General features: G+C 39.2%; 3 protein-coding genes and 1 non-coding gene across 6 annotated transcripts; 3 read left to right on the top strand and 1 right to left on the bottom strand.

Annotated features, from left to right (window-relative positions):
- Nucleotides 1-4,868: 4,868 nt before the first annotated feature.
- Nucleotides 4,869-48,979, bottom strand: TRMT2B (tRNA methyltransferase 2B). Of its 3 annotated transcripts, XM_045803616.2 has the most exons (13): nucleotides 48,716-48,979; nucleotides 43,207-43,476; nucleotides 42,451-42,505; nucleotides 39,841-39,975; nucleotides 38,901-39,000; nucleotides 37,822-37,892; nucleotides 19,247-19,393; nucleotides 16,749-16,843; nucleotides 16,043-16,257; nucleotides 15,797-15,898; nucleotides 14,879-14,998; nucleotides 14,348-14,447; nucleotides 4,869-5,367 (listed from the first exon to the last, which is right to left on the bottom strand). In XM_045803616.2, exons 2-13 carry the CDS (start codon nucleotides 43,425-43,427, stop codon nucleotides 5,241-5,243), a joined length of 1,488 nt encoding a protein of 495 aa, XP_045659572.2. In that variant the 5' UTR covers nucleotides 43,428-43,476; nucleotides 48,716-48,979; the 3' UTR covers nucleotides 4,869-5,240. The 3 variants fall into 3 exon arrangements, with proteins under 3 accessions (XP_045659572.2, XP_087716471.1, XP_087716472.1); XM_087860345.1 differs by lacking the exon at nucleotides 19,247-19,393; XM_087860346.1 differs by lacking the exons at nucleotides 16,749-16,843; nucleotides 19,247-19,393 and having other exon boundaries at nucleotides 16,043-16,268.
- Nucleotides 24,600-24,703, top strand: LOC123796200 (U6 spliceosomal RNA). The gene has a single exon (XR_006780701.1). It is a non-coding gene; the product is annotated as a U6 spliceosomal RNA (small nuclear RNA).
- Nucleotides 48,980-64,258: 15,279 nt separating the features above from the next.
- Nucleotides 64,259-75,992, top strand: TMEM35A (transmembrane protein 35A). The gene is made up of 2 exons (XM_045803612.2): nucleotides 64,259-64,502; nucleotides 74,255-75,992. Exons 1-2 carry the CDS (start codon nucleotides 64,383-64,385, stop codon nucleotides 74,660-74,662), a joined length of 528 nt encoding a protein of 175 aa, XP_045659568.1. The 5' UTR covers nucleotides 64,259-64,382; the 3' UTR covers nucleotides 74,663-75,992.
- A 1,574-nt stretch (nucleotides 75,993-77,566) lies between these two features.
- CENPI (centromere protein I) lies at nucleotides 77,567-140,542 on the top strand. Its single transcript, XM_045803615.2, has 21 exons — nucleotides 77,567-77,636; nucleotides 78,975-79,210; nucleotides 79,974-80,111; nucleotides 83,716-83,834; nucleotides 84,121-84,228; nucleotides 96,652-96,700; nucleotides 96,969-97,015; nucleotides 101,538-101,627; nucleotides 101,964-102,092; nucleotides 102,326-102,493; nucleotides 102,643-102,763; nucleotides 103,881-103,972; nucleotides 105,882-105,999; nucleotides 106,087-106,151; nucleotides 110,593-110,687; nucleotides 114,569-114,704; nucleotides 115,588-115,712; nucleotides 117,113-117,161; nucleotides 117,288-117,506; nucleotides 134,866-134,907; nucleotides 135,825-140,542. Exons 2-21 carry the CDS (start codon nucleotides 78,988-78,990, stop codon nucleotides 135,924-135,926), a joined length of 2,235 nt encoding a protein of 744 aa, XP_045659571.1. The 5' UTR covers nucleotides 77,567-77,636; nucleotides 78,975-78,987; the 3' UTR covers nucleotides 135,927-140,542.
- The last annotated feature ends 3,637 nt before the right edge of the window (nucleotides 140,543-144,179 follow it).

The following is a 144,179-nucleotide window of genomic DNA, read 5'->3' as shown; positions in this document are numbered from 1 at the left end:
GGAATTTAAGAAACAAAACAAATGAGCAGAGGGAAAAAGAGAGAGCAAACCAAGAAACAGGCTTTTAACTACAAAGAACAAACTGATCATTACAGGGGTGGGGGGGGATGGGTTGTATAGGTGATTAAGGAGTGCATTTATTATGATGCGTGCCGGGTGTTGTAAGGAAGTGTTGAATCACTAAATCGTATACCTGAAACTAATATTATACTATATGTTAAGTAACTAGAATTTAAATAAATTAAACTTTTAAAATGTACAAAAAAAGGACATGGAAGCCAGCCTGAAGAGACTGTCACTGTCCAAATGTGAAAATTTGAGCTAATATTACAAAGAAAATGTCTGAACTGAGTGTAAAATACTGAATTTAAATAAAAACAGTCAAGTGATATAAAAATAAATCAATGAAACTGCTACTATTGAAAGTAACTATTATATCAACTTCTTGCTCTGAAAATTGATGTTCAAGGGGAAAGAAAGAAGCTTTTACTTCACCTTTCTGATTCATAGTCCATAGATGAGGAAAAGCTCATCAAAACACAAGAATGCCAGCTAAGAAATATAGACTGGATGACAGAATCAGGAAATTAACATTTGCCAACTCCAATTAAATCACCAAGTCAGGGAATACATTTTAAAAATCAGAAAACCAAATCACTGAGTCAGGAAACAATCATCAAAGGATGCTAAAATCTTTAGGTGAGATGTTACTGGGGAACAGGACAATCACATGGTACCAAAGTAACACCCCACAGATTTCTTGTTAATTATAAAGAGAAAATCACACGGAGAGTTCTAAGGGCCACCACCTAAGTCATCACCCTTACTAAGAGTGGACAGCTGACGTTACATGCCTCCTGATAAGATGTGACATAAAGCACACGGCATTGCTTATGAAGCATTCTTGTCAAAAAAATGGTTTAATCAAATCAAATCAAGCCTCTAATCCCAAGCACTTCTCATTTACAGGAAATTCAGGGGCTGGAAGAAAGAGCTAAACACCACCATAAGGAAACAAAGCATCCTATCCTGGGATACAGGATCAGTGCTTAAAGGACAGTTACAGCAAACCAGGATGGCTGGTGACACTACAATCTGACAGATTCCTAATGTGGGGCAGAGCCGGTGTCTAAAAGTCAGTGCCATCTAAAAAAAAAAAGTGGAGAGACTGTTCTAAATTAAAAGAAACACCACATCCAAATGCAACGTATGAACTGGCTATACAAGACATTTAGGAGGGCACCTGGGTGGTTCAGTTGGTTAAGCATCTGCCTTCGGTTCAGGTCATGATCCCAGGCTCCTGGGATGGAGCCCTGCATCAGGCTTCCTCTCTGTGGGGAGCCTGCTTCTCCCTCTTTCTCTGCCTGCTGCTCCCCCTGCTGTGAGTGCGCTCTCTGTGTCAAATAAATAAATAAAATCTTAAAAAAAAAAAGACATTTACGGGGGGCCTGGGTGGCTCAGTCAGTTAAACATCTGCCTTCAGCTCAGGTCACAGTCTCAGGGTCCTAGGATCAAGCCCCGTGTCCGGCTCCCTGCTCAGTGGGGAGTCTGCTCCTCCCTCTCCCTCTACTGCTCCCTCTGCTTGTGCTCTCTCTCTCTCAAATAAATAATCTTTTTTTAAAAAAAGGCATTTAGGAGACAGCTGGGGAAATGTGAATACAGAGCTGTCTACTCATCCAGCCCATAGATGTAAATGAACTATGTCACGAAGTACACTGTTTTATTCAGCTGATTTTTTTGTGACAAAACTTTCTCAGTGAAGTATGTAGTGCACTGATAGACTACGGTACAAGCTCCTTATCTCCCTGTGAACCATCGAGCAGCCTGCAAATCACATTTCAAGAAGCAGTGGGTTAGATAGTAGACAATATTTGTGAAGATCTGTGAGGTACTGTTAATTCTTGCTGTGCTTATGGTATGATGTACCACAGAGTTACACGGAAAAAGGTCCTGCTCAGAAGATGTATGCGGAGGAATTAAAGGTGAAATGTCATATCTACAACTTACTTTCCAATAGTTTGCCAAAGAACAGATACACAGATAAAGCAAATATGGCAAAATGTTAACATTTGTTGAATCTTGGTGAATATATTGGTATTCATTGCACTATTCAACTTTCTTGATATTTGGAAGTTTTCATAATAAAGATGACAGAAGCATGATTCTAAATTCATCTTATAATAACACTCACAAAATTAGCAGGAAGCTGATTATCCACAGCCAATTCTACATTCCTTGGGGAATATCTAAGTTAAAAACAGAAAGATAAGTAAAATTAGCCAGAAGAGGTAATGGAAAGTGCACTCCAAGCTGAGGAACAGAGTATGAAAAGGACCAGAATGGAAGAAATTTATCTTTTCCAGGGAAAGGCATTTAATGCATAGAGAAAAATTAGGCTGTCCAGATTATGAAGGGGCGTTGAGGGTACATCGAGAATTTTGGACTTTTTAGGGCACCTGAGTGGTTCAGTTGGTTGGGTGTCTGCATTTGGCTCAAGTCGTGGTCTTGGGGTCCTGGGATCAAGCCCTGTGTCAGGCTCCCTGCTCAGCAGGGAGTCTGCTTCTCCCTCCCCCTCTGCCCTTACCCCTCACTCATGCTCTCTCTCACTCTCTCTCAAATAAATAAATTAAACCTTTTTTAAAAAGAATTTTGGACTTTTTAAAAGCAGTAAGAAGCCAATGACAGATTTTAAGCACTGGAGAAACACAATGACATTGACATTTTAGAAAACTCACTATGGCTATAGAGAATGGAATGGATGGGGGCGAGAGTGGATACAGCAGCATCAGTTAAGAAGACGGCCTTTTGAGAGGCACCTGGGTGGCTCAATGGGTTAAGCATCTGCCTTCAGCTCAGGTCATGATGCCGGAGCCCAGGGATTGAGTCCTGCATCAGACTCCCTGCTCAGCGGGGAGTCTACTTCTCCCTCTGCCATTCGCCTTGATTGTGCTCTCTCTCAAACAAATAAATAAAATCCTAAAAAAAAAAAAAGAAGAAGAAGAAGATAGCCTTTTGAGGGGCGCCTGGGTGGCTCAGTTGGTTAAGCGTTTGCCTTTGGCTCAGGTCATATTCCAGAGTCCTGGGATGGAGCCCCATGTCGGGCTCCCTGCTCATCGGGGAGTCTGCTTCTCCCTCTCCCTCTGCCTGTCACACCCCCTGCTTGTGCTCTCTCTCTCTCTCTCTCTCTCTCTCTCTCGCAAATAAATAATAAATAAAATCTTAAAAAAAAAGAAGATGGCCTTTTGAGCAATGATGTGGTAAGAAACGATGGTAACCTATAGGGATGGAGACTTGGCGATGTGTTGGATGGGGGAAGGACAGAGAGGAGAGAAGGACTCAGATATAATTCCCAAGCTTTTGGCTTGAGTGACCGAGTAGATTAGTATATTCATCAAGACTGGGAATACAGGAGCAAGAACAAGTTTGGGGGGCAGATGTGAAGCATGCAACATTAGATATGTTGAGTTTGGAGCACCTAGAAGATATCTAGATGGAACCCCCTTTGTAGGCAGTTGGGTATGAGACTGAGAGAGCTAACTCTGGTTTCTGGCTTAGGTAACTAATAGATAGTTTTGCCATTTACAGATATGGGGAACAAAAGAGGAGAAGATAAAAAGTCGCTTCCCTATTACATAAAACAAAAAATAGGGAAATGAAAACTGCCATAAGTCAACACTTTTTTTTATCACTTTACATTATTTCCTTCTAGCATTTTTTTAAATGGATATGTATATGGTAGCTTTAACAGCCACATTTTTCTGAGAAGGAGGCTTCTCCAGAAGTATTTAGGATTGAGAAAAATACTAGTTGACCCAATATCATTTTGTAAATCAGATTTTTGTTCATGTCCTTAGGCTGTTAAAAGATTCAAAACACAATCTAAATTGTTGCACAAGTAACCAAGGACAACTCCAGAGTTGAAGAAATCATGGACTAGAGGGCGTCAGTTTCCATATCCAGTTTATTATAGTATATACTGGATCATTAGGGGATTCTGGAGCTTTCTGCGTCCATATTACATAGCACAATTATAGGTATTCAGTCTCTTCTTTGAAGATCTTCTTTGCCACAGTGTTTCTACTATAGCCAATTCTCCTCCCTTAGGTGAGAACTGATTGGTGCTATTGTTCCTACCATTTTTTTTAAAGATTTTATTTATTTATTTGACAGAGATAGAGACAGCCAGCAAGAGAGGGAACACAAGCAGGGGGAGTGTGAGAGGAAGAAGCAGGCTCATAGCGGAGGAGCCTGATGTGGGGCTCGATCCCACAACGCCGGGATCACGCCCTGAGCCGAAGGCAGACGCCCAACCGCTGCGCCACCCAGGTGCCCCCTGTTCCTACCATTTTTAAAGGGTATTCTAGAACTTCAAAGCCTAGAAAACTCAAAGGAATAAAGCTCTGAGATCACTCAGTCACCCTGCAATCACATTATAGCTTACTCTGCTTTTTAAAAAAAACTAGATTTGCTTCTATTTCTAATCCTTGGCCACTTAATGAATGCAGAACATAGCTACCCAAATCAGCAAATACAGAGACCCAAGTCAATGTGTTATTATGACCAGCTGCAGAGAAAAGCTCAGTTATGTTCTCTCCACACCACAGAGTCAGAGAGAGGAGATAAGACTGAACTAGGACCAAGGGAGGCATGACAGGCTGACAGCAAAAGGAAAGAACAGTCTAGATCCAGCGCCAAGGAGTGGCCACAACCAGGCCAACATTCGTGAAAGCAAAGGAACCTAAAAACTAAGGTTATAAATATGCATCAGATAGAAGGCCTGCTGTAGCTGACCCTTTAACAACACACATTTGAACTATGCAGATGGACTTAATAATGGATTTTTTTTTCAATAAATACCATACAGTAAGTGTATTTTCTCAATAACATTTTATTTCCTCTAGCTTACTTTATTGTAAGAATACAACATATAATACATAGAACGTACAAAATATGTGTTAATTCACTGGTTCTGTTATCAGTAAGGCTTCCAATCAACAGCAGGCTAAGAGTAGTTAACTTTTTGAGGAGTCAAAAGGTATAGGTAGATTGTCGACTGTGTAGGGGGTCAGCAGCCCTAACCCACGTTGTTCAAGGGTCACCTATATATTCTTCCTGCTCGTGATCCAAATACTGGTTTCTCCAATAACGCTCTCAGGATCTGCAATGGAGCAAGATGCCAAACCTGGAAGGTACTAAAACTCCAGCCTTAATAAACAGCCTGCAGTCCCGTAGGAGGCTGCTTATCGGGTGAGGAGGAGCACCAGCTCACAGTGCAGGGTATGGGGGAACAGATCCACAGGCACGGCTTTTCTCAGGACAAAAGGCTCACCAAGAAGCTTCTTAGCAGAGTCTGGAGGACAGCACAGCCTGTAGACACAGATCATAGTATCAGTTCCTCGAAACCAAGGAGAACCTATAGGATCACCCCGTCTTAAAAATTAAGCCCTTCCCTGTGTTCCGACAGCCCCATATGTCACTCTCTGTAACAACATTAGTTAATTTAACTACCTGGGTTTTTTTTTTAACCATCTTTCACAGTGAAGTATAATCTTTTCAAGGGTGGAAATGAAGCTAAAACTACTTATTATTCATCTCTGTGTTCCCAGTTTGTGATACAGAGTTCAATAGTGCATAGAGCAAGCGGCCTAAGTCATATATTTTCTGTATGATTTGCACATGAAAATTAATAAATATTACTGAATTATTCTATTGAAATTTTTCAAAGTAGATTACTCTTTTTCCTTATTTCAAAGGCAGTCAAGCAAAAGTAAGCACAAAAATTCCCCTATAAACTCACCAAGGAGAACCACTGCTGACTTTCCAGGATATACCTTTCTAAATATGTATATTTAAATTGGTTTCTTAAAATGGAGTCCCACTGTACATATCGTACATACTGCTTTACAACCAGTTTCTTCAGTTCATCACAGAGCACATCCATCTCTCCACTACATGCCAGGCTACCTCACATTTATTGACTATATGGTATTTCATTAAATGTGCGTACCATATTTATCTAATCCCTTACTATTGGAAATTTAAGCTGTTCCTAACACTTTGCTATTTGAAAAAGTCCTCCACGAATATCCTTAATAGTTATATCTTTGCACACATTTTTAGTTGTTTAGTAGAACTGCTGAGTTGAAGGGCCTATATGTTTGTAAGGCCCTAAGATATATACCACTAAACTGTTCTGAAAAAGATTGTGCCAATTTACTCTCAAACCAACAAAGCAAAAGAGTTGTTTCCCTGGCTGACTCTCAACAGTTTAAATAGCACTGTCCCACTGAAATCAGAACAAGACAAGATATTCACTAGTGCTTCTACAATGGAACATTTTCTAAAAATTTTTTGAAGATTTTATTTATTTCTTTGAGAGAGAGAGAGACAGAGAGACAGAGACAGAGGAAGAAAGAGAGAGTATACACAGAGGGAGAGGGAGAGGGAGAAGCAGACTCCCTGCTGAGTAGAAGAACCTGATGTGGGGCTTGATCCCAGGACCCTGAGATCATAATCTGAGCCAAAGGCAGATGCTTAACTGACTGAGCCATCCAGGCGCCCCTAAAATGGAACATTTTCTTATCCAATGTAATAAGAAAGAAAAAGTATTGGAAGGAGAGAGACAAAACTGGTTTTGATATGGTGGTCGCAAGGCCAGCTACCAAGAAAATGGCCAGCTACCAAGCAAGAGAAGCAACTAGAAAACAAATAAAACTAATAAAAGAATGAGGAAGCTGGACACAAGGTTGGCAATAACCACTTAGAAAAAGTAATGAAAAAGGTCCCGTTCATAATAGCAATAAAATATTGCTATTTACAATATCTTATATTAACCTTATGAAGAAAGACCTATATTGGAAAAAATTATATATATATATATATATATTACATATATATATATATATATATATATGGCTTTAGAGAATTATATAAGACTAGAGTAACTAAAGAGACATACCACATACTTGGACAGAAAAAATATTGTAAAGATTTCAATTCTCCCTAAATTAGTAAGTTCAATGTACTTCTAATCACAATCCCAAAAGGATATTTTTGATAAGTTAATTCTAGAGCTTTGTTAGAAAATAGCTGAAAATGTTAAAAGTATATATCCTTTAACTCAGCAACTCCACAACAGGAATTTATCTACTATATATACTATCACATACACTTATTCATCACATATACCTATACACTGCACATATGTACAAAGGTATATGTGCAAGGATATTCATTGCAACACTGTCATCCCAACAGAGTAGAAACAACCTTAAAATTCATGAGCAAGGGACTAGTTAAATGACATATTTATGTAAGTTAAAACTACATAGCCTATTTAAAAAATTAAGTAGACCTGTAAGTACTGATGCAGATTCTACATCATCGTAGAACAATCTCCAAAATCTAATGTTAAGTGAAAAGCATGGGGCAGAACAGTGTTTTAGTTCTATTTGTTAAAAAAAAAGAGAGAGAGAGAGAGGGATGGTATGTATACATACATGCATGTGTACACACATGCACACACACGAACTTGTATAGTCACAGAATATCTCTGATAGGCTACACAAGAAGCTGGTAAGAGTGGTGACATCTGAAGGATTAGGGGCCAGGAGTAAGAAATAGACTCATTTTATTCACTGCATACTCTTTTGTATTGTTTGAGTTTTTCTACCATATGCACGTACCGTCTTTTCAAAATAAATTTTCCTTACCTTTTTAAGGCCCTATTTATTGTTTTACTCACTGTGTTAGCAGAATCCTAGGTTTACTCTTAATCATTGTATTTTTAAATTTATTGACTTGCATAATAAATATTTTCATTATATTCAAAAGTGAGATAATATAAAAAGCTATTTGGTGAAGTCTCCTTCCCGGCTAGGACACCCATCTCCACAGTTCTTCCCGACCATAGATAGCTACTATTATCAGTTTCTTATATAAATTACCAGTTTCTCGATGCCTGCACAAATATAAATCCATATTCTCCTAATCTTTTGTCCTTTTTTACAAAGACAGTTTACTATTATATAAACAATTCTGCACACCTTACTATTTCCACTTAGTAACAGACCTTAGAACCAAAATCACAAGCCACAAAAGGAAATAGTCTGGACAGGGGCGCCTGGATGACTCAGTCATTAAGTGTCTGCCTTCAGCTTGGGTCAGGGTCCCAGGGTCCTGGGATCAAGCCCCACATCGGGCTCCCTGCTTGGTGGGGAGCCTGCTTCTCCCTCTCCTGCTTCCCCTGCTTGTGTTCCCTCTCTCACTGTTTCTCTCTCTGTCAAATAAATAAATAAAATCTTAAAAAAAAAAAAGAAAGAAGGAAAGAAAACAGTCTGGACAAATTGAAAACTAATACTCCTGGGGCGCCTGGGTGGATTAGTCAGTAAAGCATCTGCCTTCAGCTCAGGTCATGGTCTCAGGGTCCTGGGATCTCCCTGCTCAGCTGGGAGTCTGCATCTCCCTCTTCCTCTCCCTCTGTGCGCACTCTCCCTCTCTCTCTCAAATAAATAAAATCTTTAAAAAAAAAGAAAATTAATACTCTTATGCTTCAAAGGACACCATCGAGAAAGTGAACAGAGAACCCACAGGAGACAATTTTGGCAAATCATGTATCCGATAAGGGACTTGTATCTAGAATATATTAAGAAATCTTAAAACAATAATAAAAAGACAATCCAATTAAAAAATGGGCAAAGGATCTGAATAGACATTTCTCCAAAGAAGATATACAAATGGACAATAAGCACATGAAAAAATGCCATCATCATTAGCCACTGAGGAAATAGAAATCAAAACCACAAGAACATACCACTTTTCACCCATTCGAATGAATATAATAAAACAGACAGTAACAAGAGTTGGTGAGGATGTCGGCAAATTGGAACCCTCACAGGCTGCTGGTGGAAATGTAAAATGGAACAGCTCTTTGGAAAACAGGCTGGCAGTTCCTCAAAAGGTTAACACAGAGTTACTACATGACCCGGCAATTCCACTCCTAGGTATCTACCCAAGAGAAATGAAAGCCTGTGTCCACACAAAAATTTGCACATGTTCATAGCAGCATTATTCACAAGAGGCAAAAAGTGGAAACAACCCAAATGTCTATCAGCTGACAGATGAATATATAAAATGTGATATATTGGGGCACCTGGGTGGCTCAGTTGGTTAAGTGGCTGCCTTCGGCTCGGGTCATGATCCCAGGGTCTTGGGATCGAGTCCCGCATCGGGCTTCCTGCTCAGTGAGGAGCCTGCTTCTCCCTCTCCTCTGCCCCCCCCCCGCTCGTGCTCTCTCGCTTTCTCTCTCTCAAATAAATTAAAAAATCTTTAAAAAAATAAAAAGAAAATGTGATATATCCATGAAGTGAAGTATTATTCAGCCGTAAAGGAATGAAACACTGATACATGCTACCACCATGCAAGGATGAACCTTGCATAAGTGAAAGAAGCCAGATGCAAAGAACTACATATTGTATGACTTCATTTGTATGAAGAGTGCAGAATAAGCAAATCCATAAAGACAGGAAAGTATATCAGTGGTTGCCTAAAGCCAGGGGATTAGGGAAAAATGGGGAGTAACAGGTAAGAGGTGCAGGGTTTCTTTTTGAAGTGATGAAAATGTTCTGGAAATAGTGGTGATGGCCACACAAGTCTGAGAACATACTAAAAAACACAGAATTATGCACTTTTAAAGAGACGAATTTTATATATGAATTATATCTCAATAACGCTGCTGTTCAAAAATAACACACCTTAGAGATCTTTCTAGATCTGTACAGAGACCATCTGCATTCCTCTTTATAGCAGCACAGTATTCCATTGTATGGACAGAGCATTGATGGTTTAACCAGTTCCCCACTGATGGACTTTTAAGATATTTCATTGCTTGCTGTTATAATATTATAATAAAGAACTTTGTATCTAGGTCATTTTACGTGTGTCACGTAAGATAAAGCCTCAGGAATGGAATTACTGATTTAAGGGGTATATATACATTTATAATCTATATTGCTAAATTTCCCTCCATAGGAATGGTACCAATTTACACTCTGACTAGTAATTTTTAGAATTCATGTTTCCTCTTAGTATTGCCAACAGTGTATTATCAAACTTTTGAACTTCTTTCTGCCCATCTGAGATGTAAAAAGTGGTATCTCGGTGTACATTTAATTTGCATTTCCATTATAATGGAAGAGACTGAGCATCCTTTCATGGTTCATAAACACACTTATATTTTCTTTCTTCTGTTCCTTTTTCCTTTTTCTTTTATTTCAAGCTTTTATTTAAATTCCAGTTAGCTAACTTACAGTGTAATATTAATTTTAGGAGTACAATTTAGTGATGCATCACTTACATTCAACACTCAGTGCTCATCACAAGTGCCCTCCTTAATCCCCATCATTCATTTAACCCATCTCCCTGCCCACCTCCCCTCCAGCAACGCTCCGTTTGTTCTCCATAGTTAAGAGTCTCTTTTATGGTTTGCCTCTCTCTTTTTCCCCCATGCTCATCTGTTTCATTTCTTAAATTCCACATATGAGTGAAATCATATGGTATTTGTCTTTTTCTAACTGACTTATTTCACTTAGCATAATACACTCTAGCTCCATCCATGTCATTGCAAATGGCAAGATTTCATTCTTTTTGATGGCTGAATAATATTCCCGTGTGTGTATGTCTGCATGTGTGTGTATATACATCTATGCATGTATATATATATACATATGTATATATATATATATATACACACACACACACACACATATACACATATACATATACGCTTCACAACTTCTTTATCCATTCATCAGTCAATGGACATTTGGGCTCTTTCCATAATTTGGCTATTAGTGATAATGCTGAAATAAACATCAGGGTGCATGTGTCCCTTCAAATCGCTACTTTTGTATCCTTTGGGTAAATACCTAGTAGTGCAATTCCTGGATCACAGGATAGTTCTATTTTTAACTTTCTGAGAAACCTCCATACTGTTTTCCACAGTGGCTTCACCTCTGTTTATATTCCCACCAACAGTGTAAGAGGGTTCCCCTTTCTCCATATCTTTACCAACACCTGCCCTTTCCTGTGTTGTTAATTTTAGCCATTCTGACAGGACTGAGGTAATATCTCATTGCAGTTTTGATTTGCATTTCCCTGCTGAGGAGTGATGTTAAGCATCTTTCCATGTGTCTGTTGGCCATCTGCATGTCTTCTTTGGAAAAATGTCTATTCATGTCTTCTGCTCATTTCTTAACTGGATTATTTGTTTTTTGGGAGTTTGATAAGTTCTTTTTTTTAAAAGATTTTATTTATCCATTTCTCAGAGAGAGAGAGACAGACAGAGAGAGAGACAGAGCAGAGGCAGGCGGGGAGCAGCAGACAAAATGGGAGAAGCAGGCTCCCCACTGAGCAAGGAGCCCGACATCGGACTCTATCCCAGGACCCCAGGATCATGACCTGAGCCGAAGGCAGCCGCCCAACTGACTGAGCCACCCAGGCATCCCAGATAAGTTCTTTATACATTTCAGATACTAACCCTTTGTCAGATGTCACTTTTTTTTTAAATCAATCTCTAGGAGTTTGTTATAAATTAAGGAAAAAAATCTTTATGATTTAAACTACAAATATTTTTCCAGTTTGTATATTGTCTCCCATCTTTGATTTTGGTGCTTTTTATCATGTAAGTTACTGATTTTTTAATGGTTTCATTGAGATATAATTCACATACCATACAGCTCACTCATTTATACTGTTCAGTGGTTTTCAGTATACTCAAAGAGTTGTGTGTCTATCAGAGCAATCAATTTTGGAATATTTTCATTAACCCAAGAAGGTATCACACACTCCTTAGCCCTCACTCCCCATTTCTCTGCAACCCTCCAACCCTCAGCCTTAGGCAACCATAAAACTACTTTCTGTCTCTTGAGATCTGCCTAGTCTGGACATTTCCTACAAATGGAATCATAGAAGATGTGGCCCTTTGTGTCTGGCTTTTGGATACCTGTCCCTTATTAGATAAATGATTTGCAAATATTTTCTCCCATTCTATGAGTTGTCTTTTCACTTTCTTGATAAAGTTTTTTTAACAAAAAAAGAAAATTTTTTTAACAAAAAAACAAAGTTTAAAAAAAAAACGAAAGTTTTTTTTAACTTTGATGATGTCCAATTATACACACACACATATTTGATACCTGTATTTTTTGTTGTTATTGTTGTTGCTTGGGTTTTTGATGTCATATCTAAGAAAGCTTTGCCTAACTCAGGGTTACAAAAATTTATTCCTATGTTTCAAATCTTACATTTAGTTCTATAATCATTTTGAATTCATGTCTGTGTATGGTGTAACAAAGGGAGAAGTTATTTTTTATGTCAGCAAACTTAACTACCTTTTAGTATATGGCTATTGAATTGTCATAGTTAGAAAGGGCTTCTGCACTCAAGGATTATAAAGAAATTGAGTGATTTTGTGGGGTACATTTATGGTTTCCCCTTTTTACATTTCAATCTGACTCCTTTGTAATTTATCCTGGTATATACAGTGTGAGATACAGATCCAACGTTTTTTTTCACCGTGGCTACCCAGTTGTCCATCACCATTTATTGAATAGTCCATCTTCTTCCTATTGGTGTGAGGTGCCACCTTTATCATATACTCAAAAACATTTTTAAACAGTATAACAAAACTTAAAGGACAACTGGAAAAGGTAAATGTGCAAGCATAGACAAGGAAATAAGACTGTGAAAACACATGGGCTTCATGCTTTTATTTTGGGTAGAAGCTCTTTGACAACTTTCTCAATTGTTTTCCATGGTTACTGGTCTGTGTAGGTTTACCTACCTCCTCTGCAATTAATATTATCCATTTTCATTTCCCCAGAAAATTGCCCATCTAGGTTTTCAAATGTATTGTGAGGGAGTTGTACGAAGTACTTTCTTATAATTTTTAAAAATTTCCTCATAGTTGTAGTTATGCTTTTTCTTATTTAGGACTTTATATTTTTATGTTTTATTCCTTTATATTCTTTTTTTTTAAAGATTTTATTTATTGATTTGACAGAGATAGAGACAGCCAGCGAGAGAGGGAACACGAGCAGGGGGAGTGGGAGAGGAAGAAGCAGGCTCATAGCAGAGGAGCCTGATGTGGGGCTCGATCCCATAATGCCGGGATCACGCCCTGAGCCGAAGGCAGACGCTTAACCGCTGTGCCACCCAGGTGCCCCTCCTTTATATTCTTGATTAGATTTATCTATTTTATTTTCTCCTAATAACATCTTCTAGCTTATTTGTCAAGTCTACAGGGGTTTTTTGTTGGCAGTTCATTCATTTCTGGATTTTGTCTAACACTACTAATTTTTCCCTTCAGTTTCCTTTAGGCTTAGTATTTTTTTCTAGATCACTGACTTGAGAGCTCAATTCATTTACTTTTAATTCTCACTTATTTCATCCAGGTATATCACCTGTACTTCATACCCACTTATGTTGTTCAAATATTACAAATTGTATTGCTTATATAAAAGGGAGAGGGAGGGAGGAAGAGAGAGACAGAGAGAAGGAAGAAAACTTTTCAAAATTCAGAAGAATTGATCAGGACCAGAACTGGAGTGAAGAAAGAGGCATTCACCTTGGGTACAAAATTTAAGAGGTTGACAAAAAAAACTCAGTAATCAAGACAAATAATATTTTAATGTAATATTTTGGAAAATCAAATTGGAAATAACCTGCAGACTGGTTCCCTGCTTTTTGAAATAAAGTTTTATTGGAATCAGGACCAGAATTATAGTAAGGTGAGTGAGACAGGGTTTAGCAAGCACAGGAGTGGATCTTGCTTTTTTAAAAAAGATCTTAAAGTGTTTTTCATCATGGATTTCTTGGGACTAATTTTGATTTTTGAAAATGATGCAGAATAATGTATCTTAATTACTGAGATTTTCTGCACTCTCTTACTAAGTTTTGCACCCAAACTGAGTTGTTTTACTTGCCTTACTCGAGACCTGGCCCTATAACTAACTGTTGATGTAGTATAATGACTTTTTTCTGTCTCTTTGTATTACTCTGTTTTCTAAATTTATACAGTAAGGATTCCTTTGATAATGAAGAAAAATAATTTTAAAAAGAAGTCAGTCGGGGCACCTGGGTGGCTCAGTTGGTTAAGCGGCTGCCTTTGGCTCAGGTTGTGATCCCAGGGTCCTGGGATTGAGCCCCATGTAAGAGTCCCTGCTCAGTGGGGTGTCTGCTTCTCCCTCTTCTCTGTCTGTCCCCCCTTCTCATGCTTTCTCTCTCTCTCTCTCAATAAACAAAATCTTTAAAAACAATAAAAAATACATAAAAAAAAGAAGTCAAGACTCACTCAATGATGTTCCTTGTGGTTTCACCATGGGGCTTGCAGGAAACAAAAATCAGTGTGCGGATAGCCCTGCAGTTTCGAATGGCTTGAACCACCTGATAGTCTGTAGGAAGAAACACATTGCTATTAATAATATTATTTTTGTTTTTTTGCTTTAAAGATTTTATTTATTTGAGAAAGAGAGAGCACATGAGTGGGGGGGAGGGGCAGAGGGAGAAGCAGGTTCCCTGCTGAACAGGGAGCCCTATGTGGGGCTCCATCCCAGGACCCTGGGATCATGACCTGAGCTGAAGGCAGACGCTTAACTGCTTGAGTCACCCAGGCACCCCGCTATTAATATAATTAAATTGTCATGGTCTGGGTTATCAGACACTACCAACTGGCTAGCACGCAGGATTGGTTAGGAATAAAGAAGTAGGTTCAGAGCCAGCCCACTGGGAGCCCCCTTAGCACTGTATGGGAGTAAGGAACTAAAGATGGTGGACATCAGAACATCCAACTAGCTCTGTTAACAGAAAAGCTGTCCATTCTTACGCAATCCCGCCCGGGCTGGGTTCACCACAGCAACAATGAACTGTCCATCTTCCTTTGACTTTAGCAGCTGTGATAATATCTTCTCTGCTCGACCACTGTGGAATTCACAGTTGGTGATGCCTGCAGAAGAGAGGCCCACAGGACAGAATTCAAAACTCAAGCCCAGTAGTGAGGGAAGGGTGGGGGTGCTGGGGGGTGGCGGAGACCTTCAACTTTACAGAAACGTACAGGAGCCGGGGCTCTGCCATCCTTCCTGTGGATCTGGCATACCTCTGAGTAACAAGGAAAGGAATGCTTTTGGAGCAGCCTCATTGGTGCCAACACACTTTCCTTTGCAATATCTCAGTAGGCCTTTCAGCTTGAGATACTAGAACATATTATTTTAAAACTTAGTGACACATAGCACATAAAGTACCTATACCAGGAAGAAAACCTTGACTTTTACTCGAGTGCTCTTTCTGCTATATTAGAGATTTTCAGAGCCTCAAGAGTCTTCTAGAGGTAGGGTAGAGGGAACAAGGAGATCTGTTCTGTACCATCGTTTGGTGAACAATTTTGTTCAAAGAAAAGGTTCTGTTGTTAACAATTGTTTGAAATCTACTGTATTATGTTAGAATGCCTCATGAGTCCAATGTCTATATTATCCAAAGTTTTGCCAAGTTCTCTTCCTATCATCTAGGCCTGTTCATTGCCTCAGGCTCTTCTCCCGGATTAAAAAAAAAAAAAAAGGCGAGGGGGAGATTAGCTATTGGGACCCCTTTCAGAAAACCATCAGGACCCAACTCTAGTCACTCCGAGACACCCTCCCCCACTCTCCATGGATCATGGATATGGTCGATGGCCCTTCCCACACAACCCTTTTCACAGCACAGAAACAACTGCAGCTCTGCATTCTGTCTCCAGAATGTGAGCAGTTACCATTGAAGGCTGCAGTCCACCTGGCGTCCTGCACTGCCTGCTCCACCAACTCAATCCCAAGGACCTGGGAGGCATACTGAGCCAGAGACAGACCAATCACACCTGAGGAAGTAACAGGACAAGAGGAGGATTTTCAACCAATGATGGTATGCCCGCACCACCACCATCGCCTCCCCACCCGGGCCCTGGCTGCTGGGTAGATGGAAGCCAAGCAGCATGCAGAGTCTGCCCTGGGCTGCCACTTGCCAGTTCCACAGCAGATATCAAGGAGGATGGTGTTAGAGTTCACTCCGCTCAGCTCCCCCACTGTCCGGTACAGCACCTCTGCACCAGCAGTGTTAATCTGGAAAAAGGCATCTGGAGAGATGCGGATCTTCAAGCCCAGGAGATCTTCATAGAGGTGGGGTTCCCCAAATAGGAGCTGATAGGGGGACTGCTGGTGGCTGCAACGCACCATAGTGCTGGAAAAGAACTTTTTTAAAGATGTTATTTATTCATTTGAGAGAGACAGCACAAGCAGGGGGCAGAGGGAGAGGGACAAGAAGACTCCCCACTGAGCAGAGAACTGGATGTGTGGCTGGATCCCAGGACCCTGGGATCATGAGCCGAAGGCAGACGCTTAACCGACTGAGCCACCCAGGCGCCCCTGGAAAAGAATTTTTAAAAAAGCATTTTGTAATAGCAGACCACTCTATCTCTAGTGGTTTGGGGGGTGGGCAGCATCTCAGCTAGGAGACACAGCCTCCATGGCATGGCCCTCCGTCTCAGGGGATGGAGGTATATGCAGACACCCTCTAAATCCGGCCTGGGTTCCCAGACCTGGCTGGTGTACAAGGGCTGGTATCACTTAGCCCAGTTCCTCTGTAGCCAGCGGCCCGGCCTCAGCAAGCCACAACTCAGAATATGGCAAGCCATCAGCCTCCTCCTCGCTGTCCGGCTACCCCAGGTTTACCTCTCCTGGAAGTAAAGTGATGTCAAGTCACAGACTGCTCCTGGCCCACTGGTGAAAAACTTCTTTACAGCCTCCTTCTGAACACTGAGCTCCTCCTGCCCAGATCACAAAATCAGAAGTCAAGCGAAGACTCATCTCTGACAAATTTTCTCTCCAAGCTCTACAATAATCAGCCCTGCGGTAGTCAGACAAGAAGGCACATTTCTCAAATCCTATTATAAATAATACTGAACATAAAGCAATATTCTATATGACAAAAAATACACTATTTTCACATCTCAGTAGAAGTACTGCTTTGCTTATCAGCTTTTGGCAAATCCTATACAATAGACATGGTGCTTTCTCTAGTTTGAGCCTCCATAATAGTTTTCTAAAGAAAGTGTGAAAGTTATTCCTATTGTAAACAAGGAGCTAAACTAAGCTTTTGCCTCATTATGAAGAAGCAATAACTTTTCAATTCCCTTTATACTTCTCCACTTCAAATATCCCAACCACCCACCCAAACACCACCTCAACGACGTGTCCTCAAAGAAAAGAAAGAGGGCATGGAAGGGAATGATCAGAACATTTTAAAATTCTCACATCACTGCAGAGAGCCTAAACATTAGCTTGACACAGGTTATATCAGAATAAACTATGCTGGAGCTCTAGAGTTAAAAGGCCAAGAATTGTATTTTGGGGATAAATACCCAGTAGTGCGATTACTGGATCATAGGGCAGTTCTATTTTTAACTTTTTGAGGAACCTCCATACTGTTTTCCACACTGGCCATACCAGTTTGCATTCCTACCAACAGTGCAGAAGCGTTACCTTTTCTCCACATTCTTGCCAACACTTGTTGTTTCTTATATTTTTGATTTTAGCCATTCTGGAAGGTATGAGGTGATATCTCCTAGTGGTTTTCACTTGCATTTCCCTGATGATGAGTAATGTTGAGCATTTTTTCATGTGTTTGCTAGCCATCTGTATGTCTTCTTTGGAGATATATCTGTTCATGTCTTCCGCCCATTTTTTAATTCAAGAACACTAATTCAAAGGGATATGTGCACCCTGATGTTTACAGCAGCATTATTTACAATAGCCAAATTATGGAAGCAGCCCAAGTGTCCATCAATAGATGAATGGATAAAGAAGAAGTGGTGTATATATATACAATGGCATACTATTCAGCCATAAGAAAAGAATGAAATCTTGCCATGCAACAACATGGATGGAGCTAGACAGTATAAATGCTAAGTGAAATAAATCAGTCGGAGAAAGACAAATACCATACGATTTGACTCATATGTGGCATTTAAGAAAAAAAAAACAAATAAGCAAAGGGAAAAAAGAGGGAGAGAGAGACACAAACCAAGAAAACACTCTTAACTATAGAGAACAATCCGATGGTTACCAGACAGGAGGTGGGTGGGGGGATGGGTGAAATAGGTGATGGGGATTAAGGAGTGCACTTGTCGTGATGAGCACTGGGTGATGTATGGAATTGCTGAATCACTATATTGTACACCTGAGCTTAATATAACACTGTATGTTAACTACACTGGAATTAAAATGAATGAATGAATAAATGAATGAATGAATAAAAGGTTTTTTTGCCATATGTAGATTAAACTTACTAATGTATGTTATCATTGTCTAGGCTCACCATTATTTATTGCATCTCCCACTAAAGTAGCATTGTGTATTTTCCTGTAGTTCTATCAGTTATTAGGTGTATGTAGTTTTAACTTGTTGTATTTTCCTTTTAAAGTGAACCTTCTACCTTTATTAAGTCTTCTTTTTTTATCTCTAGTAATACCTGCTGCCTTAGAATCTACTTTGGTATTAATAGTTTTATCTCTTTAAATACATACATACATACATAAAAATAAAAGGCCACAGGAATTGTGTGTCAACTATACTCAATTTTTTTAATTACCAAAAAAAGGTCAGGAATCAATGACATGGGTTCAAGACCTAGCTTGGCTATTTACTGGCTCTTCAACCTGGGGTACTTCTATGTCTCCATTTGCTCATCTGAAATGAGGATGACAATTCTTTCCTTTCTCTCACCTACTTTACAGGTGGGTTGAGACGATCACATTAAGTATAGGAATATTTTAACGTTTCAAAGCCCTAAGTGAATTATAAATGTAAAGTATTATTTGAGTTATGAAATTCTGACTACATTCTCCTCTCTACTGAATTGGCTTTTAGAGTCAGTAGAGTTACCTACCAACTTCCATGGGCAAAGTTCTTGTGAAAATACTTGGGAGTCCTCACATGATAATTAACTTGGTAAGCTCACCTCAGTCTCTGTGGTTGGATTATGCCAGCAGCGTGGTTAGAGTATCCTCACTATCGCCTCCTCCTCACCCCTGGCCCCTCTTCCCCACCCACACAAATATTCCGTGGATGCGTAGTTTCTGCTATCTCCCTGAAACTTCCAAAATCAACTGCAGGATACTGAAAATAAGGGCTGCTACAGAAGCTGCCCCTTATCATTCTGTGAGTCTCACCTGTCTTAATTCCTGGGGATGGAAAGTGATGATGGCCATTGTGTGCCCTCGGCTATTGGTGCGGACTATGAGCTCACGCCAGTACCCACCTTCATGAAACAGAAGGCAGGGCTCCATTGGGGACTGTCGAAGGAATACTTCATAGTACTAGGAAGAAAGCAATATTGTTATGCAAATAAATCTAACAAGTTCCGCAGCTGATTATTCATGCCGAGTGATTATTATGGGCTAAACTGCATCCAGCCCCATGCATATGTTGAAGCCCTACCCTCAAGTACCTCAGAATGTGACCATATTTGGAGATAAAGTCTTTAAAGAAGTGATTAAACTAAAACGAGGCCCTTGTAAAACTGACTGCTGTTCTTATAAGAAAGAGAAAATTGGGACACACACAGAGACATCGGGGATGCCCATACAGAGGAAAGATCACGTGAAGACACAGAGGATGGCCACCTACAAGCCAAGGAGGCAGGTCTCGGAAGAAAGCAAACTTGCCAACATCTATCTAGGACTTCTAGCTTTCAGAACTGTAAGAAAATACATTTCTGTCATTTAAGCCACACAGTCTGTGGTACTTTCTTATGTACCTAGCAGACTGAAACAGATTTTGGTACCAAAAAGTGGCATGCTGCTATAACAAATACCTAAAAATACGGAAGTGGCTTTAAAACTGGGAATGGGCAAAGACTGGAAGCGTTTTGAGGTGCATGCTAGAAAAAGCCTAGATTGCCTTGAAGAGACAAGGTAGGAATATGGGTATTAGAGATGATTCTGGTGAGATCTCAGAAAGAAATGAGGAGCATGCTATTGGAAATCGGTCAAAAGTTGATTTTTATAAAGTAAAACAGAACTAGGATGAATGGTATCCTAGTGTTCAGTGGAAGGTAAAAATTCTAAGTGCTGAACCTGGATATTTAGCTAAGGAGATTTCTGAGCAGTGTTGAAGGTGTGGCCTGGTTTCTGCTTGCTGCTCATTGTAAAATGTATGGAGAAGAGAAAGATCCATTGAAGAAGGAATTGTTAAGCAACAAGGAGCCAGAACTTGAAGATTTAGAAAAATCTCAGCTTATCCATGTAATATGAAAGCATGTTCAGGAGGCAAACCAAGGTTATGGCTGGACAATCCTTTGATAAAGAGGTGACAGGTGTGTCTCACCGATCAATCAGGCATCTCAGCAGAAGCCAGGAATAGAGATGAAGTTTTATCAACAGAAACACTGCCAGCTTTGACTAAAGGGAACAGAGACAAGATATAATGAACGCAGGCTATCAGACTTCTGGGATTCCACAGGACAGGACAATAGACTTATCTGACTGCCAACAGATTAACAAAAAGAGAAGAATGACCCCAAGGCAATCAGGGCTGCAGCTGCCACTATAGGCCCAGAGGAGACAGGCCCCAGGAAGGCAAGGCTGTAGCCTCAGTTTCAGTGGGCCAAACTGCCCATGTCCAGGGTCTGAAGCATGAGCCTGCCACACCAGTGGGCCAAAGGACAGAGCATCAAGCCAAAGACGGTAATTCCTGAGCCTTAAAATCGAATGGAATTTGCCCTGCTAGGTTTCAAACTTGCTCTCTTCTTTCCAATTTCTCCCTTTTGGAAGGGAATGTCCACCCTATTTTCTGTCCCACATACTTTGGAAGCAGATAACTTGTATGGTTTCACAGGTTCACAGCTGAAGATTTTTTAAAGATTTTATTTCAGAGAGAGAAAGAGCATGAGCAGGGGTGGAGGGGGCAGAGGGAGGAGGAGAAGCCGGCTCCCCACTGAGCAGGCAGCCCAACGAGGGGCTCGATCCCAGGACCCTGAGATCATGACCTGAGCCAAAGGCAGACACTTAACTGACTGAGCCACCCAGGCACCCCTGAAGATTTTTGCCTTAAGATGAATTATACCTTGAGTCTCATCCACACTTGATTTAGATGATATTCAGATAAGGCCTGGGATTTAGGGTTGATGTTGGAATGGGTTAAAAATTTGGGGCTGCTAGGGGAGCCTGGCTCGCATATGACTCTTGATCTTGGGGTCATGAGTTCAAGCCCCATGATGGGTATAGAGTTTAAAAAATTGGGGGCTGCTAGGAAGGGGTGAATGTATTTTGCATGAAAGAAGAACATGAATTTTGGGGGTCCAAAGAGTAGAGGGTTATGGCTGAAATGTGTCCCCCCTAAAATTCACATGTTGAAGTCCTAACCTCGAACACCTCACGATGCGACTATATTTGGAAACAGGGCCTTTAAAGAGGTGATTAAGGGGCGCCTGGGTGGCTCAGTCGTTGAAGTGTCTGCTTTTGGCTCAAGTCATGATCCCAGGGTCCTGGGATGGAACCCCACATCAGGCTTTCTGCTCAGCGGGGAGTCTGCTTCTCCTTCTCCCCTTGCCTGCTGCTCCCCCTGCATGTGCTCTCTCACTCTCTCTCAAGTAAACAAATAAATAAAATCTTTTAAAAAAATAAAGAGGTGATTAAGTTAAAATGAGGTAGTTAGAATGGACCCTAATCTAATCTGTTGTCCTTACATGAAGAGGAAATTTGGACACACAGAAAGACACCAGGGATGCAGGTGTGTACAGAGAAAAGGCTATGTAAAGACATAGTAAGAAAGTGGCCATCTGCAAGGCAAGGTGAGAAGCCCAGAAGAAACCAAACCTGCTGACACCCTAATCTTAGACTTCTAGCCTCCAGACTTTGAGGAAATAAATTTCTGTTGTTTAAGCTGCCCAGTCTCTGGCATTTTGTTATGGCAGCTCTTGCAAACTAACGCAGTGATAAAAGAAACATGAAGCCTGACCTGCAACCTCACAGAGGAATATTATCCATTGTATTTCAAACACTAAGCTCCATGAAGGCTTACAGTTGTATCCTTAGTCTGGCACATAATAGGTGCTCAATAATTATTATTGAAAGAAAGTATGAATGACTGAATAGGAAAGGTGTTTCTATGTAGAGTCTCAATTTATTCTATACACAGTATGAAGTACAATACACAGTATGAAATTCAATAATCGTCTATTTCTGTGAATTCCTCCTGGAAGCAATTCCTAACATAGCACTAGGTTGCTATGATTCCACTCTTATTTATAACTTCCTGATATAAACCCATCATTTCTATATTTCTTCATATAGCCAGGTACCAACTACACCATGGCTTAGCTGAATGCTTCATTTCCTCCCTGTAAGTACAAGTCAGATGCAATCCTGATTTAGTTGTTGGGATAGCAAAAATCCTTAAAGCTAAACTTTTCAAACATAAGCCAGTGGCTACCACAACAGGACACACTGTTGATTTACTAGGTCTTTTCATTTTTATAATACATGTGTTCTAGTTCCACTGTATTTTCAAACAAACCCCGAATTATGCATGGAAGGGGAAGTTATACCAAAAAACAGTGCTGCCTGAGAGGGTAAAATCAACTAAGGCTGCACTTAATCACTTTTGCTATACTGTCACATACATGCAATATAAGATATGCTTAACTACACTGGACATATTTTTCAAATTTTGAGGTTGGTGATTTTTAAAAAGACCGGTTCAATTGTTGGCTACTGGCTGGTTGGAAAGCAATGTTTTCTGGAAGCAAGATTCAAAGGTCACTGGGGTCCTGCAAGGATGGGAAATTGAAAAACTGATTCTGACCTGAAAGATAATGGTAAATAGATATGAAATACAGCTCCTCCACTGTATGAACTGAGACTTGGTTTCTTCAATTATAAAATGGAGGCTGAAACACCTATTCCCATATGGCAATGCCTAAGTATGAAGAGTGAAAGGACCTTCTGGTTAAAATAACAGAATATTCATCATAAAAATCCTACTAAAATGGGGGTGCCTGCATGGCCCAGTCAGTTAAGCATCCAACTTTTGATTTTGGCTCAGGTCATGATCTCAGGGTCGTGTGATTGAGACACTCATTGGGCTCTGCGTTGGGCATGGAGCCTGCTTAAGATTCTCTCTCTCCCTCTCCCTCGGCCCCTCCCTGCCCCTGCATGCACACATGCGCTCTCGCGTTCTGTCTCTCTCTCTCTGAAAGAAATCCTCCTAAAATGAAATAAAGGGAAAAAAAGACACAAACTTATTTAAGCTCATTACTCCACCAATTCTCCCTTCTCTTTCTCCTGCACCAACATTTTCCTGCCTTGCTAATGGAACATTCCCATAAACATATAAGCATGCTCTTACTCTCCCACCTTTAAGAAAGAAAGGGAACTTCCTGACCCCACTTTCTCTACCAGCCACTGTTACATTTCGTCGTTCCTCTTTGTAGAAAAACTCAAAAGAACTGTATATATTCACTGCCTCCCACTCCTCTCCTTCTATTCGCCCGCTAGAATCAGGTCCCCACCACTCCACCAAAATGGTTCACGTTAAGGTCACCGATGACCTCCTTGTTATGCTATTCAACATATATCCATCTCCACCGCTACTATCACTGCTCTATATCATCTCTCGCTTGGATTACTGCAACAGCCTCCCCACTGGTCTCTCCTTGCTTCTATCCTTCCCTCCAACAATCCATACACAATACAACAGCCGGAGTGATTCTGTGAAACCCAAATCATATCATGACACTCCCCCCATCAAAACCTCCAGTGGCTCAGAATAAAAGCCAAAGTCCCTACAATGACCTCCAAGGCACTACATAACCTTGCCCCCATTCACCATCTTACCCCATGTCCTACACTTCTGGGCCTACTTTCAGTTCCTCTAAAAAGCCTACCACATTCCCATCTTCGGATGGGTTTTCTCTTTTCCTAGAAAGCTCCTCCCTCAGACCTCTACATAGCCGACACCCTCACTGCCTCTAAGTTTTAAATGCAAGGTTTCTCAGGGGCACCTGGGTGGCACAGCGGTTAAGCGTCTGCCTTCGGCTCCGGGCACGATCCCGGTGTTATGAGATCGAGCCCCACATCGGGCTCCTCCGCTATGAGCCTGCTTCTTCCTCTCCCACTCCCCCTGCTTGTGTTCCCTCTCTCGCTGGCTGTCTCTATCTCTGTCGAATAAATAAATAAAATCTTAAAATAAATAAATAAATAAATAAATAAATAAATAAATAAATAAATAAATAAATGCAAGGTTTCTCAACCGCAGCACTACTGATGTTTTGGGCTATCTAATTCGTTGTTGTGGGGACCTGCCCCATGTGCTGGAGGATGTTTAACAGCATCTCTGGCCTCTATCCACTAGACCCCACTAGCACTGCCCAATGATCCCCCACTGATAACAACCAAAAATGTCTCCAGACGTTGCCAAATGTCCGATGCAAGGCAAAACTTCCCCCCAGCTGAGAGTCAGTGCTTTATTCAAATACTATCTTCTTCATTAACCTTACCTTAACCCCATTTAAAATTACAACCCATGCTCACTTCGGGAGCACACATACCAAGATTGGAATGATACTGAGATTAGCGTGGCCCCTGGGCAAGAAGGACATACAAATTCATGAAACATTCCATATTTTTATCACCTCAAAGGATAAACACTGACAAAATTTGTTACTTGTAGAATCATGATTTAACTCCCTACCTCTTCTCTAAATAAACTTAATATTTTTAAGTTCTAGAACAACAACAACAAAATTACAACCCATGCTTCCCCCAATCCTAGAATTTCTTATCCTCCTGATTCTGCTGTACTTTTCCCATGGCATTTGTCTTAATCTGGTTGGGCCCCTATAACAAAAATACTGCAAACTGGGTGGCTTATAAACAGAAATTTATGTCTCACAGTTCTGGAGGCTGGGAAGTCCAAGATCAAGACACTGGCATATTCAGTGACTTACAAGAATTTGTTTCCTCTCATTCCCTGCATATTTCCAAACCACAATGCTTTGAAACCGGAACTCAATCACAAGAGTAAATTTGGAAAGAACTCAAATGCATGGAGGTTAAAGAGCATCCTGCTAAAGAATGAATGGATCAACCAGGAAATTAAAGAACTTTAAAAATTCATGGAAACAAATGAAAATGAAAGCACAACTGTTCAAAACTTTAAGGAGTCAGCAAAGGCAGTCCTAAGAGGGATGTACATAGCAATACAAGTCTTTTTCAAGAAACAAGAAAGGTCTCAAACACACAACCTAACCTTAAACCTAAAGAAGCTAGAAAAAGAACAGCAAATAAAGCCTAAACCCAGGAAAAGAGAATTAATAAAGATTAGAGCAGAAATCAATGAAATAGAAACCAAAAGAACAGTAGAACAGATCAACAAAACTAGAAGCTAGTTCTTTGAAAGAATTAATAAGATCGATAAACCCCTGACCAGACTTATCAAAAAGAAAAGAGAAAGGACCCAAATCAATAAAATCATGAATGAGAGAAGAGAGATCACAAGCAACACTGAAGAAATATAAACAATCTTAAGAACATATATCATGAGCAACTATATGCCAACAAATTAAGCAATCTGGAAGAAATGGATGCATTCCTAGAAATGTATAAACTATCAAAACTGAAACAGGAAGAAACAGAAAACCTGAAAAGCCCCATAACCAGCAAGGAAATTGAAGCAGTAATCAAACATCTCCCAACAAACAAGAGCCCAGGGCCAGATGGCTTCCAAGGGGAATTCTACCAAACATTCAAAGAAGAATTAATACCTATTCTTCTGAAGCTGTTTCAGAAAATAGAAATGGAAGGAAAACTTCCAAACCCGTTCTGTGAGGCCAGTATTACCCTGATCCCAAAACTAGAAAAAGACCCCATCAAAAAGGAGAACTACAGACCAACATCCCTGATGAACATCGATGCTAAAATACTCAACAAGACACTAGTCAACAGGATCCAACAGTACATTAAAAACATTATTCAACACGACCAAGTGGGATTTATTCCTGGGCTACAAGGTGGTTCAACATCTGCAAATCAATCAACGTGATACATCACATTAATAAAAGAAAGGACAAGAACCGTATGATCTTCTCAATTGTTGCAGAAAAGGCATTTGACAAAATACAGCATCCTTTCTTGATTAAAACTCTCCACAATAAAGAGATAGAGGGATGACAAAATACAGCAACCTTTCTTGATTAAAACTCCCCACAATGTAGAGATAGAGGGACATACCTCAATATCATAAAAGCCATATACAAAAAGCCTACAGCAAATATCATCCTTAATGGGGAAAAACTGAGAGCTTTTCCCCTAAGGTCAGAAAAATGACAGGGATGTCCACTCTTACCACTGTTGTTCAACATAGTACTAGAAGTCCTAGCCTCAGACAACAAAAGAAATAAAAGGCATCCAAATCATCAAAGAAGAAGTCAAACTCTCACCCTTGGCAGATGACATGATACTTTATGTGGAAAACCCAAAAGACTCCACCCCAAAATTGCTAGAACTCATACAGGAATTCACAAATGTGGCAGGATATTAATAATAATAATAATAATAATAATGCACAGAAATCAGTTGCATTTCTATACACTAACAATGAGACAGAAGAAAGAGAAATTAAGGAATGAATCCCATTTACAATTGCACCAAAAACCATGATACCTAGGAATAAACCTAACCAAAGAGGTAAAGGATCTGTACTCAGAAAACTATAGAACACTCATGAAAGAAACTGAGGAAGACACAAAGAAACGGAAAAACATTCCATGTTCATAGATTGGAAGAACAAATATTTTTAAATGTCTATGCTACCTAGAGCAATCTATACATTCAATGCAATCCCTATCAAAATATCATCAACTTTTTTCACAGAGCTGGAATAAATAACCCCAAAATTTGTATGGAACCAGAAAAGACCCTGAATAGCCAAAGGAATGTTGAAAAAGAAAACCAAAGCTGGAGGCATCACAATTCTGGACTTCAAGCTGCATTAGAAAGCTGTAATCATCAAGACAGTATGGTACTGGCACAAAAACAGACACATAGATCAATGGAACAGAATAGAGAACCCAGAAATGGACCCTCAACTCTATGGTCAACTAATCTTCCACAAAGAAGGAAAAAATATCCAATGAAAAAAGACAGTCTCTTCAACAAATGGTGCTGGGAAAACTGGAAAGACACATGCAGATGAAACTGGACCATTTCTTTACACCATACACAAAAATAGACTCAAAATGAATAAAAGACCTAAATGTGAGACAGGAATCCATCAAAATCCTAGAGGAGAACACAGGCAGCAACAACCTCTTTGACCTCGGCCACAGCAACTTCTTGCTAGACATGTCTTCAAAGGCAAGGGAAACAAAGGCAAAAATGAACTACTGGGAATCACCAAGATAAAAAGCTTTTGCCTAGCAAGGGAAACAGTCAACAAAACCAGAAGACAACTGACAGAACGGGAGAAGATATTTGCAAATGTCTTATCAGATAAAGGGCTAGTATCCAAAATCTATAAAGAACTTATTAAACTCAACACCCAAAGAACAAAGAATCCAATCAAGAAATGGACAGAAAACGTGAAAAGACATCTCTCCAGAGAAGACATACAAATGGCCAACAGACACATGAAAAACTACTCCACATCACTTGGCATCAGGGAAATACAAATCAAAACCACAATGAGATACCACCTCACACCAGTCAGAATGGCTACAATTAACAAGTCAGGAAACAACAGATGTTGGCGAGGATCCAGAGAAAGGGGACCCTCTTACACCGTTGGTGGGAACGTAAGCTGGTGCAGCTACTCTGGAAAACAGAATGGAGGGTCCTCAGAAAGTTGAAAATAGAGCTACTCTGTGACCCAGCAATTGCAGTACTGGGTATTTACCTCAAAGATACAAATGTAGTGATCTGAAGGGGCACCTGCGCCTCAATGTTTATAGCAGCAGTGTTCCACAATAGTGAAACTATGGAAAGAGCGCCGATGTCCATTGACAGATGAATGGATAAAGATGTGGTGTATATATACAATGGAATACTATTCAGCCATCAGAAACTGAAATCTTGCCATCTGAAACAACATGGATGGAACTAGAGGGTATTATGCTAAGCGAAATAAGTCAGAGAAAGACAATTACCATATGATCTCACTCATATGTGGAATTTAAGAAACAAAACAGATGAACATAGGGGAAGGGAGGGAAAATAAAACAGGATGAAATCAGAAAGGAAGGCAAATCATAAGAGACTCTTAATCACAGGAATCAAACTGAGGGTTGTTGGAGGGGAGGTGGGTGGGGGATGGGGTAACTGGGTGATGGGCATTAAGGAGAGCACATGATGTAATGAGCACTGGGTGTTATGTAAGACTCTTGCATCACTGAACTCTACCTGAAACTAATATTACACTGTAAGTTAATTGAATTTAAATTAAAAAAATAAAAAAAAATCTGTTTCCTCCCTGGCAACCATCTTTTCACTGTAACCTCACATGGAAGAAAGGACGAGCTAGCCTTCTGGGGTCTCTTTCATAAGAGCACTAATCCTAATCATAAGGGCTCTGCCCTCATGAACTAATCACCCCCTAAAGGCTCCACCTCCTAATACTATCACCTTGGGTGTTAGGATTTCAACATATGAAATGTGGGGTGACACATTCAGACCATAGCCACACTTATCACCTTCAAACATACCACACAATTTACTTTGTTATGTATTTTAAAAATTTATCTCCCTGACTAAAATGTAAGTTTTACAAGGGAAGGGACATTTTCTTCATTATTATATCCTAAGCACCAAGAACAGTAGTGCCCGGTACTTGTAGGTACTCAATAGTACTTGTTGAATTAATAAATGAAAGGAAGAACAAAAATAATGATAGAGTAGACAAGAGCAAATTAAAGTCTTAGAAGATGGAAAGCAGACTGAAGTGACAACTGAAGCAAGATGAAGGAAACTATATCCGGATTGCCTACAAAGGGGGACCTGATGAGAAATGAGGCTTATCTGCTCCATACATCCATAGGAAGGCTCAAACCTGAAGGTGCAAGTAAGGCACGAGGCTTAAAAGAGGGTATGAGGGGCGCCTGGGTGGCTCAGTGGGTCGAGCCTCAGGCTCTTGATTTCGGCTCAGGTTATGATCTCAGGGTCCTGAGATGGAGCCCTATATGGGACTTCGTGTTCAGCATGGAGTCTGCTTGTCCCTCTCCCTCTGCTCCTCCCTCTGCTTGTGCTCTGTCTCTCAAATAAATAAATAAAATCTAAAAAAAAAAAAAAAACAGGGTGTGACTGAAAGTCTAGACACCAAACTGGTAAACATCCTCATCCTACCAAGAACATCCATCTTCCTGTAGCAAGAGACTGCAGACCTTTTTCTCAGGAGGAAATGAACCCGTAAAGGCTCTGAATTTGGAGATACCAGGCGCTGTTATAGCGACAGAGGGGTGGAAACAGGAAGATTCCACGTAAATCTGCATTTTAAATGGTGGGAATCCCACCCCTTTTCCACGCCTCAATTCTAAAGGGCGAGCAGCCAGGCAAGAAACTTGGAGATAATTCTCTCAAGAAACTGAATAACTCCAAAGTCAAGATCTCCTGAGACAAACATATGGGGGACACCCTGAGGTAATCACCAGCGGTAAAGCCAAGAATCAACAAACCCACTCAAGCTGAACTGCCTCACTCTTAAATATGAATAGTCAAGTATCACCAGCTATTTAGTTAAAGTTTCCATTGTGAAAGACAATGACAGAACAGGAAAAAAACTCCTGAAGGAAGAGACAATTCAAAGAACAGAGAAAATGCATACACACACACACACACACACTACATTACTTTATTACTAAAAAAAGAACAAGATATTATACAAAAGGATCAGAGAACAAGAAAAATCTTTTGAAAATTAAAGGTAGGATAGTAGAAAAAGGGGCGCCTGGGTGGTGCAGTCATTAAGTGTTTGCCTTCGGCTCAGGGCGTGATCCCGGAGTTCTGGGATCGAGCCCCACATCAGGCTCCTCCAATAGGAGCCTGCTTCTTCCTCTCCCACTCCCCCTGCTTATGTTCCCTCTCTCACTGGCTGTCTCTCTCTCTGTCAAATAAATAAATAAAATCTTTAAAAAAAAGGATAGTAGAAAAAATTTCAATAAAGATGTTAGCTTTTATATCAAGAGAATTTCACAGAAAGGAAAACAAAAAGGCAGAGATGGAAAATAGGAAAGGAATGAGTAGCAGATTATAGATTCAATCCATGAGGTCCTAAATTCAAATAACTGGAGATATAAAGAAAATATAGAAAATGAGGGAAAGGAGGTAAGAAATAATACAGGAAAGTTTCCCACATCTGCAAGTATTCGCTTCCAGATTGACAAGTCCTGATTTGTATTCACCACAATGAATGAAAAAAAAAAAGGCCCACTGGGTCATGAAGTTTCAGAGATAAAGAAATTCCCTAAAAGCGTCTAGAGAAAAAGAGGAGCGAAATTACCTACAAAGGATCAGGACTTAAAGTAGCATTTAGACTCACACAACACTGGCAGTCAGATGACAATAAAACAGTATCTTCAAATTTATAAAGGCAAATTATTCAAACCCAAATCTAGAAATCTAGAAAAAGTTTCAGTCATATGTCAGGGAAGAAAAGACATTTATAGACATGAAAAGACTGTAAAACTTTACCTCCTAAGGCACCCTGCCTCAGGAAGCTAATGGAGGCTGTACTCCAGCCAAGTGGGGGTGTAAAACAGAAAAAGGAAGACAGGAGAGCAGCAAAAGGAGTCCTGGGATAATAGCCATGCAGAAGGTCTTGGGAGTCTAGGATGGAAGATTCCAAGAAAAAGGTCTTCAGGGAAAAAACTGAACTCAAGTTGTTGAGCATATGGAGAATGCAGATGAATGTTTGACGGAGCTCTAAGAGTACTTGGGGAAAAAATTAGCAATAGGTTCATAGGAAACTAAACCAATGGAAAAATGAGGTAGTTATCCATGCCAATAAAAAGTTATAAAAATCCATCACACCAAATAGGACTATGCAGCTATAAAAAAAAATGAAGTGCAGGGGCACCTTGTTAAGCTCAGGTTAAGCATCTGCCTTTGGTTCAGGTAATGATCCCAGAGTCCCTGGACTGAGCCCCACATTGGGCTCCCTGCTGAGCAACAGAGAGTCTGCTTCTCCTCTCCCTCTGCCCCTCCCCCCTCTTGGGCATGCTCTCTCTCTCTCTCACTCTCTCAAACAAAAAAAATAAAATCTTTAAAAAGAATGAAGTGCAATATTATGTGAAAAAAAAAAGGTGCAGGGGCGTCTGGCTGGCTCAGTCAATAGACTGCACGACTCTTGATCTCATGATTGTGGGTTCGAGCCCCACATGGGGTGTAGAGATTACTTAACAATAAAATCTTTAAAAAATCATTAGGAGAAAAACCAGGTGCAAAATAGGGTACATATTAAGCTACCTTTTAGCTAAGAAAAGCTTACTTTAAAAAAAAATAAGCAAAACCAAAACTGGTTACCTATAGAAAGAGGGAGGGAATTGGGTAGAAGGGAAAGAGATGAAAGCTAGAACACTCTAAAGGTACCTTTATTTTGTAGATTTGACCTTGGACCCATGTAAATATTTAACAAATTTGTAAAACAAAATTTAATCAAAATGAAAAAAAATCCCAAAAATTTGAAAGTGAGCAAAATGAAAAAAGTAAAAAAGAACTTGTATATCAAGTATCAAGTCTGTGGCTTTTTTAAAACAATTTTATTCATTTAGAGAGAGAAAGAGAGAGAGTACAAGTACGGGGGGGGGGGAACAGAGGGAGAGGGAGAGAATCTCAAGAAGACTCTGCACTGAGGGCAGAGCCCAACACGGGGCTTGATCCCAGGACTGTGAGATCATGACCTGAGCCGAAATCAAGAGCTGGATATTTAACCCAGGCACCCCAAATTAGTGGCTTAACTACAAAGAGAGGCAGTATTTCAAGAGGCACAATAATGTGACAAAAAGAACTGGATATAAATCTTGAGCTAAGTTATCACTTGTTGGTAGTAATATTGGTACTCATGTTCTGAAATTACTATATATATATATAGTAGCATATATATATAAGGATATATAGAATAGAATAAATAATTATGTTAATGTCAGGACTCAAATTTTCATCGTAAGACAAAAGATAAAATATAAAAATCAATGGATTTCAAAGTTGTGTCATTCCAAATTTTACTTTAATATATCGCTATGAACTAATATTTTCTCTTTAAAAAAATGTTCCTTGGCTCTGTCTACTAGAAAGGCCTTGAGGGGTGCCTGGGTGGCTCACTCATTAAGCGTCTGCCTTGAGCTCAGGTCGTGATCCCAGAGTCTAGGATCAAGCCCCACATCAGGCTCCTCCGCTGGGAGCCTGCTTCTTCCTCTCCCACTCCCCCTGCCTGTGTTCCCTCTCTCGTTGGCTGTCTCTATCTCTGTCAAATGAATAAATAAAATCTTTAAAAAAAATTAAAAAAAAGAAAGGCCTTGAAGTATTACCAACCCAGTATAAGTAAGCACCTCTAGCACCCATACTGTGCCTCCAAATACCATTTCCCACTAAGAGACAAGGATTCCTTGAAGAAATGGCTGGTTCCCAGTCTCAGGAAGAAAAGACTAGATGTACTAGAAATACCTTATCATTCCAGAACTACTAGGGCCATCCTAGGGCTGAGACAACTTAAAGCAGTTCCCACTGGCTAAAAACGGAACAATTTGAGTACCAAAAAATAATAGTAAATTCAGTGGACTAAAACATATCAAGTATGTTAAAAATCCATGATTTTGGGGCATGTAGGTGGCTCAGTCAGTTAAGTGTCTGCTTTTGGATCAGGTCATGATCCCAGGGTCCTGGGATCGAGCCCCATGTCAGGCTCCCTGCTCAATGGGGAGTCTGCTTCTCCCTCTCTTTCTGCTCCTCCCCCCAGCTTGTACTCTCTCTCTCAAATAAAATCTTTCTTAAAAATCCATGATTTCATAATGATACTGAAACAAACAAATTTAACTGATCATCTTTTCAAGAAGGTGAACCAACAATTTACCCTGTCTTGACTGTATCAGTACATGGGGTAACCAAATAGCTATAAGGAAAAGTAATTTTTAGAAGAATCCTAACTAATAAACGAAGACATGATAGACTAGGCAATGATCACCAATGACTACGAAAACCATTAGGTGAAAACCTGACAGGAAGTTTTTTAATGAGTGGATCAGGCTGATGACACTGAATCCACAGTTCAATCTTAACATCATTGAAAGAGAGCCCATCAGACATATACACGTTAAAAATATTCACACCTCAAGTTAAATCTGAATCTAATCATCTTGATCTACCAGTTTATAGGAAATACAGGGGACAGAGGAAGAACATTAAATAACATCATGAGAATTCAATCAGCAAAATCCAGAACAAGAATTTCCACAGGAAAACCAACTTCAAAAAATAAATTGCAAGGACAAAAAAATTAAGAGGGAAGGGTACTTACAAACTAAAAGAGAATGAAGAGACATGTCAATCAAATGCAATGTGTATACCTTGTTTGAATCCTGATTTGAACAAACCACCCATAAAACTCGAACCATTTGTATGATACATAGGTGTCAAACCTGAACATTTACTGGATATTTGATGATATTATGGGACAAATGTTTATTTCTGGATGTAATAATGGCATGAAGCTATGTTTAAAAAATTAAGTTCTTTTAGAACTCACACTGAAATATTCACATTTTATATGATATAATGTCTGGAATTTGCCTCAAACTAATCCAAATGGGTTGGCGAAATGTGGGATGGGTGAGAGTATAGATGAAGTAAGATTGGACAAATACTGATAGTTTTTGAACCTGGGGAATGGGTATATGGGGTTCGTTACACCATTCTCTAGTTTTATATGTTTGAAATTTTTCACAATATAAAATGAAAGGAAAATTTGTACAATAAAGGAAAACAAAATCTTAGTATATGTACTTGGCTCAGGAATGAATATCTACATAGTCATAACAATAGAAACACTAAATATTAATTTAACCAAGAATTGTGCAATAAAAATAGAAGAAGAAGGGTAGTTTGGGAAGAGAAACAAAGTAAAGGAGAGAAATTTTTTTTAAATATTTTTTAAAGATTTTATTTATTTATTTATTTATTTATTTATTTATTTATTTATTTATTTATTTGACAGAGAGAGCAAGAGCGCACAAGCAGGGGGGACAATAGAGGGAGAGAGAGAAAGAAGCAGACTCCCTGCTGAGCAGGGAGCCCGATGTGGGGCTCAATCCCAGGACCCTGGGATCATGACCCTAGCCAAAGGCAGATGCTTAACCATCTGAGCCACCCAGGTGCCCAGGGAGAGAAATTCTTATATGCCATAACTGGAAGTCAACAAATAATATCTAACTTGGATAAAGCAAAATACATCAGAATAATGTACTATTTAGAAATACAGAACACCAGAAGAAATAGCTAAAATAAATGCTGTGGTTTCTGGAAAGCAGGACTCAAGAGCAAAGAAGGGCGGGACAGAGGAGCATCATTTTTCCTTACTAACCTATTACTACTATTTGACTTTTAAAACTGTGTACCTGTATTTCTTTGATAGTATTTTATTTATAGACTGATTCTTAGGTCTTGGTGCTCTAGCTGTCAGCTCCTATAAAATTCATATTTTGACTCAAGAATCAAGAGTAGATATTAAAAAACCTCAAATCAGGGCAAACTAGGGTATCTTATCATCGTAATGGAATGGAATGTCACGACCAGGAACAGGGAAAGAGAGATGAAGGTATTAAAAAAGTGAGAGCAACCTAGGGCTACACAGAAGGTATTATTTTTATTTGCATCTGGCCTGTATTTGAGTACCTATTGGATTGGATTTTAGGTCCCAGGACAAATTTTGCAGGGAGAAAGAATTCCTCTGGATAGATGTGGAGGGTAAACAATTTGCCCAACAGAAGCTGGAAGGGCTAGAAACCTGGGTTCACCAAACATTTGATGAGCACCCGCCATATGTATGAATCTATGCTAAGTGCTGGGCTACAAGATTAAATAATCCACAGCTGCTACCTCCGCAGTCTCCTGTGGGAAACACCAATGCACAACAATGCAATACGGTGTAACGAGCGCAACAATAGGAGGTAAGCAATGGGAGATTAGAGTACAGAAAAGGGGAATCCCTAATCAGACTGAGGAGTCAGATAAGGTTTTCTACTGGATCTAATGCCTGAAATGAATCTTCGAGCGTAAGTAGAAGCTAAGGGGAGAAGACTGAGGGCACTGTGGAGAAAGGACAGCCTCAGGCAGGAGTGAGATAGCTTGACAGGATAACTTGAGTTCCTTACGAATGGAAAGAGCAAAGCAGGTGAGGATGTGGCAGAAGACGAGGCTAGGGACCTTCTGGTAAAGATCTGGCAGTGCAAAGATAACAAATTGAAGCTTTATTCTAAAAACTATTGGGTAATGCTGAAGAATTTTAAGCAAGAGTGTGGTATGATCTTATTTGCATTTTAAGGACGCCTTTGGCTGCAGTATAGAGAATAAACCAAAGTAAGGGGCTGGAACTAGTGAGACCAGTTTGGAAGTTATCGTAGTTTAGGCAAGGGAAGATGGTAGCTTGGAATTGAGTGTTGGTGATGGTGGTGGTAATGGTGGTGGAAATAGAAGAGGGTGGAGTCAAGGTATTTTTAGAAAGGAAAACTGACAGGACTTGGAGACTGATTAGATATGGCTGAGGAGGAAAGTGGGGATCAAGACAGAGGAGTCTAGGATGACATGTTTCTAGTACACTGTGCTACCATTTACTAAGGTGAGAAAAAAGAAGCATATTCTGAAAGGGAAGAGGATAAATTTGGTTTAGGGCAGTTTTCTCAACTGGAGGCAACTGTGCCCCCCAAGAGACATCTGGAGACATTTTTGGTTGTCACGACTAATCGACTAATGGCATCTAGTGAGTAGAGACCAGGGATGCTGCTAACGTCCTATAATGCACCTAACAGGTCCACACAACAAAAAGTGATCCAACCCAAAACGTCAGTAGTGCAGAAGCTGAGAAATCTTGATCTAGGGCAACGCTGATCTGAAGACCTCTGCAGGCCAGCTAAGTGAGGAAGTTCAGTAGCCTTTTAGAAATGCACCTCCTAAAGCTCAAGAGGGAACCAGAATGCAAATATGAGTTTAGGAGTTATCAATCTGTAGGTGGTCATTTCACCTACAACTCTACCTGGGTGCGATCTCCCATTAATGAACTTGAAAAGAAGGCCAAGGACAGAGTCCTGGGGGATACCAATACTTACAGTAAGAAAGGAGAGGAGAAAAAGATCCCATGGGAAAGACTAGGAAGTAGACAGCAAGACAGGAGGATAAACCATCACAGAAAGGAATCACATAAATCAAACAAAGAAAATGTTTCAAGAAGGGAAATAAGAAAAATAAGTGGTGTCAAAGGCAGAGAAAAGTTGAGTAAGTTAGGGAAAGTTTCCATTGGATTTGGCAAAATAGAGGTCACTGATGACTTTGACAAGACCAATTTCTATGGAGTGTTAAGGGCAGAAGAACCATGAGATTTTTTTTAAAATGGGAGATATTTAATATGTTTATGAACCAAAAGAAAAGAGTCAACAGAAGTCATAGGGAAGGAGGTACAGAAATAGGAAAAAGAGGGTATGTAATAAAGGAGCGAGGATCTAGAAGAGGGAAGAGATGAGTCCAACATGGTGTTTCAAGGAAGGATAGCCTTAGACAGGGAGAAGACCAACCACCTCTTTCACTGAAATAGGAGGAAAGGAGGGATAAGATTTCAGTGAAATTGGTAGATGTTAGGAGAAGAAGCTAAGAGAGTTCTCATGTGATGCCCTTAATTTTTTAGGGAAGAATGAGGCACAATCATCTACTAAGGGCAAGGGTAAAAGTGATGGGGCAGGGAACTGAAGAGACGTAAGGGTTTAGAGAAGGTGCTGAAGAGAATGGGAGAAGAAACTGATAAGGCCCATATAGGAAGATTTCTGGAGAACAATTCTACAAACAAAGCTGCATCCTAGCAGCGAAATCTTGGAGGTCAAGATGTGTCCTATTAGAAGGCACCACGCAAGTGTCAGGAACTTAAGTCGTTAGGAGGGTGGGTGCTGGTAAGAACCAACAGGGAATAAGAGTGTCAGTTGGGAGTCCTGTTCAGTCCTCATGAGGAAGGCTTTTGACTTGTTTTTTTAAGTTCCACGAGGGCAGGTACCATGCCTATTTGAGTCATCACTGGATCCCCAGCACCTGGCACAGTGCCCAACGCATAGTAGGCACTCAATAAACAGCAGGTGCATAAAAAGAGAAGGATATAAAAATGTCTTAGAGGCCAACCTCACGATGTAGATACCTTACCACTTACATTTCCCATGGTATTTCTCAGTTCTGTTCTGCCGAAAACACTAGCCTTCCAAATATTTCAGACACTTGTCACCTGTGAGACTGCCCTCACTGGTACCTCTTTTTCCTAATACTTCCTTCCTATTAAATTCTTCGGATGCCTGACATGTGCAATAATGGATAAAGTTCTCTCTCCTGCTCTCCACCCTCCCTGAAATGAAACACTAGCTCTGTTCTCTCCGTGTTACAAGGTATGCTCTCAGAACAGAGCACCTCCTTCCCTGTCGCACCAGAGGCCGCTCTATTATTAAAATGTCAGGGACACTACAGTCACAGACTGCAATGCCTAGGGTTATCTTCAACCAGCCCTTGTTTCTCATTACCTGTGCCACTTGATTGTGTTTCTCAGGGATGTTTTTCAGATGGTTAGACCGTACACAGACGATGCTTCTGTCTAAAGAAAGAAAACGAATTTGATTTACATGGTTTCCTTGATGAAAGATTATTTAGAAATGTCTGGCCATTCAAATCCCCTCCCTCAGAGAGGCATACGCAGATCTGAAGAAGTACCTAATTCAAGCTCAAGGCCATTTTACAGAGATAACCTGTTTCCTGGTCTAGCCATTATGAAGTTGATGCTTAATAGAGCTAGTCTGCAATATTTTCTCTCATGCCACAAATGCACCAATATGACAAGGTCTGTTTTCTGTTCAGATTTCAAGAGGGAAATAAAATGTAATGGGTTTTGTTTTTGTTACCGAATAATAGAACACTGATGTCATATAGTCATTTTATTCAGCACACAAGCGGGGGGAAAGCCAAGTGCCTGCCCTAATGAACTCTAGTTTAAGGCATATGGGTATTAAACAGTGTGACTAATATAAAATGATGGTGTTTCAAGTGGATTTATTGAAAATGGGCAAATGGAAAGTTCAGGAATGGAATCCGGGAATGGGTACTGGAATTAAGTCTCAGAAATATGCCACTGTGATCTCCCCCACCACTACTCACCCCCTCTACCAGTTACTTTAAGGCAGATTTATCACAGAAGGCTCCAGCTTTCAGGGATATGGAGATATGAAATAGAAAAGGTGACTCTCTAATAAAGAGGAGACTGCTCCCAGTTTGGAAAAGGAGCATAAAATGATGATGATGACAATGGTGAGTGGGCAGTGGCAACAACATTAACATTTACTAAGTGATAACTGGGGCTCAGGCATATGACTTTTAGAGGAAGAAAGGGTAAAGGTGGTGATTCCTAGTACTAAGTGACAATGACTACCCACCAAAAAGCATCCAAAAATAACTTTGTGATCATGTTCTGCATCAAAGACTTCATCCTTCTCCTTCAAGGCTGCCATATTTTCCACTCCTCTCCACCCCCACTGACACCGTTCCTGCACCTTCCCTCTCCTCTCAGCCCTTGGTTTGCTATTTGTACTAGTTATGGCCTTCAACTGACCTCTCCAAGTTCCCAGGTAGTAACCCACAGTCTTTGGATTGCCATCTGGACCTCGGTTCACAGAGAAGGTAGACTTATTTCGGTAGCCATTGATGACAGGCTGGAGAAGGCAGGGCACGAGAAGAACAATAGGACAAATGAAATCAAAGAGAACAACAATAAAAGGAATGTAAGAATGTTCTCTGGATGAGGACAAATAAATGGTGCTTGCTTGGAAGGTATGGCGTATGTGAAAGTCCATAGCTGAGGTCAGGACACTCCACAGACACTCCATAGCGGAAAGCAGTTTCAATCTTGCCGTGAAGCAGGGGTCAGCAAACTTTCTCAGTGAAGGGCCAGATAACAAGTTATTTTAGGCTTTGCAAGTCATATGGTCCTTGTCACAACTACTTAACTCTGCCATGCAGTGCAAGAGCAGCCAGGAACAATCCATAAACAAGCAAGCTCCGCTGTGTTCCAATAAAGCTTTACAAAATAAAGCAAGGGTGGGGGACAGATATGGCCTAAGGGCCATAGTTTGCCAACCTCTGCCTTAAATTAAGTTCTGTCTCTCTGAGGCCTCATTAAGTTTTCAAAGTCTGAAATCTTTCTACAGAGGTAATACTGTAGTGGTTGGAGAAAGTGAGCTTTGCATCAAATAGACCTGAGTGTAAACCTCAGCTCTGACACTTTCTAGATGTGTGTCCTTGGGCAAATTACTTAATCTCTCTGAACCTCAACATCTTCATCTATAAAACGATACTGCCTACCCCTCAGGGTGACTATAACAGTCACTGATGATGCATGCTAATCACGTAGTACAGACAATGTGCTAGACAATGATGCAGCCTAATCACTTAGCACAGGGCCTGGTTCCCAGAAAGTGCCCAGTAGGTACTGGCTGATATTATTAGCTATTAAGGGGACTTAGTAGATAAAGGATAGGGAAGTGGTGGCTTACAGAGGGTATAATAGGATGGAGAAGACAAGCGAGCCCCTCAGCTCTGGGTGCAGATGTTGTCACATTGACTCCATTGAGCTTTTGGAGGTAAGACTCCAGTCTCCGTAAAATTTTTTTCTGAGCTTCAAATTTCACCTGCAAAAGAATGTATGAAGTGAAACAAAAAGACTTATGCAGTATAACCTCAAAGAATGGAAAACAAAGAAGAAAAGAGAAAGCTATCCCACAGATTCCTGGGTCATGGTCTTAGCAGATAAGGAACCCACAATGATGGGACAGCAAACAGACCAAGGACGGTACTGGGAGAAAGGTCAAGAGTGAGCTTTTGTGTAAGCTCTTCATTTTAACCAACCTTTCAGAATGAACACTCAAGCTATAGGTCAGTGCTGTGATAATGGAAATGTTTTATGTTGGTATTATGTGCTATATAATATGGTAACCACTAGCCACATGTGGCTAATGAGCACCTGAAATGAGGCTCATGTGACTGAGGAACTGAGTTTTTAATCTCATTTAATTTTAGTTAAGGTATACAGTCAGTCACCTCTGCTATAACAGGACATAAGCATTTCTACACTATGCTATGCAAAATCACACACAAAAAATCACAGGGCATTAAGAGTACACTTATCTTGATGAGCATGAATGTATAGAATTGCTGAATCACTATACTGTACACTGAAAACTAATACTGTATGTATTAGTATTAATTAAAATTAAAAAAAAAGAAATCACAGGGCTCATGGGAAAAATGGGGTTAGGCACACACATTCCAAAACTTTATCAGTAACGCACATAAAAAGGATAGCAACCTAACAAAAAGGGTAATACAGTTTTCCACGTTAAATGGTTAAGAAATGGGGCACCTGGATGGTTTAGTTGGTTAAGCGTCTGCCTTTGGCTCAGGTCATGATCTCAGGGTCCTGGGATCGGGCCCTGTATCAGGCTCCCTGACCAGTGGGGAGTCTGCTTCTCCCTCCGCCCCTCCCCTGCTTGTACACTCTCTCTCGAATAAATAAATAAAATCTTAAAAATAATAAAAATTAAAAAATAGGGACGCCTGAGCAGCTCAGTTGTGGTTAAGCGGCTGCCTTTGGCTCAGGTCATGATCCCATGGTCCTGGGATCAAGTCCCACATGAGGCTGCTGGCTCAGCGGGGAGCCTGCTTCTCCCTCTGCCTGCTGTTCCCCCTGCTTGTGTGCGTTCTCTCTCTCTCTGACAAATAAATACATAAAATCTTAAAAAAAATAAATCATTAAGAAACGGATACATACCACAATAAGGAAGGCACTTTTCCCTGACAAAGTGGCTGTCCACTTGTGAATTTTCATGAAGTGGTGAAAGGAGGGTTATGTGTCACAAAAAGATCTAGCAGCAGACGTGGATGAGTGTGGCTCATACCACATTAAGTAAACTGCGGGAATCCGTACATGTTTGAGGCATGTGTGCGTGTTCATTTTATGTATTCTTATGCAGCTCAGTTCTGCTGGGTACAGTTTGCTTCTTTCATCTGGTGTTTCTCGAGGACAAAAAAAACCATCACTCCTAAACCAATGCGAAATTTGCATTATGTTCAAGTTGTGCCTTAATCTATCAATCTCTTGGAACAAATTTATGTTTTTAAAACAAGCATTACTGCAGAATTGACTGTGTTTAAAATCAAACAGCCACATGTAGCTAGTGGCTACTGGGTTGGAAAGTGCAGCTATGTATAAAGCAGCAAAAGTACTTGCTACTCACACATACAGAGAATAACAAAAAAGCAAGGGAGAAAGGACACAGGGGCGCCTGGGTGGCGCAGTCGTTAAGCATCTGCCTTTGGCTCAGGGCGTGATCCCAGCGTTCTGGGATCGAGCCCCACATCAGGCTCCTCTGCTATAAGCCTGCTTCTTCCTCTCCCACTCCCCCTGCTTGTGTTCCCTCTCTCGCTGGCTGTCTCTGTCAAATAAATAAAATAAAATCTTTAAAAAAAAAAAAAGGACACAGGCATTTCCCAATATGGCTCCCGAGTTTGGAAGACGTAATAGGTGCAAAGTTAAAATTTCAGATTCATATTACTTAGCCACCAAAAAGAACGAAATTTTGCCATTTGTAATGATGTGGATGGAACTAGAGGGTATTATGCTAAGCAAAATAAGTCAGTCAGAGAAAGACAAATACCATATGACTTCACTCACATGTGGAATTTAAGAAACAAAACAGATGAACAGAGGGGAAGGGAAGGAAAAATAAAATAAGATGAAAACAGAGGGAGGCAAACCATAAGAGACTCTTAACTATCAGAAATAAACTGAAGATTGCTGGAGGGGAGGTGGGTGGGGGGATGGGGTAACTGGGTGATGGGCATTAAGGAGGGCACTTGAAGTAATGAGCACTGGGTGTTGTTCGCAACAGATGAATCGCTAAATTCTACCATTAAAACTACTAATACAGTGTATGCTAATATAAAGAAAGAAATACATTTGAAAAAAACTTTTCAGATTCATTAGCATGTTGATTTTAAGCACCTGTTGGGTCATCCGGATAAAGCTGTCCACTCAAACTTCCTACAAGTCTGGCACCATTCACTCTGATGGAACTGGGGAGTGAAAACATAAGCTAGGTACCAACCTTGAGCTGGTCCTCATAGCTTAGCCTCCAGAGTGGTGTCACAACATCAGCCAGCCTGAAAAAAAATAATTCAGGCACTTCATTCATTCTATAAATATGTACTAAGCACCTACTATGCATAAGTACTTCCTGCCACCATTTTCTCTGGCGTTTTACTTGTTCAGAAAACCTAACTCTCATGCCCCTGGGGAGATACAGTCTGGGAGAAGAGCCCATTTTGGTGCTGTCTACTTAACAACACAGAACAGATGGGCAAACTTAATATAAGAAAAATCCAGATTTATCAGGAGGTAATTAATCATATTACAAAAGGCTTCACTGTTGGGTTCCTTTAAATAGCTCACCTCCCTAATGCTTTTAAAATATAATTTGATTTAGAAAATACATTTGTTGCATAAAATGAGGTATATTTGTGTTTGCATGGCTGCAACGGGACTATTCATTTGTAAGCCATCTGATCCCTCTCTGGATTCCTAATCTTCGGTGTACCCGTCCTGGACCTTTATACAGACAAGGTACCAGTTTAATATCTCATTTCTGTGAAAAACATACTTAAAGGCAAGGAGAATATTTTCTGCCATCACAAAGCATTTCCACCAACATTCTTCAGGTGTCTTCAAATTAGCCCTGGGTATCCTACCTTAGGCGCCCCCTTGAACCCTTGCAATGCCATGTTAGTTACATCAGGAATACAGATTTTAGTAGGCCCAGAGATTCAGACTTGCTAATGGGAAAGGATATCCGCCTGGGCCTTACCTTTCCTGCCAGGAACCATCAAGTGGTCCAACATGGCTTGGTTTCTTCTGACTTTTCTGTCCTCTTTGACGCTTCTTGGCTATCATGCCAGTGAAGTTTCCCTCACATGCTGAGCCCAAAAAGAGCTGTGACCAACCTGGAGGTTTTGTGGCACACCAGGGGAGCAATCCTGGTTTGGAGGTGAGCCCCACCCTGGAGAGGAAACACCTCGGGCTATGCATTGGGACTCTTCTCTTAATCCTTGCCAACCACAGAAACACTGAAGTTCCCCTGAATGGAAGGTGAACAAACAGAAGTTGGGAAGCAGAAACACAACTCCCAACCCCCTTCATGCATTTATAAACCCTTATGGAAGGTCAGCACCCAGCACCGTGCCGGGCACAGAGTCAACACTTGGTAAAAGCAGGCCTGCTGAATGGAACTGAATTACTGCGTGTCAGGTACTGCTTAGGTTTCCAAAATAAAAAGATGAGGAAAATATACTCTTTGTCCTCTAGGGAAGAGTTCAACTCTGAACACACTTCCATGGCTAGTCCCTCTCCATAAATAAATAAAATAAAATAAGAAAGACAGTTCTCTTCAGCAAGTGATGTTGGGAAAATTGCACAGCCACATGCAAAAGAATGAAACTGGACCACTCTCTTACACCATACACAAAAACAGACTTAAAGTGGGTGAAAGACCTAAATGCGAGACAAGAATCCATCAAAATCCTAGAGAACACAGGCAGCAACCTCTTTGACTTTGGCCACAGCGACTTCTTGCTAGACATGTCTCCAAAGGCAAGAGAAACAAAATTGAAAATGAACTATTGGGACTTGACCAAGATAAAAAGCTTTCGCACAGCTAAGGAAACAGTAAACAAAACTAAAAGGCAACCTTCAGAATGGGAAAAGATATTCGCAAATTTCTTATCAGATAAAGGGCTAGTATCCATAATCTATAAAGCACTTATCAAACTCAACACCCAAACAACCCAAAAAATACAGTCAAGAAATGGGCAGAGGACACTAACAGACATTTCTCCAAAGAAGACATACAAATGGCCAATGGACACATGAAAAAATGCTCCACATCACTCCACATAAGGAAAATACAAATCAAAACCACAGTAAGATAAAACCTCACACCAGCCAGAATGGTTACAATTAACAAGTCAGGAAACAACAGTTGTTGGCAAGGATGCAGAGAAAGGGGACCCTCTTACACTGTTGGTGGGAAGGCAAGCTGGTGCAGCCACTTTGGAAAACAGTATGCAGTTTTCTCAAAAAGTTTAAAATAGAGCTACCCTATGACCCAGCAATTGTATTACTAGGTATTTATCCAAAGAATACAAACATAGTGATCCGAAGGGGTACACACACCCCAGTGTTTATAGCAGCAATGTTCCACAATAGCCAAACTATGGAAAGAGCCCAGATGTCCATCAAGAGATGAATGGATAAAGAAGATGTGGTATACATACACACACACACACACACACACACACACACACACACACACACAACGGAGTATTACTCAGCCATCAAAAAGAATGAAATCTTAACATTTGCAATGACATAGATGGAACTAGAGGGTATTATGCTAAGCAAAATAACTCAATCAGAGAAAGACAAATTCCATATGATTTCACTCGTATGTGGAATTTAAGAAACAAAACAGATGAACACAGGGGAAGGGAAGGAAAAATAAAATAAGATGAAAATAGAGAGTGAGGCAAACCTTAATAGATGCTTAATTCTAGGAAACAAATAGAGAGTTGCTGGAGGGAAGGTGGGTGGTGGGAACAGGTAATTGGGTGATGGGCATTAAGGAGGGCACTTGAAGTAATGAGCACTGGGTGTGATATGCAACTGATGAATCACTAAATTCTACCCCTAAAACTAATAATACAGTATATGTTAATTAAATTGAACATATAAAGAATTTAAATCAAGAATTTAATAAAATTCTATTATTCTAATCTAATTCTAAACCAATTCTAAATCAAGAATTTAATTAAAAAATAAAAATAAAAAAGAGGAAAAAAAGCAAGTTCAGGGGTGCCTGGGTGGCTCACTGTGTTGGGCATCTGACTCTTGGTTTTGGCTCAGGTCATGATCTCATGGGTCATGGGATCAGGCCCTGCGTTGGGCTCTGCACTCTGTGGGGAAACTGCTTGAAGATTTTGTCCCTCTGCTTCTCCCCCTGCTCATACATGCTCTCGCTCACTATCTCTCTCTCTCAAATAAATAAATAAATCATTTTAAAAAAGCAAATTCATGTTTGAGGCATGTGTTTGCAATGGTAAGGAAAATAACCAAATGGAAACATTCAACAAGTAGAGAAGCAGTACTACGAGTCATGAGAGAAGTCAGGGTTAGAGATTTGGTGGAGTGTCTATAAGTACAAGCTATAAGATTAAAAAAAAAAGAGCTTTCAGTAAAGAGAAGAGCAAAAGACCAATGACTACACCTGGGGGAAAGGAAATTTCTAGAGAACAAGAAAAGATGCTCTAGGAGAACATGGAGCTTAGAGGCCAAGGAAGATGCCCCTAGGTAAGGCACTGACATATCCAGTAAGTCTGAGGCCAAAGAAAGAAGGGAAATAAGGTAGTAGTAAGTGGCAGACAGGAGGGACAAATGAAGGTTTGAGATCTTAGGCATATAGACCCTAGAGTCAGGTAGACCTGAGTGGTCCCCTGACTCCACAACTTACTAGTTAAATGGCCTTTGGCAAGTCAATCATTCCCCATGACTTTCCTTTTTTTTCATCTGTAAAATGGAGATAATAATAGTACCTACCTCATATAGTGGTTATAAGAGTTAAATAAAAAGATAATTAATAAAAAGTACTAAGAAGATAAAATAGAGATGATGTTTGTAAAGCTCTGAGCACAGCACCCAGTACCTGGCAAAACCTCAGTTAACTGTCATGATACTTAAAGACAGTACAGGACTGGGTGGGGGTGGCAATACTGACAAAGGGGAGCAGGGGGAAGGACAAGCAGAAGTAACTATAAAGCAAAAGCTGCAAGAGTTAGAACAGGTGAGGGCCTCACTTTGGAAGGAGGAAGGAATCCCTTTGCCTCCAGCACAGGACTCAGTGTTGTGGCCTATTTACTTTATGGTGCCTGATCATTGCTGTGTAACTTGTTTGAGTCAAGGACATGTGAATGAACTTGGATGGAGACCTTAATGATGGGCTGTGAAATTACCTTTTTGCCCTTATCCTCTACCTTGGATTACATCCCAATGTTAAATCATACCTTAATTCAGAACGAACACACACACACAGACACACACACACACGTATCTCCAATGTATGTAACAGATTTATTAACAAAGATTCCTCCGTGGCTTCCTCTTATGACCACGAAATTAGTATGATATGAGCAGTAGGTAACTTAAAGGATGCCGACATGGGTGCTATGATATTTAGCCCATATACCATTTTGTGTGTTTAGAAAATACTAAAGAAAGTAACTGTCACAACATGGAAGAATTTGGGGTTGAACGTCACAAATTTCTAACAAAACAGATTTAAGCTGTCTCCAAGCTGAGGTGTTAATAGATAGCACCCTCTACACAACTTCCAGGAAAAGGCAAGTTATTAAGAACACGGGCTTTGGAGCCGTATTCTAATCTCAGCTCTGCTCCTCACTAGCTACGTGACTTTGGGCAAGTTACTCAAGCACTATGAATGCCAGTGTCATCATCTATAAAAATAGGACTAGTACCACCTGCCTTTCAGGGTTGTGCTAAGAATTAAACAAGCTTGGATGCCTGAGTGGCTCAGTTGGTTAAGTGTCTGCCTTCGGCTTAGGTCATGATCCCAGGGTCCTGGGATCGAGTCCCACATTGGGCTCCTTGCTCAGAGGGGAGGCTTCTCCCTCTGCCTGCTGCTCCCCCTGCTTGTGCTTGTGTGCTCTCTCTGATAAATAAATAAAAATCTTTAAAAAAAAGAAATAAAGGAGCTCATATATACAAAGTGCTCAGGACTGCACCTAAAACAGCAGGCATTCAACATGTGTCACTGTCCCCCCTCCTTAGGCTCTGATTCTTCAAAGTGCATCACTTAACTTTTTTATGCCTCAGCGTGGCTGACCTGAAAAACTGGCAAGATGTAATAAAACATGTGAGTGTCATTAGGATAAGTAAAATTATGTAGGAAACTTATAAAACAAAACACAAACAAAAGAATTTTCATAACATTCTGCATTAGTGCCTGCTGGAGTGTGGTGAGCTTAGGGCCGGCTCTATTAATACTATCTATTAATACTATCAAAAGTGTGTGATCTGTGATAAACATTTTTCTAAAGTGAGACAAAAGTATGTATTTGATATGAAGAAAAGCAAAAGCCAGAGACAGGAAATGAGTGAAGAGGTAAGAGACAAAAAGTAAGGAATGGGCAGAGTGGGGGCAGACTGCAGAGGGAGGGTGTGCTGCAGGCCCATTTAGGGGTTGGCAGAGGAGGAACAGGGGAGCTGAGGACTGAAGACAGCTATCTGTACCCCACAACATTCAGACTTGGAGTGCGTGGGTCCTCTCACTGGTGAATGCCTGGACCACTGAGCTCCACTTGCCCTGTATCTTGTGCATCTAGGTTTCTTCCTCCAAATCACCAGATATGGTCTAAAATAGGCCCCGACTACTGCCAACCATTCACCTCTCCTGGTAAAGACCCTTTCGTCACTTTTTTTTTTAGCGAATTTTAGTATTTTCTGTAGTGAAATATATTTTTCAAGGCAGCATAATAATACCAAAGTGAATTATGTTTGTTTCTTGATGTCGGAGGGGCATCTGCCCACAGAAAAGACTAGTTTCTTTTCAGAGTTTTTTCGGTTTTAAATAAATGCTTGGGTTTAAAAAAAAAAGTGTGTGACATCTGCTCAGTTTCTCCTACAAGAATTAATTGGAAAGAGACTCAAGGTCCAGAGCTGCCAGATAGGAAGGTAGACTAAAGTCTCCAGGGCTGAAATGCTCAGAGAGGTTCCAATCTGAGACTATGTGGTATGTCTGATCCGTGTGGGGCCAAGGAGCTTCTTGGAGCAAAATGTTTACCCACAGACAAGGGTCTGGCTGACACTCTCTGTTTATCCTTCCTTCAGCTGGCCTGACCCCCGACACGGTTCTCGGCTGAAAGAGATGGATGTCAGGGTGTGTTGCTGAGTCCTCACTGCAGTGCACGCTCGAATAGGTCCTTCCCCCACCAGACCCCTTCACCAGCCCCTCCATTCCCCTCTTCTTCGGGCAAGTTCTACCCACCGTGTGTGTAGGAAAGACCATCACTGAATTTGGGCCAAGGGAGGGCTGAGGTCACAGCACAGGCGGCCGCGGGGCTGGCCGCAACCTGGGACCGCCGGCATAGGTCCAGTCCGCGTCCCCACCTCCGCGGCCTCCTCAATTCCCTGCCCCACGGGCAGATTGGCCCGCTGAGCAGTTCTCTCCACAGTAAGGGTTCAATCGGGCTTTCCGAGCTCTCCACGTACCCCCCATACCTTTGCAACCAATAAATCCTCTTACAAACCTGAGGCGGCAAACGAAAAAGCCAGAGGACCGCCTGGATCGCTGCGGCTGGGGAGAGTCACTTCCTGGTGCGCACGGCGGCTCGACTCCCGACGCACACGCAGCCAGCCAGAGGCAGGCGCGACGGGACGCGGGGCTCCTCCCAGGCGCAGGTCGGCCGGCCCTGCCCCGGGAAGCCCGTTTCGGGGAGCCGGCCGACCTACCTTAACGGGGCGCTTCTCTAGAGACCTTCCTCAAAATCACTCAACGCCCTATTGCCCCCCTTCCCCCCACCACGGTTTCTCCCCAAGGTCCCCTCTCCTCCCCTCCTGGCGACCCCGCCCACCGCCTGCTCTCCCCGTCCCATTGGTGGATCTGGAAAAGCCTCAAAAATCAGAGACAAATTTGAACTACAGTGTGAATAGTGCTGCCCTTTGCAGGGGTGCTTGCGATTTAACTCAACGAAAATTATAGGCTCAGATCCATGATGGGTTGGTTGGAAGATTGGGAGATGAAGGGTAGGGTGGTTTCTTCAAATGGCAACTTTTTGTAAAAGTCGGCCTTATCTGGGACCCTAGGGTTTTTCAGGCATTCGTTCTCCCTTTATGTTATATTGCTTCAGAAAAGTGTTACATTCTTATGACAAGGTAAACCTGGTTTCTTAAGTGGATCCCACGCAGGGCTACTAAATCCTCAGGGCAAGAATTATTTTTCAACTTCAAAAGACAGAAGGAGGCTAGATACTGATGTGGGAAACAAAGACAGAAGGAAATGTAGATAAAATTAAATGTCCTATAACCTGCAGTCCGTTGACAAATACTTGAGGCAGGCAGAGTATAACCCTTCTCCAGGAAGCTCCCAAGTGTCTTAATGTTAATGCCTCGCTAGAGGGAAGAACGGCCTTAGTTTGGCAATAGCGAGGCCTCCAGTAGTCTTCTTTAGCAAATGAAAATCCTTGTGGAACTTCCCTTATCTTTACTTCCCCCAACCCCAAAGTATATAATCAGTTTCTCCTCACAGTCCTGAGACATCAGCAGCTCTTTCTGCCCACGGGTCCTGTCCCTGTGCTCTGCTAAAACCACCTTTTGCACTGAAGATGTCTCAAGAATCTTGGCCATCAACTTGGGAACCCACAACACACCAACACTACTCCAAAAATACATCAGATACCACTAACTCACTTACCAGCTCTTGGACTACGATTCAGTGATTCCTCAAATTTTTAGAGAGGTCAGGAGTCCAGCCAAATGAGTAAGAGAACGTTGAAGTATGCATACATGTGTGTGTTGTTAAAAAAAAAAAGTTTTTAATAAAATTAAAATGTACAGCAAAGTAAATCTACATTTAATGACACTTGATTTTTAAATTTAATAGTAATTGGGCTTTAGTGGAAAGCACTTTATAGCCAACATTTCAGTTATTTATTTATTCAAAGCATAACATGCCTGTTACGCACAAGGCAATGCATTAGCCCTAGTGAGTACAGCAGTAAGTTAAACATGGCCAAGTACCTCAAATAACAGCAAAAATAAAGTCAGCTAGACCAAAGTTCAAAGCCCAGACCTATCAGTTATAAGCTGTGTGAACTTGGGCAAGTTACTTAATTGCTTAGTGCCTCACTTTCCTCATCTGAAAAAATGTCCATAATAATTGCACCTACCTCACAGGGTTGTGATAAGGAGTAAATAAGTTACTATATGTAAAGTACTTAGAACAGAGTAAGTACACACTCGTTAAGTGTTAGCTATTATCATCCAAAAATAATTTAAGAACCGTATATGTATACATACATGCACACACATGCATATATACCCGTTAAAAAAAGAGAGAGATCTTTTACTCCCTGTTCCAAAGGCTTGAGCTGATAAAGGCTTGACTCAATCTATGGCCTTTCCTAACCACTGTAATAGTTTTTTTAAAAAAGATTTTATTTATTTATTAGAGAGAGAGAGAGCGCGCGCACGAGCAGGGTGAGGAGCAGAGGGAGAAGCAGACTCCCCGCTGAGCAGGGAGCCTGACATGGGGCTCCATCCAGGACCCCGGGATCATGACCTGAGCTGAAGGCAGACGCTTAATGACTGGGCCCCCAGGCGCCCCTCTAATGGTACTTAAGCACTATTTGAACTCAAACCATTGCTCCAGGTTTCTAGACTTACACACTGCTATCAATTGAGACCAGGCTGGAGAATGTGCCTTTGGTTCTCTTCTCCCTTTCTCTTCTTTCAGTCCCCTTTTATGCAGATAGCCAGCTCTATTCCTTTCTTCACCTCTTCTTCCTTTTCTTCTCCGTCCAGTGCCCTTCTGCTCCATTATCATTTCTCATCTTGGCATTCATTGTTGTGCCTAGCACAGAGCAGGGTGTCCTAATAGGAGCTCAATGAATATTTGATGAATTGAATTGAATCCTCCCCTTGTCTGCTTGAAAGGAAAAGGGCATATTTTCACTCACCCTCACCCCCACCCCCACCTGTTCTGAGCATCCAAGTGAACTCCTTTAAAGCAAGTCTGTCATTTGAGAAGGCAGAACCCTGAGGGGTAAAGAGAAAAAAGAAATTAAGGAAGCTATAATGTAATTGTTTAGCCATTAACCCTTTAATATCTATTTAATCTGATAAAGCATGTTCTTCCATAAAAGAGAAATCATCACATTTGTAAGAGGGGAAAGAAATAGCCCACATTATAGAAAAGGTTAGACTCTTCAACTGGAAAAGTCAATAAATGGATATGTCGTAGGTGACAAGCAATATTGTTAAATTAAATAAGAGCTGAAGCCAAGATAACCTTTGCTTAACTCGGTTATCAGCAAACCAAATCACAACAACGTGAAGTTTCTAGAAATTTGTCATTCTCACTTTGGTCCCAAGGAGACTTCTGAGAGGCTACCGCATTAGCTTTCAGAAGTAACATGTATTAGAGTCACTTCCATTAACCACATTCTTCAGGTGTGACTGTGTTAGAGGCTGAGAGGAATAGACGCACAGACCACGCCCTCTAAATTGCGCTACCGGCTGGGGAGACTCACAGGGAAAGAATACACAACAATGGGCTTTGGTAATTTTAGCAAAGCAGTGGATCATCCGGATAGTGAGGGAAGGGAAACAATGCGAGAATTGAGTTGAATGCTAGGATTTGAATAACCTGAGAAGAGGTAAAAGCTGCAGCAGGAAAACGAGAATGAGCAATTTGTGTCTAAGGCCCAGGAGGAGGCAGGCCAGGCTAGATGCGAGGGTTGTGCTGAAGTCATTAGCCTTCCGGCTAGGTCACTAGGTCAGGAAAGATAACGAAGGTTCTGGAGTGCTGGATGAGGGGTTTGATCTAGTTTCCCTAATAGTAGGCAGCTAATGAAGAGTTTTTCATCAGTTGTTTCTGGAACAGAACTCTAGATGCTGTGTGTAGGATAGATTTCAGGGTATAGTGGCCTGGAAGCTGAGGGAGACTACTGCAGTCATCCAGATGGGAGGCACTAAGTCTCTGTACTAAGGCAGGTTACATTGCATTCTGTAAGAATTTCTCAAAATGTGCGGGTTGCATGGGTGGCTCAGTCGGTTAAGCATCTGTCTTCTGCTCAGGTCATGATCCCCGGGTCCTGGGACCAAGCCCTGCTTTGGGCTCCCTGCTTAGCGAGGAGTCTGCTTCTCCCTTTCCTTCTGCCCCTCCCTCCCACTCCTGCTTGCACGTACACTCTCTCTCAAACAAATAAATAAAATATTTTTTAAAAGATTTTATTCATTTATTTATTTGAGAGAGACAGCACAAGCACAGAGAGCGGCAGAGGGAGAGGGAGAAGGAGAAGCAGGCTCCCCACCGAGCAGGGAGCCCCACTCGGGGCTCCATCCCAGGACCCAGGATCACAACCCGAGCCTAAGGCAGACACCCAACCAACTGAGCCAACCAGGCACCCCTAAATAAAGTCTTAAAAAAAAAAAAAGAGTTTCTCAAAATGTGAACCAGGGTCCACCTGCAATGTAATCAGCTGGGGTGATTGTAACAAATGCGGGTTTGTGAGCCCCACCCCATACCTACAGAATCAAAATCTCAGAGGAATAGAGCTCAGAAATATTTGGGTTTTTAACAAGCACTGATAGTGACGCCCATTAAAATTTGAGACATACCACCATGCATCAACTGAAATACTAGATGATTAGTTGAAAATTCAAAAAAATCAAATAAAAAAAGCCCTAAAATAGAATATGATAATTACGCATCTGAAATGTAGACGTAAAAGGACTTTCTAAACTGAATACCAGTAGGAAAAAAAACACCAAATAGGTGAGTTTACTACATAAACCTTAAGAATTTCTATATGACAAAGATATAATTAACAAATTAAATAATACACAACAGAGAAAGATATACAAGTATGGCAAAGGGTCATTATCTTTATTGTATAGAGAACTTATATAAACAGATAAGAAAAACACAGTGACCCTAATAGAGACCTTGGCAAAGGTTTGAAAAGATAATTTACAGGAAAAGAAATATAATTGGTCAAATAGTGCTTTGTTCTACCTCACTAGTAATGACAGAACATGCAAAATATTTAGATCGGCAAAGATTTAAAAAGATCTGTTATTCCTCAAAGTAGACCATGGACAGTGAATCAGATGCTCTTGCACGTTGCCAGTGGGATTGTAAATTGATATAAAGTTCCTGGAAAGCAATTAGAATCAAGAATATTTTAAAATATCACACCATTTGCCCCCGAAATTCCACCTCTGGGAATCTATTCTGAGAAGATAGACATGTGAATGAAGATATATGCCCAAAGGGTCTTACAGTTAAAAATAAAAAAGCATCAGGCACCTGGGTGGCTCAGTTGGTTAAGCATCTGCCTTTGGCTCAGGTCATGATCCTAGGGTCCTGAGATCAAGCCCCATGTGGGGCTTCCAGCCTGCTCTCCCTCTCCTCTCCGCTTGTGTTCTCTCTTGCTATCTCTCTCTCTCTCTCTCTCTCTCTCTCAAATAAAATAAAATAAGATAAAATAAAATAAAATAAAATAAAATATAAATAAATAAGCATCTTTAAGGTCCAATATTAGAAAAATAGGGAATGATTACATAAAATATGGTCTATCCACAGACTATTGCAGAGACACTAAAAATGACACTCATGGTATGGTGTTAGAAGTCAGAATAGCATTACGCTACCTTTAGGGTGTGGGGAGGGGCTGGCAGGGGGAATGAGGGGGCTTCTGAGGTGCTGATAATATTCTATTTCTTTATCTGGGTGCTGGTTATAGAGGTGTGTTCACTTTGCAAAAATAGATCAATCTGTAGTCTTGATATGGGCACTTTTCTGTATTATGTTATACTTTAGGAAAATTTTAACTTAAAATTGTGTCTTTGAAAAGTTTGTAATGACATGGAAATGCGTGTAGAATGCAACTTTAAATGAAAAAGGCAGGATAAAGAATTACGCATTCAGTATGATCCGGTATGTATAAAGCAAAAAATGAATTAAAGGCAATACACCAACTCTTTACAGTTGTTGCCTCTAGATAGCAGGCTTAGAAATGAATCATGTCAGCTTCTTTTTGATTTCGGTATTTTCAAACTTTTTTTTTACAATGGACAGGCATTACATTGATAATAAGGAAAATTAGTAAAATATCAGAGAAAAAAAAGTGAATTGACACATCTTCGTAAAGCCCCCATAGTCCAGACTGTGAACCTGAGAGCCAGATTTTATCAGTTCCTGTGAAAATGATTTAGACTCTGAGGGACTAACTTACATGAAGCAGATTTATAGGATACTGGCTTACAAGCCAGTTTCTAGTGCCTGAAATATTCTTATCTTCTATCTAGGGTTATACCTACCAGCTATCTATGTACTGGAGAAACCAAACTAGCAATCAGAAGGTCACTTGCAATTTAAACAGGCAGAGATGAATGGTTTTGAGAGAGGTCTTTGGGTTAATTGTAACATGATTTCCAGACCAGCGTTCCTGTTACTTGAAGAGTGTTGGATAAACACCGACTCTCCAACTGTTCTTTTTTCCATCACCTCTAACTACTTACCAGAATTTTCTGTCATTACAATATTACCTGCCTCCTATCCTCATGTCACAGTTGCCAAGGTAACAGCTCATTTTACATGAATTACATTCGGGGTTGGTTGCTCCCAGGTGAGATATTGGAAGCATCTTAATCTCATCTGCAGTATATCTACAAATTATATTTACAAGAAGTTGCTTCAGGGAAGAGTCACAGATGGCTAGTTTCATTCACTGTGAGCTTTTTTAAAAAATTTTTTTTCAATTGAAGAGTCTATCATTTCTTGATTTATGTTTCTAATTTTTTTTCTAAACTGTATCTCTTAGGTTTGGAGATACATATTACTTTTGGGGCCCTTCAGTTCCCTGATAAACATCAAGGGTTTTTGAAGAGAGTACTTAGGAGAATGGCATTGGCACTTACAAAAATAGGGAAGTCAGAAAGGGAGTTTTTTGAGAGAGAGAGACAGATGATAGTGGAACATTGAGTGAGGGTCCAGTGGCCTTGTAGAGAAAGAGTTAACATAATAGGAAAGCTCTCATGTTGTATGTGGGAGGAATTATCCTGGAAACTGTCACCAAACTACCTACCTACCTTTATGTTCTGGTTTCTAAGGTAACACAGGTATTTACTACCTTGCATTTACATGGCTGGTGTTGATGTTCATTTCTCACTTAATAAGGTCCCAACCCTTTGCTTTTTATAGTGTTGCAATTTGTAATTCAGTATTAATAGCATTCCAATACTGGCATCTCTTCCCTCAGAGCTAGATGTAGAGAAATAACATGGAGCTTCTTCTCCCATGTTCTGCTCCACATAGGAATGCCATCAGTACATGAACCTTGGCTTCATGCCTGGGACTCAGCCCAAGCGCACAAATTCTACAACAACTTAGAGGCTGCAATTTCCATCCTCTCCAAATCACCATCCCCAGCAAATCTTCAATAATAATGACACTCATTTCTACTTTCTTTTCCTGATGCTATACACTTGGATTTCTTTTAAGAGTCATTATCAAGTTGAATGGAATGGTAGGACTAGATTGTTTTTAAGATGCCCCCTTATGCTTTTATGTTCCATGATTCTGTGAAGAAACTTAAATGAAACACTTTCTGCCCCATCCCCACTGAGTTGTTTAAGATACTTTGTTTGGTTTCTGATCTTGTAATTAAGATCTTTTCCAAAGGAATCCAGTTATGTTGGAAATAAAAATTATTATCCAGAACAGCCCTAATAATAACAGGAAGAATAAGAATAATAAGTATTCAACATGTGTCTTATTAATACTTATTAATAAGTATTCAACATGAATCTTTATCCTGTGCCTCACTCTGTGCTTGGTGTTCTTTGTGCATTATCCCATGTAGGTACCTATTTTACAGATAAGACAATTAGCTGTATTTTACAGATGAGGTAACTGACATTTAGTGAGGGATCAAGAACTTGCCGAAGGTCACACAATAAGTGGTGGAACCAGAACTTGAATTCAGCCGTCTGATGCCTGCATCTCCACTTTTAATCTTTTAGCTTTTCATCGGTGGTTCTCAAATTTTAATGTGCATCAGAATTCCCTGGAGGACTTGATAGAACAGATTGCTGGGGCCCCTTTCCAGAGTTTCTGATTCAGTGGGAATAGGGTAGGGCCAGAAAATTTGCATTTCTAACAAGTTCCCCAGTGATGCTGTTGTTGCTGGAGCGGAGGACCAGTACTCTGTACTCTATTGCCTTCCATCAAGGGCAGGAGAGCCTCTGGCTGTAAGGACATGCAGAAAGCTTGCCCTCTCCTCATACCTCAATGTGCAGGGACCCTGGGAATGTTCTGAACTACAGGTTCCAGTCACTGCCTCTGCCTCTCCAGCAAGACCAGACAAGAGATTCCACCCTTGGGGAGAGCACAGCGCAGGGGCAGTGCTCACAGAACACACATATTGCTGGAAATGGACACATCCTGGGTTAGGCTCAGTTTCTAACTTGGTCCTGACAGCTGGTTCTCTTGTGGAAGTAACTCAAAGAGTTAAAATCGAAGAGCAGTATTTGCCGAGTATAGCCACCTGTCAGTTGGGGTTTTGATATAACTGACACATTCAGTCCAATGCTGTAGAGGGTCTCGATTAGCACTACTTGTGAAGCTGAGGAAAGATCCATTACTGTGCAAACTGTCCTCAGAGCTTGTTGTTCACACCTACCTTATAAAGAACATATGTTGCCTACAGTAGGCAGAGACACTCACCCCACCATAACCTTGTTTCTCTTCTCACTTTTCACCCTTTTCCCACCATGTGCCTTGTGTTTCCCTGAGATACTGCTGAGGTCGCTGAGTTTCGAGGCAACAGATTCCAGTGTTCATTAGTGTGGTCGCACATTAGAATCAGTTGGAAAGCTTTTTAAAAATACCAGTGCTGGGGACCCCACCCCGGACCAATTAAATCGGAATCTCTGCAGATGGGCCCTGCTTATGTGCCTTAAAAAGAAATTTCCAGGTGATTCTAAGGCCAGTCAAGGTTAAAAACCAGTAATGATCCAAAAAATAGGCTCTGCTGTTAGGCATACTCTATTTCTAGCTCTGCCACCCATGAGAAGATGATCTTGGGCAAATGGCGTAACCTCTTTGAGCCTCAGTTTCCCCATCTGTACAAATTGGCCTGAGAATAGAACTCATTGGATTTGTTTCACAGGGCTGTCTTGAGGATTGAATGACTGATATACGTAATGCACTGTAATTATACAATGCCTAGCACAGAGTGATTGCTCCATATGTGATAGCTAGTGATAAAATTAAGGTATCTTACCGAAACCTACAGAGCAACTCCTGAGGTTGAGACCCTATGGAAGATGTGGGTGGTTGTACCCACTCTATTGAGGATCTCACAGTCTTTTATTTGGGACCACTATGACAAGGCAAATGATACGTCTGCAGAACATCTACCCTGTACATGTCACAGCAAACCTCTCCCATAACACATGAGGGAAATGATGCTTCTTTGGATAAGATACCAAGTAAAAGCAAGCCAGAAACAAGGTAACATTGATACTCTAAGAGACAAGCCCACAGAGTACTTCCAGGAAATAATAGACCACTTGAGGATATCAGACCACACTGAAAATCACCAAAAGAATGCAGGATGATCTGTAGTGTACATAACTAATGGCCTCATTTGCAGTTACCCCAGAATTTTCAGAGCATTCAGGGATCACCATATAAAAAAACTGAGTATCTGTTGCCTAATGTCTCATGGGATTTACATATCTACATGAACTCTTCACCCTCCATAAGCATGTGAGTTCATGACCCCTGGTGTAGTCACTGCCCAGAGACCTCTACAGGTGGAGCAAAACCCTACAAATATGCAAATGATAAGATGTAAGGACTGGTACGGATCAAGAATAGAATTTCTCGGGGCACCTGGGTGGCTCAGTCAGTTGAACATCTGACTCTTGGTTTCAGCTCAGGTCATGATCTCAGGACCCTGGGATCGAGACCCACATTGGGCTCCATGCTCAGCAGGGAGTCTGCTGGAGATTCACTCTCTCCCTCTCCCTCTGCCCCTCCTCTCTCTCTCTAAAAATAAATAAATAAATCTTTAAAAAAGAATAGGATTTCTCATGCCCTAATAGACAGCAAGGAGGGCCTGGACCTCTTTGTAGGAACCAGGCACTGGATCTCAGTTCAATTTCAAGTTCAAGTTTAAAAATCCAGTATTCTATTTTGCTTCTTTGTAGGAACCAGGCACTGGATCTCAGTTCAATTTCAAGTTCAAGTTTAAAAATCCAGTATTCTATTTTGCTTCTAGAGCCAAGTAAAGATAAAGAATCATCTCAAACCAACAGCTAACATTATGACAAATGATTAAATAGAACTCAGCATAATGTAGCCATTAATAAAATGGACTTTTTTCAGTCATACCTAGGTTTCAAATCCCAGCTCAGTAAACATACAGACATGTGACTTTGAGTAAGTTACTTAGCCAAACAAAGCCCAGTAATGATAGTTCCTATTTTGGGGCGTTGTCGTAAGGAATGAATGAGATAATGTATGTAAAGCACTTATGATGGCATTTGACACATAGTAACCCCTCAGTAAATGATAACTCCCTATTTCTAAAAGCATTCTTACTAAGATTGAAGACAAAGCTAGGCTGCTGCCATTTAAAAGTACTTAGAAATGTTCTGAGTAACCAGTACTATTCTTAGACCTGGGCAAGAGGGGCTTCCGCTCTGACACCCACAGTTTAGAGGATCCCTCGTATTACAAATACATAAAAATAAATTTATTAAAGAAGACAGAGGCATCTGTGTCACTCAGGATCCAGTGCTCAGTGTGGCATAACACATAACCCTAACCCTCTGCTCTCATAACTAACATCATTCAAATGCAAGGGGAATGCTTCATATTGCTTGCCCTGTGTACTTGAAACAAAAGGCAAACACATTCGAATGCCATGAAGGTTTGGGAGTTATGCTGCTGCTGATATCAGACACTGCTTTAGTGTTCAGGGAGAACTTGAGCAGCAGAAGTGCTTAGTAAGAGAAAAGATAAATCAACTTGTCAAGTCCTTCCTCTCTCAATAGCAATAGATTCTTCCATAACAATGATTGTTTCCCAGTAGTAACAAGCATTGGCTTTCTGGCTTCTCTTTGTGTTCCAATTCATGGTTCCTTGACATGTGGTAAGTGGGTCTCCATTTGTACTCTTGCCCCAGGCCAGGCAAATGTTAGAAGCTGGCCTGTAGCTAACACAGTAAGATGTGAAAAAGGAATGAGGTATAACTATTGGAAAGGAAACAAAAATCATCATTATTTGTAGCTGATTCGATTGTCGCTCCAGAGAACACCCAAGGGAATCAATTGAAACACTCAGATTTAACTCAGAAAAGAGAGTTTAGGAAAGAGTTTGACAAAGTGGCTGAATAACAATCAATAGTTTTCCTGTAGGGGCGCCTGGGTGGCACAGCGGTTAAGCGTCTGCCTTTGGCTCAGGGCGTGATCCCGGCGTTATGGGATCAAGCCCCACATCAGGCTCCTCCGCTGGAAGCCTGCTTCTTCCTCTCCCACTCCCCCTGCTTGTGTTCCCTCTCTTGCTGGCTGTCTCTATCTCTGTTGAATAAATAAATAAAATCTTTAAAAAAAATAGTTTTCCTGTAAACCAGCAATAACCAGTTAGAAGATATAATGGAGATATAATGGAGAAAAAAAAATCCATTTGTGATGACGACAAAAAATAGCACAGAATCCCCAGAAATAACTTTTTTAAAGATTTTATTTATTTATTTGGCAGAGAGAGAGAGTACAAGCAGGGGGAGCAGCAGGGAGAGGGAGAAGCAGGCTCCTGCTGAGCAGAGAGCCCAACATGGGGCTCGATTCCAGGACACTGGGATCATGACCTGAGTTGAAGGCAGATGCCCAGCCCTGAGCTACCCAGGCACCCCTAGAAATCATTTTTTTAAAAGGCATATGCTGGACGCAAAGTAAGCAAGGATATTTGTATATCTCTCAGCAACTAGGATTTGAATAAATGGAAATTGATGCCATATTTCTGAATGGGAAAGCTAAATTTTGTAAGATGATAGCTTTTAAAAATTAATTATATGTTTAATTCAATCCAGTCAAGATTCAAAGTTATTTACAATGATAAAATGATTCTAAGTTCACCTAAAGAAATAGGGAGAATAGCAAAGAAATTTTCAAAAAAAGAATAATAATGATGGGTATTTGGCTTATAAGATATTAAAATGTATATGTAAGTTATAATATTTAAAACATTATAGTATTGTCACAAGAATCAACAAACAAATCAATGGGCTAGAAGCCTTGAGACTGACCTAATAAAAAGGTAAGAACCCAATATACAATAAAGGAAGCATCACAAACCAACAAGGACAGAATTCATCAACATATGAAATCTAAAAAAAAAAAAAGAAGAAGAAAGCATAAAACAGCTTTAAAAAGTATAAGCAAATGTTAAATTTTGAGATTGGGAAGAATTTTCTAAGCAAAAAAGCAATGGCAAAGTCATAAAAGTATTGCTAGACTTGACTCCGCTAAATTTACTGGCAAACACAAACTGGGGAAGTTATGTATTTATTTATTTATGTATTTATTTATTTGACACAGAGAGACAGTGAGAGAGGGAACACAAGGAGGGGGAGTGGGAAAGGGAGAAGCAGGCTCCCTGCAGGAAGCCTGAAGGGGCTGAATCCCAGGACTCTGGGATCATGACCTGAGCCGAAGGCAGATGCTTAACAACTGAACCACCCAGGAACTCCTGGGAAAGATATTTAAAACATAATTGATGTAAGTATGGTATAAAGAGCTCTTATGAATCGATCAAAAAACACCAACACTCAAAATAAAAATGGAAAAGGACATAAACAGAAGGTGTACATATGACCACCAAATATATGAGAAAATGTTCTAACACTAATAATCCACAAAATACAAATTTTTATAAATGAAATTGGTGAAGATGAAAAACACTGAAATCCTCAATGCAGATCAGATGAGGTGATGCATACAGACTTCTGTACTGCTGATGGGAAGGTAAATTTCCTTTTTGGAAAGCCCATTAGTAATATGTATAAAGAGTCTTTTAAACATTCATATCTTTAAATGATTTAAAGGAGCAGCAACAGCAAATGGAGGAATTTAAGTTGAATACCCCAATAGGTGGCGGCCCTGCTCTGGACTTGGGGAGCTGCTTCACTCCTTGCTCTGTTTTCTCATTCATAAAATGAAGGGAAGGGGTGCCTGAGTGGCTCAGTCGTCAGGGGTCTGCCTTCGGCTCAGGTCATGATCCCAGGGTCCTGGGATCGAGCCCGGGATCGAGCCCGGGATCGAGCCCCGCATCGAGCCCCGCGTCCAGCCCCCTCCCCCCAGTCCAGCCCCGCATGGGGCTCCCTGCTCAGCGGGAAGCCTGCTTCTCCCTCTCCCACTCCCCCTGCTGTGTTCCCTCTCTCACTGTCTCTCTGTCAAATAAATAAATGAAACCTTTAAAAAAATTAAAAATAAATAAAATAAAGTAAAATGAAGGGAATTAATAGTACTAATCTCTCTCAATACAGGAAAATCACTTAGCATAGTGTCTGGCATCCTCTAGGTGATAAGTAAATGTTAGCTATTATTAAATATATACATATAAAAATGAAAAGTTCATAATTTTGACCCATCCAGCTTCTAGAAATTTACCCTAAGGGAAAGTTCAGGAATTTAGAGAAAGATTGATATACAAGGGTGTTCATTGCACCCTGATTTGCAAAAGCAAAAACCATGAAAACAACAATACCTAGCAATAGGAGAATAGTGAAACGACTTACATATAGTACATTCAAATGATGTTGAAGCATTATACAATCATTTTGGAAAGCTTGCTTTCTTTAAAGATTTTATTTATTTATTTTTGAGAGAGAGAGAGAGAGAGAGAGAGAGAGAGAGAGAGAGAGAAGGAGTGGGAGCCAGAGCTGAGCAAGTGGAGGGGCAGGGCAGAGGGAGAAGCAGACTCCCCCACTGAGTAGGGAGGGAGCCTGATCTGGGACTGGATCCCAGGACCCTGGGATCATGACCTGAGCTGAAGACAGACACTTAACCCACTGAGCCACCTAGGCACCCAGAAAGATTGTGTTTTTGATGACAGTTTAATGATACGGAAAAATGCTAACAAGTGAAAAAAAAGCAGGGTATAAAACTGACTCTATAGTAGGATCAAATTTTGAAAAACTAATTTATATATATTTCGTCCATAGAAAAATATTTAAGAAAAAGGTTAATTAGAATATTGACCAATCAGAATAACAATGTTCATCTCTGCATGTTGGGATCATGAGTTATTTTTTCCTTATATTCCTTATTAGTATTATTATTATTCAGTATTGTGTACGTTTTATAATGAACATTATTATTCCCATTATCATGTAATTTGAAAGCAAAATGGTATATAATTCCTATAGTGCCTAATTCACTTGTATGCGCATTGTAGAACTCAGTGATTGTAATCATGAAAGACTGAAATTCTTCCACAATAAGATGTAAATGATTGCTAAACCTTAAAGTGTTACCTCTCCCAGGGATAATATGTGCATTTAAATTCATCAGGTCCCCCCCCTCCCCCACACACCCATCAAGGAAAATTTATTGGGATCTGGTGCACAAAAGGCTAAAGTTTTAGGTACTATGGGGGATATATAGAAGTTGTTCCTACCTTTGAAATGCTTATAAGCTAAACTAACTGTGGAGTAGATTAGGAAGGCAAAAGAAGCAAAAAGGGAACTACATCATTGTATGTTAGACACTGTGCTAGGCAATTTACTTATATCGAATTCTTACAAGAAACGTTTGAGGCAGAATTTTCATAGACATTTTATAAATGTGGAAACAGAGGCACTGAGAGGTTAAGTGACAAGTTCATAGAGTTAGTGGCAGAGCTGGCATTTAAACCCTGGACTGTCTGGACCTGACTCCAGACTATTATCTCTCTTAATGAACACTGCCTCATCAAAAAGGTGTTTGTGTGTGTGTGTGTGTGTGTGTGTGTGTGTGTGTAATTACAGTGCAAAGCAGAATCAGGTCACTGCCATACTTACTATGCAAAGTATGAAGTATATGGAGAGGCAATAGAGCAATGATTAAGAACCTGGGCTTTTAACCCAGGTTAAGGCTGCCTAGGTTTGAATTCTGGCTCTCCACTTACTAGCATATACTCTTGGGCAAGTTACTTATTTTCCTGTGCCTCAATGGTCCATCCATAAAGTGGGAGCTCATACCTAGCTCACAGTGTTGCTGTAAAGATTGAATGAGTTAATACAAGTAAAGGGTGGTTGTCTAGCACTTAGTAAACTTAGTAAACAGAGGAGGGAGAAACCATATCCAGCTGGGAATGGATAAGGAAAGGCTTTATGGAGGGGATGACATTGAAGAAAAGGTTGAATGTTAAGGAAAAGTGATGGTGTAGGAAAAGGGAATGTAGGGGAGGTGGGAAAGCTCAGGTTGCATGGGGCCCTGAGTAAATAGGAGGAGGGGTGGCATGGGAGCTATTGGAAGATAAACTTCCAGAGAGGCAGAGGTCAAAATGCCAATTTTAAACCTCTGGAGTTAACCACTGGGCTATGGGAGCCATGAAAGGTTTTCCAGGAAGAGAAAGATAAAGCTTTCTTCAGTAGCAATGGAGCCTGACAACTTCACAGTTTTATTCTTGAGTGTTACCCACTGCAGAAACAAGCAAACTGAGGACTACTGTTTCGACTGAGGGAAAGGAAAAGGGGAGAGAAGGAGGGAGGTTGCCAAAAGGGAATGAATAACTGGAGGACCGAAGAGATGAAGAGTGCGCCTGGTGGGAAGTGGTGGGAAGGAGGTCTTCCCTGATTCCTCATTCCAGAGAGCGCCCAGGGACTGAATTCGAAGCATAACCTACTTTCCCCCCGTTTTAAGACGAAGTTTCCACCTCAGTTTTGGTCTTCTTTAACTTCCAGACTGTGCTTTTGGCCAGGAGTAAGCGTAGGGCATTAGGACCCAGAGATTGTTGTAGTGAGAGAGGTTGAATCTCGATCTCTCAATTTTTCTCTCGAGCTCCCTCCTCTCCCTTTGTCATTCTAGCTGCTTGCTGCCTCCGCAGCGTCCCTCTAGCTCTCTCTGTGCTAACTGCCTGCGCCTTAGACAGACGGGGTGCGCAAAGCGGAAGGACTAGTTGGGACCTGCCTTGGTGACCCCATGGCATCCCCCAGAACCGTAACTGTCGTGGCCCTCTCAGTGGCCCTGGGACTCTTCTTTGTTTTCATGGGAACTATCAAGTTGACCCCCAGGCTCAGTAAGGATGCCTACACTGAGATGGTAAGTGAAGCAAACGGGTGACGAGGGACGCACCCCCAAGGGATTGCGAGTACCTCTCCCCTTCTTTCCTTCCCAGTCCATGGTCCCATCCCCTTAACCCCTACCCCCACCCTGGACCATACCTTCTCCCCAACAACTTTGCAGCTCCAAAGGAGCAGCTGGACAAGAGCGATTTCATTTGTGGGCTATGCTGAGAGCACCTGTTTTGGAGCCACTGGATGCCAGTTGGGGGAGGGGTTGCCCAGCGAGTACACCCCCATCTCCAAGTAAACCTGAAGGCTGAGACCTGCGTAACACCTGTCATTGGCAGGAATCCTTCCGTCTTTCTAGCACACCCGAAGTCCGGGCAACCAGTCTGCAAGTCTGATTCCTTCCCTTGGAGCTAAGAGTTTAGCAAGCTGGAGAGTTTATTTATCTTAGGGAAGAACAAAGGGGAAGGAGGGAAAGAGCTGGGGGAGAGTGGGCTACTAAAACAAGCAGTTCTTAGGGGCGGGAAAGGTATTCCTCATCCCTGGCGGACGGCTGATCACCTGGTCGCCTGGGCGTGTGTGTCTGTATCCTTGAGACAAAGCAGTCTTGGCCCAAATAAAGGTCACTGAGCGCCAGCTTCTTCCCCTTCTCTCAAGGGAGACCTGGGTGTTTTGGTTTGTTTTGTTTTGTTCTGTTTTGTTTTGTTTGTGGGCTAATCTGCAAAATCTGCAAAGTCCGCCTCTTCTCTCCTGCAAAATTAATCCCCACCTTGCCTCCTACGGATGCCCGGGTCAGGTCCTTTGCAGGTTTTCCGCTCTGCAGAGTTGGAATCACCGAAGGTGACTGGCCAAAACATTTCCTCTGCAACCTGGGGGCTGGGCTGCTCTCCCCAGTTGGGCGTGAAGAGGACTTGTTCCTACGCTATAGAGTGTGAGGAGATGGCAGGGGATGTTTCCAGCACTTTCGGTCTCGCATCTCTCCCCCTGTCACTTTGCCTCTTCATTTCCCCGCCCCAGCTGAAGAGAACCAGCTTCTCACTGCCTTTGCCTGACTGCCAGTAATGGGAGGGAACCCATTACTGGGCTCTCAAGGTCAAGAAGGAAAGGAGCTTAGGGGAGGAACAGGACGGGGGAGAGAAAAGAGGCAAAAGGGTCTCCCCGTTAGGGCCGAGGCGAGGAGGAATAGCTCCACACGTTGACAGGAATAAATAGCGCTCTCCTGGAGCCCACTGCGGAGCCTTCCAGAGCCCCTCAACGTGAGCTGCAAATAGATGGAGACTGGCAAATTGTAGATGCTCAGAAAATGTTTGCAGGCAGCTCTGGCTTCTGCCTCAGGGTTTGAGCTGGTGCTTTCTATGTCTCTCTCACCACGGGATCACCCTGGGGTGGGGGAGGGTGGCTGGGATTCAAGGGCCTGGGTCGAGCCCCAGTGGCAAATACTAATGTATTTCTCCTTCTCCCTTCCCCTCCTCCCAGCATGTTTGACCAGATGGAATTGAAATCAGGTCAAAATGAGTATCCAAGGCAGCCTGCACTGGGGAGCGGAGGGGAGGGGAGGTGGGGTAGCAGAGCCACCAAAGGCAGAGGGACAGGGTGGAGGTGAAATGCCACTATATTTTTGTCGTGGTGGTAGTAGTTTAGTGTTAGATTACAAGTAAATGAATATGTTATTGCTTTTCTTTACTTTTCATGTATACATGTATTAATATGTTTGTGTGTGTACCTTAGGTATTTTTGAGTTTTCCTTTTCCTTAGGACATAGTATCCTTCTTCAGTATACTCCCTGGCCCCCAAGCCCTCCTCAGCTGTTTTAGAGCACCCCCCCAAACTGAACCCTCAGTACAATGTTAGGCTCTGCAGACAATCCAACTAAGATGGAGTCACCGGGAAGCTTCCTACCAGCTTGGCAGGAGCTCACAAGGAGGACCAGCCACAAATGGGTTTACAGTAGGTTTCTTCCTAGGGAGTGGAGCTGTCTATTACAGTCTACTGAAAGGCAGAAGAAACCAATATCAAGATTTCATATCATACAAAGGACCATATTTAAATAGGTATAAGCTAATACAACAGTATAGAACCATAGTGCATGCATGTGTGTGCGTGTGTGTGCGCGCGTGTGTGTGTGCACACACAATTCTGTGCTTATGTGTTCAGGGGCATCTGGAGGGAATGGAAGAACTATATCTAGCTGGGAGGTAGACTTCACAGTAGTATGAAGGTTGAGGAGGATTTTCAGATTGCCTTTTCCAGGGTCCCCTCCTGCATTGAACATTGGCCCCAGGCTGGGGATGGCTGTCCAGCACAGGACCCATGGCACCAATCCTGGGCTGGCCCAGCTTTATTCTTAAGTCCATAGGAAATGGGAAAAATTCAGTTCTAGTGCAAAGAAGGGGCTCAATTTATATTTGTTGAATGGATGCCTGAATGAATGAGTCATTGGAGCATTGTCTTGGCTGGTCACCACCCTTCAGAGTTCTCTGGCTGGATCTTGATTATGCAGTTCAGGAGTCATTTCTTGCTCTTAGAAGGGGGTATGGCTCCTTAGGACCCCAACTCTAGATCAGCTAGGCTGATTATCTGGGATTTTCTGTTTTCCATTTAGGAGTGATTCCTCTGCATTGACAGTCATGCATTGCCTGCAGTAGCTTTTCTTACAAGATCTCCAAGTGTTGTTGTTTAAAGATTGTATGTTCTTTAAAAAACATATCACTGAAGTAAATTCATTTTATCAGTTATTCTCATTTTACTGATGGATCAAACTGATCCAATATCATAGGGTAAGCTGTTGTGGGAGCAGAGATTGGAAACCAAGTCCATGACTCAATATTCTCAGTAGGGGAGTCATTAATGATTACAACTGCCTTTTTGGATGTCAGAACTTGCAACTGATTCTCGAAAATATCTGGCACATTCCTGCTTCTTTTTCGTAACACTTCAACTACACCAATCCATACTTTTACTTTGAAACCATTTCCAAATTTAGATTTTTGGTCTTTTTCTTTTCTGCCACTATATATTTTTTCCTTGTTCTAAAACTATTAGTATTATGCTTAGGTGTTGTCCCCTCCACGAAGAATCATTGCTAAAATCCAAGCAGACAAATGACTATTAACTTCTTTCCTGTATACTGCAGAAGCCAGGAATGGTTAATGGAGAGAGCACAGGCTTTCAGTCGTATAGGTTTGTGCTTGAGTCCTGACATTCCTAGTGCCTCAGTTTCCTCATTGGTAAAATAAGGACAATAATTCTTCCCTTAGAAGGTTGTTGTAAATATTAATTGAGATTGTATATGGAAGCATCTGGTACAGTGTTTACATATAGCAGTTGTTCAAGAAATGCTCTGGGTGAAGTGATGGTGATAACTGATTCTACATTATGCAGTGGCTTCCTGACTAATTCGAATGGTCAGTTTAAGGGATTGAAATCAGGCATTTAGAAGAGCAAGAAGCTTTTTTCATGTGCTCTGGTGAACAGACCTTTATGTGATTAGCTAATTTTGAAAACTCCACACTTGCTGCCGGTTAATGTACAGTGGATCCCATGCAGAACTTCCAGATGTCTCTCTGAATTGCCCATTTGGTGTGTGTCGCCCCATACCTCCTCCAGATTTAGCAAGAGTCATTATAGAGTACTCTAGAGCCCACATGGATTCAACATGACCGATCACTCCCTTGACTAAATTCCTTCATTAATTCACTTGAAATTGGGAGACAGCACTTACAAATGTTGTTAAACAAGTTTCCTGTGCACTGGTGGGGAACAAACAAATGGTTGACTTGCTCTAAATTTGGTATTCAGCTCTTTGCAGCAGTGATTCCTCCATTCTGTAATCAAAAAGAGCCACATGTAGAATGGTGAGAAAATGCCAAAATCTGGTCACAATGAAGCCAAGGGATTTTGGCCCCGAAGGAAAACAGGGCAAGTCTCTGCTTCTTCGCATCCACTCATAAGGAAGGTTTGTTGATTTGGTTGATTTGCTTACCTATAGTTAAATGCCCTCCCGTTTGTATTACCCTGGGGAAACACTCCAGATACGTTTGGGCAGTTTATTTAAAGTCCTTAGGTAATCTTTTATGCTTCTGATCACTGCCATTAATTGCTTTCCAGCTAGGTAATAAGATAGTATTTCACTGATGCTTATACTGCTCTCTGAGGTGGTACAGTACGTTTATTCCCTCAGAGAGGAAACTGACCCTGAGATGTGAAGTGACTTTGCTTAGTTCATACAGCCAGCCCAAGCTAATCTCCATTAGAGCTGATGCCAGGGAACCTGTAGCCTCTCAATGGCCAACAGCTATGCTTGTTTCAGAGCTAACTTTGACTTAACAGTTGACGCCAGACTCTTCTGCCCTAAAATGCAACCTGGGAAGGATCCACTTTGGTTAGTAGGACCAGGTGTGCCAGCTTCCTCTGTAGGTAGGTACTATATGACAGTGGAAAGTAGAATTGCTTAAAATATGTTTATCGTTCACATGGATATTTGGCAATTAAACACGTGATGGCCTTTTACTGCATCTAAGAAATAATCGATACTTCACGTATGGCTTCTTCCCCCTACAAAGATGCAGGGAAGTCATACTCGAGTCAGTAAATTTTGCAGCGGTTATGTAGCCTTTATGGTCTAAGATAGCAACGAGGCTGAAAATTTTAGCCAAATGTATTTTTGTCGGTGCCCTCTTTGGCTTCATAGTTTTTTTTCTCTGTAAATTTTAGTGAAGTGTAACATACATTCTGAAATGTGCATCTAACATAAATATACAGCTCAAGGAATTTTCAGAATACTCCTGTGTAACCAGCACCCATATCAAGAACACAGAACAGCAGCTCCCCAGAAACCCCCCTCGTGGCCCCTTCCAGTTACTACCCCCCCAAGGATAATTATTTTCTACTTTTAACAATATAAGTTAGTTTTACCTGTTTTTGAACTTTATATAGCTGGAATTCACAGTAGATTAGCCATTTTTTTTCTTTTACCTAACTGGCATAAGTGTACTGAAGTGGACCAGACCACCCATTTTGTCCTGTTAGCTGACTTGGATCAGTCATTAATTGCAAAGGAAGATAAATGTAATTAGACAGCTTTGAGCTCTTCAAATAAATGTCATTAATATGAGATCATGGACCCTGGGGTATTGTGAAGAGTAAATAACAAAAAGAAAAACAGTATGACTAAAGAAAAGCTCCATATGCTTTTGACTCATATCTGAATCATATCTTCTCATATCATAAGAATGGACCTGTTTGATTCACCGCTATTATCATTAAAATAATCACCATGGCTTGCTTGCAAACGCATGGACTTCTCATTGTATGGTTCATTTAAAATGAAATGTGTGTGTGTGGCCCTTGTTTGATGCCATGATGCTATGACTTTTTTTTTTTTACTTAATCTCCAAAATGTTCATTTAAGTTACAAAAGGGGAAACCCAGATAATAAAATGCTTAGTAATTTTCTCCAAGCAACTTAGGGGCAAAACTAAAATTGAAATTTAGCTTATCTTAAAAAATCTCAGCCCAAAGATACTGTTGGATGATTGCTTTCGATTAAAGGGATTTGAAACATTTGACTAAATACTCCTCTTCCCTGCTTCCTTGGCCTATAAGGAAACTATGGTTACTGGGTTATTGCAATGGAAGGGAAACACACCTAACAAAGTGAATTGTGAGAGCCTTTGGGACAGTGACTGAGTCAACTCTCTTTATTCTTACTATCAGAACAATTAAAGTCTTTAGAGCTCTAGTCACTATAGATTCAAGATACGTGACCCTTCTATTGTTAGAACTGAGGTGGCCCAGACCAAACATTGATGGCGCTGGCAATAGTAGGATTCTTTTGATGTCTCCACCCTACTCCACAGGAGAAAGAATAAAGGGCTTCCTATAATATCAAGATTCCATCCAAGCTTGGTCCCATTTCTAACAAATTAAACATTCCCTGTCTGGAGTCCTGGAAATAGATGCTATCTGTACCTACTCAGCTTTGAACTAAAGATTTGATGAAATGGCTTATCCATGTGCAGTTTCCTCTGGAGAAAAGAAGGGGGAATAAGAGGCAACAGCTGCACAAAAGATCCACAGCTGTAGTTTAAGGAGTTAGATAAACAACTGAAAAAGTAATATGGAGTTACACCAAATGTAAAGAAAAAAGGATCACTGAAGTCATAGGAACTTGATTTAAAGACCTGGAATTTGGCCCCAGGCTACGGATTCCACTATAGTATAGTTAAGAATCTATTCTTGAATGATGGGTGGTTAGCCTTAGCCAAAAAAGGAGCGTTTCCAGAAGCCACTCAGCCAGCATCTGCAAGTCTTGGCTCTGAACTGACTGTAAGAAACTCATCATGCCTCCCGCGTTCATCATGTCAGAAGCTTACATTTAGGACTTAGGAACTGCCTCTTGGGAAGCTTTGTGTTGTTAATTAGAAATGGTCCTCACTTAAAAGTGTTAAGGAAGCCTCTTGTGTCTAGATTTCTTTCCCTAATGTTGCCTTGCTACTGTCACCAGAGTACAGAGGGAGAGAGAGTGGGCAGGTGGCATCTAGTTTAAAAGTGAGAAGAAACGGGTACACTTCTCCCCACCACCAGGTGCCCTAACCCTCATCTCTGCTCTTCTCCATGTGTGTCTGGCTTAGTTCAGCCCAGGGTTTTACTCTGCCAACTAGTCAACCTCTCTCCTAATTTCTCTGAAAGTCCCTGATTTAACCTAAAATGGGAAGAGGGAGGAAGAATGACTAACACTCTGTTTCTTTACATGATCAGGAACAGGATAGGGACTAGGGTGAGGTGGAATTTTAAAGACAGGATCTGACAGGGCCAAGATTGGGAAGAGATAAGGCGGGGTTGTGTAAGTACAGAGCTGGATCCTGCCTTTACGTAAAGTTTTGATATCTTGCTCATTAATGATATTATTTACCTTAATCAAGGAATGTTTTTGGTGCCCTCTTAAATTTTGCATTCAAGGCCAATAGCCTGGCTCATTTCACTTTAGTCTTAACCTTGCTCAGGAAAATGAGGCTTAGAGAGAGGTCAAATAATTTGCCTACAGACACCCAACTAGAAAGTGACAGAGATGGGATTTAAAGCCAAGTCTGTTTGAATCAAAACCCTTGTTTTCTTTTTCACTAAACCATTGGTCTTTTAACAGTCCTCATAGAGGATTATCTTGTGCCACTCATGATAATTAATCCACGAAATAAGGTGCATTCACTTATCCAGAAGTGAGAGAAATAACTTAACATTTGTTCCAAACCTAGAGTGTGTGAACACTATTCTAAGTGCCAGATGCTTCTAAGAGGTCAAGTTGGCTTTCTGCCTGATTCTTATGATACTTGCCTCTCATTCGGAACTTTTGACTATTCTCTTCTTGAAAACCTTGGCCCCCGTGACCCTGTCTCTCTTGGTTTTCCCCCTGCTTTTCTGACCACACTGTCTTCTGTCTACTTTGTGGACTATCTTCCTCTTTCCATTTCTTAAATGTCTGTCACATAATTTTTCCCACTGTATATGTACATTCTACCTGGGATACTGATGACTATCCATTCTGTATCTTTACTCCAGACCTCTCTTACTGAGCTGCCTACCAGACATCTCCACTTAGATGTCTTAGAGATACTTCAACTAAAAAACCCAAATTGAGTCCCTTACTCCTTCCTACCCCTTGCCCCACCCCCAACCTGTTCTTTCAGATGCATGCCTAAACTTGGAGAATGGTAACACCCTTCTCTATGCAGGTACCCAAGCTCAAGACCAGAGAATCTTTCTTGACTTCCCTCAGTGTCCACATCCAATATAACACTAAATTCTGTTGATTTTGCATTAAAAGTATCCACTCTGTCCCCTTCCCTCTATCCCTACTGTCATTACTCCAGGTCTCTTACTTGGTCTCCTTGCTTCCAGGCATTCCTCTCCCAATCCATCCTCCACACTATTTCCAGAGGGACCTTCCTCAAAAGCAAATTATGTTGCTCCCCCTGGCTTATAGGATAAAATCCACCTCCACAACACAACATATATAGTTCTCCATGATCTCATGGTGACACATATATAGACATATATAAGAGGACATATATAGTTCTCATGATCCATGATTCATATCTATTTCCCCATCACATGTCTCAGTCTCACCCCTCCCTCTCCCAACCTGTGCTGAACTGGGACAGTGTTTGAAACACACAAGTCTGTTCTGTGCTTCGGGGTCTTTGCTCATCCAGTTTCCTCTGCCTGCAATGCTTACCTTATTGATCTTGCAAACATCTGCTCTTCTTTTAAATATTCCACTCTAGCTTTTCTCTGTTTTCATCTAGGGAGACTTGACCACTCTGGTGTGCCTCCACTGTATCTACTGCATAATTTTGTTCAGCACCCATAACTTTTCTTCATATAAACTCAAGCTTCAGGAAGGCAGGGCCTTTGAATGACTGATATCTGTATCCAAAGTACCTAGTACAGTGCCTAGCGCAAGGAAGCACTTAATAAATACTGAATGAATTAATGGATACTTACTGAAAACAAAGGAGTGGGCCAACCTAATAATACACTTGATAAAATCTCATCGATTTACTACAAAATGAGGATCAGGCCCATCTGAATACAGTGAAAAATATGATTATCTATTACCCTAAGGTCAATATAATCTTATTACTTTGTAATATATCCAGTGACTCCCTCCTCTGTTCTGTGATGTCTCCCTTTGGGCTATAATTAGACCTTGTACAGATGTCTATTATGTGTCACTAACCACGCTGCTTTATACTGGTGTTTTGTGCATCTGTTTCCCCCCACTAGACCAAGAACTTCTTGACCCTGTCTTATTTACCTTTTTATCTTCATTGCATAATCTATAGTAGGTGTTCAATACATACTTGTTGGATTAAAATTAATGACCTTGCATCAGGCGAATCAAAGTAGGGTCTTGTAAAGTCCTGGGGATTTATCTCACTGACCATGAGAATGATTTTTATCTTACTGTATTCTAAAGATATATAAGGGGCTAACATTTGGACACGTTTTTCTATTTTTCTATTTACTTAGTACTCACTTTTTAATTTTAACAGATTCCACAAATATAAACTCCTGCTCAGCTTTTTTCTGAATTATCACAGATTCCAAATTAGGGAAGTCCAAATTAGTGAGGCTTTATCATACGGTGCCTTGTCTTGTTTCATTTTTGTTGGTATTCCTATGCATCTGGGTTTGGATGAGGCAGGCACTAGAAAATGTGGATGTGGCTAATCTGTATCAGATTTTATAGGCCCAATAAATTCTCTTATAAATGCTTTTAGTGTTGTTCATGATTTATAATCAGTAAATAATTTTTAACTATAAAGCTAAATTCTCTTTGGTGCTGTTACTAAGTTTTATTTATTTATTTTTAAAGATTTTATCTATTTATCTTAGAGAGAGAAAGAGAGCGCAAATGGGGGGAGGAGCAGAGGGAGAGGGGCAAGCAGACTCCATGCTGAGCGCAGAGCCCAGCCCAGAGGCCCTGAGGTCACGACCTGAGCTGAAATCAAGTGTCAAACCCTCAACCAACTGAGCCACCCAGGCGCCCTGCTGTTACTAAGGTTTAAATCACAGGGATCTCCGAAGATTGCTTGTTTTTTTCTTATCTTAATTACAAGGTTTTTATTTAGGGGCCACAGTAAAAAAAAATAAAATAAAATAAAGGGACCTGGTGGGGACATAGAAAGGGAATGGTGGGGAAGGAGGCCCTTGCTTGTGTGTTCTTCATTCTAATGTTAAAATCATGGTTAATGTGGCATTCCTTGTGGTATTTCACTCTAGAAACGTGCTTACAAGAGCTATGTCCGAGCCCTCCCTCTGCTGAAGAAAATGGGGATCAATTCCATTCTCCTCCGCAAAAGCATTGGTGCTCTTGAGGTGGCCTGTGGCATTGTCATGACCCTTGTGCCTGGGCGTCCCAAAGATGTGGCCAACTTTTTCCTACTCTTGCTGGTGTTGGCTGTGCTCTTCTTCCATCAGCTAGTCGGTGATCCTCTCAAACGCTACGCCCACGCTCTGGTGTTTGGAATCCTGCTCACGTGCCGCCTGCTGATTGCGCGCAAGCCTGAAGACCGGTCTTCTGAGAAGAAGCCCTTGCCACCGCCAGGGCAAGCTGGGAATGCCGGGAATACGGAGGAGCAGCCCTCCTTATATGAGAAGGCCCCTCAGGGCAAAATGAAGTTGTCATAGGAAATCAGAAGTGCAAAAAGTGGACCTGCCAGGCAGTTGCCTCCGTGACACCCAGGATGATGTCAGTGTGTGTTTTTCATTTGATCTATTTATCTTGAGGGAAAGGGAAAAATATAATCTGCAAGTTAATGGTCCTATTGGCTTGTGTACACCTATACCCTAAAATGACCTCCCCACATAGACGTATGTGCACCACCTTTAATCACTTTGGGGCAACTCTCACATCTTGCTGCATGTACATGTATATGGCTAACTGTTGAAGTGTATTTGTGAGATGTACTCCAGCAAGCATGTGACTATAAGATTATGTGTGGGAAAATGTATTTACTGTCTGTGTGTGTTTGTGTGTGTGTGTGTGTGTGTGCACGCACGCAGATGCGAGGAGAAGGCTCTGATCTTGAACTAATCCTGCACAGGTATCCTTCCCTTTATAGACTGATTCTAGTGAGGGCAGGATAAAATAAACCTCCTCTAAAGAGAATCCTACTTACTTCTGGTATAAATCAAGTGATGTATTCCTGTGTGATGAGGGAAATTTAGCTGAAAACTTAAATTTACCACTTTAGGAGAAAGTTTCTTCAATTTGAGACACTGAGTTATACTGGTTAGCCTCCACCGTAACAGTTGTTGAAATTTTAAATACTCCATATTAAGTTTAATTAAAATAAGGGATATATACAGTCAACACATAATCTAATTCTTCAAGTAAAATTGGAAGTTTCACCTTGCCTTTGCCCCAACCCATCCTACTAAGCTCCTTTGCTCACAGTTTGAAATTGAAGCAGTGAACTTGTTACCAGACATCTTTTTTTGGATTTTCTTAAGCCAAAAGCTGCCTCACTTCCTACTATTCTCAGCAGCTAACCAGGATTTGGCAGCTGCTCCACTGTTGCGGTTGAGGGAGCAGGGATTAGTCCCGTTAGAGGTCTGTGAATCTCAAACTCTAGCTGTTCTCTTAAATCATCTGCAACTTGACAGAAGAGCTGTATCCAGTGTTTCCCTGCCAAACAGATTCATTACTCCTATTGAATCTTCACTGAACTTTGCTAGTGTAAGCAGAGATGCAAGTTTGTCTCCTGTGGTTGTCTCGTCTACACCTCTTTATCATTACGGTGGCTGGAGTTTAGCAGGGGGAAGGACATTTGATATGGGTTGGTTGGATCGAGCGGTATGAAACTTTGCTTTCTTCATTCCATACTGCTGTTTCTCCTTGTTAGATGTGCTTTGATGGTTTTAATATTATTGTGCCAGGGATGGGGAGAGGGGTGGGGGCATTGTGTGTGTGGGGGAGTACAAATTATTGTATTTTCTTCAGTGTCATTGTTCTTGTTAATTGATACTGCTGTCTTATTTCTCTCATTCTTTCAAAATAAAAATTTTTGAAATTTGGAGGAAACTGTCTGGACAGATAATGAAAATCTGGGAAGAAAGGGTCATATGAAGCAATTCAGGCTCTTTTATTTTTGATTCCGATGAGGGAGAAGAAAGGGAAGGAACAGTATAATCACTTAGTATACTAACGAGGTTACCAACTTTCCAGTCTCATTTAAGTTCCCTCACACTTCGGTAAAGTCAGCACATAAGACAGAAACCATAGAATTAGGATCAACACAATTTTCAGATTTGGGGAGTTTTGCTTCACTAGGTGATGCCATGGGAAGGTGGAAGAATGAGTTCAGAGAAAATTGCAGATCTATGGAAAAAAGGGAACCAATGCTCTCTCACTGTGTGTATCCACAAAGTGGCACGAGTTCCAGTGCCACAGACTTGTCATGTTAGGCAAGTTATTTCACCACTCGGAGCCCCAGTTTCATCATCTACAAAAGAGAAGGAAATTGAAGCTTTAAAATCCCTTCCAATTCACAGTTGAGTCTATGAAATCATTAAGAGTATGAAAAATGACTCTTGAGAAATTTTCAGTTTTCCTAGACAAGAGCAGTTTATGTACTAGATAAAATATCAAACATCGAGTTCTCATGCATGATTAAACAAGAGTTCGTGAAAGTACTCTGAAAATCATATAAGATGTGGTAAATAGTAATTTCTGGCGTAGTCTTTCCCAAATATATCGATTTAATCTCTGATTCTTCATTTCTCCCTAAGATTGCAGTTTTCTCCTACAGTTTTGCCCAGTTTATGGGTATGTTTTGGCCTCAAAAAAATCAGTGAGAGCCATTTAATTTACCTTTCCTCTTTAATTCCTACTCTAGTAAGAGATTAAACTAGGGACTAGGCTCTGGTCTCAAACTAAACCCTTGTTGCTGTTTCAGCCAGTTTCTTTGAGACTCACCGATTCCTCAAAGTTAGAACTCTTTACGTGTTGCCTGGCGAGTTACGTGCAAGGTGCCACATCTAGCACAGGACACAGGTTTTTGGCAAACCCTGGAAGATATGAATGCCCACCCTCGGTAAAAGGAGGACGGATCCAGCCGTCCTTTCCTCCCACCCCAGAGCTTCGACTGGGAAAAGCGACAGCTTCCTAAGTCATAGACTCAATAACCTAAGTCCAGCAAGGGATAAGCAGCCTTTATTGCGAAGTTTGCAGCTTCCTGTATATTCAAAGTCCCGAGACTTGCGGGTCTGGGCAAAATTATCACTATAATTACTCCTGTTAAATTCAGCAATCAGGACACTAATTGTCGAGTTTTACGCAAAATGACGAACGCGAACATTATGGGAACACCAGCCAATCAGCTAGCTCCAGCAGCAACTACCCACAACTCGCGGGTCCTCTGCCCAGGGCGGGCGGGGCAAGAGGTTCTCGGGATTGGGTCTGCGTCAGCGTCGGCGCGCGCGCGCGCCTCCTCGCGCCGTTGAGGTGTAACCCAACCAATCAGGCTTCAGCAGAGCGCGCAGCTCTGCCTAGAGCAGCCTGGGTCTCTGCAGAAGCGCATGCGCGGGGCGGGGCCCGTTCTTTTGAATCCGGGAGGCGGTGTTTGGATTCCCGAGGCTTCGCGACCGAGGAGTGTGTTAGGTGAGGCACTTTTAAGGACCGCGCGAAATGGGGGCTCTCAGAGCGGAGGGAATCTCCCGATTTCTGAGCAGGACTCTCCTGAAAGGTGTGGCTGGGGTCGGGTTTTTCCCCAGCTCAGGAATCTGTCCAGTGGGTCGGTCGTCGTGGCCCAGTTCGCTCTCTGCTGCGGCAGGCTGTGAGGGGCTGGGTTCCTGGGAAGCGATGGGAAGGTTCAACTGGATGGGGTTAGAAGCTGCTCTCCGGCCCTTCTTTTTTAGGACCCCAGGAAACTACTCGAAACTCGGAACCTCCCATTGGGTTAGATATGCGTATCGCTCTCCTCCTCTGGCCTCATATGTTCTAAGGACGTGGGACTAACTGTCATTCCAACGGTTTCCTCAGTTTTTCCCATTTGAAGCCAAAACTTGAAAGTCTTTCTGGAGTCCTCTTTCCTTTTCCCTACATCCAGTTCTTTTATCACGGCCTTTCCCAGTCCATCTGCAAAACGTATCAGTCATTTTCTACCTTTTCCACTGCTATATTAGGCCTAGTTCAGAGTACAGTCGTATTTCTACTGGACTCGTGAAGACTTTTTAAAAAATTCGTTTGTTTTCCCTCCTTGACCCCTAGCATTCTGTTCTCCACCCTGCTGCTAAAACGGTCTTAAAACAAATCATATGGTATCATTCCCCTCTCACATTCCTTCCCACCCTACCCCCATAAGTTTCAGGAGAGCAGAGACCTTGACTGTTTTGTTCTTTTATCCCTAGTAACTAGAACTGTGCTTTGCATATAGATGATGTTCAACAATTATTTACTGAATAAGTGAATTAATTAATGGGGAATGATTCTGTTGGGAGAATCCTTAGTTTGGTCACCAGTTTGACTTTTGAACTATGCCATTTTAACTCAGCACTCAAGTGGAGAGCATAAAAGATTAAAAGCAAAATCGGGGAGGGGGTGTGGAGAAAAATAGGAGTGAATGGAAAAAGTAAGATTGATTGTATGAGATGGATTCGTTTTGGACTTGATTATGTGATAGAGCCATTTTAAGAGAACTTGCTATGTTGCTTGTACTGGGTTTTTTTCCGCGAGAAGTCCAGTTCAGCTGGTGAATGTTATCCTGGAGAGTTGTTTCTTCCTATTCCTGCTTAGGTCAAAGGTTTCTGTGAAAGTTAACCTTTTTGTTGCCTGGATTGTTGTCAGGGTTTTGTGTGTGTGTGTGTGTGTGTACTGTTTGTATGCTAGGTATTGTGTACTAAATGTTGGGAATACAAAGCAGATATGGTTCCTGTCTTTGTGGAGTAAAAAGGGATGGTTTGCCTGTTTAATGGTAACTTGACACTTGTTTCTGTATAGAACATGTGCAATAATGTCATCTCAAAAGAGAGTTAAGTACTCTCAGGCACAAAAGAGAACTTCACAAGTTAGTAATAGTTATCAGACTAATCTCTTGGCTGGGGAAGAAAAAGAGGACCTGAATGACTCAAAGCACAGCTTGAAACATGGACAAGACAATCCAGCGGAAGATTATGGACATGCTGATGATCAAGGAGAAGATGCTCTGCAAATAGCAGTGAGATACTTTGAGAAAGGTAAGACAGATAATTTTCTTTTTGAAAGTTCTATTTCTGTAAAAATGTCCTCGACTTTTTCTTACGGATTTTTAAAGGAAAGCATATTTTTGCTCATTCATGCTTTTGTTTATTTAATAGGCATTTATTGAGTGCTTCCTAATATCAGCATGCTGGGTACTAGGGATACAACAACAAAGAAAATTCTTGGCAGGTGGTTTCCAGGCTGCTGCACGTTGGGATTATCTGAGAATCTTTAAAAAACGCTGATGCCTGGGATCCACTCTTAGACATTCTGATTTTATTGGCATGGCATGCAGTCTGGGCATCAGGATTTTTAAAAGGCTTCCTAGGTGATTCCAATTTGCAGCAAAGTTTGGGAACTACTGTCCTGGTATTGAATCTGCTTATAGTCTAAGTTCAGTGCTTTTAGTTAGTTTAGAGCAGAGATGCCAGGGCATGATTCAGTTTTCCTCACTGAAGGTGCTATTGCTCTATTGCTGTTAAATATTCTAGAATTTTAAAGGCTTTGAAAGGTTTTCGGGAAGACATTTTTAACAGAGCTGTTTGCTCAGGAGCGCCTGAGTGGCTCAGTTGGTTCAATGTCTGGCTGTCGATCTCAGCACAGGTCTTGATCAGGGTTGTGAGTTCAATCCCCATGTGGGTGTGGGGCCTTCTTAAAAAAAAAAGCTATTTCTTTAAAGTATCCCACGTTGTAACTGTTGGGGTCGAGGACTGAAAGAATTTTAAAGGTCCCACTACTTAATATTGTTCCTTTTTCTAGGTCCCGTTAAAACTTCACAGAGTAAAGATAAAATCTTGGAAAAACACTTGAAAACTGTGGAAAATGTGGCTTGGAAGAATGGGTTAGCTCCAGAAGGAATTGACATTCTATTAAATGTGGCACTCAGTGGCAAATTTGGTATGTCAAGGGGATAAATTTGTCATCAGTTTGCTATTAGTTTTGCCTTCCAGACTTTGAAATAGATTGTTTATTGGAATCAGTTGCATTTCTTTATTTGTACTATTTTCTTCATAAAACCAATCTGGTAAGATTATAAAATGGGCCTTTCCTGTGTTCAAGCTACCATATGAACCCAAAGTTTCTGTGTATATATGCTGAGAATGGTTAGTTATCACATGTCTTTACAAATAGAATGTATAGACTCTTGTCACCAAATACATGGGAGTCATTTTTAGTATTTCTTTTAAGAAGCGTAGATAAGGCAGCTTAAGAGATCACTTAGTCTACTTCATTGCTTCATTCACTTACCTCTGCAAGTCCCTTTTGAAACTGTCTCCATTCCACTGTCTATGACCTTACTAGTCAAGATACTTTTTCTTTTGTGGAAATGCTTCCTTTCTAGTTCTAAGTGCATTTCAAATGGAGGGGGAGAGGTTCTTAGGAAGAAAGAACACCTGGCCAGTATTCTTTTTGCTTGAGAAGAATCTTTTAACCTACTCTCACCCAAATTCAGACTCAGGGGGTATTTTAGGCCTTGAACATCCTCATTTTAAAGGCGAGGAAACTGAGACCCAGAGTGGTTAAAGAGGCTCATTTAATGTCAGAGCTAGAACTGGGGAACCCAGATCTAACTCCCCTTTTAGTGTTTATACTGCCCCATACAGTTACTGGGTTTTCTACTGGTTGTTGTTTTTTTTAATGTGAAGACATCTATCAAAACTGGATGCTTTATATACTATTTCCTGGCCTTTGCATATTGAGTTCCTTTGTGTATACCCTAGCATCATGTTTTGCAGGGGTGTGTGTTTTAAAGCAACAACACATTACTAGCTGAAATCAAAATATGACTCTTCGGTATTTTAATTCTCTACTTTTACTTGATTAGTTCCCTGTGTTTTCCTCCAGAGTAAAATTTGACCTGATAAAATTGGCTCTTCTTGTAAGTGGTTTCAGATGTTTGGTTCTAATATCTTTCCAGGAACCCATGTTTAACTAACCAGTGTCTGTTGAGAATTCTCTCTCCCTGCTCTTAAAACATGTATGGCATGTACAAGTGTTTTCTATTTTGGAATTTCTTTTTTTGATATCTCAGAAATTAATAGTTAAAAGGTTTTCATGATGTTTGCCACGTCTTGTGGCAAATGCATGCCTCAGCCTTGGAAACTTGTTTGTGACAATTTAAAACATAATTTCTGGCTTTCTATTTTAACTTTTCATTTTTCCATTAAACTGGAATTGGTGATGTCAGATATGGCCTCCTTAATTGTTTGTCTCCTTTTAGTTATTTCTGTGATATCCTCCGTAACTACTGAATCTTTACCTGTAGCTCTTTTGCTAAGTTGAAATTTATATTCAGGGGTAGGTGTGCTTGAAATGTCATAATTAAGTACAAAAGGACTTTAGAGACTTTAGAAATTAAAAAGTCTCTGGGAAGTTAAGTATTGAGTCTGTATTGAATTCACCCTTTGAATTTGGTACAAGTGTGAAGTGTTAGTGGTCAGACTGTTTTAAACTTTAGAAGGGTTAGGGGATGGGAGTGGGGGAGAAAAGAAAATGAAAACAAGAAGCCATAGTGGAATACAGAAATTTTTTTTTTAAGATTTTATTTATTTATTTGACAGAGAGAGAGACAGCCAGCAAGAGAGGGAACACAAGCAGGGGGAGTGGGAGAGAAAGAAGCAGGCTCCCAGTGGAGGAGCCTGATGTGGGGCTCGATCCCGGAACACGGGGATCACACCCTGAGCCGAAGGCAGACGCTTAACGACTGAGCCACCCAGGCGCCCCGGAATACAGAAATTTTTATTCTTATGATTCCTTCTTTCTCCACAGAATGATGGGGTAGAAATTGAGAATATAGGTAGCATGAATAAATTTTGAGCTCTAATGTACAGCATGATGATTACAGTTCATAATTTGTATTGAATACTGGAAATTTGGTAAGAGAATAGATTTCAGGTGCCCTCACCACACACAAAAAATGGTAACAACGTGAGGAGATAATATGTAAATTAGTGTGGCTGTAGTAATCATTTCACTATGTATATGTATATCATCATATTGTACATCTGAAATATACACACTTTTTATTTTTATTTTTTTAAAGATTTTATTTATTTGTGTGAGAGAGAGAGTGTGCATAAGCAGCTGGCAGAGGGAGAAGCAGGCTCTCCCCGCTGAGCAGGGAGCCCGATGCGGAACTCAGTCCTAGGACCCTGGGATCATGACTTAAGCCAAAGGCAAACGCTTAACCTACTGAGCCACCCAGGCGTCCCTACACACTTTTTATTTTAAAAATAAAAAAATAAAGAGAGGTCTTCTCCCCAGGGGGAAAAAAAAAGATGTGTATAAGATGTTTCTGAGAATGCTACTTGCAAAGTTAAGATCAGTGCTGTTTCAGTGAATGGATGTGATCATCATGCTGTAATACATATAAAATAGTGTTTAAAGACATGTATAAGGTGTTTCTAAGAATGCTACTTGCAGACGTTGAGAACAGTATTATAGCGAATGGATGTGATCAGCACACTGTAATGCATGTAAAACAGTGGTTAAAGACACATGGATCCAAGATGTTTTTGAGAATTCTATTTGCATGAGAAGTTGAGAACAGTGTTTTTTCAGTGAGTGGTTGTGATCATCACATTATAATGCAAATGAAACAATGTTTACATACCAAAAAAATTGATGAGATGTACATTTAATTCTTGAAGCCTTAATAAGCAGAAATTGATATAGGGTGTATACAAAGGTATTTGCAACATCACTTCTATTACCAGATGGGAGAATACCATGGAAGCCCAGAGAGTATGATGGAAAGATTGGACCAGTATAGAATATTACTGCTAGCTAATTCATTCTTAAATGAAGCAGCTCATGCAAGATGTCTGTCAATAGTTTTAAATAAGTCAGAATCTATTGTGCCGTTAAAAAATAATAACAAAATAAAAAATAATCTTGGGGTGCCTGGGTGGCCCAGTCGGTTAAGCATCCGACTTATGGTTTTGGCTTAGGTCATGATTTCAGGGTCTTGGGATTGAGTCCTCTGTCAGGCTCTGAGCTCAGCAGGAGTTAACTTGAGGATTTCTCTCCCCTCTCCCTCTGCCCCTCCCCTGTCTCTCTCTCTCTCTCTCTCTCTCTGAAATAATTAAGTCTTAAAAAAAAATCTTTGAAATTTTCCTAAGACTTTTTTTGAAGTATAATTCACATACCATAGAATTCACTCTTTTAAAGCATGCAATTTAGGATTTTTTAAAGCATATTCACAGAGTTGTACAACCATCACCATTTTCTAATTCCCAAACATTTTCATCACCCCAAAAGAAACCCTGTAGGCATCCTTTTAAATAGAAATATAGAGCCAGAGAATTTGCTTTATAGTTACATTAGAACTTAAAGTTACTTTTTTGTTTGAAACTGTTTTGTAATGATGATAATATCAAATACTACTTTATTATTGCCTTCAGTATAAAGTGAGATTTTTAGGACTAAGAGTGAATAATAGAACAAATGAACAATCAAGATTCTAAAATGTAGTTTAATTTGGAGTTTGTCTGCTTTCTAGGGAGTGCTGTAAACACTCGGATATTGAAGTGTATGATTCCAACAACTCTAATATCAGAAGATTCTGTGGTTAAGGCCGTCTCCTGGCTTTGTGTTGGCAAGTGTTCTGGTAGCACCAAGGTAATCTTTTTAAACAGTTTGATGATAAGTCCTTCAAAACCACTTAAGGGCTGGCAAGGAACAGCCACTTACGGAGTAATGGCAGTAGCCTTTTGTGCAAAGGCTGTAGTTTTAGAACAATATAGCTTGATGCAGGGACTTTGCTCAAGCAGAAATTTTTACTGAGAAATAAAATCTATTATCCTACTTTGTGCTAGAAGCTTCTAAAACAGCCCTGAGTGGGAAATTAAGCTCTCTCCTGTGCCAGTTATATTTCTCTAAAGATAAGCATTTTGTCTCTCAATAGGTACTTTTTTATCGTTGGCTGGTTGCAATGTTTGACTTCATTGATCACAAGGATCAAATTAACTTGCTCTATGGCTTCTTTTTTGCTTCATTGCAAGATGATGCACTGGTAAGTAAAAATTGGACAACGTCATGCATTGATCAAATGGTATGCTCTTGTATATTGATGTACCGTGTGCACTTCAAAGAGCCACACAATGTATTTTTCCTTATTTTAAAATACATCAAACATATAGAAACGTAGAAAGCATAACATAACAAACACCCTTGCCCCTGTCTTTCATATTAACAAATATAACATTTTTACCATATTTGATTTATATTTTCTTTTAAGGAAATAAAAACGTTACAGATAGAATTGACTCCACATTGGAGTCTCTGCTCATTTAGAGCAGTGATTGCCATCTTTTCCCTTTAAAACCACTTCAGCAGGGTCCTGTGGGTCACTTACTCTACATTTTCTTGATTAACACTGCAAAACCTCATCAGAATTAATGAGAAGGAGAGGATTGCTTTTGATGAGATGCCAATGGACTGATTTTGATTAAATAGCATAATTATTCCCATTGAAAACATTAATAACTCCAAGAAATCAATCTAGTGTCCACCTGGAAGACTTTCAAGGACGATCAGTAGTTCATAGACCGTGTGACTCATTCATCTAACCAAATTCCTCTTGCCTCTGGAAGGTGAATTCATTCATTGATTTCATTTTTAAACATTGATGTTTTCACTGTGTTTGTTGCATTGTACTATGTGCTGTAGAAGACTCAAAAGTTTTGGAGCGCCTGGGTAGCTAGTTGATTAAGTGTCTGACTCTTGATCTCAGGTCAGGTCTCGATCTCAGGGTTGTGAGTTCTAGCCCCACGTTGGGCTCCACACTGGGTGTGGAGCCTACTTAAAAAAAAAAAAGTTTAGCAGAGAGTTTCTGTATTCCAGGGATTTATAATCCAATTGCGAGATTAAAGAAAGCATGTAAGGTTAAATAAACAACTCAGGAGTTAAATTATCAAAGACAGTATATGACAATGTGAGGATAATAATTGCAGTGATATTTCAGGAAGGAAGAGAGCACTGTAAACCAGTGATTAGAAAAAGTATCATAAATAAAGTATTTGGGCATCGAGCTGGGCCTTGAAGGTGGAATAGGATTTGAGATTTGATAAAAGGAAATAATATTTCATCTGACAGGAACATTTCAAGCAAAGTTGTGAGCTGTGTAAATTTTGTTTCCAGAGACCTTAAGTAGATCAGACTGACTTAATTACAGTCATGTCAGGGAGTGGTGGAAGGTAAGGCTGAAAAAGTTGGATGAAGAAAGATTGTAGAGGTCTTTGAAGTTGATGCTAGGCAATTTGAATTTTATCCTCTGTCCAATGGGGAAATCACTGATAATTTTGGGCAGAACACGTTGAAAGCGAAATTGTAGGGAGTTGTGTTTAGTAATGCCAAACAATATGAATAAGGAGAGAGGCTAGTGTTGGGAAAAGTAGTTAGGAGACTAACATGATAATCCAGGTATAACATGATGAAGTCCTAGACTAGCAGTTCTTAAATATGATCTGTGGACCCTTTGAGGCTCCCTGATCCAGGAGTTCTGAGAGGTCAAAATTATTTTCATAGCAATATCAAGATGTTATCTGGTATTTTCATTGAGTTGACATTTGCACTGATGGTGCTAAAGTAATGGTGAATAAAACTGTTGGTGCCTTAGCAAGGGGCAGTGGAGCCAAACTGTATTAATGGTCATTTTATTCTTCTCTATAGTAAAAAAAAATGCTAGTTTCTCTCAATGTCCTAAATGAAGCAGTAAAAATTAATTCATTGATTTTATTAAATTTCAGCCTTTGAGACATGTCTTTAATATTCTGTGTGATAAAGCGGGAAGTACAAATAAATCCCTTCTGTATACTAAACTGCAGTTGTCCTCAGGAAAAGCACTTGTGTCATTGAGTTGTGAGCTAAACTAGCTGCTTTCTTCATGGAATCCCATTTTTACTTGAAAGAATGACTGACATATAAACTATGGTTATCCAGACATGGGTGTTTGGCAGATGTTTTTTCAAAAATGAAAAGCCAGCCTGTCATTTCGAAGAAGACAACTTACAGTATTTGTTGTCAATGATAAGATTTGAGCTTTCAAGTGAAAATTATGAGTTTGGAAAATTTGTATGTACCACTGTGAACTTGACAGCTTCCCAATACTTAAATTTTCCTGATGATATTGGTAACACTATTAATGAATATGATTTTTAGATATTGTATAATGAAATGTGTCAATATTTGGAAGGTTGGTATAACTCAGTGAACCAATATTTTCCAGGTGACCAAGTATGATGTTATAAAATTATGCATGGGTAAAAGATCCATTCAAAATGCAAGATGTATCAATGAATTTTATGTATATATGTATGTATTTATTTATTTAACACTTTTTCAATAGACTTTAATTTTTCAACATTTTTTCAATAGACTTTAATTTTATATAGCATTGAATCGTAATGGAACAGTACAAAGAGAGTTCATTGGTAAGGTTTCAGATTCCATATTGCAGCTAACCCTTAAGAGACTACCATTTATCAAGACTAATATACAGTTTTCTGAAAAGGCTACTAAAATTGCTTTCTTTTCCAACTACACATATCTGTGTGAGGCTGGATTTTCTTCATGTACTTCAATTAAAACAACATAACAGGTTTAGTGCTGAAGCAGAGAATCCAGCTGTATTCTGTTAAGTCAAAAACATTAAATAGAATTTAGAAATGTAAAACTATGTCACTGTAGCCATTTTTTGGGAAAATATAGTTGTTTTTCATAAAACATGTCATTTATGTTAGCATCTAATGGGTTTATTATTTTTAATGGATTAATAAACATTTTTAAGTTTCTCAGTTTTAATTTCTAATATGGTGAATATCAATAGATATAATCCAGATAAACAAAAGCTCTTTGGGATCCTCTAATTTTAAGAATGTAAAGAGTCTTGAAACCAAAAACTTTGAGAATTGCTGTCCTAGTCTAAGGAGGTGGCAGTGGGAATGAAAAATTGAAAGGGCAGATTTGGGAGGAAATTTTAAAGAAAGAATTGACAGGATCTGATCCCTAAACTGGATTAAGGGAAGGGTCAGAAGATAAAGATCTGAGGTTTTTAAGTCAGCATGGCTCAAAATGATGGTATCTTTGACCATACAAGGAAGTTTGTGAGAAGAAGGTAATTTTGGAAGGCATACAATATATTTAGATTAAGATGTACAAAGGTCACAAGGAATCCTGTAGAAGTTCACTTAATGAACATTTACTAACTACATACTATGCCAGATATTGAATTTAGTATTGGGAATACAAATATGAATAAGACATAATAGTTAATTTATGTGAGGCCTATATGCCAGGTACTAGGTGCTTTATACACAGTTATTTTATCAACTCTAAGATGCCATCAGTTGTAAGATGCATCATTATCTTATGAACCACTACAAAAGAATACTTTCATTAAAACTGTCAGATGACATCAATTATAAGATTATTCCTATTTTCAGAGATGTTAAAATGTAAAAAAAAAAAAGTTAGACTTATATAAAGTTTTTTTTTTTTTTCTGGTCCTGGGGTTTTGAAAGTTCTTTGTGTTCTGACATCAATATTCCTCAAAAAATTATTTATTGAGGTTCTCCTGGCTGGCTCAGTCAGTACAACATGAGACTCTTGATCTTGGGGTCATGGGTTCAAGCCCCATGTTGGGCGTAGAGCTTACTTTTTAAAAAATATTTATTGAGCACCTACTATTTTCTGTACTTGTGCTGTCCAGTATGATAGACATTAATCTCATGTGACTAGCAAACAGTGGAAATGTGGCTGGGCCAAAGTGAAATGTGCTGTTAAGATACACACCTGATAAAATTTATTTAAGTTTTATTTATTTTTATTTTATTTTATTGTTTTTATTACTTTATTTTTATTAAATATTTTTATTTTTAAATATTTTAAATATTAATATTATCAATAATATACTTAACATTGATATTTAATATTTTTAAATATCTTAAAAGTTAAATATTTTATTAATATTTATTAAATATTATATTTATTTTATTATTACTAATTTATTAAAGTTTTTTTTAAAAGATTTTATTTATTTATTCGATAGAGAGACAGCCAGCGAGAGAGGGAACACAAGCAGGGGGAGTGGGAGAGGAAGAAGCAGGCTCATAGCGGAACAGCCTGATGTGGGGCTCGATCCCATAACGCCAGGATCATGCCCTGAGCCGAAGGCAGACGTTTAACCGCTGTGCCACCCAGGCGCCCCTAATATATTAAAGTTTTAACCCATTTAAACCTCTTGACAGCCTTACGAAGTATATGCTTTTATCCCTCTTTTATTTTATTTTTTAAAGGATTTTATTTATTTATTTGACAGAGAGCACAAGCAAGGGGAATGGCAGGCAGAGGGAGAGGGGAGAAACAGGCTCTCTGCTCAGCAAGGAACCCAATGTGGTGCCCAATCCCAGAACCCTGGAATTATGACCTGAGCCGAAGGCAGATACTTAACCGACTGAGCCACCCAGGTGCCCCATTTTTATCCCTCTTTTAGAGATGAGTCTTGAGGCACAGAGAAGTCAAATAATTACCCAAGGTCACATGACTACAACCAGGATTTACGGTAAATTATATCATTCCCATTTTAGAGAAGGGACAACTGAGGCATGGAAAAGTTAAATAACTTTGCTGAGGTAAGCTACCCAGTAAGAGACTTAACCTGGAAGATCTTTAAATGTAGTAGGGGAGAAGATAAGTACAGTGTGATAAATCCTATGATAGTATATACAGGATTCTGTGACGGTATAGAGGAGAGGTAGCAAAATAAGACTAGGAATCAGAGCTAAAATTATAGGAATTTGCTTTCTATAGGAAGAGAGATACCTCTCCTGACCAGCAAAAAGGATGGGTGTTGATGGTAATAAATGTGTGGGTTAGTAAGGGACACAATTGAGGGAATTCCTGCCCAGTGGTCTTGGTGATTTTTTTTTTCAATTTTTCACTCAAGTAGGAGGCAAAGTCTTCTGCTAACAGTGAGGAGGCGAAGCTAAATATTATATTTGAGGAGACAGTATAAATTTTGAAATAGCTCCTGATGGAAATGGGAATAGGAGATGATTAAAGACAGAAGTTTTGAAGGCCCAGATGGGGTTAGAGAGCATGGATATGTGATGTTACTAATATGCAGGGACAGGCAATTTCTCCAGGGTTGGACAACGATGCATAAGAGTGATTGAGTTGATCGACCAGGGAGTTGAGACAGGAAAAGGAAGAAGGTGAAGACAAGAGGGCAGATTGGGAACATACACACATGGCTGAGGTTTGGGATGCCTTGGTGATAGTCAAGATATGTAGTGGGATTAAAAGCTGGACTAATAGGAAATTGTCGCGTTGGAGTATAAGATTTCAGGAGGATATGGTTCAATGTGATGACAAGATTCAGAGTGACCATGGGGTGAGAGTTGTTGAAGTAGAGTGAGGGAATGAAGGTTATTGGAATTGAAGTTTTCTGTTTCCTTATGGATTTGTTGTTGTTGCTGCCCATCTACCAATTACTGAGTGAAAATGTTGAAAATCTCCCACTGTGAAGGCAGATTTGTCAGTTTTTCTTGAAAGTTCTGTCAATTTTTGCTTTATATATTTTGAATCTGTTATTAGGTGTATGCATAATTATAGTTTTCTTATTCTGATGAATCAAACCTGTTATCGTGGAGTAACTCTTTGTTGTTAGAAATGCTTTTTGTTTTAGTCTGTTTTGTATGAGATTGACATTGCTGCTCTGGCTTTATTTTGGCTGGTAGTTGTTTGGTATATTTCCATCTTTTAGGGTTTTATTTAATCTTTTTTTGTCCTCATGTCTTAGATGCCTCTTTTAAATAGCATATAACTAGATTTTACTTTTAAATTCTGTTTGAGGATTTTTTCTTTAACTTGGAGAATTAGTTTATTTACCTATACAGTGATTATTCATAGAATAGGAATAAATTCAAATATCTTATTTTGAGCTTTCTAAATGATCTGCTTTTTTTCTGCTTTTTTCCTTCTTTTTCTCATTTTAGATTGATTGTAGTTTTCCCCCTATTCTAGTTTGGAAGTTAGTTATACATTCTGTGTATGTTCTTTTAGGTGTTATTTACCTATTTTAACATGCATATTTAAGGTAAAAAGGTACAACAATGTCACTCTTCTTACTATTTTTCTTCTGGCAGATACAGTTACTTTTCATAGAATATGTCATTTATGCTAGCATGTAATTGGTATATTATTTTTTAATGAATTAATAAACATTTACATTTTTCTCAGTTTTAATTTCTAATATGGTTTTTCTTAGAGTCTAAAGGTAACCAGTATCTTTACCTTCATCTTAAATGATGCATGGACCTTAGAATGCTTTAGCTTTGATCACAGCTCTCCCAGATTATATGCTATTGTCTGGTTTTGGGTCTGGCTTGTTCTTCTCCATACTTCTCCATATAGTAGGCATCATTACTATCTTCACAGTTGATGTTTGTTTTGATTTGCCCACATATTTACCAATATCTTTGCTCACCATTTATTTTTGCATCTTAAACCTTCGGTCTGAGATCATTTTACTGTGTAGAAATATATACCTTAGAATATTCTTTCAGTGAGAACCTTTTAATAGTAAATTGTCTTTGTCTGAAAACATCTTTACAATTCCCTTGTTCTTGAAAGTTTGTTTTGCTGTGTGTGGAACTCTAGGGTAATAGTTAAATTCTCTCAGGACATTGCCAATATTATCCCACTGGCTCCTTTCCATTGTTGTTGAGTCAGTCTAATTGTAATATGTCATTTCTTTTCTCTCTGGATACTTTTTAAGAACAGCTTTATTGAAATATAATTCACATATGATACAGTCTACCCACTCAAGGTATACAGTTCACTGGCTTTCAGTATGTTCACAGATACATGCAACCATGAGAATAATCAATTTTTGGACATTTTCATCGCCTCAAAAACCCCATACCCTTTATCATTCCCCCATCTTCCTATTCGGGGGTTCCTAAATAACTCCTAATCTGTTTTCTGTCTTTAAAGATTTGCCTATTTTTAATCTATTTTCTGTCTCAGAGATTTGCCTATTCTGGACATTTCATATAAATGAAATCATATGCGGTCTTATGACTGGCTTGTTTTACCAAGCATAATGTTTTCAAGGTTCATCCATGTTATAACACGTATCAGTGCTTCATTTTTTTTAACCTGTTATATTCTTTCATAACTTGAAATTTACTGCTTTAACTATTTTTAAGTGTACAATTCATTGGCCTTAATTGCATCACTACTGTTTCCAAAATTGTTTCATTACCCTAAACAGAAACTCTACTCATTAAGTGGTAACTACACATTCCTCCTCCCTCCAGCCCCTGGTAACCACCAGTCTACTTTCTGTCTCTGAATTTGCTTATTCTAGGTACCTCATAGAAATGGAATCATACAATTTTTGTGTCTGGCTTTTTTCACTTAGCATAATGTCTTCAGGTTTCATCCAACTTATAGCATGTTTCAGATTTCCATTCCTTTTTATGACTGAATACTATTCCATTGTATGTATATACCACATTTTGTTTATCTGTTCACTCATTGATGGACTCTTGGGTTGTTTCCACCTTTTGGCTAACATGAATAATGCTGCAGTGAACGTTGGCGTACAAGTAACTGTCCAAGTCCCTGCCTTCAGTTCTTTTGGATATATACCTAGGAGTGGAGTTGCTGTATTGTATGTCAAGTCTATGTTTAGAACTTTGAGGAATCACCAAACTGTTTTCCACAGTTTGGACCATTTTCCATTCCCACTAGCAGTGTATGAGGTTTCCAATTTCATCCCATCCTCATGAACACATGTTATTTCTCTGACTTTTTGACTACAGCCATCCTACCGGATGTAAAGTGGTTACATCTTTTCATGTGCTTATTGGCCATTTATATATCTTTTTTGGAGAAGTGTCTATTCAAGTCCTTTGCCATTTTTCTAATTGGGTTGTCTTTTTATTAATGGGTTTTAAGTGTTCTTTCTGTATTTTAGGTACATGTCCCTTATCAGATATGTGGTTTTTCTGGGAAGTTTAACTAAGCTGGAATCACTCTGAATTCTTCACTTGAGGCTTTCCAGGTCATACCACTAGTGTAAGGTCAAACTGCAGGCCGATATAGGACTGGTTTGTGGTTGCATATTCTTTGGAGAGGCTTTATTTTCCTTTCACCCAAACCCAAGGCCAAGACAGGCAAGTTTCCTTGTTTCCTTGCTGTCCTCTTCAGCACAGTAGGGTTTGTTTTTATTTCTCACACATACACTTAGGGTGTAGCTCTTGAAGTTCCCAGTTTTTTAAAATTTTATTGATTTATTTGAGGAGAGAGATAGCAAGAGAGAGCACAAGTGGGGGGGAGGGGCAAGAGGAGAGGGAGAAACAAGCCCGAAGCAGGGCTTGATCCCAGGACCCTGGGATCATGCCCTGGGCTGAAGACAGTCACTTAACTGACTGAGCTACTCAGGCACCCCTGTTCCCAGGGTGGGCCCAAAGCTTTACCATCTCCTACCCTGCTTCCACCTCCCCTTTGTAGCTATTAAAGCTGTAAGTTCAAGATTTTTAAGCTTTGGCAGAAATCTTGGGGAGAGCGCTTGTTCAGTATTCAGTGTTTCCTCTTAAACTTTGTTTTCGGGAACTGCAGTTTCCTTGCTTTCATGCCAGCTCAGAAATGTACTTAAACAGGGGCGCCTGGGTAGTGCAGTCATTAAGTGTCTGCCTTCGGCTCAGGGCGTGATCCCAGCATTCTGGGATCGAGCCCCACATCAGGCTCCTCCGCTACGAGCCTGCTTCTTCTTCTCACACTCCCCCTGCTATGTTCCCTCTCTCACTGGCTGTCTCTCTGTCAAATAAATAAAATCTTAAAAAAAAAAGAAATGTACTTAAACAGCTGGATACAAGTTTAAAAACATTGCTGAATTGGCAAGAAAGCAGGCAGGGTCTCAGGGTATCTAATATACAATATTTCTATAAATGGTAATCAGGTCATTAGATCTGAGAAGGTCAATAAGCTCTAAGGCCAAGGTGATTTGTTGATACAAACATTAAAATCCTCTGGCATGTTATTGAGATTAGGGTTAGAGCGGAAGACTGGATCAGATGCCTAAGTCCTCTGTGAACTTTTGGAAGTTACTAAGAGGTTAGTAGTGAATAGATAGGGTATAGGTGAGTTGGAGGAAGTGAGGTTGGCTGGACTAAGTGTCAAGGAAGTCTCTTTGTATACAAGAATGAAAGAGTAGTACCTTGAAGTAGTAAGAGAAAGTAGGAATGCTCATCCCTCCTGCTTACCCTGTGGTACACAGGAGTGGATGAATGATGAGTAGTATGTGATTGACTCTCCCTTACTTTTGACATCTCTTAGCCTCATGTGGTTTTTTTTTTGTTAAAGATTTTATTTATTTATATGCCAGAGAGAGAGAGAGCACAAGCAGGGGGAGAAGCCGGTTCCCCACTGAGCAGGGAGCCGGATGCGGGACTCCATCCCAGGACGCTGGGATCATAACCTGAGCCGAAGGCAGACGCTTAACTAACTGAGCCACCCAGACACCCCCTCATGTGTTTTTTTTTAAGATTTTTTATTTTATTTATTTATTTTTAAGATTTTATTTATTCATTTGAGAGAGAGAGAGCACAAGCAGGGAGAGAGGCAGAGGAAGAGGGAGAAGCAGACTCCCCACTGAGCCGGGAGCCTGACAACGTGGAACTCAATCCCAGGACCCGGAGATCATGACCTGAGACAAAGGCAGACGCTTAACTGACTGAGCCATCCAGGTGCCCCTCATATTGTTTTTATTCATAAACTAACCAAATTGCAAAACAAATGAATTCTGTGTTTAAGCATACTTTGGAAGGAGTGAGAAATACTAAAACATGCTTTCCCCTTTCTTGTAACAGCTTAATAGACTGAGACCGAGTTCTTCTAGGCAGAGGCCAAGCCTTTTATATTTTATAACCCAAGTATTTAGTGACGCTATTCATAGCACTTAGAATGTAAACTTCATAAGAGCAGGCCTTTTTGTCTGTTTTAGTCACTGCACAATAAATATTTGTTTTATGAATGAGTGAATGAATTAAAGATACTCATAAATGTTTGTTGGATCAAATGCAGTATACTTGAATAGTTTTCATGATGTTGATGAGTTTCTTGCTCAGCTTGGCAAGAGGGAAGGGGACCTACTTTTTTTTCTTTTCCCTTTTTCGGTCTCTTAAAAATGTTTATTGAAGTATGATATATGTAAAGAAAATAGCCTGTATCATAAGTGATCAGCTCAGTTAATTCTCATAAATTGAATACATTTGTGTAAATACCACCCAGATCAAGAAATAGGGAACCTAGCTTTTAAAAGCATTACTTCTGAAAGTCATTTTCATATAATTTGGTGGGAGCCTGACTCTTTAGTGACTTCGAGGCAGGGGTTACTATTTGTCAGAGAGGCAGTTTTAAAGTCTTAGATGTATACCATGTGATTAAAAGAGAACATCAGACTTACTATAATGCTGGAGCCTAGAGCAAGTGATTGTGTGACACTCATTTCATACCCAGCATGACAAATTGTGTTGCTAATGGTTTATAGCCTAGTGATGTGAGGTTGTGAGTTTTTTACTGAAAGTTAACTGTATTTTGTGTAGGATATATCAGACTTGGTCATAGTATACGTTCTTCTCTTTTAAAAAATCCTGTATCTAAATTCATGCTTCTTACACGTTTGTCTAGAATCTGAACCCATTTCTTCTTTTTTTTAAGATTTTATTTATTTATTTGAGACAGAGAGAGAGAAAGCACAAGTGGAGGTGGGGGGAGAGGGAGAGAGGGAGAAGCAGACTCCCCGCTGAGCAGGGAGCCCTACATGGGGCTCCACACGGGGCTTGATCCCAGGACCCTGAGATCACAACCTGAGCTGAACACAGATGCTTAACCGACTGAGCCATCCAGGCACCCCTGAACTCATTTCTAAGTAGAGGGTAGGCAATATAGAATGCTGTACTTCAGACTTTGAAGTTTAGATTCATGATAGAAATTTGTTTAAAGTCTTTGCTTTCATTGTCTTCTCTAGTTCCATTACATAATTTACTTTTTTGATTTCCTAATATCTAAAGCAAGTGTTGGCAAATTTTTTCTTAAAGTGCCAGGTTGTAAATATTCAGGTGTAAGGGCCATACTGTCTCTCTCACAACTACTCACTCCACTGGTGTAGTGTGAAAGCCCCTATAGACAATACATAAACAACTGTGGCAGTGTTCCAATAAAACTTTATTTATAATAACCAGTAGTGGGCTGGATTTGACCCGCAAGTTGTTATTTACTCATCCCTGCAATAGATTATTTCCTTGTCTGATGAGTGGATGTTCTTAATTTAACGATCTCCCAATTTATGAAGGCTTTTTCTTTTAGGTTTTATTTTGTGGCTATCATTTTATTTTCTTTTCCGAAAGAGAGAAACTGCCACCCTCTGGTCGTAAAGATTTTCTCTTATGTTATCTTCTAGAACAGGTAGTGGTAAACTTTTCTTGTAAAGGGCCAGATAGTAAATATTTTAAGCTTTGTGGGCCATTGAGTCTCTGTCACAACTACTCAGCTCTCTTGTTGTAGTGAGAAAGCAGCTATAGATAATTCATAAATGAATGTGTGTGGCTATGTTCCAGTAAAACTTGATTTACTAAAACATGTGAACTTTAGTTTGCTGACCCCTCGTCTGTAATAAAACCTCAACGAGTGGACCCTCAAAATGAAATGGTACAAAGGAACCAGTCATTCAGTAACTTAAGTAACAAATTTATTGAGTGTATGTTACTTGCCAAACAGAGCTAAATGGTTAATTAAATTATGGTATATCCACTCCTTGGAATATTAACATCATTGAAAATAATCATTTGAAGACCAGACAGCATGGGAAAATGCCTTTTTAAAAGATTTTATTTATCTGACAGAGAGAGAGAATAAGCAGGGACGAGGAGCAGAGGGAGAGGGAGAAGCAGACTCCCTGCTAAGCAGGGAGCCTGACGTGGGGCTCAATCCCAGGGTCCTGGGATCATGTCATGAGCCGAAGGCAGACACTTAACCAACTGAGCCACCCAGGCACCCCAGGAAAATGCTTTTAAGTGGGGAATCAAGATAAAAGTTTTAAGTTTGTATCTTAATAAATATGGACTACTGGAAGGCAGACATGAATTTTTGTTAGGTAGGAGGATCTTTTTCTGTTTTTCAAATTGTCTGCCATGTTTCTGTGTTCCAAAAGTGACTTAAAAATGGTGTTATGAGATACCAATGAACACTATTGGCTTTTACCACTACGTTGTAGTATGAAAAAGAGAAGCTTTTAGAACTGTTGTTCAACAAAATCCTGAAGCCTTTTTACTTAATCAGTAGAAGATTGACATTTGAAGAAAATGCGTTGCCACTCTGTTCAAGATATATTGTCATTTCTCTTTTTAAATTTTTTATATTTTAACAGTGCCCTTATGTCTGCCATTTGTTATATTTACTTACCAAAAAAGATAATGGTGAGTATTTTCATTCCAGTTGTATTACATTTACTCTGTGGAATTAGCATTTGTATTGGCCTTTATAAAGTTAACTAGTAGCATCAGGTCTATGCCAAGATTTTGTGGGAATTGTTTTTTAGTACTTTTATCTTAGAACATCTGCTTACTGGTTTAACTGAACCAGGGTGTTTATATTTTTGATGTGTTTTAAGAAGATGCTATATGAGCCACATGGTTGGTTTTTATTCTGAACCCTATGCCTTGTACTTTTCTTTACCTTTGCTAGTCAAACCATTTCGTGTGAGAAAACTGCTTGATCTTCAGACCAAAATGGTAAGTACCAAAAAGCCCTAAAATTGGCCCGTGTACTCTGTGTTATTGGGCTTTGAGGATAGAAAATTGAATGAGTCATGATCTTCAAGGAACTTACTGTCTGGGGAGCTTAGTCAAAAGAACATAAAACAGAATAGGACTGGATTCAAGGAGGAGTGGTGATGCTTGAGAGAAATTTTTTTTTTTAAAGATTTTATTTATTTACCCGACAGAGACAGCTAGAGAGAGAGGGAACACAAGCAGGGGGAGTAGGAGAGGAAGAAGCAGGCTCCCAGCAGAAGAGCCCGATGCGGGGCTCGATCTCATAACGCTGGGATCACGCCCTGAGCCGAAGGCAGATGCTCAACGACTGAGCCACCCAGGCGCCCCGCTTGAGAGAAATTTTAAGGGATTAATATGATGTAACTAGGCCAAGAAGGAAGACAAGGGCAGAGGGAACAGCATAAGCGAAGACACGTAGATGGCAAACAGCAAAACTCATTAAGGAACTGGGTTGCTACAGCTGGAAAACAAGTGTCGGGGAGTAGTCAAAAACCCCTCTATTAAAGTAAAAGGGCTGGTTTGTTTGGTTGTGTTTTTGTGGATGTGATCTAGGAAAGCATTCCTTTCTGGACACATAAACTTCAGTATATTCCCTGACCATTATCTCTTGTCCTTACAGCTCTCTTGCATGGTTATTTCCACTACCCTTGTCACGTGACAGAAGTCTGTGATGCTTTGGGTATGAAACAGTAGGGAGTTGTAGTGTCTATCCTAACTGCTGGAGCCTGCATGACCTACCTGAAGGCATTCAAATTTAATGAAAAACACAAACACATGTGCACATTCGTGTTTCTCCAGTGCACATAACATGCTTTTCTGTTAGTATTATTCAATGATTGTTCTTTTTTCATAGCTCCCTGTTTTGGTTCTATCAGTGCAATATCTTCTTTTAGCTCTCTGAAGATATCAGTGATAATGTTTCTGTCCAAATTGAACTTTATTTCACAGTAATATGCATGGCGAAAAAGTTGTACATTTATTTTTCCATGTGAACAGGAAAACATTTCAAAGGAATATGAAAATTCTTAGCATAAATAAGATCTTACCGATTTGTATTAACTGAAACAACAGCAAATGTTCAAGTTTAGAAAATGATTTAGTACATGATTGTGTAAAAATTTTAAACCCAGACATTAAATGTATGGCTTCACTAATAACATTTTATATAGTACATTATTAAATTATTCCATTATCATTGCCCGTTTGTAAAGATGCATTTATTTTTTTAAAGAATTTTTATTCATTAGAGAGAGAAAGCCAGAGCGTGAGCAGGGGTGAGGGTCAGAGGGAGTGGGAGAAGCAGTCTCCCTGCTGATCAGGGAGCCCAATGCAGGGTTCCACCCAGGACCCTGCGATCATGACCTGAGCCAAAGACAGACTCTTAACCAACTGAGCCACCTGGGTGCCCCTATAAAGATGCATTTATAATTGTTTTGATTAGCTGAATTTTGGTGAATTTGGTCAAGTCCAACAGTATCAAACCAGGAAGGCATAGTATGCTCACATGTAACCCAACCTGTGTAGTGGTTACAGGAATAATCTGCATGTTGGAGCAAATAAATTGAATATGTGAATTTCTGACACCTGCAAAGGCATGTATCCCCTCTGTACCCATTGATACCCTATAATTCCCGATCCATGAAGGAAACAAAATACAGAAATTGTCTTCTGGTGGCAAGCATGAATGGTGGGAAGTGAAGCAGGTGTCTCATTATCATACATACACCAGGCCCTGTTGAGACCAATCTTTGGAACAGGGGTGGGGAGTTAGGTTTCATCCTGAGGGTTGGTAAGGGTGGTTTCGAGGATTCTCCCCTCTGTTAGGCATGAGCCCCTGTAACTTCAGCTATGATTTTTTCCCCCTATTTCCAGCTTTGTCTCTGTTTCCTCAGAGTTCCTTTCTTTAGTTTGGTTTTTCACAGTAGAGGCCTTTCTCAAATGCGTGGCAAACCTTATTTGTCCATATTTAATACCAAAAAACTAAAATGGTGATTGGAAACTTTTGCATCTGAGCAGGACTTTTTCATTGTTGGATCTTGGTGTTTCATTGGGGAGCCCCACAGATGCCTGTGTCACTTTTCCCAGAGAGGAATTCTCGATTCCTGCCTAGGGGTTATATTAGGCTTCTCTAGAGAAACAGAACCAGTAGGATGTGTGTATAGATATGTAGAAGGATATTTATTATAAGGAATTGGCTTACATGATTATGAAGCTAGCAAGTCCATAATCTGCAGGGGGCCAGCAGTTTGGAGACCCTGGAGAGCTGATGTTTAAGTTTGAGTCCAAAGGCAGTCTGCTATAGAACCACAAAGAGCCGGTGTTACAGATAGTGTTGTAGGTAGGCTGCTGGAGAATTCTTTCTTGCTTGGGGGAGGCTGGTCTTTTTGTTCTATAAGGGCCTTCAACTGATTGAATGAGGGCCACGCACATTATGAAGGGCAATCTACTCGAAGTCTGCCAATTTAAATGTTAATCTCATCTAAAATACTCTCACAGAAGTACCCAAAATAATATTTGACTGAATATCTGGGCACTCTGGGCCCCAGCCAAGTTGAGACATAAAATTAACCATCACAGGTTATAAACATGGCTACTAGCACTCCGAGATATAAGCAGTGGAAGGGGGTGAGGAAGGGTCCTGGTACCCTCCCTCAGCTGTGCCTGTTGTCTAAACTCAGTTTCATCTTCAGAGAGTAAAACCTTGATGTCTGTTAGTGTGGTGAAGTAATTTGGGGCTCAAACTGCTTCTTAGGTTTTCAAGCAATCCCTGTTTTTTGCCCCTCTTGCACTTCTGCTACCCCCACTTTTCAGAGGTATCTGGTCCCTCAAATTCCTGAGCCTTTTTGAGAGTTCTCAAACAAGAATCTGCGGCTTTTTCTGTTGCTACCTTAGGTTTTGTTTTCTCTGTTTTGCTAAGTTGGTTACTCTTTGTCCATTTTCATTCTAGGTTCCAAAATCATGTTGAGATCTCTCATTTGCTCTTGTGTCCTCTCGTTCTCTTTGAACTTGTGCTTTATGCCTTTTTCATTCCTTTAGTTTTCAGTGGAGCTTTGGAAGGACCCAGGGTTAAATCTGTATGTTCAATATACCATGTTTAACTGGAATTCTTTTTAAAAAAGAAGAGAGTGTTAACTTTTTAACAACCAAGATATGTTTAGTTAACTAGACAATAAGTTCTAAAGGTCTTTCTTGTACTAAATATTTGCTCTATCAAAAAACATTCCAACTCAAAGCAAACACTGATACTAATTGACAGTGAGTACAGAGATTAACTGATTATTATGGGGTTTTTTATAACAAATTTAACTTCAAGAAGCCGTTATAAAAATAAGAATACTGTATTTCCAAGCCCCATTTTCTGCCTTCCTTGTTTTATACACTATTTGATTCAACAAAATTGTAATATAATAGAACAGTTTGGTTATTTCCTTGGAATTCATTTTAGTTTTATGCTTTCTCTGGATAGCCAGATATATCTAACACAGGTATCCAGCAGTAATGACTTTTGTCATTATAAAATTACTGTTTTTATTAAGACTTGTTTTAGTTCTATTAAGCTTCTTTTTTTTTAAGATTTTATTTATTTATTTGACAGAAATAGGGACAGCCAGCGAGAGAGGGAACACAAGCAGGGGGAGTGGGAGAGGAAGAAGCAGGCTCATAGCGGAGGAGCCTGATGTGGGGCTCGATCCCATAATGCCGGGATCATGCCCTGAGCTGAAGGCAGACGCTTAACCGCTGTGTCACCCAGGTGCCCCTAGTTCTATTAAGCTTCTTGACTACTGCATACCAGTTGTTGGATTTCCTAGTTAATTTTCCAGGAATTATGATAATAAGGTTTTAATATTTCCTTTGTCATGTTTTCTTGGGCTCCCTTTTTGTCTTCCCACCTTTCTGTCTAAATCAAGAATGAATCAACTTTCGGGGTGCCTGGGTGGCTCAGTCGTTAAGCGTCTGCCTTCGGCCCAGGGTGTGATCCCAGGGTCCTGGGATCAAGCCCTGCATTGATCTCCCTGCTCCGCTGGGAAGCCTGCTTCTTGCTGTCCCACTCCCCCTGCTTGTGTTCCCTCTCTCACTGGCTCGCTCTCTCTCTGTCAAATAAGTAAATTAAAACCTTAAGAAAAAAAAAAAGAGTGAATCAACTTCGAGTCCTGAGTATGCTACCAGTGAAAGTAAGCCATGCTAGCAGATACGACTAGTAAACCTAAGGCATGGACAGAGAAGAAGAGAGAAGATATAAGGAAGAAGGAAAGTAGGAGAAAAGGTCATAAAAGAGAAGTCCACAGTCTGGCAAGAATAGTTTTATGACCATTGATTTAAATGCCTGGTTATTTATTCTTTGATTTTCTAATTCATCTTTCTATAGCCATATCACATAGTAAAATTGGGGTCTGAATATACACTTAATCTGTTTACTTTATTGTTACTTTTTTTCCTTATGCCATAGGATTGAAAACTGAAAACTCTTATTTCATTTCAGGGAATGCAGCCTCATCTCCAGGCTTTGTTGTCGCTGTATAAGTTCTTTGCTCCTACTTTGATTTCTGTATCTTTGCCTGCAAGGAAGAAGGTAAGGGATTATGGAGTGGTAAGTCATATTGAGATTGAAATATGTTATTTTTGATTAAGTTAATTTGCAGATCTGAACTGAAATGTTTACAGCATACTGTTTTAAGATCTAGTGTTGCAGCACTGTTTCTGGAAAGTTTTTTTAGGGGTTGGCACTTTGTTTTGATTCTATTTGATGTATTTAATAGATTCTTGATCAGAAAAAAAACCTAAATGGATTTGCATGGCTGCAAAATGTTTCATAATTAGTACTTTCAATTAATGAAGAGTTTGGGGCTTTATATTGCTTTGTGTTATGGGTACCTACTCATATACTTTAATCCAATTTTTTTTATAGATCTATTTTAAGAATTCAGAGAATCTGTGGAAGACAGCTCTATTTGCTGTGAGGCAAAGGAATCACGGACCCCCTCCTGAACCTCTAAAATTGATGTTAGATCCAGCTCAGGTCCGTCCTGTAAAAAGAGTAAGTATCTAAAGCCCCAAATGATTTGTGCAGCTTTCTTTTCTTAAATCCAAACAATAACCATTCGGATGTTTGAAGAGATTATAGGTATTTAAATACATTTTAATTGCCCAGGATTCTATGTAAACCACATTCAGACTTCATTAATTGAACCACCTCAACAATTGCTTTTACCTTTAGTTTGTAGTCTGTTTAGTCCATTGATAGATTGTTTTATTGTCTTTCTTCTTTAGAAATGGAATTCTTACTCAGTTATACCAGCGCTAAATTCTAGTAGCTGCAGTAAAGAATGTGGGAAAAAAGGGATGACTCTTTCTGATTATCTCAGTAGCAATGGATCATTTCCACTAGAACAGCTTAAAAGCTTCCCTCAACTCTTACAGAACATCCACTGCTTGGAGGTATGTGACTGGACCATGTGCTTATCTGCATTTTCCATTTGATCTTCATACCCTTTATTTTTGTTATATATTTGCTTTCTGATGAGTTCCTTGTTGCTATAACCTACTTTTCATATACTTACAGTTGACTGATTGTTCTCTCTTTGCAGCTGCCTTCTCAGATGGGTGCAGTGTTGAACAACTCTCTGTTACTTCACTATATTAACTGTGTCAAAGATGAGTCTATCTTACTGAGGCTCTATCACTGGTTGAGTCAAACATTACAAGAAGGTAAAAATTGTTACTTAAAAGCATTAGGTGAAGGAGGAAGGAACAAGATAGTTCATATCTTTTATGAGGGTGACAAATTCTAAATAGGAGGAGCCTTCATATGCTGTAATTATTTCTCTGATAATCATATATTCAGAGCTGGTATGCTTCCCTTGTAATTTTAGGAGACAGTAAGAAAGGAGGTGTGTTGTTATGGAAACATTGCTGGATGGTCACCTAAACTCACTGGGTGGCTCCATTTTGATGACAATCACAATCCAAAGCCTCTTCGTCTCTGTATGTCCAGAAACTTGCTGTTCAGGCTCCAGAATCATCAGATTAATGCTCACCACACTCAGAGAAGTCTAATATATGTCAGAATATCAACTTACTGGTTTATAATAGAAGTAATTCTTTTTGGTGACCAAAATGTTCATGTCTGCCAACAATAGTATCTCCTCTTTGCTATCAGTATAGATGGGAGCCAAATTAGTCATTAGAAGATTTCTTAATTACAGAATTGAAGGAAAGAGCAGTAAGGAAGTTTTTCATCCAGGCCGTAGTAAATAAAGCCTGATCATTTCATTCCTCCAAAGGGGTCAGTTTCTCTAGAGATCGTATTTCTGTTGACCAGATTGTTTCTTCCCTGGGTAAGCAACTCCTGACTTTTCAAGTATTTAAAGTTGGTTTTAGTCAATTCCAGGCTAACTCTCCTTTTCCTGCTCAGTTTTTCTTAAGATAGGGTATGCTATAATTAGATTACCACTTACTAAAGTTCTACCACTCTGAGATTATCCCCAGCTCATCCTAGTTGAAGTTTGGGGTACTCTCAGACTTTTAATTCATACATGTATAATTTCTTGGACTACGTGTGACTTAAGCTAATCATATTTATTATATGTCAATTTTTACTAGTTTATTTTTTCACTATAAGCTTTCCCTATACCATTAAGTTCTTGAGGAACATGTTACAATCACTTCCACATACCTGTTATAGTCTGCAGTGCAAGTTGGTTAGGGTGTATAAGACTGATTACTTGTTTATATTTGTCGTGTCACTTTAGAGTAGTGGTAATTGTGTTTTTATAGTTTTCATTGTCCTGCACCCAGATACTTACATTTAATATTTCTGCTCCAGAGTGTATTTGGTACAAAATGAATAATTATGAACATGGAAAAGAATTTACCAACTTCCTGGACACTATCATCAGGGCAGAGTGCTTCTTACAAGTAAGATTCTACCTTCTTCATATACACTCCACCACTTCTCAGTAAAATTTATTTAGATACCCATTGAATACCTTTTCTTTAGGGCTCGACATCATTTGTAAACAGAATTTGTTCAATTCAAAACTTGTTATAAATAGAGTTGCATTGAATTGACGTTTATCTCTGTACTGTTGGATTTGAGGAAAGAATTTGTTAAATTATGCAAATTAGAGAGAGGCTTATGATTTAAGAGAACAAATTGAAGATGTAATTGAATGCATTCAACTAATTGAATTAGCTGGTCACATAGGTCTCATAGGGTTATTGTGTTCTCATAATCAAATATTTTTAATGTTCTAGCCAATTAATTATTTGGCATTCGTAAGTAACCCTAGTCTTACTTTAAGCTGCAACTCGATTATCAGCACCATCAAGAAGCCTATACTCATTGCCCTAGTCTGGTTTAGATGTTTGTTTTATGTGCTTCCTTAGTTCACTGTGTTTACTGTATCATGGCACTTTTAGCATCTGTTTTTCCACATATTATGAGCTCCTAGCCGGTGGGAACCATGTCTAACTTTTCTTCACGTACAAGTGTTCAGCTTGATACCTGGTACAAAAGAGATGCACAATAAATGTGTTGATTAATCTTAAGGATTTGATGTGAAATCATTGAATTGGAAGTTGGATGTGGATGATGGCAGTGAGGATAAAGGGATACATTTAGGTTGACTTTTAGGTTTCCTGCTTGGGAAGAAGATGATGGCATTCAGTAAGAAAGGGGATGTAGAAGGAATAGGCTTGGAAGGAAAGAAATTTGACTTATTTTTTTGAAGATTTTATTTATTTATTTGGGGGAGGGGGACAGGGGACAATCAGACTCCCCGCTGAGTGGGGAGCCCGACACGGGGCTCGATCCTAGGACCCTGGGATCATGACATGAGCCAAGGTCAGATGCTTAACCAACTGAGCCACCCAGGTGCCCCAGAAATTTGACTTAAAAGATGCCTGTAGGATATCTAAAAGGTCATATGCAGTAGGTAGTTAGATAATGAGTCTAGGGGTGAGGAATGAGATTTGAGCTAGAGAAATAGCTTTAGGACTCCTCATGATATAGGTGTGGTTTTAGCTATGTTATAGATGAGATTTTCCAGAGAATTCATGTCATGAGAAGAAAGTCTAGGATGGAGTCCTGGTGCATGCCATTATTTAAGGCTTAGGGCAACACAGGAAAAAAAAAAAAAAAGGAAAGCCCTGGATATTTGGTGGAAGCATAAGCAGTCTGCACACTCAAGTGTTCCTTCAGATGGAGCTGCCCAGAGTTTGGATTTGGTCTATGGCCTCTAAAGAAATTATAGCCCTATTATAACATTGTGTACATTTTTAAAAAGATTTTATTTATTTATTTATTTATTTATTTAAGAGACAGTGAGTGAGCAGGGGGAAGAGCAGAGGGAGAGGGACAAGCAGACTCCACACTGAGTGCAGAGCCTGACACGGGGTTCAGTCCCACGACGCTGAGATCATAACCTGAGCCGAAATCAAGAGTTGGATGCTTAACCAACTGAGCAACCCAGGCGCCCCAACATTGTATACATTTTATTGACTGCACAAGTGATTGCATATACTCTAGAATAGTACAATTAAATTTATCTTTAAAAATATTACATAACTTGACTTTTTACCATCTTTCCAACTGATATTTTATGGTATTTAAGAAGTATGTTGGTGAAGATGGTAATGTATCCAAACATCATCTGGTCCTTTTTATGAAGAACTCTGGCACCTAACCCTAGGCTTTTGTTATATTGATGACAAGAAATTTAGTCTAAGAGTAAAACAACTGTAGCACAGAATAAACTGGTTGTTTAGAGAGTAGTTATGGACTGAGGAGTTTCATATGAGTTTTTACTATTGACTTCTGTTATAGGAGGGGTTTTATTCCTGTGAAACATTCCTGTACAAGAGCCTTCCTCTCTGGGATGGCTTCTGTTGTCGATCACAGTTCCTTCAACTTGTGAGCTGGATTCCTTTTAGTAACTTCTCTGGTAATGTATCATGAAAATTTGGTGTCCTTTAATTTGGTGTGATATTAATTAAAAGAATCTTAAATAATCTTTTTTTTTAATTCCTAGAGATGAAACCACTTGTTTTTGACCATCTAGGACAGCTCTTCTTTACATCAACCATTTATTTCAAGGTAAAAAAAACAACGTCTTGCTTAGATTGAATAGGAAGTATTGTTTTATGGCCAGTGGTACATGATTCCAGACCCATACTGAAGTGGCGGTTTTCCAACAGGATTCCTTTGGACTTGGACTTGAGGTGCTGCATTACTCAGATCAAAGTTATTAATACATAGAATTTTCTGTTTTAAAGGTTTTGTTGCATATAATTTTCCTGATCTGTTTCCATTTGTAGCAGATGACGAAGTGAATGAACAGGTGGCAAATTAGTGTTAATAAAAACAAAGTGGGAAATGCTTAACCATACTTAGTCTGATTGTTGTGGTTGATATTTTTATAGATAGACTTATTTTACAAATATTTATTGAGAACCTACCATGTACTAGATGCCCTTCTTGACACTGAGAATACAATAATGGCCAAAGCAAACAAAACACCTGGTGTCATTCATATGGTATATTTATAACATACTCATTTTCTGCTAATAAAATCATTCTAAACTTGTATGATAAAATTAAAATGTGTTATTATTTTGGGGTATTCCCCAAAAAGGCCACTGTGGCTTCCAAGAATTTTACCCAAGTGAGTTTGAGAACCGCTTTTGTATAGAACGGTTATTCCTATTCCAGAAGAATGACAATATAAGCAGTGTTTCTTTTGTAACATTGTTTTCACCTTAAATCACTTATTGTTTGGCCACATTTAGAGGAAAAATGTTTTGTCCTGGTTAGTGTTTGTCATATTCAAATGGTACTTTATTAATTACCTGTCACAATAGCTTGGATTTGAGGTTTATTTATAGTATTTGTACTTACTACCTGACTAATATCATCATTCATGTGACAGTACATAGCACTTCTCCCAGCTATTGCATTTTTAGGGACTTCATTTTGCAGCTTTTTGTGATTTTCTTCCTATCTCGGTTATTTTTTATCTCTTCTCTTACTCCACCAATCTAGAGAACTGTTTATCTATAAATATTAGGTTGAACCATACAAAATTGCCATTTTTGTAGGCCAAAGATGTTTGATCAATGGCAATTTCATATGGTCTAACTTAATAAGTATGTGTACATTTATACACACATGCATATATTTGAGAATGAGAGTCTGCGGAGAAAAAGAGATAGAGGAAAGGAAACAGTTGGTGGGCCAAGGACAAAACTCAAGGGAATACTCAGTATTCTTAGCTAAAAAGGTGAGTCTGTGACAGAACCTTCTCAAGAGGTATGAAAAGAACCAAAAGAACAAGAGTGCCAAGGAAACAAAGGGAATACAGCATATCAAGAAGTAGTGAAGGAATAATGTTGCCATATATCCCAGGAAGATCCAGAAAGATAAGGACCAAAGAAAGTTGCTCTTGAAATTGATAATACAGAAGTTTTGTGCTAAGCAGTTTCAGTGGAATGTGGGGGTAGAACCAGATTTCTTTTTTCTTAAAGGGAGAGTCACTCTGATTTTATATTTACCTTCTCAAGGAAGGGGCTTATATTCTCATGTTAGCAGTGGGAAGCAAGGGCAGTGCTTACTTCCAGATGTTGAAGTGGGATATGGAAATGTATTCAGAGGAAACAGTGTCCTTGGGTAGTGAGGTAGAGCCAGGATATGACTATAATAAGACAGAAAGCATACTTTAAAGAATATTGAAGGTATAGGTTTAGATTACCATGGAATAGAAGTTCTGGAAACTGTAATTGAAAGATTTGGGAAGGATGAGATTGATGAAGGAGGGAAAGAGGACAGAGAAGTATAGAGTATAAGAAAGGATAAGTGACAAAAGGGGCTGTCATTTTGGGAGGTGGCTAAGGATAACAGCAATGTGACATGTAGTAGAATTAGCTAAAGAGTCAGTTTATCAGGCTTTTATTATTGTTGTTGTTTTAAATTTATATGAGAGAGAGAGTGGGGGGGGAGGAGCAGAGGAAGAGGGAGAGAGAGAGAATCTTAAGCACACTCCATGCTCTGCACAGAGCCCGATGTGGGGCTCTGTCTCATGACCCTGAGATCATGACCTGAGCTGAAATCAAAAGTCAGATGCTCGACTGAATGAGCCACCCAGGTGCCCCAGTTTATGAGGCTTTTAAAAGGCAAAAGATTTATATGATCTGAAGAGAAACCAGAGTATAGTTTATGAGGATTTTTAATAACTTATTATTACTTTAGCTACTGTATAGCTTGATTATCCAGCTTAATATAATAAATAATATTTTTAAGTCTGTTAAAATATTTTCACATTTTCAGTGCTTTTGTTTGTGCTTAGCCAGTTGTGTCTATCAGCAAACAACTTTTTTCATTGAAGAATTTTGAATGAGAAAATTCCACAGATCTGCTGTAACAATGCTATTTTCATTGTGGCATGTTAATTTTCTAATTTCTATCCACATTGATTTATGTCTCCTGTATAATTACAAAAACAGTGGACATAAATTTAAAACCCAGAATACAAAATTTGTCAAATATAATCAAATATCTAGTCATAGTCCATAGATGTTCTACAACAATTAATTTTTTTCTATGATTATTTCTAATTTGTTTCTTTGTAGGAATAGATAACTATATTGATCATCTTCATAATACAGATTTCTTTATTCTCTTGGCATACATTTCCAGGAATGAAGTTACTGGATGAAAAGAAAGAGTTTGAACATTTTTTATGACCTATTACATGCTGGTATTCCTTAGCCATACACAGTTTTTTGAGGGCAGATGGATATAATGGGTAGAGTACTTAAATAACAAGTGTCTGGCAGCCATAGAGAAAGAATTGGGGTTTGGGAGATGAGACTAGAGTAAAGAAGACCAACGAGGAGGATAAAGTAATCTCAGAGACGTGAAGGCCTGGGATAGGGTGGTTACAGTGGGATTGGAAGGAAATGGAAAAGTTGGACATTCTGAAAAGGAAAAAAAAAGTGATAGGATTTGGTGACAAAGTAAAGCATGAAGGACACAAGATGACTTAAAGATTTCTAGCTTGGTATAGTAAAGGAAGCAGGGATGTTTTTCCTGGAGGAAAAACAACTAAGATTTTGTGCTTCCCTTCAAATAACTGATGGCTTGTCCTATGGAAAGAGCTGAAGCCTGTCGCTTCAGGAGGCGATTAGATATAGGGCAGTATCTTATTACAGGTAGAGAAAACTCAAAATGAAATAAATGACCTTAGGACATAGTATATTTGTTGGTATTAGAGTAGGTTAGACATAGGCTTAATGGCTATATCTACTGGGGATATTTATGTAGAGAAGGTTCATACACAGGGTAGATCTGTGCTTCTCAACCTTCTTTTTTTTTTAAGATTTTATTTATTTATTTGACGGAGAGAGACACAGCCAGTGATTGAGGGAACACAGGCAGGGGGAGTGGGAGAGGAAGAAGCAGGCTCCCAGCGGAGGAGCCTGATGTGGGGCTCGATCCCAGGACTCCAGGATCACGCCCTGAGCCGAAGGCAGACGCTTAATGACCTAGCCACTCAGGCGCCCCTCTCAACCTTTTTTTAACCTGTGTTCCTCTCTCATAAACATAAAAATCTCATTACTTTAATGTGGTGGCTGGGTGGATTAGAATAGGTGATTGGGGAATAAAAGGATTTAAGTTTTCAGAATATGATGTGGTAATACTGACTACCTTTTCGAATGTTCAAATCCTTGATTGACACTAAAATAGAACATTGTTTTAGGTGATTCCAAGGTCACTTTCAACTTGAACATATTTACAACCTGAATTCAAGGTGTCACTTTCTTTAAAAAGTATTAATTGAACTGTTCTATGAAGTGAGCATCCTATCACTGGAGATACTCAAATAGAATCTAGGCCATTATTTGTTAAGGATATGTAATAAAGGTTTCCTGTATTAGGTTTTGGGATGATATGGAGGGCTTTCAAATTTATAGATTTATCCTCACGAATGCTCTGGGCACATCTCGGTCAAAACTGTATTTGTATGTAAATGAGGCCCTGAGAAATTAAGGCAAAGCCTGAGAAAGGAAAGACTGGAATTGTTTGTTTTCCAGTTACAGAAGGTAAGATAAATTTTATGACTATCAAAAAGGGAATAAATTATAGTTGTGACACAAGGTGAAAAGGATAGGCAACTCATTTCCATAGCAACTTTTGATCTCTGAGGGGAGACAGGAGTGGGTGATGCTGTATTTGAAGATGTAATATATGTTATAAATGAATGTAATTTAGAGAAACAAGAGTCTGTTCCTGGGCTGATAAGCTGGGGGCGGTCTTGTAGAGAAAATGGCAAAATAAACTTGTACTTGCATTCATCTGTCTCTTGGAGATGATCAGTCTGGAGTAGCAGCTATTGGGCTCTGATGTAGAACCCAATAGCTGGATGCAGTCATCTCCATGGTCCCTTCCACGGCTAAGCCTCTGGCTTAATTTGTTAGTTCTCAACACTAAAGTGTGTCTGAATGATTTTATGAATGATTTTTTTGTTGTTTTGCCTCCTCAGTGTAGTGTTTTCCAGAGTCTGAAAGAACTACTGCAGAATTGGCTGTTGTGGCTTTCTACAGACATCCACATGAAACCTGTGATGAACAGTCCTCTGTGAGTTATCTTACAACACTCCACAAGAGATGATCTGTACAAAAGTGTTTGCATATAGACTTTAATAGTGTGGCATGAGACCTTATTGTAAATGCTTAGTCATAGTTTTCTAAAGAATTTTTTTGTTGCTTTTTACTCCTCTTCCTTACAATCCTGTGTGGAAGGGTAATTCTTCAAATTCAATTCTGTAAATCAGAAAGCAACCCCTAAGCCTCTAAGCAAGAGTTACTGTAGCAAAACATTGGAGAGATGACATAAGAACTTACATCTTTGACTTCCATTCAGTTTAGCTCACTTTATAAAACATGTTCTTACTTATATGTAAAGTCAGTCTGATGATGGCTAGGAAAATCTGTAATTTTGCTGTACAGTTTTGTGGGAGGGTTTTTGTTTCTTTGGTGTCTTTTGATTATATACATTAATTAATTAATTATATATGTTATTTTCACTTTGGAATAAAGAAAGAGCCCCAGATTTCCATTATGTTGATTATTATTAAAGGTGTGCTTTGACTCTTTCTACCTAAAATCTTTAGTTTCTCCTATATTATCAGCCACATTATTCTTTAACATTAATTTTTTAAAAATGCTCTATTATAGAAAATTACAAACATAATAAAAAATACAGAAAATAGGGGGAGTCTCTCCCTCTCTGCCCCTTCCCCTGCTCACACTCTCTCTTACTAAAGTAAACAAATAAAATCTTTTATTTTATATTTTATTTTTTTAATTTTTTTTTTAAAGATTTTATTTATTTATTTGACAGAGATAGAGACAGCCAGCGAGAGAGGGAACACAAGCAGGAGGAGTGGGAGAGGAAGAAGCAGGCTCACAGCAGAGGAGCCTGATGTGGGGCTCGATCCCATAACGCGGGGATCACGCCCTGAGCCGAAGGCAGATGCTCAACCACTGTGCCACCCAGGCGCCCCTATATTTTATTTTTTTAAAGATTTTATTTACTTATTTTCATGAGAGAGTGAGCGAGCACGAGCCGGGGCGGGGGTGGGGGTGGGTGGCGAGAGGGAGGAGCAGACTTCCCGCCAAGTGGGGAGCCTGATATGGGGCTCGATCCCAGGACCCTGGGATCATGACCTGAGCTGAAGGCAGATGCCTAACGACTGAGCCACCCAGGCACCCCTGTTCTAGATTTTCTTAAGCAAAAAGCAAAACCCAGACATATCAGCTGTTGAAAAATGATACCAGCATAATACCAAAAGAATTAATAGCTTTATTTTATCGTCATTTAAAAACATTTTTAATTGAAATATAGTTGATGTGCAATATTATATTAGTGTACAACATAGTGATTTGACAATTCTATATATTACACAGTACTAACCATGATAATTGTAGTTACCATCTGTCACCATACAAAGTAATTGCTGTATTTTTGACTATATTCAACCCTGTGACTTATTTTATAACTGCAAGTCCAACTTCTTAATCCCCTTCACCTGTTTTGCTTACTGCCCCCCCCACCCCTTCATCTTTTCTGGCAGCCATCAGTTTGTTCTCTGTATTTATGAGTCTGTTTCTGTTTTTTTTGTCTCTTTGTTCATTTGTTTTGTTTTTCCACATATAAGTGACATCATATGGCATTTGCCTTTTCTGTCTAACTTATAAAATAACAAATAGTTCTTAATATCTTTATCTAATCAGCATTTAAATTCCCTATATTATCAGTCACAGTCTTACTTTATATAAGGATCCCTTAGCTTCAGTTGCATGTAGTTGGTGGTTAGCTTGGTTAGATTAGCTCCTACTTTTCTATGTGTTATTATCCCTATAGTGATCTCTTACTTTGAGAGGACCATGGTGAATAGAAGCTTCTTGGGAGTTGCCTAGAAATTGTTTTTAGTTCTTCATATTCATTATTGCGGTGTGTCCATATATCATGTATGTCTGGTTACTTTTTAAAAGGAAATGGAGCATTATGAGTAGTGAAAGCATCTTGTAAGGCTGTGCTTCTAAGAGTCAGGTCCCTGGACCGGTAGCATCAGCATCACTGGGAACATGTTAGAGATGCAAAGCCTTAGGCCTTAATCTACACCTACTGAAGTAAACTTTGGAGGTAGGGCCTAATAATCTATGTTTTAACAAATGCTGTCATGATTTTGGTGCTAGCTAAAGTTTGAGAACCACAATCATAAATTAATTCAGATATTTAGCCTCTTCAGACATCTCAATTCTATTAAGGATAGTATGTTTGAGTTTATAATCTTTGGCCAATTTGCAGTGTAAGTCTTAAGGCACCCCAATATAGTAGCTTTACAATTTCTGTATTTCCAAAAATCCTAGGAGCCTTTTTAAATTAGTGTCATAAATTTTGGGAGGGCATTTATTAATTTATTTATTTTTATTTAAATTCAGTTAATTAACATGTAGTTTGTTACTAGTTTCAGAGAGTAGTGTTCAGTGATTCGTCAGCCTTATGTAATATCCAGTGCTTATTACATCATTGGAGGGCATTTTTAAAAGGAGCTTTGTTTTCTGAAATTCTTAAACAAATGGACATAAATGTAGATAACTTTAATGTCATAATACCATTTGGCATTATATAATACAGGGGGTTTTTTTGGTGCAAAATGATGGTTTTATTAAAGCATGGGGACGGGACCAGTGGGCAGAAAGAGCTGCTATCTATAATACAGTTCTTAGGTTCTCGGTAACTCCTTTTATTTTGGAGATATGGATGTAATGCCATGTCTCATGTGACCATATGCCACATGACTGTCAAAGAGGGAGTAAATTGTAGTTATAGATCACAAGGAGAGAAGGGTAGGAAACCATTCTCGGAAGTGGTTCTTTTGGGCATTTTTGGTTGGCACAGTGAATGGGAAGAGCGTGCTACCATCATTTAGTAGGTGGGAGCCAAGGATGGTAAATGTATTACTGTGGGTAGGGAGTAGGAGGCGATCCTGAATAGTGAATTGTTTCATCCAAAATGCCTCTGGTGTCCTGTGGAGAAAAACTTCAAAGGATGGCGTTCTGAGCAGTCATCATTGTTCAAATTATTTCAGACACATTTGCCAGGTGCTGCCAAAAATAATAGTTAAAATATAGTTTGCAAATGGCGAGCTGACTATATGGATGCCCACTTATGTGAATGGTCTCCTAATCTTTCTCTGCTCAGTCTGGCACTGAGCCGTCATGGTGGTGGGTAGTGGTAGAGTCATCATCATTTCTCTGGCTCTAAGACTATATGCTGTTCTTTATTTCTTGTGCATAACCATTGTTGTCTACCTAGGTCAGAGGGTAAAGCTATGAAATCACATTTCTAGGTCTTTTCCTAATCCACTCAACAGTGGATTGAAAGACAGGGGTGAGTAGTTGGATGAATTGGACTAATTATACCCATGTGTGATTTAAAGAGACACAGTTCAGTGATTTGGGAAGAAAATGAAGTATCCGCATTTGGTTTTTAGTGGAAGATAGAAAGATGCCAAATTTTTTCTAATTCAGTTTTAGCATTGAATTGAATTCCAGTTAAAGTGAAAATATTTTTAATAGCATTTCAGCTCAGGAATTCAGGTAAAACTGAGTCTTGATTCGTATACTTAGAAACTAATTTGCCAAATGCTATGGTTCCTGGACATTGGTAATATTATCTAAAGTCTTTCTGTAGCTTAATCCTTTATTTCTCTGGTATTTAATGGAGTGGTTACTGAGGATGTTCTGTGAATTGATCTTAATGATTCCCTGGAGGGCTGTGTAGTTTTATGGTTTAATCACTGGTTTAAGAAAAAGTCAATTATACATTGGAGCACTGATTGTTTTCCGAAAAACCTTAACAACCTTTTGCTATGTATTATTTACCTCTACCTTGGAAATTGTGAAAACGTTTGCTAATGTGGATCTGAATGTCATGATTTCTTATTGCAGAGAGACAACTTTAGGTGGATCCATGAACTCTGTGTCTGAACTGATTCACTACGTGGGGTGGCTGTCCACTACTGCGATGCGCTTGGAAAACAACAGTACTTTCTTACTGCACTTTATTTTGGATTTCTATGAGAAGGTAGTACACATCCCATTTTTTCTATTTAGACTTTTGTGATGGCTGTCTGCTTTACTGCTCTATTATTTAAATTTTATGAATTACTCTTAGTTGGGTTTTGACCTTATTAGCATAGTTAAAATAAGCTACTTATTTTGAAGTTAATGATCATATTCTCACCTGAATAACTGACTTTCATAAAGTGGAGAAACAAGTGCTTTTTGTGAAGAGTTCAGGTACTGCTTTAATGGACATTCTCCGGAAGAACGCTGACCCTAGACAGAAGTCTGTCTCTATCATCACTTTTTGCTCATTCATTGTACATCCCAAACCCCTGGCAAAAAACCAAAAATACCCTGTTGTTTCTTCAGCTCTCCACGTCTACCTTTCAACTACCTTATTTCTCATTGTACCTGTACTTCTGGTTTTCTTCAGTTGTTTTATAGTATTTGATGTGGACAGAACTCTTACCCTAGAAGTACTCACTAATCTCAGTTTTCCTGGCTTCCTCCCTGCACTAATTGTCTGTGTTATACGTTTATGTAGAAGCATGCTCCTTTGTTTTCCAGGCTGACAGCTAACTAATATGATAAATCAGTATTAATGGGACTTAAGGTGAAAGAAGTGCTCCCTTCCCTTTTCTTCCCAACTCGAAGAGCTCCTCCCAGAAAAAAATGGAATATTTTAGTAATGACCTTGTAGAAATAATCCTCTATGGCGAGTGTGATATTTAGGGAGGTACATTTTTAAGCAGGCTTGTGGCTACCTATTCTATTTATGAATCAGGCAGGCCCAAATCTTATGTTCTATTATTGCTTATTCTTTATTGCTAATTCTTTGGGTGAACTTGGTTGAGGGGTTTGGGGAATAATCTATATACTGATGTTATCATTCTTCCCAAAAGGTATGTGACATATATATAAATTACAACCTTCCATTAGTGGTGTTGTTTCCTCCGGGGATCTTCTATTCTGCTCTCCTCAGCCTAGATTCCAGTATCCTGAACCAGCTATGTTATATCATGCACAGGTACAAAGCATTCCTACTGTTTTATAAATGAATAGATCATACTTCCATCTTTGTTTTTCAACTGTACAATAAATTATAATTTATAAATATACTATAATAAACTTATTGTATATAATATAGTAAAATATTAAATACAATAAAACTACTTCCATTTTCTGCCAGAACGTATGGAAGTAGGAAACATGTCTTTCTTTTGGTAATGACCTTCCAATATGGGGCTATCTTAACTGTTTTTAAGATGTCACTGTGGGGGATATGGATTTAAAATTTCATAGTTAATGGGAATAAAAGGCACAGCATAGGGAATATAGTCAATGATATTGTAATAGCATTGTATGGTAACAGATGATAGCTACAGTGGTGACCATAGCATAATGTATAGACTTGTCAAATCTCTGTGTTTTACACTTGAAACTAATGTAATATTGTATGTCAGCTACACTCATTTTTAAAAATTAAAAAATATTCACCGTTAAAGAATCTTTTGTGTGGTGGTACTGGTGCACTCAGCATTGTTCATTCTCATTGCTGTGTCTTAAAGAAAAATTAGTCATTTGCTGACAAGCAATTTGGGTCTACGTAGCTTCTCTGATAAAAAGAACATTTTCTGGGAGATTAGGGGAGCTATTGCCAATTATATAAAACTGTAAGTATTATTTCTAATCCCCTCTAGTTCTTTCATTTGTAGGATGAAATTACTCTTTTTAGTCCACAAGTGTTGTAGACCCTTTTGGCATAACTCGTAGGATTATGCCAAGGTTAGAATGTTTGTAAGCTAATTAAATAATGGTTCCCAGGCAAGAAAAAAACGTAAGTTTCTCCTTTATCTTTTGTACTGTACCTTTTTTCTACATTAAGAAAACATGTTTTAAATAAACAGTGACTGCTCTTTTTTAAAAAAAATTTTATTTATTTATTTATTTGAGAGAGAGACAGAAAGCACAAGCAGGGGGAGAGACAGAGGGAAAAGCAGATCCCCCCTGAGTGGGGAACCCTACATGGGGCTCAATCCCAGGACCCTGAGATCATGACCTGAGTTGAAGTCAGTTGCTTAACTGACTGAGCCACCCAGGCACCCCATCAGTTTCTGCTCTTGAGCCTCCATTAATTTTTTTTATAATGAAACATTAAAAGCATTTCCTTCATTGTTTTTTATTTTTCTATTCAGGTATAATTTACATACAGTCAAGTGCATATCTTAAATGTATAACTCAGTGTTTCAGCCTCAATTAATTTTTGTTCTTTGAGAAGAGTGTAGCACAAAATAAAAACGTTACTAGACAGCTGGGTATTTGTATGGGCACATCTGCATGTATTTACATGTAAAATGTATACTTTTGTTTATGTTTACATTTCAAAAGCATTTAATGTTCAAAATTTCATTCTATTCTCCCTTTCAGGTATCGTAACAATTTGACTGCTGCCAAGAAAAATGAGTTGGTACAAAAGGTATGGATGATAAAGCTCTGTGTTAAATCACCAGTGTTTACAAATTGAGTTTTGGATATATATGATCTATTGGGAATAAGAAGGAAAGGTAGAATAGGTGATAGTATTTTTTTTCTTTCCCAACAGACAAAATCAGAGTTCAATTTCAGCAGCAAGACCTATCAAGAATTTAATCACTATTTGACAGCCATGGTTGGTTGCCTATGGACATCCAAACCTTTCCAGAAAGGATTATATATCAACCCTGAAGTCTTAGAAAAAGCTGGAATAGCAGAGTATAAAAACAGTTTAAATTTAGTTTATCACCCTGCTCTATTGAGTTATGCTGTTTCCTTTCTGCTACAGGTAAGGACATTTAAAGGATTTTTAAATTTTATATAGGAATGCTATAATGGCAGAAATAGGAAATGCCATAAATTTAGTGTGTCTGAATTGTAAGATGTGTTCAGTCATTCCTTTTTAAGTGTCAGCTAGATTTTGGGCATTGTGCTAGGTTCTGGAGATTCAAAGTTAATTTAAGTAAGTTTCTATCCTCCCAAGAGCTTGGGCTTGTGGCAGAGACAGACTGGTAAATGTTACTATAATACAGAGAGGTGAAAGGACAAAAGGTACAGTTGTGAGAAAGCTGGGAGAGTGATTATTAGTTCAGTTCTGCGTGGGTAGAGATAGTACTGGGTAAGAAAAGGCTGTGGAGAAGTGGAAGCTCTCATAAAATCCTAGACAAGATGGAAAATGCAGGCTAAATAATATTATAATTAGAGTTGGAGTCTTCACCAAAGACTGCTGATTTAATGGATATCCATACGCTAGAAGGGAGGGAGTGTGGTCTTCTCAAGACTTTATCATCAGCCCTGTCATTTTCATTCTTTACCATAGTGTTAGGTCTTTGTCACTTCATTCCTTTATCAGTGAACTGAGGAATTCAAATGGTGTGCATAATCAAACATGTGGATGACACAACAGGATGGGATTACAAATGCAATGATAAGAGTCTAGATTCAGAATTCCCTTAACAGATCAGAACATTGAGAAATCAAACAAAATGAAAAAAAATGTACAGAATGGAGGAGATATTCATTGAATAATTGCTTAATATGTGCATGCAATGAACCAGGCACTGTTGTGAACAAGACACATCTGGGTATTGTCCTCATAGAGTTTACAGTCTGGTTGGGGAGGCAGTTATTAAATAGACATCTTAGAATAAAGAATGATGAGTAATACAGGGGAAGTACAGAGGACAATGAAAAAATGTACAGGGTTGCTCACCCAATTCAGGCTTTACAGAAATGATGCTAATCAGAACTTTGAATAATGAGCATGATCTTGTCAAGACAGGAGCAGTATTTGAAGAAAAATGTGAAGATGGAGCAGGGGACAGTGGATTTTTTCTGTTAGAGGGCTAGGCAATAAGTATTTTAGGCTTTGTAGGCCATGTTGTCTCTGTCAAGACTACTCAACCTTGCCAGTGTAGTGTGAAAGTAGCCATAGACAGTGGATAAACAAATGGACAGAGTTGTGTGCTAATGAAAGTTTATTTACAGATACAGGTATTAGGTTGGATGTGAGCCATGGGCTATGGTTTGCTGGCCCCTATTTACAGCTTGTCATGTTTGAGGAGCTTAAGTAGAACTGTAGGGCTTGAGCAGGGATTCTACCCTAACTGAACAGAAGTACCCAGGGTGCTTTTCCGTGATTACTCCCACCCTGAGACTCTGATTTAATAACTCTAGTGTCACATCCAGAATCTCCTTTTTTAATATAATTATTCTGATATACAACAAGGGTTGAGGACCACTGGGCTAGCCAGTAGCATGATAGAAGATGAGGTCTTGAAATGTAGTTGGACCAGATGGTAAAAAAAGTATTATGTAAGCCTTCAAAAACATATTGATCGATTTCAGTATTTGAATAAAAATTTATTTTTTAAGTATAGAGAGGGATTTCAGAGCTGTAGAGTTTAGTGATTTTATGATGTTCTTCTTTTTCTGTTTTTCTCACCTTAATAACTTGTCTTATTTATCATATATAAAAACTTGTTTCAAATTAATAGTATTTGTATTACTCTTAATGAGACTACTGGATGAGATTTGGAATACTTTTAGTTCTTTTTGCCTCTGGACTAAATCCTACTAAAACTGTACAGTGCATATACTATATTTTTTATATATTTAGATATATTGGCTTCAGTTTCTTTTCATGCTTTAGAGGTTGCTTTTTATTTTTTTATTTATTTTTTAAAAAGATTTTATTTATTTATTTGTCCGAGAGAGAGAAAGAGAGAAAGAACACAAGCAGGGGAAGCAGCAGGCAGAGGGAAAAGCAGGCTCCCCTGAGCAAGGAGCCCGATGTGGGACCTGATCCCGGGACCCTGGGATCATGACCTGAGCTCAAGGCAGACACGTAACCGACTGAGCCACCCTAGATGGTGTCCCTAGAGGTTGCTTTTTAAAATTTAATTTCATTCCTAGAATATGTAAAACATTTACCATATGTAAAAAATTCTAAACTATAGAAATCTCGCTTCCATTCTTGTCTCCTCCTTTTCTCTTCTTTGTCTTTAGGTAGCCATTTTATTGCTTCTAGTTTTCCCCATCTAATGTTTCTTTTCTTTAAACTTAGTAAGCATTGTTTGGGGCGCCTGGGTGGCTCAGTCAGTTAAGCGTCTGCCTTCGGCTCAGGTCATGATCCCAGGGTCCTTGGAATCGAGCCCTGCATCCGGCTCCCTGCTCAGCGGGAGTCTGCTTCTCCCTCTCCCTCTACCTGCTGCTCCCCCTGATTGTGCTCTCTCTCTCTCTTTCTCTCTCTATCAAATAAATACAAATCTTTAAAAAGTAAACAAACTTAGTAAGCATTGTTTTATAATCTGTGTCCAATAATTCCAGTATCAGAACTTTCCATGTGTATCTGTTGCCTCTGTTTTCTGCTGCTGCTTCCTCATGTTGCTTGATTTCTTTGTGTGTCTGGTTATTTTTGGCCATGTGCTGGATACCTGGGATATTATTTGTAGAAGGAATCAGAGATTAGAGTGAGATCTCCCTGCAGAGAGAACTTTCATTTGCTTCTTACGGGTACCTAGGAGTGCTCTTTGTCTGGGATTACCCTAATCCAAGTTCTATGCCTAAGGTTCCTTGGATCATAGGTGGATAGACTGCCAACCTGTGAGAAGGCTAATTTACTTCTGGTGAACTCTTACCTTGAAGGTGTAGTCTTTTGGGTTTCCAGTGTAAAGTGGGGTTTGGTTTATAAGAGTTCCCACTTTTGGCAAACCCTGTGCTTTGACTTTAGTTACCTTAGCCCTTTGAAGCTGTGGAAGTGCAGCTCAGTTTTGCAGCTGATTCCTCTGGATTGGCAAATTGGTAAAGCCAAGAGTGACTTTGAGAATTAGATTTACCCATCTGGGTTCTCATCTTCTAGATATTGGCTTACCTTACCATAGATTTTGGCATTCCTTACCATAGAGTTAAGTCTTTGTTACTTTTTTTTTTAACAAAACTTTTTTATGTTGTAAATTTCAAACACACAAGTAGAGAGAATAGTAAATAAACCCCCACATACCCATCACCCAGCTCAGTTTCTACTCCCACCTAGTTTTACCCTCTCACTCCACCCAATTATTTTGAAGCAAATTACCAAATGTTATATAATTTTGCTGTAAATGCTTCATTATATACCTTTAAAAGATAAGGGCACTTTTTAAAAATTTGTCTTTTTAAAACAGCTTTATTAAGATACAGTTCAAATACAATACAGTTCACATATTTAAAGTATACAGTTCAGTAGCTTTTAGTGTATTCACAGAGTGGTGCATCATCATAATATATATATATATATTTTTTAAAGATTTTATTTATTTATTTAACAGAGAGAGAGAGAGAGACAGCCAGCGAGAGAGGGAACACAAGCAGGGGGAGTGGGAGAGGAAGAAACAGGCTCCCAGCGGAGGAGCCTGATGTGGGACTCGATCCCATAACGCTGGGATCACGCCCTGAGCCGAAGGCAGACGCTTAACGACTGCGCCACCCAGGCACCCCCATAATATATATTTTATATAATATATATTTTCTATAATATTTTTATTATCCCCAAAAGAAACCTTATAACCCTTAGCTGTCACTCCTGTCTCTCCATTCCCTGCACCCATCCTGGCAAATACTAATCTATTTTTTTTATCTATGTAGATTCACATATTCTGGAAATTCATAAAAATGAACTCATACAATACATGTTGTTTTATGACTGGCTTCTTTCACTTAGCATAATGTTTTTTTTTAATGAGTTTTTATTATATTATGTTAGTCACCTTACAGTACATCCCCGGTTTCCGATGTAAGGCTCGATGATTCATTAGTTGCGTATAACACCCAGTGCACCATGCAATATAGCATAATGTTTTTAAGTTTCATCTATGGCATAACATGAATCACTACTTCATTTGTTTTTATTGCCAAATAATATTTTTTAGTACAGATGTGCTCCATTTTGTTTATCCATCAGTTGATGGACTTCTGGGTTATTTCTACTTTTTGGCTATTATGAATGATGGTTCTATAAAGATTTATGTTCAAGGTTTTGTGTGAACATGTTTTCCTTTCTCTTGGGTATATACTTAGGGGCGAGAATGCTGGATTTTATGGTACCTCTATGTTTAACTATTGGAGGAACTTCCAGACTGTTTTCCAAAGTAGCTGCACCATTTTACATTCCTACCAACAGTGTGTGAGGATTCCATTTTCTCTGTATCTTCCTAAGACTTGTTATTCTCTGTTGTTTTTTTTTTATTCTAGCCATCCTAGAGGGTATGATGTAGTAACTTACTGTGGTTTCAGTTTTCATTTCCCTGATAGTTGTTTATGTTCAGTATCTTTTTATGTGCTTATTGCCCATTGCCTAATATATATTTTCTTTGGAGAAGTGTCTGTTCAGACCCTTTGCCCATATTTAAGTTAAGTTATTTGTCTTATTGTTATTGACTCATTGAGAGTCACTTCTATATTCTAGTTTCAAGTTGCTTATCAGATATATATTTACAAATGTTTTCTATTCTGTGGGTTGTCTTGTCATTTTTTTGTTGATCTCTTGAAGGACAAAAGTTTTTAATTTTGGTGAACTTTTAATTTATGAATTTTTTTATTCTGTCTCTTGTGCTTTTTAAAAATGACTTCCTATGTCCCCAGCCCCTGGCAACCACCATTCTGCTCTTAGCTTCTATGAGTTTATTTTAGATTCAACATATAAGTGATATCATGTAGTATTTGTCCTTCTGTGTTTGGCTTATTTCACCTAGCGTAATTTCCTTTAGGTTATCCATGTTCTCATAAATGGCAGGATTTCCTTCTTTTTAAAGGCTGCATAATATTCCATTGTATGTATATACCACATTTTCTTGATCCATTCATCTGTTGGTGGATATTTAGGTTGCTTCCCTGTCTTGGCTATTGTGAATAATGCTGTAGCGAACATGTGAGTTTAGATAGGAGAGATCCTAATTTTAGTTCCTTTGGATGTGTACCCAAAAGTGGAATTGCTGGATCATATGGTAGTTCTATTTTTAATTTTTTGAGGAATCTCCATACTGTTTTCCATAGCAGGGCACCAATTTACATTCCCACTAACAGTGTACAAGGGGTGCCTTTTCTCTACATTCTTGCCAACACTTGTTTGTTTTTTTGATAAAGTTAATCTTAACAGGTGTAAGGTGATATCTCATTGTGGTTTTGTTTTGCATTTCCCTGATGGTCAGTGATGTTGGGCACCTTTTTATGTATCTGCCGGCCATTTATATGTTGGGTTCTGTGCTCAGTGTGGAGTCTGCTTGGGATCATCTGGTAGTTCTATATCTCATGACCCTGAGATAATGACTTTAGGCTGAAACCAAGAGTTGGATGCTTAACTGCCTGAGCTACCCAGGCGTCCCTCTTAATTTCCTTTGTGGATAATTGGTTGTTAGTGTATTGCTTGTGCTTTTTATGTCATAGCTCAGAAATCACTGCCTAACCCAAGATCATGAATTTATTCCTGTGTTTTGTGTAAGAGTTTTATAGTTTTAGCTCTTATATTTAGATTTTTTTAATCTATTTTGTGTTAATTTTTGTATAGGATGTGATATAGGTATCTAATTCCATTTTTTTGCATGTGGCTCTTCAGTTTTCCCAACACCATTTTTTGAAAAGATTATTCTTTTCCTATTAAAATGTCTTGGAACCTTCAAAAATCAATTGACCATAGATTATGGATTTATTTTTGGACTCTCAGTTCTTTTCCATTAATCTATGTCTATCCTTACACCAGTACAAAACTATCTTGATTGTAGCTTTGAAATCAGCTTTGAACTCAGGAAATATGGGACCTCCAGCTTTGTTCGTTTCCAAGATTGTTTTGGTTATTCTTGTTCCCTTGAAATTCCATATGAATTTTAGAATTAGCTTGCCAGTTTCTACAAAGAACCAGATGGGATTCTGATAGGTAATCCCTAGATCAATTTGGACAGTATTGCCATCTTAACAATGTTGTCTTCTGATCTGTGAACATAGAATGTCTTTGCAATTATTTAGGTCCCCTTTAGTTTTTGTCAACAATGTTTTATAGTTTTCATAGAATTAAGTTTTATACTTCTTTTGTTAAATTTATTCCTGATTATTTGGTTTTTTGATGTTATTATAAATGTAATTGTTTTCTTTCTTTTTTTGAATATAGTTGACACACAATGTTATGTTAGTTTGAGGTGTACAACGTAGTGATTCAGCAAGTTTATACATTAGGCTATGTTCACCACAAGTGTAGCTACTATCTGTCCCATTACGTGGCTATTACAATATCATTGACTATATTCCTTATGCTGGGTCTTTTATTCACATGACTTACTCCTTTCATAACTGGAAGCCTATATCCCCCACATCCCTTCACCTAATTTTGCCCAACCCCCTACCCCCTCCCCTTTGGCAACTATCAATTCTCTGTATTTATAAGTCTGATTCTACTTGTTTATTCATTTGTTGTGTTTGTTTTCTGTTTTGTTTTTTTTAGATACCACTTATGCGTAAAATCATATGGTATTTGTCTATCTCTGACTGACTTCACTTAGCTTAATAGCCTCTAGTTCCATCCACGTCATCGCAAATGGCAAGATTTCATTCTTTTTGATGGCTGAGTAATATTCCATTGTATATCTATCCCACATCTTCTTTATCCATTCATCTGTTGATGGACATCTGGGCTCTTTCCTGGTAATATAGACATTTTAACAATATTTGTTCTTCCAGTCCATGAACATTGAATGTTTTTCCATTTCTTTGTGTTATCTTCAATTTCTTTCATCAGTATCTTATACTTTTCAGAGTATAGGTCTTTCCACTCTTTGGTTAAATTTATTCCTAGGTATTTTATTTTTTTTGGTGCAGTTATAAATGGTGTTGCTTTCTTAATTTCTCTTTCTGCTACTCCATTATTGGTGTATAGAAATGCAGTGGATTTCTATATTAATTTTGTATCATGTGACCTTACTGAATTCATTTATCAGTCCTAGTAGTTTCTTGGTGCAGTCTTTAGAGTTTTCTGCATATAGTATCATGTCATCTGCAAATAATGAATGATTGTTTTATTTTTTTTTAAAGATTTTATTTATTTGTCAAAGAGAGAGCCCAAGCAGGGGGAGCGGCAGGCAGAACAGGTAGACCAGGCAGAGGTAGAAGCAGGCTCCCCTCTGAGCAAGGAGCCTGAAGTGGGACTCGATCCCAGGACCTGGAATCATGACCTGAGCCAAAGGCAGTTGTTTAACTGATTGAGCCACCCAAGTGTTCCTGAATGATTGTTTTAATGTATTGTTATATGCAGTTTGCTTATATTTTGTGGAGGATTTTTGCCATCTGTGTACATTAGGGATATTGGTCTGAATTTTTCTTTTTTTGTGGCATCTTTGTGTGGTTTTGGTATCAGAGTAATGCTGGCCTTGTAGAATGTATTTGGAAGCTTTCCTTGCTCTTATATTTTTTGGAATAGTTTGGGGAGAATAAGTATTAAGTCTTTGTTAAAAGTTTGGTAGAATTCGGGGCACTTGGGTGGCTCAGTCGGTTAAGCGTCCAGCTCTCAGTTTCGGCTCAGGTCATGATCTTGTGGTTGTGAGATTGGCCCTGTGATAGGCTCCATGCTCAGTGTGGAGTCTGCTTGGAATTCTTTCTCTCTCTCTCTCTGCCCCTCCCCCTGCTCTCTTTCACTCTTTCTCTCAAGTAAATAAATAAATTAAAAAAATTTTTTTTAAAGATTTTATTTATTTGACAGGGAGAAATAGCAAGAGAGCACAAACGGGGAGCAGCAGTCAGAGAGAGAGGGAGAAGCAGGTTCTCCCCGCTAAGCAAGGAGCCTGACGCGGGGCTTGATCTGGGATCATGACCTGAGCCGAAGGCAGACACTTAACTGACTGAGCCACCCAGGTGCCCCATAAATAAACCTTTAAAAAAACAAGTTTGGTAGAATTCACCTGTGAATCCATCAGGTCCTGGACTTTTATTTTTTGGTAGTTTTTTTTTTTATTATCTATTCAGTTTTGTTACTTGTAATTGGTCTGTTCAGATTTTCTATTTCTTCCTGGTTCAGTTTTAGAAAATTGCATGTTTCTGGGTATTTATCCTAGGTAGTCCACTTTGTTGGCATCTAAGTTTTCACAGTTATTCCCTTATAATCCTTTGTATTTGGTGTTAGTTCTTACTTTCTCTGATTTCTGATTTTATTTATTTGGGTCCTTTCTCTTTTTCTTGATGAGTCTGGTAAGGGTTTATCAATTTTATCTTTCCTCCCCTCACCTTGGGATTTCTTTGTTCTTCTTTTTCTAGTTTTTTTAGGTGTAAGTTTAGATTGCTTTTGAGCTTTTTCTTGCTCTTGAGGTGGGCCTGCATGGCTATACATTTCCCTCGTAGAAGTACTTTCTCTGTGTCACAAAGATTTGGGACTGTTGTGTTTTCATTTTCATTTGTCTCCATGTATTTTTTATTTCTTCTTTGATTGCTTCATTGACCCATTGGTTGTTTAATATCATGTTGTTTAGTCTCCATGTGTTTGTGTTTTCTCCAGTTTTTTTTCTTGTGATTTTTTTTCCCAGTTTCATACCATTGTAATTGGAAAAGGAGCATGATATGATTTCCATCTTCTTAAATTTATTGAGGCTTGTTTTGTGGCCTAATATGTGATCTGCCCTTCAGAATGTTCCATGTGCACTAGAAGAGAATGTGTATTCTGTTGTTTATGGCTAAAATATTCTGTGTATATCTATTATGTCCATCTGGTCCAATGTGTCACTCAGAGACATTGTTTTACAATAGTTTTCTTAATTTCCTGTTCAGATTGCTCATTAATGCTGTATAGAAATGCAGTCGATTTGTGTATATTGATCTTACATCCTGAAACCTTGTTGAACTCATTTTTTTTAAAACTCATTTTTACGTTTTACAGCTTTTCAGTGGATCCCTTAGGATTTTCTATACACAAGATTATGTTATCTGCAAACAGATAATTTTATTTCCTCCTTTAAAATCTGGATCTTTTGGGGTTTTTTTTCTTGTCTAACTAATTGCATTCCCTGGAACCTCAGGTACAATTAATGTTGAAGAAAAGAGGCAAGAATGGACAAGTTTATTTTTTTCTTGATTATTGGGGAAGTAATTTCACTTTCCTGCAGTGTGATATTAAGAGTGTTCATGGATGCCCCTTATCAGGTTGAGGAACTGCCTTTCTAATTGTAGTTCATTGAGTGTTTTTATCAGGAAACAGTGTTGGGTTTTGTGAAATGCTCTTTCCTGTATCTACAAATATGATCATATGGTTCCTGCCCTTTCTTCTGCTGATAATGTTAATCTGCTAAATATTTAGATATTTAGCCAACCTTGCATTCCTGGGATAAATCCCACTTAGTCATGGAAAACAATCCTTTTCAGATGTTGCCAGATTTGATTTCTTAGTAGGTTGTGGTTGATAAGGGATATTGATTTTTTCCTTGGATGTCTTTGTCTGGTTTTGGTTTCAGATTAATTCTGGCCTCATAGAATAAGTTAGGAAGTATTCTTTCTCCTACTCTTTGGAAAAGTTTGTGAAGGATTGGCATTAATTCTTCTTTAAATATCTGATAGATTTTACCAGTGAAGCCATCTGGTCATGGGCTTTTATTACTGAGAAGATTTTAAATTACTATTCAACCTCTTGTTATAGTTCTATTCAGCTGTTCTGTTTCTTCTTGAGTCATGTTCAACATTTAGTTGTTTATCTAGAATTTGTCCATTTCATATACTTTATCTAATTTACTGATACACCTTATGATACCTTTTATTTCTGTAAAGTTGGTAGTGATTTCCCCCTTTCATTCCTGATCTTAGTGATTTGAATTTTCTCTCTTTTTTTGTGTATTTAGCCTAGCTAGTTTGTCAATATTGCTGACCTTTTGAAAGAACCAATTTGGTTTCATTGCTTTTTCTCTACTTAAATTTTTTTTTAGTTTTAATTGTAATTAAATACACATAACATAATATTTACCATCTTAACCATTTTTAAGTATATGATTTAATGACATTAAATACATTTACATTGTTGTGCTACCATTACCCCGGTCCATCCACAGAACTCTTTTCATCTGGTGAAACTAAAACTCCACCTATTAAACAATAATTCCCTATTCCCTCCTCCCCACAGTCCTTTGTAGCCTTCATCCTGTTTTTAGTCTGAGTTTGAGTCTACTCTATGTACCTCATATAAGTGAAATCATATAGTGTTTGTCCTTTTGTAAATAGCTTACTTCACTTAGCATGTCTTCAAGGTTCATGCCTAACATAGCATGTGTACAAATACCCTTCCTTTTTTAAGGCTGAATAATATTCCACTGTATGTGTATACTATTCTGTTTATCTGTTCTTTTTTAAATCTCAATCCCTCTTTAAATTTTTTTTCATTTTAGTATAGTTGACACACAATGTTACATTAGTTTCAGTTGTGCAACATAGTGATTCAGCTTCTCTATACGTTATGCTATGCTCATCACAAGTATAGCCACCATGTGTCACCATACAATGCTATTACAGTACCACTGATTATATGCCCTATGCTGTACCTTTTATTTCTGTGATTCATTCATTTCATAACTAACTGGAAGCCTGTATGTCCTGCTCCCCACCACTCATTTTGCTTATCTTCCTTACCTCCTTCCCTCTAGTGGCCATCAGTTCTCTGTATTTATAGGTCGAATTCTGGTTTTTGTTTATTTATTCATTTATATGGTTTTTTAGATACCACATGAGCGAAATTGTATGGTATTTGTTTTTCTCAGTCTGATTTATTTCATTTAGCATAATACCCTCTAGGTCCACCCATGTCTGTTTTATCTTTTGATGGACACTTGGATTACTTCTCATTTTTGGCTCTTTGCTGTGAATATGGGTATAGAATTATCTGTTCATGTCCTTGCTTTCAGTTCTTTTGGGTATATACCCAGGAGTGGAATGGTAATTCTATTTATACTTTTTTTAAGAAACATTGTACTGTTTTCCATAAGTGTTTCCGTATTGAGTTTATATTCATACCAGCAGGGCACAGGGGTTCCAATTTCTCAATGTCCTCACCAACACTTCTTATTTTCTGTTGTTGTTTTTTTTGATAGCCATCCTGTGGATGTGAGGTGGTATCTCACTGTGGTTTTGATTCTCATTTCCCTAATGATTAGTGATGTAGAGCATCTTTTCATGTGCTCATTAGTCATGTGTTATCTTTGGAGGAATGTCTATTCAAGTCCTTTGCCCATTTTTTCAAATCAGATTGTTTTTTTTGTTGTTCAGTTGTGGGAGTTCTTTATATAAAAAGTCTTGATATTTACCTCTTATCAGATAAGTGATTTACAAAGATTCTCCCCCATTCCATCGGTTGCCTTTTCATTCTGTTAATTGTATCTGTCAACATGTAGAAGTTTTTAAGTTTAGGGGCGCCTGGGTGGCACAGCAGTTAAGCATCTGCCTTCGGCTCAGGGCGTGATCCCGGCGTTATGGGATCGAGCCCCACATCAGGCTCCTCTGCTATGAGCCTGCTTCTTCCTCTCCCACTCCCCCTGCTTGTGTTCCCTCTCTGCTGGCTGTCTCTATCTGTGTTAAATAAATAAATAAAATCTTAAAAAAAAAGTTTTTAAGTTTAAGGTAGTCTTGTTGTTTTGGTTTTTTTTCTGTTTTTGCTTTTGTTTCCTGTGCTTTTGGTGTCATATCCAAGAAATCATTGCACAATCCAGTGTCATAAAGCTTTTCTCCTATGTTTTCTTCTAGGGATTTTATAGTTTTAAGTCTTATGTTCAGGTTTTTAATTCATTTTGAGTTCATTCTTGTCTGTGGTATAAAGTAAGTGGTCAGCTTCATTCTTCTGCTTGTGCATATCCACTTTCCCCAGCACTATTTGTTGGAGAGACTGTTCTTTCCTCTTTAAGTGGTCTTGACACCTTTATCAAAGGTCTTTTGACCATATACTACATGAGAGTTTATTTCTCAGCTCTCTATTCTGTTCCACTGATCTGTAGGTCTGTCTTCATGCCAGTACCGCACTGTTTTAATTACTGTAACTTTATGGTAAGTTTTGAAATCAGGAAGTGTGAGACTCTTTGTTTTGATATTCTTTTTTTTTAATATTTTATTTATTTATTCGACAGAGATAGAGACAGCCAGCGAGAGAGGGAACACAAGCAGGGGGAGTGGGAGAGGAAGAAGCAGGCTCATTTCGGAGGAGCCTGATGTGGGGCTCGATCCCATAATGCCGGGATCACGCCCTGAGCCGAAGGCAGACGCTTAACCGCTGTGCCACCCAGGCGCCCCTGATATTCTTTTTTTTTTAAAGATTTTATTTGAGAGAGAGAGAGAGCATGAGTGGGGGGAGGAGCAGAGGGAGAGGGAGAAGCAGACTCCCTGTTGAGCAGGGAGCCTGATGTGGGGCTCCATCCCAAGACCCCAGGATCAAGACCTGAGCTGAAGGCAGATGCTTAACTGACTGAGCCACCCAGGAGCCCCTGTTTTTCTGTTCTTTGTTTCATTTATTTCTTGTTCTATTCATTATTATTTATGATTGACCCTTTACAACACAGGTTTGAACTGCATGAGTCCACTTCATGCAGATTTTTTTTTCAATAAATGCAGTATAGTTCTGTAAATGTATTTTCCTTAGGATTTTCATAATAACATTTTTAAAAATTTAAATTCAATTAGCCAACGTATAGTACAGCATCAGTTTCAGATGTAGTGTTCAATAATTCATCAGTTGCAAATAACACCGAGTGCTCATCACATCACCTGCTCCTTCTTTTCACTATATCTGTATCTTTGGGCTAAATACCCAGTAGTGCAATTGCTGACTCATAGGGTAGCTCTATTTTTAACATCCTGAGGAACCTCCATACTGTTTTCCAGAGTGGCCGTACAAGCTTGCGTTCCCATCCGCACCAACATTTATTGTTTCCTGTCTTGTTCATTTTAGCCATTCTAACTGGTGTAAGGTGGTAATGTTTTCTTTTCTCTAGCTTACTTTATTGTAAGAATACATTATATAATGCATATAAAATATGTACTAATCGATTGTTTATGTTATTGTACAGGCTTCTGGTCAACAGGTTGTCAGTAGTTAAGTTTTTGGGGAGCCAAAGTTATACACATATTTTTGACTGCACCATGGTTGGCATCCCTAACTGCATATAATTCAAGGGTCACTTGTACTTTCTTCTTACTTTGAGTTTAGTTTGCTTTCCTGTTTCTAGTTTCTTAAGGCAGTAGGTTAGATTATTGAATTGAGATCTTCCTTCAGAGACTTTAAATGCTGGGTTTTTAAAAATAGTCTTTGCCAAATTTTCTCATTTTCTGGGGAGTGGGGCCACAGAACTCATGATCTCATCCTGGAAGTGGAACTCAGTGTGGGCAGTTTTTATCATAAAGCAACCACATTCGGCTTCTTGAATATCCTTCTAGAGACATACTACATATTTCTGTGTAAATGACTTTTTACAACACTATATACCATATTTACTTTCCTGCCTCTTGAATTTTTGATGTAATATCTAGGCTTTTGTTTCATATTTGTATGTAAAGGGCTGCCTCATTCTTTTTGATCTCTCCATAGTATTCCATCATATGAATCTATGTTAGAGTTAAGCATATAAGTTGAACATTTGTTTCTAGTTCTTTTATGAAATTATACTCTAATGAATATACTTAAACCATATACATCATTTCATACATATGTAAGTGTGTCTGTGAATAAAATTCCTCTCAGTGGAATGGTTTTCAAAGTGTATATCTTTTTGATTTTATTGGGTATCGTTAAATTTTAGCTTTTAGGGGTGCCTGTGTGGCTGAGTCAGTTAAGTGTCTGCCTTTGGCTCAGATCATGAACCCGGGGTACTGGGATCAACCCCTATGTCAGGCTCCCTGCTCAGCGGGAGCCTCCTTCTCACCCCACCCACCCCTCCTCCTACTTGTGCTCTCTCTCTCTCTCTCTCCTTCTCTCTCTCAAATAAATGAATAAAATCTTAAAAACAAATAAATTTTAGCTTTTAGTAGAAGTTATATGAATTTACATTTCTGCTAACAATCAATGTTTTGTTGGTTTCTCCATACTCTGTCAAAATGGTTGCATCCAGTTCTTATTTGGTAAATCTTATAAGGAATTAAAGGTAGAGTAGGATTGATTTTCATAAGTGAAATAATTTTTTGTTCCAGACTGTGTGTGTTAGAAGACTCAGTCTCTAAAATAGTAAATATTATCAACTTGAACATAGGTAAGCAGGCTCGTTTTGTAGGATCAGGAATTGATTGATATATTCTTTTAAATCAGAAAACAGTTTTTAAAATGTTGAAGGAAGGTTGGTTCTGACTGGAAGGTTTAAATTCTAGTAGCATAGAGCACATTTGGCAAAATGTGAAACTGCCATTTTTGTAACTGATGATGTTTCTATATGGTTCTGAAAATACTAGGTTTTTAATGTCAAGCTGTGTTTTGAAAGAATGCCTTTTGAGCCCTTGTCACCAACAAATTGCTCACTAAGTAATCTTACCTTTGAGATTGTAAAAATAACCTCTGATACCATGGCGGTATGATGTAGTGCTGACATTTTTATTTTATGGAATTTTAACGTTGTAATTATTTCAAACTAGTCAGCTTTTTAGAGATAATTTAGTAAATTTAATTTGGCCAATCCATTCTCAATATCAAAGAACTCCACTCAGTTAATGAGTTGAAATATTTTGAACATTTGTAGAGCCTACATTTCAGGAAATTTTGAAACTCTAGATTTTATCATAATTACCCATGATTTTATCATAATTAACCTGTTTATTCATTCAACAAATATTTATTTTGTGTTCGCTATGCCTCTCACACTGGGAATATAGTACCTAAGAAGACAGATACCATCTCTGCCCAAATGGAGTTTATATTCAAATAAGAACAAACAGTAAACAAGTAATGAAATAAGTAAACATGATCATTTTGAATTTTGAGAAATGCTAGGAAGGGAGGTAAACAGGGTTGGGTAAGAGAAAGAGTGGCAAGTTGTCAGGAATGAGTGTTCAAGAAAGGCTTTTTGAGGTGGTGGCATTAGTCTAAGATTTCTTCTAAAAGATGAAAATAAGCCAGCCTAGGAATAGCTGGAATAAGAGCCTTCCAGGCATTGGGAATACAGTGACTCAAGGGGTTCAAGGAAAGAAGGAAGGCCAGTGTGTCTTATAGCTTCAGGAACAAGAGTGAGAGTGGAATGAAGTAAGATGGCAGAGATTCAGGGGCTATCTCTCTTACAGATCTGTTGGGAGTGCCATGGGAAACAATGGAAATTTTTTAAAGCAAAGTCTTAGTATGATCCAAGTTTATGTTTAATAGAGATCACTTTGGCTTTTCTATGGAGGATAGAGTTATCAGAGGCCCAAGTGGCTGCAGGGGCACCAATTAGGAGGCTTTTGGTACAGTCTAGACAAGAGATACTGGTAGAGAGTTGTATACATATGGTGGTAGTAGAAATGGATGGAAGTGGACTGATTTGAGATGTATTGCAGAGGTAGAACAGACAGGACTTGATGAATGGCTTCATTAGAAGTGGGAGGCAAACCATAAGAGACGCTGAACTCTAGGAAACAAACTGAGGGCTGCTGGAGGGGAGGTAGGTGGGGGGATGGGGTAACTGGGTGATGGGCATTAAGGAGGACACTTGATGTGATGAGCACTGGGTGTTATATACAACTGGTGAATCACTATATTCTACCTCTGAAACTAATAAAAAAAAGTGGGAACGAGAAAAAGAAAAGGACTTTTGAGTTCTTTTTAATTGAGCAACTCGGTTGATGGTGGTTCCATGTATTAATAAGAGGAATACTGATGAAAGAACAGGAGAGGTTATTTTGGTTTGGGGGGAGGGCAGGTTGAGACTCAAGTTCTGTTTTGACCTCCTTAAGTTTGAGATGCTTGTTAGACATCCAAGAAGTGTAAGTATAGGCAATTTGAAGCTGGGCTTGGAGTTCAGGAGAGAAGTTGGAACTAGAGAAATAAATATGGAATTCATAAGCATGGAGTATATTTAATCAATAAAAACACATGTTCTTTTCACTTTTTAGCTTCTCAGAGATCAGGATGCATCTTGCAATTGATGTCAGGCAGCAATGAAAATACAGTTGTCATTTGCTGTTTTTGAGTGTGCCCAGGCAGATTACCAGAATCAGACCTTGCAGGATGGTTGTCAGCAGGTTGGGGAAAAGACTTGTAGAAAATATTGGATCACTCTTTTAAGCCCCCAAAACCAAATGTCTTAGAAGAAAGGGTGGGGGGAAGCCATGAACCATACATGTTATGGACTTTCCTTGAAGTAGGAGCCAAAAATAGGTTAGGTTTATGTAATTGGGACCCTAGTATCTTTTAGTTCTTTTAAGAAATGTTGCATTGCCAACACTCTGGCACAGAAGATGATATTGTGTGAAAAAACATAGTTATCTATAGCTCTTGAGTAGAAAAGTAATTCAGAAGAGTTGGACTCCAAATGTAAAATTTTAGAAATACTTTCACTACTTAATTTTTTTATATTTACCATTTCATGTTTATAAAAATGATGTATGATCAAAATCTGCCTACATCTTAAAACTCAATCATAATAAAATAAAAAATTCTAAGTGTTAAGAAGACATTATGTTATACATAGCTTAATAGGCATGGTTTTTTTCTTAGGAATATATAAAAAATGTTTGTTATAGAATTGATGACTTTTCATTGAGATACAGTGGGTGATAATTAAAGATAGAATATAAATGGGATCACCTAGGTCTGAGTTTTCATAATCAGTTTTTATGGAATCTATGTGCACAGACTGCCTCACCAGATTTCCCCTCATCCTTCAAAACTCAGTTCAGGTATCCTTTACCTCAGAAGACGCCTTCTCTAACATTTTTTATCTTTACTCCAGTGGCTGAGTACAGACTTGAGGCCATAAATTAGCAAAATGGTACTCACTTTATTCACTGTAATCTTATTTTCCTTCTGTTTGTGCTATTAGGGAGAAATTTGGAAGGTTACAGTGAGTGTTTACTCAAAAGGAATGCAAGAGTGATAGTAGGAATAAATGTAGCAAATGAATCAGACAGTGAAGAACCATCTTAATTTTCTGGTAATTTTTGCTAACCAAATATTTTCATCTCCTGTCTCCCCACTTTTTTTGTTTTTGTTTTTTAAGGAATGGCCAGAAGGAAGAACAGTAAACGTGAGCTCTATTCGGGTAAATACATTTATTTTCATCATGTTCAGGGATTTACTATAGCTTCATTTCATCAACAAATTTATACTTTTCCTTTTCTCCCAGTCTTAACCCTGCTGCCTCCACAAAGTCAAAGTGAAGTGCTTGCCTCTTGAATTATTTCCAGTGACTTTTTTTTTAAAGATTTTATTTATGTATTCGACAGAGATAGAGACAGCCAGCGAGAGAGGGAGGAGTGGGACACAAGCAGGGGGAGTGGGAGAGGAAGAAGCAGGCTCCTAGTGGAGGAGCCTGATGTGGGGCTCGTTCCCGTAACGCTGGGATCACGTCCTGAGCCGAAGGCAGATGCTTAACCACTGTGCCACCCAGGCGCCCCTATTTCCAGTGACTTTTATGTGAATTTGATGGCACATATCCTCTACAGTCTTCTCTAAGATATAACTATTCATAGTTTGACTCTTGCTGTTGTATCTGTGCATTGTCTCATTTTATAGTACAGTTGCATGTCTCGAAAGTGTGACTGTAATGAGGCTGATTTAACAAAACCTAACCAGTTATCTCATTATAGAAACTCTGCTGTATACATATTTAATGTAGGCAGTGATATAATAATGTCTGCTCCCACGTTATCCATTTTAGATGTTAAATTTCTAGAGCATGGGGATGATGACCCATTTCCATTTCATAGTACTTGTTCAGTTGAACAGCTTAAATGTTTTGCCAGTATGATAAAAGGAATGTTTAGCTCTTAAACTGAGTACTTTCTGGTTTGGATGTTACTTTAGTGCCTGAGTTCCAGTTAGGAACCTGGCCCCTCTGAGCTAATTCTTGGTATGTGCATTCAAGACATTGGGAACTTTTCCTAGGCAAAGAAGAGGAGGTAGAGAATAAGCATAGTAAATATTTGATAAGTAATTTTCCCTTTTTTGTACCTGCAGGGAAAGAAATGGAACTGGTATTTGGACTATTTATTTTCAGAGGGGTTACAAGGCTTGAAACTTTTCATAAGAAGTAGTATTCATCATTCTTCTGTCCCCTGATCAGAGAGCATAAACCACAGCATCAACATTAAGTGAATTTTGACTGAAACGAACTGACCATACCGGACTAAATTCTTTTCCTTGTTGCTAGAGAGGCCAAGTGGCTCAACTTGAGTTTCCATAATCTTTTCATCAACAGACTGCCATCCTCAGGGAGTACTTGGACTGGCCTTCTTTGCGTGGCCCAGGAGAGCCTCAGTGTGGCTAGCTTTATTCTTCAGGATCTAGCTTCTTCTGCCTTCCACCAAATTATACGTAGATACATCTGTTATGTTATGGGATTTTTTACATTCTTGTTGACTGTAAGTTGCATTGATGGAAGAGAGCAGGTAATATATAGTGGCAGTTAAGCCACAGACATACTCATGCAAAATGCCCTGCCTCTGAAACCTCTGGGGATATTGTCATTTTCCTTATTGTGAACAACAGTGTCAGCATCAAATTAACAGGATATAACATTTCCAACTTTAACTAGTTGGTAGCTTCCTGGGCCTTCACTGGTAGCAATTTGATGAGAGAAGGAAGTGGAGAGGATTGTGGGATAATCTAAAATGTTCCTATTTATTCCAGTTTGATTTCACAAAACTGTACTATTTTGTGTCTGTGTGTGTATGTATATGTTATATATCCCATTTTTAAGCGGTCAGGCCCAAATAAAACGACTTTATTTTCAGGGATAATTCGGAAGCTTTTAAAAAAATTTTGTAGTAGCTAGAATATCTTGCTGAAAATTCAGCCTCACTACTACTAACTCTTCCCCTTTTAATAAAATTCATATCATTTGAGAGAAATTAAGCTGAGTTCATTTTGTTTTTAAGGGCACATTCTCGTGGTTTTTCTTTTTCCTTTAAAGCAAAACAAAACTCTATGTTATTAGGTAGTGTTCAGACTAGAATCCCATTCATTTTTTGATTCAATACATATTTATCTAGCTTACTATGTGGCAGATACTCTTGTGTGCTGCTGTATAGCTGTGATCAATATAAAGTACAGCTTTTGTAGAATTTACTACATCCCTTTGGAGAAGGCAGACAATAAAAATATATGCAAAAATATAGTATGAGGTGCTATAAAGAAGCAGCAAGGAATAGGAGCAGAAAATTGAGAGGGTTGCTACTTTAAGGCCTGTTTGAGGTGACCTATGCAGGAGCCCTAATGAAATAAGTATATGAGCCATGTGAATATTTGGAGAAAGAGCATTCTGGGCATAGGTAAAGGCAAGTTGTGAAAGTCTTAAAAATGTTAACTTAGTTGGCACATTTGAGGAATAGCAGAGAGGCCAGTAAGGTTACAATAGAGTAATTAAAGGAGAAGAGTGGTAAGAAATGAAATAGACAAGCCAGAAAGTAGTTTCATGAAGACCCTTGTAATGTGTTATAGATATATGATAGGAAGCCATTAGAAGGATTGAGAGCAGAATGATATACTTTGATTTACCTGTATGGAGCTGTAGTTTGAAGGTTAGACTGAAGAAAATTAAGGGTTAAAGCAGAGAGACCAGTTAAGTTATTAAGAGTTCCAGACAAGAGTCTTAGACTAGTGTGGTAGATGATGGGGGAGGTGGTTAGATACTGGATTTAGGCTCTACTTTAAACGTAGAGAAGATAGGATCTACTGTTAGCTTGGATATGAAGAAAGGGAAAGAGAGGAGTAAAGGGTAACTCCTAGGTTTTTGAGCAACTGGGTGAGTTCTGGGATGCAGAGATGAGGCATCCTGGAGGAGGAACAGGTTTGAAGGAATGTGGACTCAGAAGTTCTGTTTTGGCCATGTTAGGTTGGAGATGCTGAGTAGGTAGGTGGATATCCAGGTCTAGAGTTCAGGGTACACGTTGGGACTGGCAAAATTAATTTGGGCATCATTAGTGAATAGCCATTACATTATATGGGATCACTTAGTGCAGCTAGAAAAAAGAAGGGAAAGACAGCAAAGGACTGAGTCCTGTGGTGTAAGCCAATATTAAGAAGTAGAAGAGAAAAGGAGGAACCAGCAAAAGCTGAGAAAGACCCACCAGTGGCTAGAAGAAAAGTGAGGAGACTGGTTGTTGTGACGGAAGCCAAGTGAAAAAAGTGTTTCGAACAAGAGAGGGAGCATTTATTGGTGTGGAATGTTGCCTATATACCCGGGTAAAAAAGTTTTAGCTACTTTGAAGTAAATGTGATAGTGTCCCCAATAGATAACCTTTCTTATGTAGAGAGTTCTCTTTTGTTTTTAAGTTTGCAGTCCAAATAACTTTCCATATTGTTATTCAGAACATGATACTTTGGTCGTTAAGATCAAGTGGAACTTTTCATTTGTGAGAAGGGGTTTGATTATTTTTCATGAAATTTAATCCCTAACAATCTTCCAGTCATGGAAGAAATTTCTAAACCTAAGTTTTTGTTCCAGAAAAAAAGCAGTTTTCCCTTATGTTTGTCTTTTTGTTCAGTAATGATTTCCTGAGTATCGTTTCTGTTCGTATTCTTCTCTTGATCCAGTTTTTTAACCCACTTAAGATTAGATGTGCAAATAAGCCAAATCTAGTTATTTGAAAACTTTTTTGAAAAATGTTCATGGCAAAGATAAAAAAGATTTTAAAAGAATAACTATTTTGCCTAGAAAAGAAAAATAGAAAATTTGATTCATTATACCAGTTGTACAGAAAGAATACTTTCTTTACCTAGTATTTATGTAAAATTGTTGACGTTATAAATATTGACAATAATGTTCAATACTAAGTTACTGTTAGATTTCTAACATTTTGGGGCACCTGGGTGGCTTAGTCTGTTAAGCAGCTGCCTTTGGCTTGGGTCGTGATTTCAGGGTCCTGGGATCTAGCCCTAGTCAGGCTGTCTGCTCAGCGGGGAGTCGGCTTCTTTCTCTCTGTACTCTCCCCCTCTCTCAAATAAATAAAATCTTTTTAAAAAAAGATTTCTAACATTTTATTTTTCTTTTTATCATAACTTCTTCCTCTTGGTCTTGAGGACAATTTGGAAAGAAAAGTAGATTAAGTCTTTGGTGTCTCACATAAAATTTCTATTGTTTGCAGACATTCTCTATTTACACCAGATACATTTTATATCACACAGTGGTTTACTAGAAATAAGAAAAAATATTCTCTAAAGTTGGTATTATATTGGGGCATCTGGGTGGCTCAGTCAGTTGAGCATCTGACTCTTGATTTTGGGTCAGGTCATGATCTCAGGGTTGTGGGATTGAGTCCTGCCTCGGGCTCCCCGCTCAGTGGGGAGTCTGCTCCTCTCCTTCTCCCTCTCCCTCTATTCCTCTCCCTCACCCCTCACCCCCACTTGCACTCTCTCTCTCACATAAACAAATCTTTAAAAAAATAAAATAAAATAGGTTATTTTTAAAATCTCTTTTCAGTTGATGTAACATTTTACTTCATTTATTTTTTTAATATAGAATATTCTCATCATGTAAGAACATTCTATTTTTGATAAAGATGGATGCTATGGACTGAATTGTTTATTTCTCCCAAATTCAGACATTGAAGCCCTGACCCCTAATGTGATAGTATTCGGAGGTGGGGCCTTTGGGAGGTAATTAGGTCATGAGAGTGGAGCCCTCATCAATGTGATTAGTACCTTTATAGGAAGAGACAAGAGAGATACTGATCTTTCTCTCCACCATGTGAGAATAGGGCAAGAAGGTAGCCATGTACAAGCTAGAAAGAGGGCTCTCACCAGAACCTGTCCATGTTGGCACCCTGGTCTTTGGACTTCCAGCCTCCAAAATTGTGAAAAATAAATTTGTTTTTCAATCGACTCAGTCTGTGGTATTTTGTTATAGCCTCTTGATCTAAGACAATGGCCAACAATGTTTAACAGAATATATTGTTGACCTGAATCATCAATGCTTTACTTTTTTTATAATACTCAGAAAAGGATGTCCTCCCAAGAAGCATAATAAGTACCCGTGAATTAAAGTCCACTTTTAAGTATGTAACAGGAAAGCAAATTTTTTCAACTGTCGAGGAAGAATATTAGCTTATCTAACTAGATTTGGTGCACAGACCTGAGGGCTGGATTTTAAGGAGTCTTTTCATTGCTTCTAGTTGTAGGTTTTTTTTTTTTAAAGATTTTTTTATTCATTTATTTGACAGAGAGAGAGCCAGCGAGAGAGGGAACATAAGCAGGGGGAGTGGGAGAGGGAGAAGCAGGCCTCCAGTGGAGGATCCTGATGTGGGGCTCGATCCCAGACCGCCAGGATCACGCCCTGAGGCGAAGGCAGACGCCCAACAACCGAGCCACCCAGGCGCCCCTAGTTGTAGGTTTATCATTAATGAATTGTGTGACCTTGGAAGCCACTTAAGTACTTTGCCTCTTGATTCCCTCTTTGGTAAAATTTAGATTCTAATGTCTGTCTTTCAAAAGTTTGATACATAAAATGATAGAAAATCTGTGAAATTTCATTGAAAAGCCATAAAGGGGAAAAAAGATATGAAAGTTTTCCCTACCTTTGAATTCAAAGTTTAACAATAGAATGTAATTGAAGACTGTCCCAGAAGGTAGTAGCTCACTGAAGTAATACGCATTTTTCTGTACTTTACCTTCTGAGTGAACAGTTGCCTGAGCCTTTCTGGAAAAAGTGCTGAATATATGAATAAACATTTATTCAAAAATTTGACATCTGGTCATTTATGAGTATTCCAGCCCTGGATACAATAACACAGTTAATATCACATGAAATTGAACAAGAATGCAATTTTTATATGCTTTACTTTCCCCTTGTATTTATCTGTAGACAATTTTCTGCTACCTGAGGTAATGAAAGAGAAGGTAGTATATAATTTTTAAAATTAGATAGTACTTTTGATTCTAAAAAATTAGAAATGAATCATTTATTTACAATCAGCATGGTAGATAGGTTAAATTCGCAAATGTGATCACCAGTTTCTGCAGTCAGTTGAAAATTAAAATGGGGAGGTTTTCTGGATGGCAATGTGAAGAGTTCAGTGGAACTCCCCAGAGAAGTATCTGTCTCATTGGTCAAAATTAGAAAGACCAATCAAAGTCTCTGGAGAATAATAAAAGGATTTGCAACAAAATGAGAACCATTTATTCAAAGTCCACAGAATTCAGTAATAGTAGTAGTAGGCTATAACATTTGATATAGAAGCTACACCCATTGTCTCACCCAACTCTGTTTTAGGAGAGGTTTCTGGGAGACTTGGAAACCAACTGGCAGCTCCTGTCAGTCCCAGATACTGTTCTATGATACAGAGGTTCTGCGAGGGAGGGGTCAGAGAAAACCTCAGAGACTGGCAACATGCTGGCCCTGGCCTTAGGGGCCTGACTTTTTTTGGATAGTGGAGCAATTTATGCCTCCAAGGAATTGTTCAAAGTAAAAATCAGTTAACAGTTACTGGGGGCCAAGAGCATAGTATGATACCGGTGGAGCATAGTATGATACCAGTGGAGGCAGATCACAAGTTTAACAGGGAGATCAGAAAGAGAAGCAAAGGAGGTCTGATGATGTGGAATAATGTGCTGTTACCTAAGGCCATACTCTTAGGAGCAACTGGAGGGGAAACTGCTTTGCTATTAGTCCTTGGCTAAATGTGGAACAAACTTGTAAACTCCCTGTGATGTGAAAGCAGTCTCCAACCCATGTAGATCACGCAGCAAAAAATGAAAACCTTAATGGCTCAGGGGCTTCAGTACAACTCGGATCAATCAGTGACTGACGGCTAAACTATAATGACCCAGGGATGACCCTTTGGATGCCGGGTTTAAAGATAAAAGCAAGAAAAAATCCAAGCGGAAAGTGAAGGCTGCATACCGTGGAGGAACAGACGTCACAGAATTAGTATAGCCAAGTTACTAAACAACAGCGACAAACCCTAAAGCAGGGACAATCAGTATCCAGAGCTGCTATAATATATTATCTGAACTGAATGTTCAGTTATAAGAGGCAAACAGGAACATGTGATCCATACACAGGAAAAAAGTAGAAATTTCCTTTGAGGGTATCAGATGTTGAACTTGGTGGACAAGGACTTCAAAGCAGCTATTATAAATACGTCTAAAGAACTTCAACCATGTTTAAATAATTAAAAATATATGATGATAATGACATGAAAAAGAAAATATCAGTAAAGGATAGAATGCATACACACACACACCCCAAATGAAAATTCTGGACTTGAAAAGTGTGAAGAAAAATGAACAGAACCTTAGAGAAAGTGGTACACCATTAAGCACAAAACACACTCATAATGGGTATATCAGAGGAAACAGGGACAGAAAAAAATATTTGAATAAATAATGGCTGATAATGTGCCAAATTTGATGAAAACAATCTAGACATTCAATAAGCTCAAGGAAATACTAGCAAATCAAGTCCAGCCACATGAAAAGGATTATACTCCATGACCAACTGGGATCTATCCCAGTCATGCAAGGTTGGTTTAACATCAATGTAGTACCTCATATCAAAACTGTTTAGGGGTGCCTGGGTGGCTCAGTCGGTTAAGCGTCTGCCTTAGGCTCAGGTCATGATCCCAGGATCCTGGAATCGAGTCCCACATCAGGCTCCCTGCTCAGTGGGGAGGCTGCTTCTCTCTGCTGCTCATGCGCTCTCTCTTGCTCACTCGCTCTCTCTCTCAAAATCTTAAAAAAAAAACTAAAGTAAAAATACATCTAATAAATGCAAAGACATCCCATGTTCATAGATCTGAAAACTGAATAGTTAAAATAACAATGTTTCCCAAACTGATCTACAGTTTCAGTGCAAGCCCTATCAAAACAGTAGCTGGCATTTTTGCAGAAATTGACAAGCTGTTTCTGAAATTCAAATGGAAAGAGGCCACAAACAAAATAATACTGGAAAAGAACAAAGGTGGAGGCCTCACATTTCTGTATTTCAGACTTTGCCACAAGGCTATACTAATCAAGACGGTGTTGTACTAGCATAAGGATACATGTAGATCGATGGAATAGAATTCAGAGTCCAGAAGTAAACCCATTCATGTAAGGTCAGTTTGATTTCCAACAAGGATGCCAAGACAGTTACTGGGAAAATAATAGTCTTTTCAGGAAGTGTTTCCAGACAACTCAATATCCCCATGCAAAAGAATCTGGTTGGACCCCTATATCACATCATGTACAAAAATTCAAATGAATCAAAAACTTAAATTTCATATCAAAAACTGTAAAACTAGGGCACCCAAGTGGCTCAGCTGGTTAAGCGTCTGCCTTTGGCACAGGTCATGATCCCAGGCTCCCTGCTCAGTGGGGAGTCTACTTCTCCCTCTGCCCTTCCCCCTGCTTGTGCATGCACTCTCTCCTTCTCTCTCTCTCATGTGTGCACACGTGCAAAAATAAATAAATAAATAATAAAACTGTAAAACTAGACAAAAACTGTAAATCTTCATGACCTTGAGTTAGTGATTTTGTAGGTATAACAAAAGCACACACAGTAAAGTCCATGAATTTCATCACAATTAGAAACTTTATGCTTTAAATGAGACCACCAAGAAAATGAACAGAAAATGCACAGAATGGAAGGAAATATTTGCAAATCATATATCTGAGAAGTGTCTTGTATCTGGAGTATGTAAAGAACTCTGAAAACTCACTAATAAAAAGACAACCCAATTAAAAATGGGCAAAAGTTCCAGATAAATATTTCTCCCCAGAAAAGTCTGTGAATGGATAATAAGAACACAAAAAGATGCTCAACATCATTAGTCATTAGGTAAATTCAAAAATGAGATACCACTTTACAACCATTAGGATGGCTATAATAAAAGAACAAGTGAGGATGTGGAGAAACTGAAACACTCCTACATTGCTGACTAGACTATAAAATGGTGTAGCCACTTTGAAATACAATTTGGCAGTTCCTCAAAATTTTAGAGATACGACTAATTCCACTTTTGAGTATATATCCAAAAGAAATGAAAACATGTCTTCATAAAAATTTGTGCACAAATGTTCATATGCATAATGCTATCAAATGGCATTATTTATAATAAGTAAAAAAAGGACTCAACCAAAATGTCCAACTGATGAATGAATAAATAAAATGCAGTATTTGCATATAATGTGTTTGGCCAAAAAAAAAAAAAGGATTGAAGAAGTGATACCAATACTATAGTATGGAAAAACCTCAAAAACTTACATGAAATAAAACAAGGCAATCACAAAAGAGCATGTATTGTATGGTTCTATATATGTGAAAATGTCAACGATAGGCAAATCTGTAAAGACAAAGTAAAGTGGCTGTCTATAGGGCTGATGGGAAAAGGGAAG

This window comes from Ursus americanus, chromosome X (assembly GCF_024610735.1).
Source record: "Ursus americanus isolate L20-20 chromosome X, mUrsAme1.1.p, whole genome shotgun sequence".
Classification (NCBI taxonomy): Eukaryota; Metazoa; Chordata; class Mammalia; order Carnivora; family Ursidae; genus Ursus; species Ursus americanus.
The sequence above is the reverse complement of the archived record's forward strand: the minus strand, read 5'-3'. Positions and strand labels throughout refer to the sequence as shown.

What these genes read in the sequence shown, in the direction of transcription:
- TRMT2B (XM_045803616.2), bottom strand. Translation starts at nt 43,427, where the DNA reads ATGCATAGCCCGAGGTGTTTCCTCTCCAGGGTGGGGCTCACCTCCAAA. An exon ending in GCTATGAGGACCAGCTCAAG is followed by an intron (nt 39,976 to 42,450) that starts GTTGGTACCTAG and finishes ATTCTTTTGCAG; the next exon opens with GTGAAATTTGAAGCTCAGAA. An exon ending in TGATATCTGCTGTGGAACTG is followed by an intron (nt 15,899 to 16,042) that starts GCAAGTGGCAGC and finishes TTACTTCCTCAG; the next exon opens with GTGTGATTGGTCTGTCTCTG.
- TMEM35A (XM_045803612.2), top strand. Translation starts at nt 64,383, where the DNA reads ATGGCATCCCCCAGAACCGTAACTGTCGTGGCCCTCTCAGTGGCCCTG. An exon ending in AGGATGCCTACACTGAGATG is followed by an intron (nt 64,503 to 74,254) that starts GTAAGTGAAGCA and finishes ATTTCACTCTAG; the next exon opens with AAACGTGCTTACAAGAGCTA.
- CENPI (XM_045803615.2), top strand. Translation starts at nt 78,988, where the DNA reads ATGTCATCTCAAAAGAGAGTTAAGTACTCTCAGGCACAAAAGAGAACT. An exon ending in CATTGCAAGATGATGCACTG is followed by an intron (nt 84,229 to 96,651) that starts GTAAGTAAAAAT and finishes ATATTTTAACAG; the next exon opens with TGCCCTTATGTCTGCCATTT. An exon ending in CCTGTGATGAACAGTCCTCT is followed by an intron (nt 110,688 to 114,568) that starts GTGAGTTATCTT and finishes TTCTTATTGCAG; the next exon opens with AGAGACAACTTTAGGTGGAT.